At 36.4% G+C, this 103709-nt stretch overlaps 1 protein-coding gene across 1 annotated transcript; it reads right to left on the reverse strand.

The window, feature by feature from the left end:
• Positions 1-4303: 4303 nt before the first annotated feature.
• LOC100373717 (zinc finger protein 236-like) lies at positions 4304-74253 on the reverse strand. Its single transcript, XM_085500428.1, has 8 exons — positions 74193-74253; positions 46148-46524; positions 28718-28854; positions 16708-16838; positions 10751-14751; positions 9444-9687; positions 8182-8316; positions 4304-6956 (listed from the first exon to the last, which is right to left on the reverse strand). The coding sequence occupies exons 1-8, from the start codon at positions 74242-74244 to the stop codon at positions 6727-6729; spliced, it is 5307 nt and encodes a 1768-aa protein (XP_085356554.1). The 5' UTR covers positions 74245-74253; the 3' UTR covers positions 4304-6726.
• Between the last annotated feature and the right edge of the window lie 29456 nt (positions 74254-103709).

Raw genomic sequence — 103709 nt, forward strand, 5'->3', positions numbered from 1 at the left:
AAAAAAGACAAGACTGTACGTATCTTAGCATTATTGTCCAAGCATTTTAAGGTAGAATGCTACTCATGAGCTTTTTTGCTCTTCACAGATGTTAGCGCACATATAAAGTGACACAATTTCACGTCGAAATCTGTCTACAATTATTCATTTTAGTATTAGTCAATTATGTAATTTTATTCCTGTACAGGGCCTCACCACATCGTACAAAATGAAATGGGTAGAAAAGTGCATAGCACGTTTTAAAAACAATACAACATCCATGTAAACATATGGTACTAAGTTAAGCTGGATACATATTTATCTCGTCGCTTGAAAACTTTTAAAAGATACAGAGCTATATGATATATGGTGTGGCAGTTTGTGTAGCGACGAAGTAAGCCCAGACTGTCAGTATAGCATAATTGCATAAAATTATTGACAAAAGATCAGCCCTTAGATCATTATAAAATGGACATATAAAAACAAAGCGAATTTCAATTGTCTACCATGCTAAATTCAAACGTATCACTGCAAAAACTAAAAATGTATTGATCTAACTGTATTTTTGTGTGTCTGCCTAATTCAACATTATGTTATAGTTATATATATTTTAGTCTATAATTGCTTGCCAATAAATCTTCCAGGTTATAATACTACATTGATTTTTCCGAAAGTACACAGCCTGGATGAATGTGAAATTGGGGCATGCCATTCTTGCTGACAACAATTTTGTTTTTCTTTGAAATTCTTCCCTAAGAAATTTGTAGTATCTGCAACTTGTTTTTCAAACCAGACAATGCCGAAATCATATTTGAACAGGCAAATTCTATGTGGGTTTCCCAAGCAAGTCTGCGGGTCTTGTCTAATCGTTTAAGCATGATATAACATGTTTTGGGGTTCCAGCTATTTATTATTTAATTTTAACCAATGTAAGATACAACGCTTGAAATAACCACAGCATAATGGCAGTCTTCCACATTCGTCCAACATCGCTACATTGTTTGTACAACTATTAATGCTAAGTAGATATATATGTAAAATGTTGTCTGTACCCTCTCGATTTCCGAATTTTGGTACCCCCATATCGCTACCATAAGAAATAGCTGGCACAATGATTGCATCAAACAAATTAAATGCACTAACCAATGGCATACCACCAAGTTTCTTGCAGTACGTAAATTTGTTGGTTCACTGTAAATCTGTTTTTAGAGGACGGTAAAATAATATGCATATAGTAGCAGTTTAGCAGCGGTCTCAATAAACTTCAATGACTACATCGCCTTTTTATGAACCCACTAAAAATTTTCTAAGACATCAAAAAAAAACGTGTAAAAAAATATGTTTGAAAAATATAATTTATCGCATATTTTCAGTGCTGAAGCAACACTGTGGGATAACTTTTTGGCTGCAAGAAGCTCTTCGACCTATACAACTCGTGATGATAAATCTTCGTCATTTTTTTAATGATGTTTTCAACCCTTAGCTGTACACTATGTCCAATAACACAGGCTACACGTACTAATACAATAAGTTGACTACATTTGGCTGATACACTTAGAACAAAACAGTATATATGCCATCATTAACTTGAAGAATACAAAACTAATGAACCAATATGAAAGTACAGTGTGGTGTTGCCGTCTCAATCCCGTTCGAACTCCGCACTTTACTAACTGAGCGAACACTAGCACAAGACAAACGGACCTATTCAGGACCACCACATCCTTCAGAGAGTGACTACCATTACATTATTGTTTCAATGTTGCTTTAATATTTAACATCAGCTGCTTGAACGCGATCTTCATTACACCATCGCGGAATCACCGAATAAAAGCTTGCCCATTTATAACAACCTGTTTTGATTGGCTGCTGTTGAACTGACACGACGTAACTTCACGATTGACATTTAAAGCTCGTTGCCACCTAAATGCTCATTACTATGCAATTTCAACCGAGTCAAGTGATTTAACGATGATAATTATTTTAATTAATACTGTTTGTTTTATTATTTTCTAATCTACGATCATAAATCTAATATTCACTTCCAAAATTTAGGGGTTCGACCGAACCCCCCCCCCAAACTACGGGCCTGAAAGACATGATGCTTCTCGCTAATAAGGACCACTTTGACACCTGGAATAACACCTGGGACCGGGATCTGGGAGTGCCACAATGTTCATTTATCCAAAGGGCGAGATCTGAAATCTAGGCCCTCTGAAACGCCATTTCCTGCATTTTGAGGGGGGAAATTTGCTGAAACGTAGAGTTCCAGCTTGAATTAGGGGGGGGGGGCACTATTTTCGGGTGGGCGACCCCCGGTGCCGCCGCCACTGGTAGACCACAGGGAGCCCAGGAGCTATGTCAACTGTACGCACTCTCTATGGGGGGGGGGGGGGTATCGGCTGGTATCTAGTGTAAGAAATAGACCAAAGCCTAACCTATATTTTACCTATATCTGAGGAAATTTGAAAGGGCAACTAATATTCTTCAACCTGGTATTTTTTATAGATTTTATTGTGGTTGGGTATCACAATAGAAGACAGGATACGAAACTTAACGAGCCTGGTAGTGTATACACACTACGCAGTTACGGGATAAAGTGACAGCGAGACGATATACTTCAGCTATGGATAGTATATATTCTGGAGAACATAACATGTGTCATCGAGAGGTTGGTAACAACTGGTAATTACAAAGAAATCGCAGTATTTATAAACCGCCAAGGATTCACACCGTGTAAACAAATTTGGCGCTGATTATATAATTATGAGTGTTTCCTATTACGTTAGTATAAGTGGCCTTGATCATTAAAATGGTTGGTCAAGGTTGTGCTAGTTTTCCATAGCTTTACATGCAATATCAAACAGAAACACATCGAACTAACACTAAAAGGATGTGTGTATATGCGGAAAGAATACGAGTAAATACGAATCAATAACTGTAACTAAATGCTCCCGATATATTTATTTTTCATTCTGTTTGTCTGTTTTTCCAGTTTAAAAAAGTATGAGCTGGCTGGAGCCTTCATCCCTTGTCTATTTCTTACACTAGATACCAGCCGACCCCCCCCCCCCCTCATAGAGACTGTACGGTTGATCATAGTTCCTGGGCTCCCTGTGGGTGGACTTTGTTTTGTTCCTGGAAACAGTTCTCTATTGATGTTGCAGACCGGTGTTCATGTACACCGAACAAAGCCCTCTCCTGATGTTTCTGCCGACTGGCCTAAGAAGGAGTTTCAATTCATTCAGTGAAAGCGCCAATATGCGACAGAAATAATGCATTTTTTTTTTATTTTTCTCGCCGAGCACGATTTTTACGTTCGCACTTTGTGTTGGCTTTGCATCCATATTTGATTTGAAGTTTCAATAATCATAATCCAAGAATTTCCGAATCAATTATAATTGAATTATGTGCTAGGCTAGTGTCATGAGAAAGAAACCTTACAGAAAGAATAAACAAAAACTTGGAATCAAATATTCGTCTGACAGACAACTATCTGCGAACGAGGATGGCAATTTTAATGCCATACTCGGACATGAATATCATGTGATACTGAAAACCATGTTATGATCAATGAGTATGGGAAGGTATGGAAAATGTATCAGGGGTAAACCATTATTTGCAAGGGGTAGGGACAGATTAAATACAATAAGCTATTCATGCAAACAGAGTTTTATATGTCCAGACTCGTGTACAGAGATTCAAAACATGAAATGAATCATCATGCACATGCATGTGTAACATGTATAATGTTTGTATCAAATTTGAATGAAAACCAAGATACCACATTTTCAAAAAACCAAGATGGATGCCAGTCGGCCATCTTTGATCTGATTATGGAACAAACTGACATGAACATGTATTCCTATTTGTATGATGTATGTGCCATATATTTTAACAGTGTAATTGCAAGACAGCTTGTTATATTTGTTCAAACTGTCATCAGGTTAGAACAAGCATAATATTGAATGTCTTGCATAAACAAAAAACAGATGCTAATTTTAGAATATTATTTATTGTAAAATACAACCACAGAATGTAACTGTTTTGCTTACATTTGAAAGTAACTGAAAACAAAAACAAAGAAGTTGAATGAAAGGCTTCAACTTCACAGAAATAATTTAACAAATGAAAGTTTTGAAATATTTTTTTGTTTTTTACATTTTTAAACAAGTCTATTCCTCTTGAGTGTAGTCCATAGTGGATGGACAATTCATAACATGTATATACAGTGGTGTGCAAATGCCGACCATTCTGCTATGAGGAATTAATGACTAGCACCAGCATAGTAACTCAAAAAAAAAAAAACCTATGAATTCCAATATTCAATTATTGGTGTACAATCATTATTATATACTTTATAATACACTGCGCATCTATGATTAATTTAGATGAGCCCCCACCCCACCCATCAGAGAACATGGTGAGCACACCAATAAGATACAATAAATATGAGATATATAATAGAAATCAGATGTGGTCAGATGCATTGGGGAGATGGTGTGCCACACATTAGTGTAAAACCACCTCAGAATATCACATGTGTGAACACACTATGTGGGAAATTAATTGTGAACAATGCACTGATGTGTGTAAGAATATGTCACATACCTCGGCATGCAAATGACACTGGAATGAGACAATGGTAAATTTACTGACGTAACCCAAACACATTTTTCTTCGAGAACATGCATACGCCACACCGTATAGTGTTCAATACGAGTCCCACATGGCTGATACAACACTTATAAAATACAAAGTTTGTTCTTGTGAAGTTTGAATGATACCTGGGTAACAGCGACATTTAACAAAGTTATGTGTAAATAGTGTTGAGCAATAAATCGTATGATACATCACATGTTGCACCACTGCCTCTCCCCCATTAGTCAGATTGCAATGGAATAAAAGATGGAATACAGAATAAATTTTAGCCCTACCCGTCCATGTACACGTCTCAGATTTGTTGCACTAATCAAGTACTGAATACATTAATTACATTAAGACATTGCTTACCAAATCCGTTATATACTAGTACCACTTATATATCTGTGGTGGCTTCCAGCAGGCCATATATTAAAGCATCGCAGTCTTGTGTACAGCAGATATTTTAATAAACCTGGGCTGAGCTCCCAAGTAAACCCCCCCCCATCCCATATATTACTTTAATATACAATAAAAATTGGCAAATTCTAACAATTCCTGCTGTCTGGATAGTTAGAAAAGTTGACGATCTTAGAAAAAAATATCTTTGAAATCTGAGACAGGCATCAAATCTGAGAGGAACTTTTTCAGTTAAAAGGCTTTTCTATTTATTTGACTAAATGTTTAACTGAGATAATTTTGAATAGTCTACATGGTGAGAATTTAATGTAATTTCCTTTATTCATTTTCTTATGCAGGCAGACAGGGATACCGATGAATATTTAACCAGGGATTCACTACCACAGTGATTCATCTTCAGTGAGCAGATTTCAGAAAAACAAAATTAATTTATAGAACCTTTCACGTGAACAAAACTCCTCAGACTGAAGCTTCAATGCAGCACTTGAGAAATATCATACATACGGTATTAGTGGTAAATAAAATTTTCTATACATACACTGAATTCAGAAATACACTAAATTTACATTTCTTCATTCATCTAAAATTAATATTAAAAAAAATACAATAAAATAATTTGCAATTATAGATAAATCAACTGATTTGCTCAAACTTGCATGTTATTTTGACAGACAACAGACCTTATTCGTAAATGGTTGCCTAGATCTTGTTGAGTGCGAAAGCCAGGATACTACCGGTAGATGCAAACAGAAAGATGAACATAAATCAACTGAGTATGTCTTATCAGTCTTTACCACAGGTGAATTAGAAAATAAATATTCTTTTAATAATTACATTGCTAAACACATTTCATCACAAATTTATCATGATGAACGTTCCATGAAAAGCATCAGTATGACCTTTACGCCATTGTAATCTAGGGAAGATCTACTTTTCTGTGTTTGGTCATGTTTCCGTGGCATTTGTTTGAGTTTTTTACATAATCTTATTTTATGATCTAATACTGAACTATAAATAATAAAACATATTTGAAAAAAAATGTATACCCGGTAATACATTTTAGTTGGGCGTAAATAGTCACTGGTGGCAAAGACTGATTTTATGGGGTATGCAAACTTGTCTACTACGATGATGTCAGTCAATGGGGGTGAATGACAAACATCCTTCATAAATGCACAAACACCAAGCCTGTTCTTGAAACCCCATAGAAATGTATGCAATATGATAATTAAGGGTATTCATCATTAAACACAATTTCATGAAAGTTGCTGTGACTCCCTGATTAAAGAATCAAGGTGAAATGTTACTAGAGAATTTTGTTATTTTGGCCCAATTCTGAAAATTTGCTAAAATAATTATATCTTGTTTAAATTTAGCATTCACAGTATTTGGGATCACTATTTTTCAGTATGCAATATTCTGTAAATTTTATACAATTGAATACATATTTTGTTTAATAAGAACTAAACTTCAGTCAAGCTTACTAGCATACTGAAATAAATATACTTTGGGTTTAAAAAAAAAATTTCCAGGATTAAGTTCCAGATATACCAGTAATGTACAACTGTATACACAAAAAAACAAATGCATATGTTACAAGAGCACTTGAGGGCATGATTTACAGTGCAGAGGTGTGTTTGAGAAGTTCTTGATGAGAGAATTACCATTGTAAGGGGAAACTAAGATTTATCTTGGGAAAAAGTCAGTTACAACCCCCTCTAAGTCAATTCCTTCATCTTGTGCCTGATTATCGTGTCCCTCCTCCGCCTCCACGGCAACAGCACTTTCATTGCCAATGATTGCATCTTCATCTGCCTCGGCATTGTCATCTCCCTCAGGGTTCTCTCCATCATTGTCGCCTTCTTGCCATGGAGACTCGATGAAATGATTTCTTTTTATGTGTGTTTTCAAGTTACCTATGAACGTGACAAGAGGTAAATTATCAGAGAATAATCATACAGGTAGTGAGTATTGTGATAATGGGTCAGGTTTTTTCAACCAACCAATCAACAGCAATGTACTTAGTCAGGTGATGCACAGGAACCAATCCCATGCTAGACAGCCTAATTGGAAGGAAGAAAGGTAAGGGGCAGTCTCTCATTTAGAAAATGAGCGACTGTTGGAAAGGTGTGAAATGAATTAATGTTTTACCAGCTATATTAGAGATGGACCTAATATGTAATTTGTTTTTATAAATGGTCTATAAGCTTAAATCACCAATAGGTAAACTCTGGCCGTGAATTTGCATTGTACACATGGACAGCAATATATCAGTTATTAGACCATTTTCCGTTCCCTACAAAATGCCACGTTATGTGTGAAATCGAAACAGACAAAAGTCATAGCATTGTAGTGGTGTCTACATGGGATTCGCAAACACAACAATTTGTTTGGAGTATTTCCAGGTTTAATAATATGCTATACACTATCCGAGATGGTCAATATTGGTAAAGTAAAAGTATCTCAATGCCATGTTCCCCTCTGCCTCTGTGGAAGACGTTTGGTTCACGCTTTTCATACATAACGCGAGATCTTGCAGTGAATAGAGAATCACCTATTGGCTAATAATATAGCTGTGTTGTGAGCAATGTTGCCTCAAAATCTGATAATGATGGACTGGCACACCGAAAACAACATAGTATTGTCATCAGCCAATTAGCTGTCGATAATGCTGGTTAGGTGTACAAAACAATTTTGCATCACAGTAAACATTGCATACTTTAATCTTCTAGTATTAAATTATATTATTATACATCTGTCATCGTAACGCCAAAAGTTACAGCGTGTCGTAATTTTGCGGTATTTTCATCCTACCATATAAGGAAATGTGAATTCCAAATATGGAATGAATATATGCGAAAAACATCCTCTTATAATAAAAACAAACATGGGTTTGACCGGACTCCATACAAAGAAGTTTGCTGATTCTGTTCTAAATATTTTAGATTTCGGCATTCCCATGATGTATTCTTGGTAGGAAAAGATGTATAATAATAAGGTTATTACGAAGATACTTCAAAGTATGCACTCAGACAGTAGGCTGTGCGTCGGTCGATACTCTCGCTGTACTGTCTTCATGCATACTTTGAGGTATCTTTGTAATAACCTTATAATCTAATTTTATAAAATTAAAATACCAACCTTTTTGTGAGAATGCCAGTTCACAATATGAACATTTATATGGTCTTTCTCCAGTATGTTTCTTCAGATGAACTTGGAGGGCGTTCTTCTGATTGAAAGCCTTATCACATTCTGGACATGGGAAAGGTCGTTCACCTAAAAACAACAAACAAATGTGACTGCATTTGTTCACTGCTTGGACACGTTTTTTTCCCTCAAATTGTATCCATAGAAATATACATGTAGTTTTGTAATTTGAATACACATATTTCTCTTACTGTGGTAAAGCAGACCTTGATATTACACTTGCTATGCTTAAAATGAAGGGCAGAGGGATATGATATTATGATATATATATAATTAATATAATATATATATTATATATATAATATAATTTTATTCAACACGAATCTACTACAGAGAGTAATTTTATGGTTGTAAAACAAAAACAGAAATAATACTTCACACAACTAATATCACAAATAGCACATTAAACATAAGCTAATGTTATTGTTTAGTACAAAGCAAGACGGAAGTACAGTTCAATCCACCAGAATCACGACTAAAACATTGAATACATGTAACTAAGAATGGAGGAAAATATACATGAAAATTAGTATAACAATAAAACTACTAAGCTACTAAATATGCCATTGCATTAAAACTACCTGCAGACTAATTTGATGGTATGTCATGCAATTCGGGTATTCACTGAGATTAGAAATGCAACAACAATTTAAAATGAAATGTATGTATTTCTATTGAAAAATAATACATAATAGACTATTTTAGCAGAATACAAACCTGGTTTTCACACAGCAATTCTCAAATATATTCTACAATAATATTTTTCATGCTAAGAAGCATCAGAAGTAATCGCTTATTTTACCAGCAAGGATAAAATACAGAATTTTGAAGGATTTAACAATACCTAGGCAACAAGTAAAGGGAGGTTGGTGGTTTTGTCAAAGAACTAGAATTGATATTATATTTAAAGGGTGGTGATCTTTGCGAAATGTGCTTACAAATTTTACACATGTTGCATGGGACCCACATAAAACATGACATGGTGTAACAACCACAGCCAATGACATTAACCTTTTCACCACCAGTTCCTTCTTTTCATCACAAATTTGACTCAAATTTTGTCTGTTGGCTTCAAAAGTAGGGTTGATTTTCAGAAATATTGAAGAATATTATAAGAAAAAAAAGCAGAAAAATTTGGGTGAGTAAGTCTGGTGGTGAAAAGGTTAAAGAGACAGTGTCGTGACCATCCTACTTACCAGTATGTATTCGTACATGTCTTTCCAACTGACTTGGTTTGGAAAATGCTTTACCACATATCTGACATGCATGAGGCGTGGGTCTGGTACGACTTGTTGGTGGACCAGGTTCATGAGTTAGCATGTGTTCCTTGAGATGACCAGCTCTTTTGAACGCTTTACTGCACAAATTACAGGTGTAGGGTCTCTCCTCCAAATGCTGTTCCTTGTAATGTCTCTTTAGCTGTCCTGGTTGAGAAAACACCTACAGAGAAACAGCACAGAGAGCATTGACATTTGGAAAGACATCCCTACCCAATTATTGTTACAATCTTTTCACAATATCCAACATTACAACTCTTTGTTTATTTCAAACCAGACTGACATAATTTCCTATTGAATACAAGTCTTGTTCAAAATTGTTGAACAAATAAGACAAAGGTGATGCAGGTTTACCTTGTGGAAAGATGCAAAAAATGATTTTGATATTGCAAAAATAAGGATTCTCGTAACACTTCATAATTGTGGGTTTGATTTAAAGAGGCTGTAGCCACATTGCTCTGCAGTAAATATTTTATTTGAATGTTAGTTATCTACACCATTCATGCATCAATTGGTGCATGTTGTTTACAGTGACAACTTAGTTGTGTTTTAGAAAATAGAAAATCTCCTTAAACCATTTTTACCCTTTATTAGAAGCACATCTCTAATAGAGCTGAAGAAAAATAAACAATTTTAAAAATACACTAAACTCTGTGAAGTGTTAAAGGGGAACCGATACTATAAATAGGGGCAAGATGGTCACCGCAATTAGTATGCTAATCCGAACCAAGCCACTCACATCGTGGCGGGAGCTCCGTGAAATGTGCCATTTACGATGTTTAGAGATCAAGCTGTGATTCCAAATACATTTCTACGGTGGCATGAATATGTATGCTAGCGATTACACTCATCCGGTTTGGCTTTTGATGTATAAATGATGTTGTTTTTGATCGAAACGTGCCGCGACAAGTAAAAATCTTGAGTTTAAAATGGCGGCTAATGTATGCAAAATGCCTGTCAATCACAGTTTGAGTAAGCGAGCATAATAAGCATTCATTTACTTAATGGACAGAGGCGGAGTTATTACCCCTGAGCACGCGGTGCAATCCATGGGATTGAGCGGATCCCTTTTAATACTAACTTTAATACTAACACATTTGCTTCTAATAAAAAAAATTAGTCACATTGCTTGGGATACAGACAATGACTGGTATGCACTACATTTGTTATAAATTGCTATAGGGATTTGTTTTATACAACAGACTGAGCTGATGATTAAATCTTACCTGTCCACATCCAGGTTCAGTACATCTCTGTTGAACATTATCAACGTCCTCTAATGACGCAGCAGCCATCTCAACCTCTCCATCACCAGCTTCCGAGCTCACTGCCACTGCTGAGGCATCAGTTTCCATCGTCTGTAGAGTACGGACTTCATACGTGGCTTGCTCATTCTCGGTTGTAGCAGCCGTATTCTGGATATCGTCTTGGCTGATGATTACATGAGTGCCTTCGATGCCGGTATGCACAACTATGTTGGTAGGATGCAAGTTAGCCATATTTGACTGTAGTAGCGATGGTTCCATTGGGGCGGTCGTCAACGTGGTTGATGGGATTGTGTGCGTTTGGTCGGAGCAAGTGGATGTTATAATGGTTGTCGGCATGGTGTGCTCAGCCGGTTCAATGATATTAGCATGGTGCTGTAATGCAGCTGGTACGTATACCGGGTCATCGCTAGAGGCTTGCGTGTACACACCCTGCGATGTTTGAATAGTCGTCGCCTGAGATTCTTGTATATGCACCTGCGTTAGATCAAGTTCATTTTCATTCTGGCCAGCTTCAGCACTGGAAGCTTGAAGACTAGTGTCATGAATATCACCATCGGATCTTGCACCTTGTAATGTAGCTTGTGTCAGCATCTCTCCCTGTGTTATTTGGCCATTCAATACTTGGGTAAGCATGCTAGTATTGATATTACCCTGTTGTAGTTGCTGTAATAAGTGTGGATCTATCTGTACTGTAATATTGGGATCTAAGCTTTGTATTTGTACATTTTGACCATTGATGTTTGTAGTACTTAACTGCAGTTGCATCCCGTCAAGACCCTGTAGTACAGTAGCTGCCATACCACCCTCAGCAAGGGAAGTAAATGAATCAGTGGTTGCAATAGACGCTGGTAATACAGTAGCCTGTGATCCAAGAGCTTGCTGTAGCATTGACTGATCAATCTGCAGTTGGTTGACAAGTTGAGGTTGGCTAACAACAATAGCTTGTTGCTGCTCTGTATTCAGCAAGTTAATTGGTTGTAGCGGTTCTGTCGACGTTGTGGCACCAGCTGCAGCACGATTTGTAGTGGAAATCTTACGCTTCTTGGGTTCAGCAACCCTGAAATGAGACTGGATGTGACTCTTGCGATGACCTGATGTACGGAAGCGTTCTTCGCAATGAGGACATTTGAAAGGCTTGGCACCGGTGTGTAGGCGCATGTGCACCTTCAAGCTCCCCTTTGTGGAAAACGGGGAATGGCAAATATGACAATGGAAGTTCTTTTCACCAACATGGGTTTTCATATGGCAGTCTAAGGTGGATTTCACAGTAAAAGTTTTGCTACATAGCTCACATTTGAATGGTTTCTCACCTGTGTGTATTCTAATATGTCTCACCAAATCACTTGGTTTTTTGAAGCTTTTAGGGCACAAGTTACACCGATGTGCATGTTTTGGAAGATTATCATCCACCACCGTTTTGCTTTTTATCTCGCTCACACGAGTTTTCTCAGCGGCCGAGGCTATAAGAATCTTTTCGGAGATTGAGACATCCTCATTTGGTGTGGCCTTAGCTAGCTCTTCAGCTTGTGCCTCCGACAGCTGAATTATAGACGATCTTGGTCTTCTAACTGCGGGTTTACTTGTATCACTTTGTTCTCCATTTTCATCTCGGTGGCTTTTCATATGTCTCTTGCACTGTAGCGATGTGCGAAACGTTTCATGACAGTAAGGACACTTGAATGGACGGATGCTGCTGTGTATAATCATGTGTCTCGTCAGAGACCCATTAGTTGTAAAAGTTGACCCACATACCTGACATTTATAAGATTTCAATCCTGTGTGCGTTCGTGAATGGGCTTTGAGCACACCTGAAGATACAAATGATCTACCACACTGAAGACATTGGTAAGGTTTCTCTCCAGTGTGAGAACGAATATGTTGCTTCAGATGGCTGGACTTTTTAAATGCTTTTGAGCAGTAACCGCACTTGTAAGTGCGCTTACCTTCCACTGTCTCTTGTTGAATCACCGCTTGTCTGTCACGCTGCGCAGTAGACAGCTGCGGCTCTTGTAACTGGATTGACGTCACACCCTGCTGTTGAAAGTTATTCTGTTGGCTGGTGATGGCTTCCAACTGTTGCTGAATCTGTTGCGTGATCTGATTCTGTTGGCTAAAACTCTGCTGTGCGAAATTCTGCTGATTGAAATTTTGTTGCGACAGTGACTGTTGGTTTAAGTTCTGCTGACTCAAAAGAGTCTGTTGATTGAAGTTCTGCTGATTTAAGGCCTCTGGTGTTAACTGATCTTGAGTCAACGTCTGCCCCGTCAAGCTATGTTGCGGCTGATTTAGTTGAGTTGGTTGTTGAAGATTAAGCATTTGCTGTTGATCTGATAATGGATCTTGAAGAGTCTGTTGTCCTGATGATTGGGGATGAGGCTGGGTATCAATGGTAATCTCCTGCTGAGGTGCTTGTGGTTGCTGACCCGTTTGCTCCAGGTCATCCTGAACAGCTTGCATGGCTAGTTCATGCCTGTGTGTCTTCATGTGCTTCTTGCAATTCACAGAGGTTTTAAATGTTTTCTGGCAATAGGGGCACATGAAAGGGCGAACCTCGCTGTGAGTGGACATGTGTCGTTTTAAGCTACCATTGGTTGTGAACATACCATCACAGATCAAGCACTTGTATGACTTCACACCCGAATGTGTCCTCACATGGGCTTTTAGAACGCCACTGGACACAAAGCATCTGCCACATGTAATACATTTATAAGGCTTCTCCCCAGTGTGTGAGCGTGTGTGCTGCTTCAGATGACTGGACTTCTTGAAGCCTTTGGAGCAATACGAGCATTTGTAAGGTCTATCAACACTGCCACCCTGCTGAAGACCATTCCCCAGGTACTGGTTATACATCTGACTATTCCTTGGAGGTTGCTGTATGAGGCCAGTGTCTGTAATAAGAATAGGTTCCTGCATTGGGATATCGGGCAGTTGTATATCCGATTTAGGAGTGCGAGATTTACCCATCTTGCGTGGTTTGCGTTGCGATGGTTCCTTGAAATGGGAAGATACATGACTCTTTCGATGCCCCGAGGTACGAAACATTTTATCACAGTGTGGACACTCAAAGGGCTTGACACCTGTGTGTAAACGCATGTGGACCTTCAGACTGCCCTGCGTGGAGAACATCTTTTCACAAACATGGCATTTGAACTCCTTCAATCCAGTATGTGTTTTAAGGTGGGCAGTCAGTGTACTCTTCACAGCAAATGCACGATAGCATTGAGTACACTTGAAAGGTTTCTCGTGTGTATGTATTCGTATGTGCCGCACCAAATCGCTAGGTTTCCGAAACTCTTTATTACAATATGTACAGCAGTGCATGCGACCATTAGGTAGCTTTCGAATCCTCTTAATCACCATAACATCTGAGCGCGTTTTCTGTCCGCTAATGGCACTAGAAACTTGACCTGGTTGTACGTCAATGGGTACAGCGGTTAAACCGCTGTTTTCCAATGCCTGCTGCAAAATATCTGAACTTATATTTCCATCGATAGCGATCTGCTGAATCTGTTGGTGGGTCCCATCGGCATTCTCTGCGGACTGTTCCGAGAGCTCTAGCAACTGCTGTATGACATCAGTCACTGCTGTAGGGTTCTGGCCACTCGGGGTATCTCCGCCAGGCAGCTTAGATATATCAATTGAAGACTTGAGAGGGGAGATCATTTGAACTTGTGTCGGTGGGGATGTGTCAGCATGCATTCTGCTCATATGAGCATTCAGACTACCGAGCTTCTTGAAAACACAGCTACATTCATCGCACTCAAAGGTCTTCTCCAAAGCCTTGTTTTCTGTATGTACTCTGGCAACATGTGCACGCAAATTGCCCCTTTGTGAGAAGGCGGCCGGGCAGTAATCACACAAGTGTGGTTTCTCTCCTGTATGCTTTACCATGTGTACTTGTAATGCTCCTTTCTGATTAAATGCTTTTCCACAGTCATCGCATTTATATGGCCGCTCCCCTGGAATTTAACAAAACAGAAAATTAATTATACAACTTAATCTTAGACCTTTAAAATAGAGAATCTTGGTAGAATATAAAATCTCAATATCATTGGTTAATAATAATCACATATAATTTTCTATTGTTGGAACATATGAATTGTAATCTATCTCAGAAAAGTCATTATGATAGAATGTTGAATTATGAATAACAATATTTAAACAATCAGACTCGCAGTTTTCATTGCCAAAATGGATAAAAATATTCACTTCAATAAGGGATGGTAATTTTGAAGAAAACAATTCTTCACAACAAAAATTTGTCAAAAAAATTATACAGAAAAAATTACAGAAAAACAAGTATTTTTATAAAAGAAAAATCCCACTTGATAGGGAGAAGCAAAAAAAAATATTAGCGTGAAAAAAACAAACAATCTAACTCAAACTACTAAGTTTAATGATTGGTGGCACACTACATTTAGCAGTTCAAACAAAAGATTTGAAAGGCACCGACATTGAGGGGGCTGTTGAACATTCACATTTTGTATTCTTTTTCCTTGACCTACATGTACAAACTTAGTAAAAACTACTGTAAAACACTTTTTGCTTGGAAATTATTTTTGCAATATTTGCTGATGGTTCAGTGAAAATATAAAATTGTACATTCAACTAGTCAAAAATCAATAAAAAAAATAAACTCCATACAAAACACTTAAAAAGTCTTTTCAGCGAAAATTAATAAAATAAAGTATTTTACAGTAAACTGTTTTGAAACAGTAATATGCATGTTCCGGTAAGTATGTATTATATGTACTTAGAATTGTATCAAGGCACTGGGTCGTACACCACCAAATGTAATCCTCTTGAAAACAACTTTTTCCAAGAGATGACATGATTGCATTTCAAACTGTTTTATTTTAAAACCAGAACAAGCAAGCCTTAGATGTGTGTATGGACTTTCAGTGAAAAACAACAGTTATTAAATGGTGGATTGATTTAGAGTAAGTCAAGATTTTGAATATTACCAATACCAGTGTAGTTGAATCAGCTTTGTTTTTTGGGATTATCGACATTATGGTAACGCTGATTACTATTTGATTAAAGTGAAAAAGTGAAAACCACTGAAATTTTATCATTGAGATTGCTATGGATGTTGTGAGAGTAGAATAACTAATTACTATGCCTCAAAATATTGTCGATTATCGACAGACACTGTCTACAGTCCTGACCATATTTACACCTAGAAATAATGTTAATATGTCTAGACTGTAGACTAGTCTGCTGGTAATTGACAATATTTATTTACGTACTGTAAAATATTTTACTTTAGTTGGAATTAATTTTCGCTAAAAAGATTTTTTGGATGTTTTGTATATGACAGCAATCTTAATGACAAAATCTTACTGGTTTTCACTGTAAATACTCATCAAATAACTCTCTTTAATAGACCATTTTCTGTTCACTGCAAGATCCTATGATATGCGTGAAATCGAACGTAAAAACAGGACAAACAAAGGTCGTAGCGTCGTCAAACCTCGCTTGAGATTTAACAAATGCAAAAGTATTCTAAGGGGTATATCCACACTAAAATAATGTGCTGTACAAATTTGATGACGGTCAATTTCGATGAAGTAAGGGTATTCATATTCCCCTGTCAAAGATCTGTTCAATGTGAGCTACGAAATAAAGAAATTGGAGTTCAAAATCAAATCGTTTGATTTTTGCGGCAGACGTTCGGTGTGCTTCTTTCACGCAGTTCGCAAGATCTCGCAGTTGTACGAAAAATCACCTATTCCTTAACAAGTTGGGTACGTAGACTCATTTGTTCTATATTTATAATAACCCTTTTTTCCAAGACTAGATATTATAGCAAATTGACTTGCAGATTGTAGTGCCTATAACCGGAAGAAATCTTGACGGACAAATTCACACAGATGCATGTAAGTTTTACATTTTTCATTTTACAACTAACTCACCAGTGTGAATCCGATTGTGTCTTTCAAGTTGGCTTGGCTTCTGAAATGTTTTACCACAGTGCATGCATTCATTGGAAAATGATGATCTATCAATATTCCGTTTCAGTGGTCTACTCATTAACAAATTGGATCTGTAAACAATGAACAAATATATAAATATATAACTCTGGATTCTTAAAAGCTCAAAAGAAAGGTGAATACATAAGTATGCTTTTGGTACTACCTTAACCAGTTCACTGTTTTTGTAATCTCCACAAAATAGTTTAATTTTATTGCTGCTCATTGTTGTCTAAACATCTTCCATAAAAAAAGTGATGCTAAATTGGGTCTGTTTGTTTTTTCTTAGAGGTGGGGGGGGGGGGGCACATAACACGATTGGCTGAAAAATGTCTTATTTACATGAATTATTCATGCGCAATTAATTTTTCCTTTTTTCATTAACTTTATTGATAGAGCCTTGGATTGACTGATTTTATTTTTACGAGTTGAAAAAATAACCAAAACACTCTTGTACTATTGCTTAAAATGTTTTCAATAAGTTTCACCAGTAGCAATTTGCTTAATTAATTTGCATTTCAATAAATTACTCTGATAAGTTTGAAATTGAAACATCAGGGATGTTGCCGTTTCAACGATGCCATGCTGTATATATGAAGAACTTGGAACTTCCATACAGGTTGGATAGCGCCCTCTAGTGTCAATCCTGACCCCCAGACATATGGTAGACAATAGACGCATGCCGTTTTGGGGTGTAATGTAAACTTGCACTCATAATATTGTGCTTCTGGGTATACCATTTTCCATCACAAAAATAAAATTCCCTTCTATCGATTATCAGCAAACTAACATGTTTTGTTGTTTTTTCAGCCTGACAAAGCAGGAGTATTTTTGCACCCCAGTCTCGCTACTTCCGGGAAAGTCGTCTATGTCACAGACAGGGGCGTATAATAAAACAGGTGATTAGGTAATCAGTTCTCAGTATGATTGAAACAATTTTATACCAAAGTGGAAACCTTTTGTTATGCAAAATTATATTAAAGTTAAATAATAATATTTGATTGAACAGGGTTCAGCCTTAGCAGACATACGTCGAAACCAGTAACAATTAGTACATCAAAAATTAGTTAGTTTTTTTACGAAACAAATATAATTCATCTTTGATGACAGCAGAGCTAAACTAAATTAATAATATCAGTTGTTCAATATTCAACTGGGAAAGCAGTATTATCTTTTGTGAACATGGAATAATTTTGAAAAGTAATCTAATGTTTGTTTAGTGTCTTGTTTGCTATTGGGATGAGATAAAATTAATCAACAAGATTAAATTTTTAGTGCTATTGGAATAAAATAAAATAAAATAAAATGATTCAACAAGATTATGTCTTGTTTGCTATTGGAATAAAATAAAATTAATCAACTAGATTGCGTGACCAAAAAGCAAATTGTTTTTTTTTTCACTTATGACATGTATAAAGTTTTCATCTGAACATTTATTTCCTAATATTGTAAACAAACAAACACACAGTCAGACACACGGTCAGACACACAGACAGATGGCCAGACAGGCCCATGAGGCCTGTACCTCATGAGAGTTAAAAAACAAACAAAAAAACACCAGTCAAAGACATGCATCTGTCTATACCCTTGTACAATGGAGGCAGGAGCAGATGACATTACATATCATTTTTTTTTTGAATAATATTATGACTAGCAATGATATTTACCTAATACCTAACCTTGCTAAATTCATTCACCATATACTACTAAAAGGCAGCATAATCTAAAATTTTGTATAGATTTACTCATTTGTTTGTTTGATCTTTTAGTTTACTTTCTCTGAGGTACATGATATAATAATTGTATTGACTTTTCAGTAAACAGATCTCACTCATCTAATAATACTGTTAAGTTTACTCCGTCATCTTTTTTTTTACAAGAATTTTGAGAAAAAACAGTAACACAATGAAGGAGTATTTAAAGAGAGAATAAACCAGAATTAATTTTGCAAAAAACTGATAGCGGCAAATATTAAACAGTTTATAATAAATACATTATTTTTTATTTTAGAGTTGATGTAAAAAAACAGCCAAGAGGGAATATCAGGACTGCTCTGCGTATGCTGGTAATATGACGTTATTTGTAGGCCCAAATCAATCAAGAACTTCTGATTTTTGATCAAAATAATAATGAAGTCAGACAGTTATCTTTCAAGAGGTCATTGAAACTGAGGAACAATATGCAGCAAGGTCAACATATAGACAGTTGCGATGCAGACATACATGATTGAAAAAGGTTGAGCCATAAATATATTAATATAGGCGAGGGTTATAACTCCACAACAGTGAGGTAATCCCGATGTGAACATTATTTGACTTGGATGCAAGTTATGTACAAATTGATTGGACCATGATTCGTGGCAATCTAACATGTACCCAACGGTCAGGTATTCTCGATGCGAACATTATTTGACTTTGATGCATGTAGTAGAAAATAGATTGGACTATGATTGGTGGCAATCTAAATAAGCCAGGTTTATATGTACCCAACAGTGAGGTATTCTCGATGCGAACATTATTTGACTTTGATGCATGTAGTAGAAAATAGATTGGACCATGATTGGTGGCAATCTAAATAGGCCAGGGTTATATGTACCCAACAGTGAGGTATTCTAGATGCGAACATTATTTGACTTTGATGCATGTAGTAGAAAATAGATTGGACTATGATTGGTGGCAATCTAAATAAGCCAGGTTTATATGTACCCAACAATGAGGTATTCTCGATGCGAACATTATTTGACTTTGATGCATGTAGTAGAAAATAGATTGGACTATGATTGGTGGCAATCTAAATAAGCCAGGTTTATATGTACCCAACAGGGAAGTATTCTCGATGCGAACATTATTTGACTTTAATGCACGTAGTAGAAAATAGATTGGACTATGATTGGTAGCAATCTAAATAAGCCAGGTTTATATGTACCCAACAGTGAGGTATTCTCGATGCGAACATTATTTGACTTTGATGCATGTAGTAGAAAATAGATTGGACCATGATTGGTGGCAATCTAAATAGGCCAGGGTTATATGTACCCAACAGTGAGGTATTCTAGATGCGAACATTATTTGACTTTGATGCATGTAGTAGAAAATAGATTGGACTATGATTGGTGGCAATCTAAATAAGCCAGGTTTATATGTACCCAACAATGAGGTATTCTCGATGCGAACATTATTTGACTTTGATGCATGTAGTAGAAAATAGATTGGACTATGATTGGTGGCAATCTAAATAAGCCAGGTTTATATGTACCCAACAGGGAAGTATTCTCGATGCGAACATTATTTGACTTTAATGCACGTAGTAGAAAATAGATTGGACTATGATTGGTAGCAATCTAAATAGGCCAGGCTTACATGTACCCAACAGTGAGGTATTCTCGATGCGAACATTATTTGACTTTGATGCATGTAGTAGAAAATAGATTGGACCATGATTGGTGGCAATCTAAATAGGCCAGGCTTACATGTACCCAACAGTGAGGTATTCTCGATGCGAACATTATTTAACTTTGATGCATGTAGTAGAAAATAGATTGGACCATGATTGGTGGCAATCTAAATAGGCCAGGCTTACATGTACCCAACAGTGAGGTATTCTCGATGCGAACATTATTTAACTTTGATGCATGTAGTAGAAAATAGATTGGACCATGATTGGTGGCAATCTAAATAGGCCAGGCTTACATGTACCCAACAGTGAGGTATTCTTGATGCGAACCTGAAACTGAGGCTGTGATCTTAATCTGACAGGCTATGAATCTGATGCCAGGATGTGAATCTGTGGCCGGGACCTGAAACTGAGGCTGTGATCTGAAGACAGGGTATGAATCTGATGCCAGGATGTGAATCTGTGGCCAGAACCTGAAACTGAGGCTGTGATCTGAAGACAGGGTATGAATCTGATGCCAGGATGTGAATCCGTGACTAGGACCAGAAACTGAGGCTGTGATCTGAATCTGAGGACAGGCTATGAATCTGATGCCAGGATGTGAATCTGTGGCCGGGACCTGAAACTGAGGCTGTGATCTGAAGACAGGCTATGAATCTGATGCCAGGATGTGAATCTGTGGCCGGGACCTGAAACTGAGGCTGTGATCTGAAGACAGGTATGAATCTGAGGCCAGAATGTGAATCTAAGGTCGGGATGTGAATCTGATGCCAGGATGTGAATCTGTGGCCAGGACCTGAAACTACGGCTGTGATCTGAAGACAGGTATGAATCTGATGCCAGGATGTGAATCTGATGCCAGGATGTGAATCTGATGCCAGGATGTGAATCTGAGGCCAGGATGTGAATCTGAGGCCAGGATGTGAATCTGAGGCCAGGATGTGAATCTGATGCCAGGATGTGAATCTGAGGCCAGGATGTGAATCTGAGGCCAGGATGTGAATCTGAGGCCAGGATGTGAATCTGAGGCCAGGATGTGAATCTGAGGCCAGGATGTGAATCTGAGGCCAGGATGTGAATCTGAGGCCAGGATGTGAATCTGAGGCCAGGATGTGAATCTGAGGCCAGGATGTGAATCTGATGCCAGGATGTGAATCTGAGGCCAGGATGTGAATCTGAGGCCAGGATGTGAATCTGAGGCCAGGATGTGAATCTGAGGCCAGGATGTGAATCTGAGGTCGGGATGTGAACCTGTGGCCAGGATGTGAATCTGAGGCCAGGATGTGAATCTGAGGTCAGGATGTGAATCTGAGGCCAGGATGTGAATCTGAGGCCAGGATGTGAATCTGTGGCCAGGATGTGAATCTGAGGCCAGGATGTGAATCTGAGGCCAGGATGTGAATCTGAGGCCAGGATGTGAATCTGAGGCCAGGATGTGAATCTGAGGCCAGGATGTGAATCTGAGGCCGGGATGTGAATCTGAGGCCAGGATGTGAATCTGAGGTCGGGATGTGAATCTGAGGCCAGGATGTGAATCTGAGGCCAGGATGTGAATCTGAGGCCAGGATGTGAATCTGAGGCCGGGATGTGAATCTGAGGCCAGGATGTGAATCTGAGGCCAGGATGTGAATCTGAGGCCAGGATGTGAATCTGAGGCCAGGATGTGAATCTGAGGTCGGGATGTGAATCTGAGGCCGGGATGTGAATCTGAGGCCGGGATGTGAATCTGAGGCCAGGATGTGAATCTGAGGCCAGGATGTGAATCTGAGGCCAGGATGTGAATCTGTGGCCAGGATGTGAATCTGAGGCCATGATGTGAATCTGAGGCCAGGATGTGAATCTGAGGTCAGGATGTGAATCTGAGGTCAGGATGTGAATCTGAGGTCAGGATGTGAATCTGAGGCCAGGATGTGAATCTGAGGTCAGGATGTGAATCTGAGGTCGGGATGTGAATCTGAGGCCAGGATGTGAATCTGAGGCCAGGCTATGAATCTGAGGCCAGGATGTGAATCTGAGGCCAGGATGTGAATCTGAGGCCAGGATGTGAATCTGAGGTCGGGATGTGAATCTGAGGCCAGGATGTGAATCTGAGGCCGGGATGTGAATCTGAGGCCAGGATGTGAATCTGAGGCCGGGATGTGAATCTGAGGCCAGGATGTGAATCTGAGGCCAGGATGTGAATCTGAGGCCAGGATGTGAATCTGAGGCCAGGATGTGAATCTGAGGCCAGGATGTGAATCTGAGGCCAGGATGTGAATCTGAGGCCAGGATGTGAATCTGAGGCCGGGATGTGAATCTGAGGCCGGGATGTGAATCTGAGGCCAGGATGTGAATCTGAGGCCAGGATGTGAATCTGAGGCCAGGATGTGAATCTGAGGTCGGGATGTGAATCTGAGGCCAGGATGTGAATCTGAGGCCGGGATGTGAATCTGAGGCCGGGATGTGAATCTGAGGCCAGGATGTGAATCTGAGGCCAGGATGTGAATCTGAGGTCAGGATGTGAATCTGAGGCCAGGATGTGAATCTGAGGCCAGGATGTGAATCTGAGGTCGGGATGTGAATCTGAGGCCAGGATGTGAATCTGAGGCCAGGATGTGAATCTGAGGTCAGGATGTGAATCTGAGGCCAGGATGTGAATCTGAGGCCAGGATGTGAATCTGAGGCCAGGATGTGAATCTGAGGTCGGGATGTGAACCTGTGGCCAGGATGTGAATCTGAGGCCAGGATGTGAATCTGAGGCCAGGATGTGAATCTGAGGTCGGGATGTGAACCTGTGGCCAGGATGTGAATCTGAGGCCAGGATGTGAATCTGAGGCCAGGATGTGAATCTGAGGCCAGGATGTGAATCTGAGGCCAGGATGTGAATCTGAGGCCAGGATGTGAATCTGAGGCCAGGATGTGAATCTGAGGTCGGGATGTGAACCTGTGGCCAGGATGTGAATCTGAGGCCAGGATGTGAATCTGAGGCCAGGATGTGAATCTGAGGCCAGGATGTGAATCTGAGGTCGGGATGTGAACCTGTGGCCAGGATGTGAATCTGAGGCCAGGATGTGAATCTGAGGTCGGGATGTGAACCTGTGGCCAGGATGTGAATCTGAGGCCAGGATGTGAATCTGAGGCCAGGATGTGAATCTGAGGCCAGGATGTGAATCTGAGGTCGGGATGTGAATCTGAGGCCAGGATGTGAATCTGAGGCCAGGATGTGAATCTGAGGTCAGGATGTGAATCTGAGGCCAGGATGTGAATCTGAGGCCAGGATGTGAATCTGAGGCCAGGATGTGAATCTGAGGTCGGGATGTGAACCTGTGGCCAGGGTGTGAATCTGAGGCCAGGATGTGAATCTGAGGCCAGGATGTGAATCTGAGGTCGGGATGTGAACCTGTGGCCAGGATGTGAATCTGAGGCCAGGATGTGAATCTGAGGCCAGGATGTGAATCTGAGGCCAGGATGTGAATCTGAGGCCAGGATGTGAATCTGAGGTCAGGATGTGAATCTGAGGTCAGGATGTGAATCTGAGGCCAGGATGTGAATCTGAGGTCAGGATGTGAATCTGAGGCCAGGATGTGAATCTGAGGCCAGGATGTGAATCTGAGGTCGGGATGTGAACCTGTGGCCAGGATGTGAATCTGAGGCCAGGATGTGAATCTGAGGCCAGGATGTGAATCTGAGGCCAGGATGTGAATCTGAGGCCAGGATGTGAATCTGAGGCCAGGATGTGAATCTGAGGCCAGGATGTGAATCTGAGGTCAGGATGTGAATCTGAGGCCAGGATGTGAATCTGAGGCCAGGATGTGAATCTGAGGTCGGGATGTGAACCTGTGGCCAGGATGTGAATCTGAGGCCAGGATGTGAATCTGAGGCCAGGATGTGAATCTGAGGTCAGGATGTGAATCTGAGGCCAGGATGTGAATCTGAGGCCAGGATGTGAATCTGAGGTCGGGATGTGAATCTGAGGCCAGGATGTGAATCTGAGGCCAGGATGTGAATCTGAGGCCAGGATGTGAATCTGAGGCCAGGATGTGAATCTGAGGCCAGGATGTGAATCTGAGGCCAGGATGTGAATCTGAGGTCGGGATGTGAACCTGTGGCCAGGATGTGAATCTGAGGCCAGGATGTGAATCTGAGGCCAGGATGTGAATCTGAGGCCAGGATGTGAATCTGAGGCCAGGATGTGAATCTGAGGCCAGGATGTGAATCTGAGGCCAGGATGTGAATCTGAGGCCAGGATGTGAATCTGAGGCCAGGATGTGAATCTGAGGTCGGGACCTGAAACTGCGGCTGTTATCTGAAACCAAGGACAGGATCTAAAATTATGGATGGAATCTAGATCTGAATCAAAGGATCTGAATCAAAGGATCTGAATCAAAGGATCTGAATCTGAATCTGAATCTAAGGCTGGGATCTTAATCCAAAGAAGGGATCTGGATCTGAACCAGAGCTGAGATCTGAATCTAAAAACTGGATTTGAATCCGAGGCTGGGATCTGAATCTGAGGTATGAAAATAGAACTATAGTTATTTCACCTGTAATGATAATGTATGTGTGCCACTCCTTTTCAAGACATAAAAATAAATTGACATTCACACTGTTGAATTATTATTATCAAATTAGTGCATATGGCAGTAATTAATTTTGATGACTCCGTGCATACCAGTAATTAGGAGATTTGATCAGTTGACACATATGAATTATGATTGATTACTAAATGGAGTTCCTTTCCATCAGCACTACGCTCACTTCTTATTATATCTCTACATTTTCTCATTTTTGCAACATATCAGAAGAAATCTTTGGAATTTCAATGAGTTCATATGATACAATGCAATAACAGGTTGTTTATTTTCTTTGACGTACATAACAAATATTTGTGGGGATTGAAAGATGAAGCTGTGAAGCATCAGCAGAGAGTTGAACACAAATCGGATCATATCAGTACAATATCAGATTTTTTTTTTATAGCTTTCAATTGTTACAAAGAAGTTTATTTCAGTCAGTTTCAGTTATTTCTATAGAAAGCAATTTGTTTTTTTACAATGCGTACCCCAGATGTTAGAAACCTGTGACAGAAAAGCAATTGGAGCCATCATGGTTTAAGTTGACATATTCCATTCCACCGATTCAATTCATAGATGACTTTTTCGTAGATTTCATAATACGGTATTTATAATTCAAGAAGAGGTTTTATCAAACGTCAGGGGACACGAGTCATTTTACTCTCAATGAATAAAGGATACAATAGATTAAGCTTAGTAGTATCTTGGAAGATGACTTCCTTTCCTTAATACTTATATAGAAAGATATATTTCATAAACAGACATCAACATTTAAAGATGTCTGCCAAGTATTATGGCTGATCAATAGTTTTATGAAAGTTTTTTTTTATATTTTGCGAAAATTATTGCTAAAAATTGGCGTCATGAACCAAATTTTCAAAATGAAGATGATTACTGTCTGTAGGTTATGAAGTTAATGCAAATGTACATGAAACTCTTAAAACATTACCTGTTCAATTAGAACTATATTTTACAATATTAACAGTGTTTACAGTAAATTCACAATGATCACACACATGGTGTAAACTATTAAGTTAATGCGTTTCAGTCGCTGTTATTTCGTGTAAAACAAGTGAAGAATACATACATGTTGCATGGACCCATAGCGATAATAACACCCAATTATAGTTTGTGTGTATAAATTTACTTATTGAAGGGGTTCAAGCAAAAGATACATTATGAGCATACATGCAATGTATTTTGGAAAAGAACTTTTCGTTAAAAAATATTCAAAAATGTTATCACTCTAAAAACTTTTAAAATTAAATGACAATTTAAAAAAAAAAAATATATATAATAGTAGGTTCCTTATCAATAACAACATACAAATTTTTCAATTCAAATTTTCTAAATATAAACCCATACTTTCGGATACATGTAGCAACAATTGCAACATTTTAATACAAAGTTAAAGTGAATACATTTTCTAGCAACCCCACAATTTAATTTTACTTTTTACATCAATATTTAATAAAGCTCCCTATTATTGAAAGAATGGAGACCCATTTGGTATTTGGCATTCAATAACACGCTAACAGCTACAAACCTACGTGATGTGGGTTTCATTTTAGCGAAATGCTGCTAAAGTGATAACAGAAATGCAGTTCATAAATCAGCAGCACTCAAATTAATTTTTATTCAAAATACGAAATTACAGGAAATTATTTATATTTCACAGATGACTATACGAGATAATGTAACTGGAAATAAATTTATGCTGTTCTTCATTGTATGCAACACAATACAATGTAATGCATCCATGCACAGTGTGGTTTATGCCTCTGGGTTGGAAATCTGAGAACAAAGAATCTCAATCGTATTGTATACTTTCATAACTCTCTTCCATAGAGTCAATGGTAATGATCACTGGACAATGCTATGATGGAATCAGTGGAAATGACCAATGCTATGACGGGGGTCAGTGGAAATGACCAATGCTATGACGGGGTCAGTGGAAATGACCAATGCTATGACGGGGTCAGTAGAAATGACCAATGCTATGACGGGGGTCAGTGGAAATGACCAATGCTATGACGGGGTAAGTGGAAATGACCAATGCTATGACAGGGTCAGTGGAAATGACCAATGCTATGACGGGGGTCAGTGGAAATGACCAATGCTATGACGGGGTAAGTGGAAATGACCAATGCCATGACAGGGTCAGTGGAAATGACCAATGCTATGACGGGGTCAGTGGAAATGACCAATGCTATGACAGGGTCAGTGGAAATGGCCATTGGAGCATACTATGACAGGGTAAGTGGAAATGACCATTGGAGCATACTATGACAGGGTCAGTGGAAATGGCCGTTGGAGCATACTATGACATGGCAAATAAAAATGACCAATGCTATGTCGGGGTCAGTGGAAGTGACCAATGCTTTGACGGGGTCAGTGGAAATGACCAATACTATGACAGGGTCAGTGGAAATGAACATTGGAGCATACTATGACAGGGCCAATAAAAATGACCAATGCTATGACAGGGTCAGTGGAAGTGACCAATGCTATGACGGGGTTAGTGGAAATGACCAATGCTATGACGGGGTCAGTGGAAATGACCAATGCTATGACGGGGTCTGTGGAAATGACCAATGCTATGACGGGGTCAGTGGAAAAGACCAATGCTATGACAAGGTCAGTGGAAATGGCCATTGGAGCATACTATGACGGGCCAATAAAAATGACCAATGCTATGTCGGGGTCAGTGGAAATGGTCATTGGGGCATACTATGACGGGGTCAGTGGAAGTGACCAATGCTATGACGGGGTCAGTGGAAATGGCTGTTGGAGCATACTATGACGGGGTCAGTGGAAAATGACCAATCCTATGACGGGGTCTGTGGAAATGGCCGTTGGAGCATACTATGGACCATACTACGATGGGGTCAGCAGAAATGATGGTTGGGCGATGTATAGCATATTGTATTTCAATGGAAATCGGCTCTGTCTGACTTGAAACATAATATGCATTGTAACATTATTCATCAATTAGACATCAGGATCTGTGTTTGAAACTGTGTATTAGTTGGTTGAAAGTGAAAAAAACAAGATCTGTATATGATGGGAAATAAAAATCTACTAGTCTGAAAATGAGCTCTAGTCTATGTCTAAACATTGTCAACAACAAAACAAATAATTGTGAGGACAGAGACCATTGCAACTTTACTGGTGATTCAACTTTTAAAATGATTGACAGATGGTAATAAAATTATTTGTCCTTCAGACTAGTGTAAATCAGTGGTTCATAAACAAATAAAATACATTAGACTGTGAGATGGAACTAGGGTAATTTGCAATCTTTACAATGTGGTAGCATTCTCGGTGAGCACCTGTTCCAGCTTTGCGTAAATGTTTTACGTGTATATACAGAGCAATGAAGGATAACGTAAGAAGTGGAAGCTGGGGATTGTTTGATGAAAGACCCAATCAGAGAGGAGTAATATGCCTTATGCATGACCCCTGAAAGTCACACACCCTGGTATGAGGGGGTGGGGGTGATTGTTACCACTATTTAGGAAATGTTTTTGCCATTTTTAATTGTTTTTTTTAACTTAAATGACAACTTGGGGGGGGGGGGGCAATTCTGATTGATAGTACCGGTAAATTTTTACCCCCACAAAGTATAAATAAGGATGTGTGACCATTTGGAAGACATGCACAAGGTTTATTGGCAGCCATGGTTTGTATCACTCCACAATATAGTTCAAGCCAGATTAACCCTTTCATGACCAGATTTTTCCTGTCAAAAAAAATCTATGACAACCATTTTATAACCATTTCAACAATAGTTTGAACCAGATAAAAAGATAGGGATGCTTACCGGTTTTGATCGAAAGAATTGAAAATTTCAATCAAGATTTGTATAGGAAAGAGACAGAATTTAACATTGACAGTAAACTTTGCAGAATTACGTCAACTTCAGACAGTGAAGCGAAATCCAAAATACAGGGCAATTACCTTACTCATAGTTCTAAACATAATTATGGTTGAAAAAGCCCTCATACCTGACTTTGTAATGACTTTTCATGTGCTCTTTCAGAAGAGATGATTTATTGAATTCTTTAGTGCATATTCTACATGGATAAATGCGATCTCCAGCTTCCTCGGCCCGATGCTCCTGAATATGTCGATCAAGTTCGCTCTGAAAACAATAAAAATACAATACTAAATACAAAAGGCGGGATTACTTAGGTGAGATGGTGTCTGGGGACTCTCTGTCAAGTATTAGACTAATAGCAGCAGTAAGAAAAAAAACAGAGAGATAAGTCATCCCATAAGAATAGAGGCACTATAACTACAGTCAGTGCTGCAGGCAAGTCAAAGACGCAATTCTCACAGTGAACGCAAGGTAACTTATCTTTAGTGCTCAAGATGAATACGAGTTACTTCGCTCATGTTGATTTGTAAAAAAGTTTTGAAATAAATAACTAGAACAATGGGATAATTTCCTTTTTGAAAGCTGTGATTTTACCAGTCAACATTTTGGTCTAATTTCTTTTTTAATTTTGGACCAAATGAACATCAATTTGTTTTTGGAAAAATAAAATTTATGCTTGTTTATTTTATGAAAGAGGACTGAACAGACTTCTTAAGATTTATGACAAACACAATGGCAAGTTGTATGATTGCCTTACGACATCATATTTTACTGAAATACTGTGTTGATATAAGAAAACACTTTCAAAGGGAAGCTTAATCCCCCAAACTGAAGTTAGGTGGATAATCCAACCAGTGAAAATGCACGTTTTTGTGACATTTATAATTGGAGATATTGAGGAGAATATATAATATCCATTGCCAAAAACTGTGCACATACATTGTTGCATGTGGTATCCATGCAAATATAAATAAGTGTATTAAAAATACATATATTTGCTTTCACTTGAGAAACTAAAAATCTAAAATAGCAATAAATGCATGAAGAAGTAAAGTATTTCATAGTGACTTTTTTTATGATAATTATGTACCCAAAATTCAATTCCATTATCTAGACGTCATTTTGAGATACGTTTCAAAAATATCATACCAAATTCCAACACAAATGACCCACCAGACAGACAGGAGGACAGACAGATGCACTACATGTATCTCAATAGCTCATCACACCTGCAGTGCGAAAAAGCCAACAACTATTGATTGAAAAGATGCTAATATATCATATGTAAATTTATGCTAATATATAATATGCAAATTTATGCTAATATTTATGAATCCGAGTACCAGCAACTATGTTCCCATTTGAAGTATTGTGAGTAGATTGGGTTATCTGTTCCAAATGTTTTTTCCTCAATATTTTGACATGTTGCAAACTTACTACTCATAAAATTGATAGAGTTGAAACATGTTCTGTTATTTTTCAACTAAACCCTTTCACCACCAAACTTTCTCGCCTAAATGTTTCTGCACTCTTTTCTAATATTCTTCAATATTTCTGGAAATGAACCCTAAATTTGGAGCCAACAGAGTCAATTTTCAGTTTTTTACTAAAAAATTTTGCTATTTTTGTCCAAATCTTCTGAAGGAAAGTGCAGACTATAAACGGGACTATTTCGTGAATTTGTGCTGTGAAAAGGGAACTGCTGATGAAAAGGCTACATTTGTATATTTAAAATTTCAGATGCTGGTAATCCAGTATTTACAGCTTTCATCAACTTCTAATCAGGGAGTCAAAATTAAGATGGGTAAATATGGAAAGTACTTGTCGCTATGGTCAGATGAACAGTTTCTACTACTGACCACTTGGGGTTACAGTACCAAAACCATGCTTTCAGAATTGTCAAACCTTTTGAGTGTCAGATATTTTTCCCACCCAAAATTTAGTGCAAATATTTTCACATTTTGTGAAATTGTAACTAAATTTCATTATCATTTTAACCCATACAGACAAGTTTAGGTATATCTTTTAGTTTTTGATTAAAAAGTTTGTCAATTTTTATCAACATTTCATGTGCAGAAGAAGCAGACTGTATAAAAGTTGAAAATGGTGCTCTCAAAGAGATAAACCCCTATGAAATTATGAACCAAGAATGACAATTTTATGTAAAATATGTTTTAATTTATCTCACATCAATACTAGGACAGGCAATTAAACACTTTTTTTTAATTTCAACTCCCTACTACGGTAATTAATATCTCAGGATAAATGATTTTTAGGTCCAGAAAACAATATTCATATTTCTGGTATTATGTACACAAATTAAAAAAAAATTGATTTAAAAATTTGTTTTCTGGGGCACAAAACGTTCTTTACTTAGGTTCTGCAAGATTAATAATACGTGTTCAAAAGATATTATCTTGTACTTTATCATAATGAAAATGAATATTTGTTCTCGCCTTGTTTCTTAAAGATAAAAATGAATGTTTTTGACAAGGACATACAGGAATGAAGGTATCAATATTATGGGCGCCTGTAAAATATAGTAATACAGCCTTAATATCTGATCTCAGCTGCAGATGACAAGCAGCATTATGAATATCCAGGATAGCCTACTCCTTAATACTTGCACACAAGGAGTGCAGAGTTTTATTTTATATATTTTGCCTGAAACCAGTGACTTATTTTTGCCTAGAAATAAATACTCGGAACAGTGGTGGATTTGGAGGGAGGCACAGGAGGTGCAAGAGACTCATGCCTCCCCCTAGAGCCGTTGTGATTCATACATACACGTACATATACATGTATATGCCACAATGCGATTCAACACTGATGTCATCCGTTCCTGCATAATGTGTTTTTTCTTTCAAAAATGTTGTTCAAAACTTGTAGGCAACGGGAAATTATGTGCATTTGGTTTAAAAGTAACAAAAATGCATAAAAATGTGCAAAATATTGCAATAAAATTTTCAACAGGAAAAATTATGGGAGTTAATAGCTAAAATTAATGACACGTATGAAAAGCTGCACGTATATGTGTACATGTAAGAAAAGATGGATTTGTGTTAATCACTCTTTGTATGTCCTCACGGTATTAAAGTAGCAGTCGCAGATTTACACATTTTTACATAATATTTATATATACAATTTCACGATGTGGCTTGGAATGATAGAAAACTTGTAGGATTATATCTTCATCACATGCAAATTTCAAGAGTACGGAAATATGAAACGATGGATTCTTGAATGTGGAATTATTGCTGATATAAAACCAAATAACAGTATATCATTGTGCACAACTCGTATACAAATTATTCCGTTCATGATTTTTATTGCAATTCGTAAGGAAATTATTTAAATCTCAATTTTTTTGAGATACACAAGCTTGTCAATGTGGACCATGTTTCTCATTATCATCTAACAGATCATATAAGCCCCAAGCTGGAAACAATCTTCTGATGCAGGTAGCGTGTACAATGAAACAATTCTTCTGTAAAATGTGACGTCAGGCTGTGGTGATACAGATTTTTGATCTGCCAAGTCTTACGTCACATTGTGGAGTTATATACAAGTTGTGCACCAGACAATAATACACAAATACTGAAACATTCAAATGTAACTGTGTTTTTATTTCACCGAAATGAAAAATTCAATGGATTGAACAAAATGAATACATGTTGAGTTTAATCATTCTTTGACGAAACTGTGAATATATAATATATAACAAATATATAACTGCAACATCAAACCACGGAAATTTGAACCCTGTTCAACAGTTTGGCGTCAGAGAGTATATATAGCCCCGAGCCAGTCTACAAAGTCTGTTACTGATAGTTAAATAATAAAATGAAAAAAAGTTTGCTTGTTAATATATACATTATTGTATTGTATTAAATCTACTTAGCCAATCTGCCATGTTGGACATCAAACACAAGTAGATATTACTGAAATGTCAATACAAATCACATACTGTAGAATACTTTAGTTTCGCTAAAGGGATGATTCAGTGAAAATAAAATCCAGCAAATATACCTTTTGTTCCTATATTTTACATTCAAATCATCAACAATCAGTGAAAATATATTTTGCACAAAACACCCAAAATGTCTTTTCAGCGAAAATTAATTCCAGCTAAAATAAAGTATTTTACAGTAGCTAAGAATGACCAGCCAGGTGATAGACACCTCCACGCAAATTACACAACTACACGAGATCAACCAATAACTGGACATAAACTGAATATGCTCCTGTGTGTTAATTAATTGCTGTCGACTATAGAAAATGAATTGCGTTGATTAATTCCAAATTAATATCAGGACACTCAAAAGATTTTTACGTTGCTTGGATGTTTATCGATGAATCGATGATGTATTGGTAACGATAAAGAAAAATCCTGGTAGTTTACACATTAGCTGATACACTGCCGACTATTATAAACTATTACCATTTATTGATTTAACTTCACAAACAACAAGCATGTACAATGTTTCAATCTATTTGAGTGAACAGTTGCAAAGATACAAATGTACAAAGAACATGGTACACATGTACTGATTAATTAAAAGCTGTTATCAGACATTGATCGACACTATTTACAAAATTTAAATCCATTTAATTTAAAATTTCAATGCATACATGTATGTGCATTTGTTCTTGGAATGTCAGTAGAACAAGATTCAACACAGATGAACATATGGAAAACAGACATCAGTATGATATCACCTCTCATTTGTGCTACGCAACATTAGAATATCTGAAAAGAATGTGATTTCGTAAATGACAGATACGTTTGGGTGATTCAATAGACGATACAAAGTCTCACACTGTGAATAAATGCAATTGTTCATAACATGCGCTTCCATTAGGGAATATGATAAGTGTACTACGGTAATAAAGCAAAATACAGTAATCTCAAATACTTCAACCTCAAATACAATCTAACTTTAATTCCTGGTATGTCCTAATACTGATAGAGTAGTTTTTGTTTTATGCTTACATCCGCTGCGTCACCTAGCTCCCATGATATATATTTGAGACCCTGATAACACTGTTTATTTCTTCATTACAAGCCCAATGATAATCGACATGATGTGGTAAATTCATAATCAATATTGATGAATAACAAACCCTTAATTACTCAACCATGATATGATAACAAGTTAATAGTTATTTCATAAAGCAGAGATCATTCAGGAGGATTAAAAAGACAAAATAAAAAAAAAAACTATAAACAAATTCAAGTGAGGAGAACGCGAAACTGACAGCTATACTTTCTCCATTGCCAAGCAAATCTACTGCTCACATATACATATACCAACAGAAAAACAGTCAAATGTAAATTTTGTACTACATTTCCTCTGTTAGAAAGCACGTCTCCAGAAGGAAAACCGCATTCCCCATGGGGAAACAGTGCGTTATGTCAATTGTGACAGGGACAGTCATATCAAACCTCAGATCTACCCACAATGCTATTCATTTGTAAGCTTCTCAATTTTGACGCTTCTAATCGGAGATAAACTCTTTCTGAGGCCTATGCTCTACAGATAAGATAACAAATATACCATAAATTGTCGAGTTCTATGGTTCTATAATGTGCAGAGCACATTCATGGGACTGTAAATTTCAAGAAGGTCATTGTGACATTCTGCGTAAAAAAACTCGCGTTGAAAATCATCGCCACTATAAAATCATTCCTGTATCACACAGCTTTTTTCTCTCATTAAAACAGTATGTAACTATAGTAATCAAATCATCCATGAACTGTGTGGGTACCCATGATGCTTTGCATGTATGATTCAATTAAAAGTGTTATACCGAAAATAACTGTATTTTTCCTTATAAAACCAGTGATGATTTCGATTGACAACGCCAGTAAATGCACTTTACAACGATCACCATTCATTGAATGAAGCAAGCCGCTATCGTGAAGTTCTATCACAAGGAACTGGGAAACGATTGTTTATAATCCATGACAGATCCATTAACAAATTGATATAAAGCTAGATGTTACTAAAGTATGGTGGCCCAGACCTACAATTGCGTAAATCTAATCGGTGGTTGTATCAATGAGTTTAAGGCTGATGTAATGGAACACTTCAAAGACTTACATCTAGAGAAGACTACATGTACTACTACATGTGCACACAGCTCTTAAACTCAGTCAATTATTTGTGTCAATATTCACATTGTTTAATTAAAAAAACAACACCAACTTGTCTCTGGGTAATCGCAGAAGCAAAATACATTGAATCCCACATAAAACATTGTTAGTTTTGTTTTTTACTAGATGACTCTGACTGGGGAAATGAGAAAAGAAACATAAAAAGAGAGAGAAGAAACTAAAACTATAAGCATCAAGGACTTGTTCATCAAAAACGTCATCAACCTCAATAGAAAAAAAACTTACACAATGTAATGACAGTTGTATAGTATGCCGGGGTATAATTTCCGGACAACTATGGCTGCATTTTGTCACTTTACTCAATTGTATGCTGGACTTCCTCTTCTTAGAAACACACACTTATGTAGAAATTCTATTATTGCGCCTGATGTCCATCTTAAATAGTACACTTAATTCTAGCTAATGCATGGCTTTGTGTGTAAGTGTGTGCATGTGTATTGTGTACTTATGCAGTACAATTCAGATCTAACGCTCCAAACAGCTCACTTGTCCACAGACTGAGCTCACTCGAGTGTATGCATGTACTGATATAATTTTTATCAGTACATTAACAGTAAACTTTGATATATTTTAATATGAGAATTCGATATCAGAATCGCATGAAATGTGAAATATTCAACAATTTTGTAGTTTCTTCCAACTAACAAATATCTGGAATGAAAATCTCTACAGTAATTGAAGATATGGATGCCATCTTTGTATCAGGTAAATTCGGTGACTATTGCATCGTACATGTATGTTTGTGGTACATTTATTAACCCCTTTGATCTTTGAACCCCAAAGTCAACTTTCGTTACCTGTCACAATTTTTTTTATCAAGAAGTCAATTAGAAATTACTGTAAAATTTCTATTAGAAGCCGCAGTTTCTATTAAAATGGGGGGAGGGGATGCGGTTTCTATTAGAGCATCTACACATATGAGAAATTGTATTTTTTGTTCTCAATTGTACAAAAAGAATGGGTGCAACTTCTACAGATTTTATGTCTATTTGGTCTAAAGTTAGCCAAGAAATAATTTTTAATGTTGAGCCAAAATTTTAGCAGTAAAAATTATGACCCTCTCTGCCCATGATAATTCAGAATTTTACATGATTTTATTGGCCCTGAAAGTATCAGAGTTTGATTAAAATGACTGACAGTTGGCCATATAATATTGCACTATGAAAAAACAACAACGTGCGAACGTATTGATGTACAAGCATTATCGTAATCCGTTCAATGAAAGTCTGAGAAATTAATTGTGTTAGAAGCACAGACATGCATACACGATGCTGCAATTATGTACACTCGATTAAAATAGTATCCAAAACTACATCTGAACAGGGACAACAAATACCTATCAAGAAATCACCCATTAATGCAGACTCACACAGGCCATAGCTTTAAAAAAATCACCATCTTAAAAGCACTTTAGAAACAAAAAGTAGCCTGACAAACATTGTGTGTGGGCTCAAGGGCTGTTAACTACCAAGTACTAGTGAGGTTTTAACACTTTTCTTGAAAATTGTCGTCATAATCCTATTCAGACTTAGAAGGAGGAAACACAAATTTAAAAATACATGAGAGCTTACAATAAAAGTGTTTCAATCGTGCAGATAACATTTCTAAAGATCCTGACAAATGATGGATTGAGGAGAACTCTCACGAGGTATGCCTACATTAGGGAAAAGTCACTCATAAAGTTATGTCATAAAATACACTTAGGAATCTGACAGGCAACCCCCACTGCAAAAGCATGAAATTTGGATTAACCTTCTCGCTATTAGAATCTCTTCTTGACAACATTTTTTCACCGCCAGATTCTCAACCCGTTGACATTCAATCACAAATCTTTTTTTCACACTATCAGTCATTTCAAACAAAACAGACAAAATTCAACACAACTTTGTGAGCGGTTATAACAGCAGATAATGGCAATGAATGGGTTAGTAATTTAACAAGATTCTGGCAGCTTAATAAAGTTAACTATTTATTTGTAAATACAAAATATAATGGAGCATAATCAAGTTAGGGATTTGATCAGTTACGTTATGATATAAACTATTGTAAATGAATAACAATTACAGTTAAATTAAGTCGATTACTAACTTAACAGGGTCTGAAAACACTTTGAACATGGTTGAATGTTGATTTTCAATTGTTTATCTGAACATAAAACATATAAACATGAACATATGGTGCTAGCAGGTAGAGAGGGCTCGGTTCAATTAATCATCAAGGAATAATGCATAACAATTCTTGGAAGGATTAAAAAAGGGTTACAAATGAAAATATTAAAATTCAAATAAAATGAACATATTTAGGTAGGTACAATGTAGGTGATTATTGTCTCAGTTCTTATCTTGGGAAAAAAAAAATTATCATTTTCATCCTTTGCTACAAAATTTCTTCGTTGATGGAATCGTTTGCAGGACATCAAAAAAATGTCTGTGTAAATTTGGGTAGTACAGAATAGGTAAAATAACAAAAGAAAATGAAAAAAAAAATCATTTTTTTTAAGACAGATGTGAGGTACATTTTGTATTTAATTTGTCATTTTAAATCACAGGGTATCCATATCAGTGATGTGCATGAACTGATTTGCACAATTACCCAATCAAGATACGACTACACGGTGACGACATTCATGATTACAGACAGTCGTATTGGGTATACATCTGTTTCTTGTGAACAAAGGTAAAAAGACAGTATATTAATATTACATGAATGTAGCCTACAGTCAGGAAATGGGCAAGTGGACCGCAAATTACATCATGACTATAAACCAGAAGATATCATAAAGTCAAAAAATTGAATTGAGAAGATTCATATCATCAATGGCTGACAAATCATTTTGAATATCAATAACAAATAAATTAATGTTAAAAAATATATTAATCTAAACATATATATATTAAAAATAAAAATATTACAAAGTTATTAAAGTTGATGCGTAATCAGAAAGAAATTTAGATAAATATTGATGAAAACACAGTATCTGAAGCAGACAGACAGGGTGACCACAATGGTCCCTGTGTGTGTGTAATGATGATAACAAACTAAAGAAGCATCCATATTCACTGAACTGAAATTAAGTACATCAATGTAGCATGCTTTAAAAATTTTAAGAGATTTTTTTTTGTTATCCACCAGGCAACAGTTCCCAAGATTCTCTACTGACTTTACATTTTATATGCAAATTAAAGGGATGGGGGTAAAAATACGGTAACTGCTCTCTTAGAAGCACATCAATGGAAGTGCACATATCAGACAAAAATTTCAATTTTTAGTATGCTGGATTGTTAACATACAACTATTTCAACCACTGACATTATGTAAAGTGCATGCGTGATTAATTCTCGAGAAGGGCATTTTCACTGCCTGACAACCCTCACTGGTGGAAACAAAGGCTGAAAACTCTCAATAAACTGTACTTTGGGACAGTTGTTAAGATTCCCCTGAACGGTGAAACAAGACTACCCCTACATGTGTAGCATATATAAATTTGGTTGTTCAGGATTTCTTCAAAGTTTAGTTTGTGTTGTTTTCTCAACTTTAGGTGTTTTCACCTGTTCTTTGACAGGCATTCCACAGCAGCTCGCACAGAGCTCATAGATATACAAGGTACAGTGCTGTGCGTCTTAGCAATGTAGAACGTTATGCTACGTACCTCGGCCCCCCGAGAATAGACCAAATATGGTTGGGCACTTTATTACTTTATTAGTCTTTGAGATCATTTTAGGGTATTAACACACAACACATTTTATGGCAAAGAATACAATCCATGGAATAACCAATCCTTACCACACTTGCACATACTCAAAGAAATTAAGATTAAAACTAAATATTTGATTGCATTCCCAGGTTATGAAACATGATGTAGTTTATAACTGAACTGCAATATTTATATCCTGCCAATACTTTGTTCCATATACCATGACTAATTACAAATAAAAACACAAATGATAAATTAACCAATCACAATACAATCTACCCTAATACAGTATTTGTTTTATTAGAAGTTTTTTTCCAATAGAAGCACATATAAACCCAAAACTGGATTTAGTGTACATTAAAAGCAATAGCTATTCACTGGTTTTAATTTTGTTATTCTCAGTGTGAAGCAAAATCTATGAGAAAATTTCAATAGAAATTTACTGAATACTATTATGCTCAAACATCAATATATAGTGAAATTAAATACCAGAAAAAATTAAAACTTTCACAATATGCTGGATCATTAAAATGTGGCTTATTTTGACTGCAGACACGCCTCAGACATTTACACAAGAGTATGTGCTATGATACTAATAGAGCAAATACAGTAGATTTAATTTTTTAAATGACGATTCAACTCGACAACAATGCAACAAAAGGCAGAATAGCATTTTTTTGGATATCTCAGTGCCACACCATTCTTGGATCGCTTCCACCACGCGTACCTAGTCTTTAGACCGCGACACAACACAGAGTTTTATCTTTCTAACTAAACAATAATCAATTTAGGATAAAACTGACTCAAACTGAGCACAGTTTCTTTCATCATTTCACTGTTGTGATGAAATAGTACGCCCTATTGTAGGGAATTTGCTTTTGTACACCTTACAATTGACACGTGTCCAAAAAGACTGAACAAAATACAGTTCTACGCATGAGACTGTGTGGTAATGGTATACTGCCTCATCTCACGATGGCAAGGATACATTTCAAAAAATGAACATAAAATGATACGTGTACCAATGATTTATGCATTAGTTAGTTAAAGACATAGATATACAATTTCAACCAGGATTGCTCTATGTAGGAGCAGTCTCTGTAGATAAAGAACAATTGGAATGAAGAAAATAAATAATGGATTAATTCTACTGTAGCAGCTAGAAGACAGAATACACAGATTTAAAAGTGATATTTATTTAGCAACGCAGAACCACAAGTGATATTTCAGAGTAAGTGCACATTGATTTGATATAATTCATCTGGTAGGTGTATAGGTACATGTATTGGTGTCATCTACTCTTAAATCAAACCAAATAAAGAATGGAACGTTTGGCAATAAATTTTAAGCTGTACCCGGTATATTTGGAGAGACAACATTAGTTTTTGACTGCAGTGTTAATGATCAAGGTTTCAGGCACAGACTGTGACAATAATAAAATGACAGTAAACTACACAGCAATCAATAAAGAGTGTTACACTGTTTTTTTTATAACTGGTTTCTATAAACTAGTCTTCACAGTTGAATGATTTCATCTTTTTGTTACCATGGTAACATATTCACCGCAAAAACCTTAGCACACGAGTATTCCATTGTGACCACCGATTTCACACATTCAGTCCGCCACGTTAAAAATCTTTTTGTTAGTAATGCTCAACCATTGTATAACTGAAGTTCAATGTCACTTTTATGCAGAGTATAGGTGATAAAAGGGTGACAACAAAGAAACTGAACAAGGTTCTGCTTCAAAAAAAAAAAATTGCACAAGAACGGTGCATCTAAGTGATCACCAGAAGACACGTACCACGTTTGGATAATTTACGAATACATGTCGCCACAAAACACAAAACCCTCCGGCAAAATGAGGCATGCTCATGTAACAGTCAATGATACTACTAATTCAATTTGATTTAATCTGCTTACTAAGAAATATCAGCCTTGGGCAAAAAAAAAAAGAATTTCTGTAAAAATCATGTGCATGTGATGACAGCTAGAAACGTGTCACATTGTGACAACGAAGAAGAATTATAGTTAAAATTCAGACAACAAATGTGTAAAACGTTGCATAAAAAAGATGGCGGGAAAGTCAACTTTTGCCACCATTACCTAAATAAAATTATACCACATTATTTTTTTCCATAGTTCTTAAAATTTTTGATCAAGACCTGTGGGAAATGAAGAATTAAGTCCATTTGGTCCAAAATTAACAGAGAAATTATAGAAAAATATGTAAAATCTTGTACCAAAATTTTGGTGAGAAAAATGATCGTGTAAAATGAAAATAGAAAAGGATTAGACATGATAGGGAATTGTAAGAAATAATCTAGCAAGCTCAGAATTGTGGTTAGTTATTACAAGATTGGAAAATGTCCTCTGGTATCAATCAGGCGCTAGTGAATGCAGAAGAATTGTAATTACATGAAATTTAATTTGTCAAATAGTTCACTGTGTATTTACTCCACCCATGGGATTATGGGAAAACTTAATTACTTTATACTCTCAAGTCGATTTAAATTTTAAACACAGATCAGTGAATCAGATTATCCAATGACGACAAGGCGGATGGATGGCAGAGATAAGCTAAAAGGGAATGAGCAGGTGTCAGCTAAAAAGTATGGATGTTTCAGCAGCCTGTGTGTACGAGTCGTATACTTGATTGAATATGTATCGGTGAATGCAGTGCGCGTGTGAATGAATACAATTCAGACATGGCTCTATTGTGTGTGAATAATTCAAAAGTAGCAGTTTTAGGCCAGAATTCTAGGACTGAACTTTGGTGATCTGAGGGCACCGTTATTTCAAGGCTGCAATTCAGAAAAACTCCTTGGAATAAATTTTCAAGAACACTTCTTATATTTTTTTTTATACAGGTATCACTGATTCAGACAGGGCATCTGAGCAATGAAACCTCAGGAACTTATTGATAAATCAATATACCAACATTTTAGGAATGGTTACAATGAAGAGAGTAGTGGCTTCTTAACATACACTGCAAAACCTTTTACTTTCACTGGCATTTCATTTTACATCTTTGATGTTTTGAGCAACTTCACTAGTTTCAAGTTCACAATCTTGACAGTGAAACAATTAGCTCTATTGTTATTATACATGTTCACATGAATTAAACTCATCAGCGAAAACAGCAAAGTAAAATAATTAATATGTATAATGTATGTTGACTTTGAATATGGGGAAAATATGTAACCAGTGTATGTACATGTAATTGGTAGGGTGACATAACATGATGTGGCAAATCCAGTACATGTAATTGGTAGGGTGACATAATATGATTTGGCAAATCCAGTACATGTAATTGGTAGGGTGACATAACATGACGTGGCAAATCCAGTACATGTAATTGGTAGGGTGACATAACATGACGTGGCAAATCCAGTACATGTAATTGGTAGGGTGACATAACATGACGTGGCAAATCCAGTACATGTAATTGGTAGGGTGACATAACATGACGTGGCAAATCCAGTACATGTAATTGGTAGGGTGACATAACATGACGTGGCAAATCCAGTACATGTAATTGGTAGGGTGACATAATATGATTTGGCAAATCCAGTACATGTAATTGGTAGGGTGACATAACATGACGTGGCAAATCCAGTACATGTAATTGGTAGGGTGACATAACATGACGTGGCAAATCCAGTACATGTAATTGGTAGGGTGACATAATATGATTTGGCAAATCCAGTACATGTAATTGGTAGGGTGACATAACATGACGTGGCAAATCCAGTACATGTAATTGGTAGGGTGACATAACATGATTTGGCAAATCCAGTACATGTAATTGGTAGGGTGACATAACATGACGTGGCAAATCCAGTACATGTAATTGGTAGGGTGACATAACATGACGTGGCAAATCCAGTACATGTAATTGGTAGGGTGACATAACATGACGTGGCAAATCCAGTACATGTAATTGGTAGGGTGACATAACATGACGTGGCAAATCCAGTACATGTAATTAGTAGGGTGACATAATATGATTTGGCAAATCCAGTACATGTAATTGGTAGGGTGACATAACATGACGTGGCAAATCCAGTACATGTAATTGGTAGGGTGACATAACATGACGTGGCAAATCCAGTACATGTAATTGGTAGGGTGACATAACATGACGTGGCAAATCCAGTACATGTAATTGGTAGGGTGACATAACATGACATGGCAAATCCAGTACATGTAATTGGTAGGGTGACATAACATGACGTGGCAAATCCAGTACATGTAATTGGTAGGGTGACATAACATGACGTGGCAAATCCAGTACATGTAATTGGTAGGGTGACATAACATGACGTGGCAAATCCAGTACATGTAATTGGTAGAGTGACATAACATGATGTGGCAAATCCAGTACATGTAATTGGTAGGGTGACATAACATGACGTGGCAAATCCAGTACATGTAATTGGTAGGGTGACATAACATGACGTGGCAAATCCAGTACATGTAATTGGTAGGGTGACATAACATGATGTGGCAAATCCAGTACATGTAATTGGTAGGGTGACATAACATGACATGGCAAATCCAGTACATGTAATTGGTAGGGTGACATAACATGACATGGCAAATCCAGTTGGTTATATCTGATCTACTTATTACACAAAATTGAACCCTTCTGGTTACGGTAAATTTCCTATGAAAACCTAATGACTCTAAACTTGATTAGCCATCAGGAAACCTCTCAAGGTACCATGTATGTATTTAACCATGCTACTAAAAAAACACCATCAAACATGACTGAATTTATAGTCAGAAACCCTTCTATAGCCAACACTTTCCTAATTCTTCCTTCTAATTTCGATGTTTATATTTGAACCAAATAGTCATACAGTAAAAATTTAATTGTTGAATTTCAAAGGAAGCAAAATGTACACATGTACAATGCCACCAAGAAGGTGAGGAGGTCCAATTTTGTACGTGGTCATATTGAATAAAATGTTTAAACCTTTTTTTTTTTCATAACAATATACACTGTAAAATTGTATTTTTAGCTGGAATTAATTTTTGCTGAAAAGACTTTTTGGATGTTTTGTATGGAATTTATTTTCCTTGATATTTGATGAGTTGAATTTAAAATATCGGAATAAATGTATATTTACTGGATTTTATTTCCACTGAATCATTTCATCAGTAACCCGTTTCAGCCTATGATATTACTAAGTAACATTTGTATAGCCACAATGACACGATTTAAAATTGTGTGCATATTTTTTTTGTTTGGAACTGCCTGAGAAACTGAAATGCCGAAAAGTTTCACATTTGTTTGTTAAAAGCCTGCCCAATATCCAAACTGAAATGGTCAGAGATGTGCTTCTAATAAGAGCAAGTATGGTAACTGTAGCACATACACATAACATAACATTACATAACATAACATAAATGACAGTATTGAGTCAGTCCATGGTCAAAATAGGTTGTGTATTTATGATCTAATATACAATGAATGCAATTTTTGGCTTATGTTGGTTTCTATTGGGGATACTAACAGAACAAATACAGTACCATGTTTTTCATGACATGATTCATTGCTCGAGAGTATTATGAAAACCAATCAAACCTACATTAAACATACATCACGCCTACAAATGTATTTATTTTAAAACCAGAACCTGTCCAGAACCAGAACATCTTCTTCTAGTGCCTTCTCCAATACATAAAAGACCACTATAAACTGAATGAATTCAGTAACTCAGGATAGGTTGAGACAGATTTCGCTGCCCTTCTAGTACTGTATAACTAAACTTGACATATTTGGGGGAGATGGCTTCCCAAAAAACATATGCACAGATTTTACACTGAATATTAGACCAAAGCAAAATGTTCAACAGGCGTTGGTGACCAGCTTTTGAGCATGGGTTGTGAATTACACTTTACAGATAAGGTACATGTAGGTAAACATGCTGACAGAATAAAAATATTGTATGATGATTCAGCAAACATGACAGACAATACATTTCCTTGACATTTATGACAGAGTGCAAATAAATCAATGGATATCTACAGAAACTATCACAAATGAATAATGTTTTCTTTGAAAAACAATTTATCCAGAATTGATGTCATTTATTAACCAGTGAAAAACTATCAGAAGCATGAACATGAACTGAACACTGTGTAAACTGGAAACCTAGTCTGTACTGAACCCTGTGTAAACTGGTAACCTGTCTGTACTGAACACTGTGTAAACTGGTAACCTGTCTGTACTGAACCCTTTGTAAACTGGAAACCTGTGTAAGCTGGTAACCTGTCTAACCTATTGACAGAAAATTGTGTACATACATGTATCAATATATTGCACTATATTTAGAACAATTGAAAGGTACAAATTACCTTTTTACATAAGTTACAGTATAAACATATACACATGTACATAAATTTGATAAAGATCAGTTAAAACTTACAGGTATAATAATCACACAAAACTGCAAACACAATGTTGACATACACAGCTAATTTTTCAATTCAAATATTATTCTTTCAACTTATTGCGAACATTGTACCAGCCATTGTAACAATGGTGATTCAAGTGTTTCCCTTTAATAGGAGAAACACTCAAGACGCAAACTCAGTAATTGTGTTACACACTGTTAGCATTGCTACTCCAGCATTGTGACAATGTTACAAGCGGGAATACGTCCATTTATTTTACACGAACTGGCTGATACCCAGTAATCTAGCAGCGAGATTAATGACAGCGATGAATAATCTTGTTAGCTTACATTTTCATAGTAAGAATTAGCTAATCATCTCCCTGTCACCAAAAGACATTTGCTCGCCGAAAAAAAAAAAGCTTCTCTACTTCAAAACGACATGCATACTAAATTAACAACTTGGGTATATTAAAAATAAATCAGTTCTTTGTAATTTATTTCTGCATCGTATTCCTGATCCGGGATTATTCACATGGTTAGTATTCATGAGACGAATTGCGATGACACTTGACAATGTATCAGAGGGGTTTTCGTCTCGCCTTGAAAACTACACAGCTGGTGGCAGAGTCATTATTTTTTTTACCACTATTTAGCTTACAGGTATTTGTGTAAAGACACGAACACCCCGGTATACTCGTACGTGACTATCAAAACTCACAACCATAGGTAGATGAATGCCTCTTGCCGAGGTCACTGACCTTTCACAATAAGATAAATCAAATATTCTGCTTTGCGTAGAATAAATGTCAAAAGTAATTTCGTCTTTCAATCTCAGTCTACAGCACAGTAGGGAGGCTAGGGGGGGTTTTCATTAAATAAAGTCTATTTGCATTGAAAGCACTTGGGGAACTGGACTTGTTAAATAATTTAATACCAGCCAGACTTTTATTACTTCTACGGTTGTACTAGGTGGCTTCTTTTATTTGAGGGTGATAGCAATTTAAAAACCCTATTATCAATGAACACTGAATAAAAATTTATGTGATTTTCCAATTTGTAATCTGTGTTTAAAAGCATATGCACTTTAATAAAAACCATTAAAACATTACCAATAACACATCAGTAAGTGTTAGGTGTAATTAAAATCACACCATTAAAAAATGTATGTGAATATACTATAGAAGCGCCCCTATTACATTAAAATTGCAGGTGTACAAATTATATATTACAATACGATATTAAGACCTATAAGTAGACCGCCCATTCTACGATACCTACCTGTAGGTTAAACTCATCGCCACACTCACTGCACATCAAGTACTCTTCCTTCTCGTGCAACATAATATGCGCCTTGAGACTTGCAACACGTGAGAACCTTTTGTGACAATCTGGGCAGGTGAGACTATCAATACTATGTATCGATTTATGCAAGGTGAGGTTGTATTCGACATTGAACGACATGTCACACTGATCACACGGAAACGGCTTATCAAAGGCATGAGTCTTCTGGTGCTTCTTGTACTGGCTCCATCTCGCAAACTCTTTATCGCAGGAGTCGCATTTGTATGGCCCCCGCCCGGGGGATAGATTGGCGGGTAAGTCATCGGGATGTGGTATGCCGTCTGCTACTTTCACATTGTCAAGGGAGAGCACATCTGGAAATTAAAATAAGACAAAGAATTGTAAATGATTGTGATAGTCATTGGGTTCACCTTGCTTTGCCCTCAGATGCCATCTAATGGATGATCGAGGTGGAAGGATCAAGTCATGAAACTTTCAGCATGATACTGTGTCTACAAAACTAATGCATTATTCACGTTGAAACACAACTGGCTTTGAGCAAGCATATGTACTTAATTCAATCAGTTAAAATTCAGAGACGCCAACCTAGAAATAAGAGAACCCAACAGTGTGAGCGAACATTTTACGCAATGACTTTAGATATATTGTAATCCTATCTTGTTTGTTCTAAACATGTTTTGATTGGTCAAGAAGCTGTATCATATCTTAGACTTTAATCCTTTGAGCACCAAAGTCAACTTCCATCACCACTTTAATACGTTTAAATAAAATACGTTAAACTTCTCAAAATAATTGATAGAAAATTACTTGAAAATTTTGGTTGGAAAAACGTATATAGTTTTCAAAGGGTTAATGATACAAAGAGCTTTATATGGTAAAACATATACATGTTGTATGCAGAATACACACAATGTATTTTACCTATTCATATATCCTGCACAGAATTTACACCATACTGGTTCTGATTACGTAAAAATATGAATAAGTCATTCGAATAACAGGATGCTGCATCATCAGTGGGCGTGCAATAACGCAGCATGTCAAACATTGCAGAGGAAGATTCCGCAGTAAAATTACTAACTAATAAGCAGTGAGAAATTGTACAGCTACATGTACGTAATGTTCAAACAGTAAGCGCAGAGCTATGGACAAATACTGTATAAATCATCCACACCCCACTGTTATCACAAGGAAAATCACAAATTGAATTTTAGAATTTCAGGATTTTATGTGCACAACACTTTCGGTGAATGATATCAGCTGAATTTTAAAGATATGAAGAAAATTAAAAAAATGTTTTTGCCATTGGGCCATTCCAGTTTATATCTGCATTAGGCCATATTTTATTTAGTAGCCATAACTGCCTGGATTTCCAAAATTTGTTTTTCCATACTCGTCTGGATTTCCAGATTCTGTTTCTCCATATACAGTTGGAATTCCAGGGTATTTTCCCCATCATACAGTGCTGGAAATCTGACCTCATCAACGAGAGGGGGTGCAGATATAAACTGGAATGGCCCATTTTGTGCAAGCATTCAGAGTGACCCCAATTTTTCTTTTCAATTTCTAAACGACATGGACTCAATCAAATGAATTGTATAATTATATCCAAACCTCTGCAAAATTGAATAACTGCTGCTTTTGATTCACCCCAGGGTTTTATGCAACAGCAGAACAGACAACTATATGCCACAGTGTAAAATGTTAGCATACTTGTACATGTTACAGTTGAGGAACTATATGCCACAGTGTAAAATGTTAGCATATTTGTACATGTTACAGTTGAAAAACTATATGCCACAGTGTAAAATGTATAGCATACTTGTACATGTTACAGTTGAGGAACTATATGCCACAGTGTAAAATGTTAGCATACTTGTACATGTTACAGTTGAGACACTATATGCCACAGTGTAAAATGTTAGCATACTTGTACATGTTACAGTTGAGGAACTATATGCCACAGTGTAAAATGTTAGCATACTTGTACATGTTACAGTTGAGACACTATATGCCACAGTGTAAAATGTTAGCATACTTGTACATGTTACAGTTGAGACACTATATGCCACAGTGTAAAATGTTAGCATACTTGTACATGTTACAGTTGAGGAACTATATACCACAGTGTAAAATGTTAGCATACTTGTACATGTTACAGTTGAGGAACTATATACCACAGTGTAAAATGTTAGCATACTTGTACATGTTACAGTTGAGGAACTATATGCCACAGTGTAAAATGTTAGCATACTTGTACATGTTACAGTTGAGGAACTATATGCCACAGTGTAAAATGTTAGCATACTTGTACATGTTACAGTTGAGACACTATATGCCACAGTGTAAAATGTTAGCATACTTGTACATGTTACAGTTGAGGAACTATATGCCACAGTGTAAAATGTTAGCATACTTGTACATGTTACAGTTGAGGAACTATATGCCACAGTGTAAAATGTTAGCATACTTGTACACATGTTACAGTTGAGGAACTATATGCCACAGTGTAAAATGTTAGCATACTTGTACACATGTTACAGTTGAGAAACTATATGCCACAGTGTAAAATGTTAGCATACTTGTACATGTTACAGTTGAGGAACTATATGCCACAGTGTAAAATGTTAGCATACTTGTACATGTTACAGTTGAGGAACTATATGCCACAGTAAAACACAATGTTAGCATACATGTACTTGTATGTATTACTTTATGACAATCAGTAATTGTCCAATCAAAATTAAGTTTTAGTTTGAATTTCAATAGCTTTTTAACCCTTATCTTACAAGCCCTATGTACTTTTACATTGAACTTGACCAGGTACATTGTGTAAGAGTTAAAAAAGACATGAATCCTGTTTTCCAGCAAAAGCCCAACCCTTAACTATAATCACATCAAAGCAATCTAAAGCAGAATGTTCCCCATTTGTTCACAGTAGATAAAAGTACAGAACGAGGAATAAAGGCATATTCAAGTGTGTTTCCTATATACTCAAACAAGCAGCTGCAAATTACTAATCCACTGAGCTGATGTGAAGAGACAGCCGTACATGGTACACCTGTAGCATATCAGAACATCTCCACTCTGTAAATTTTAGTTTAAGTGTGCTCCTGGCAAATACGTAGGTGTACATGCATGTATATCGCAGTACACTTTTATGTATCTATTATTCTTTGTAACATAAGAAAGTGTTAATTTCAACAAGTACGCCTACATACATTCAGGTATAAGTATACGCTGCCCCGGATTGTTCACACACAATTTATTTTTCGTTGTCCAATATGTTTGAGACATCAGTACCAAAAAGCTTTATTATGCTGGAAGTATTGGGCAGACTAATGCCTATATGGAGTCATTATGTTATGAGATAGGAATTGTTAAATGTTATCACAATGTAAAACAAGAACATAACAAAACTATTGCATGGTACCTTGTGGTTGATGGTACATTTGTAGACAGTAATAAACAAATTCATTTCAAATTTTGGTACTAGTAAAGGTTCAGATCTCCTCATAAAACAAAAAGATATTACAACTGATGAGAGATCTGATAGCAAAGATGCATATTTGGCTGTATACGGAATCATTAAAAAATTACCTATTTTGACCATGAGAAATCTACTACTAATAGAAAAAACATTTGTAGGCATTTCATGTAATTTATATAATTGTGATGCATTTCGCAATAATTAAAATATCAATATGCTTTAATATTTTATTTAAAAATTTACTATATTGGAAGTGCTCAAAATAAGCCATACTTCAATAATTCAGAATATTATTTATGAAATTGTTGGCTTACATGTGCTTCTATTAGATATGCACATTTAAAAGAGCAAATACAGTAGAAATCTATTTTTGTGATTTCTTTTCAAAAACAACACAAAAGGGCAATCATATATACACAAAATGTGGATTATTAGGATTACGAAAAGTATCCTTTACATCGAAGATCCAGTCGTGAGATTAACACCATAACATTCAGACTAGAGATTTGCGGTTCAGGCAGGCTCTTAAAGTGTGCGTAATCCTACTTTGAATGGAAGCCCAATACAGAAATAGAAGCAACCTCAACTGTACAGTCTTGCACAAGAAAGACCTAGACTTTTCCTTTCATAGCTGTGGGGGCTCTGAAACTGTTCGCTTGCAGACATGTTGGGGACAGGCTTTAAAGAGCAATTACGTCACATACTTTACAACAGGAAGATGTAATCAAATGAACATCTCTAATAGTCATGCACACAAACCAAATCAATGAAAACAACATTATATACGATTAGAAAAATTTACAAATCCGTAATCTCAACAGTGCATAACAGCTTGTTATTTTTACCAGTCAAGCGAGAATAAATGTAATGTTGGATTCTTTATAAACTAGTCGCACACGATGGTGATTGAGTGTGTTCAATTTCGATAGCAGATGTACAGGTGAAAATGAAAACAGTCAATTTAAGATTAGACATTGCAGCCACATGGTATGCGCCAAATGGGAATGTAATTAATATGCATATGCAACCTTCACCTTAGAAGCCATGTATGCGTTGTTATTACCTAGCATAGCGTAATGAGAGGGAGTGGGTGGAACGATCGATTTCATAAAGTATCTAAATCTGATGCAACTATATTTTATTGTAACAAATTTCATATTGATTGCATTAAAGGAAATAAACTAGTAAAAGAATTGTGAATAATCTGAAAGTTTTCATGCGATCTTACATGCATGTTGGATATATACTTAGGGATGGACCAATTGAAATCAAGGGGACTAGAATATACATGTACGCGAGGTACTTTAGTTTTCACACCCATGCGCCTGAGACAGGTATTATTCGGGTAAGGTTGGTAAACATTAAAGCTTAATTGAAAATAGAAATTACATGCCCAATGGTCTGGTAACATTACTTCATAATCTACTTCAATAAAAATTGTTAAAATGCAATTGTTGAATAAAGTTGAGCGCCATTCTCCTATGACGGCTGACATGAAGATAGTGAAACAAAGAAGGCAAGTATTTAGAATAGTAAATTTAATTATGTGTTAATGGAATATTGAGTTTGTGTGGTGCTGAATGGGAATGAAAGTATTTTAATATGATCATTAATGTAGGGCTGCTAAAACTTGAAATTTACTTGCCCTTTTGTCGGGTACAATATTTCGAGAAATTTCTAACAATGCTTACAATTGTTTCTGGTTGTCAATAACTGACTTTTTTCAGGTAAGTCCAACCAACCAACCCCCCAAAAGCCCCAATCCCACCCCAAGATTTCATTGGTACAACCCTAAATAAAGTGTATACCGTACTTTATGGTTACCAGTAGCAGATTAACTGTCAGTAAAAGGTCTTTGGTGATTGGGTGAGGGTCACATGTCATCATTGGGCACAAATAAAAATACTTCCTTTGAATAATTCATGAGACATGCAAAAATCGTTTTTACAGTACTGAATTCATTGATTGTACAGTTACAGCTTAACAGTTTATGCAAATACAGTTCTCACATTATACATGTACGACAGACCATTTAATTTTCACCGTTTGCTAGTAGAAAATGGGTAAAACAAGCCATGCATGGCACAGTCCCCGTTAGTTATCAAATTTAAGATATATAGTTTTGTTTATAGTAATATAGCTGGAATATAACCATGTCAGGAATATGATTTTTTAACATTAAAATGATTGAAATTTGTATCTGATCGTCAAAAATGTACTTGTCCATATTGAGGGATATTCAGGCTCTGGAACAGCATTCAAAATCAGCCATTTTAAATACATGTATATATATATAACATGATGTATAACTAATATATAAAATTTGAATATAATCAGTCAAAGCATTTAAGAGATAAGGCTCTAGATGCCCAATCATTAAAATAAAATAGCCACCAGACAGCCATTCGAATCCGATCTGAAAAATAAATGATGTGCATCAGGAACCTGTAATGTCTAACATATGTACCAAGTTTGAACGAAATCCATATATAAATGCTTGATATTTGATGATTTTTTAGCACAAAAATGGCCACTATTTGGCCATTTTGAATAAGATCGTCAAACCAATATATCTGTCTATCTATGACATGATGTACATTGAATATTTAAAATTTGAACATAATCAGTGAAAGCAAGTCAGAGATATGGCACGAGAACCACATTCATTAAAACAAAATGGCCGCCAGTCGGCCATTTTGAGTCTTATCTAAAAAACAAAATTATTTGCATCAAGGTCCTATAATGTCTAATGTATATACCAAGTTTGAACAAAATCCATCTGTAAACAGCCGAGAAATGCTTGATTTTGATGATTTTTTAGCACAAAAATGGCCACTATTTGGCCATTTTGAATAAGATCGTCAAACCAATATATCTGTCTATCTATGACATGATGTATAATGAATATTTAAAATTTGAACATAATCAGTGAAAGCAAGTCAGAGATATGGCACGAGAACCACATTCATTAAAACAAAATGGCCGCCAGTCGGCCATTTTGAGTCTTATCTAAAAAACAAAATTATTTGCATCAAGGTCCTATAATGTCTAATGTATATACCAAGTTTGAACAAAATCCATCTGTAAACAGCCGAGAAATGCTTGATTTTGATGATTTTTTAGCACAAAAATGGCCACTATTTGGCCATTTTGAATAAGATCGTCAAACCAATATATCTGTCTATTTATGACATGATGTATAATGAATATTTAAAATTTGAACATAATCAGTGAAAGCAAGTCAGAGATATGGCACGAGAACCACATTCATTAAAACAAAATGGCCGCCAGTCGGCCATTTTGAATCTTATCTAAAAAACAAAATTATTTGCATCAAGGTCCTATAATGTCTAATGTATATACCAAGTTTGAACAAAATTCATCTGTAAACAGCCGAGAAATGCTTGATTTTGATGATTTTTTAGCACAAAAATGGCCGCCATTCGGCCATCTTGAATCAAATCGTAAAACAAAATGATGTGCATCAAGGTCCTATAATGTCTAATGTATATACCAAGTTTGAACAAAATCCATCTGTTAGCAGCTGAGAAATGCTTGTTTTTAATGATTTTTAGCACAAAAATGGCCGCCATTCGGCCATCTTGAATCAGATCGTGAAACAAATTGACGTGCATATGTATACTATCATGTATGATGTATGTGTGAAGTTTGATTGTGATTGGTCAAGGCATTTCTAAGATACAGGTCCTGACGCACGCACAGGTGCACGCACGTACGCACACACGGACACACGGAGGTCAAAACATAAGTCCCCGTTTACGGACTGCGTCCGAACGGGAACTAATTACTACAAAGCACTAAAAAAGTACTACAAATACTTATATTTAGCCCAGCTCAAGGTTCCAACTTGAAAATGAATGAAAACAAGCATATAAAAACCTGAACATGTTCCACGGAAACAGTGACATTGTGGTCACTCATATTTTTTGGCGGCCATTTTGAAATGGAAATTGGTCAAAATACATAAAGCTAAGGTTCATAACTCAAAAACAATATCAGTTTGTTTGTTTTTTTCTTCAGAATTTTAAATAACTAATCACATTTCAAGAAATGCTTCATGAAATTTTTGAAAGTTTGTTATTACATCTGGTCTCAAGGTCCCCAGTGAAATGTTCATTGCTACACAAATTCACAACATTTTTTTTTTAAATGTAAAGCACTTTTTATATTTGGCCAAGTGACTGCAAGTTTTCTCTTAATGCATTAATCCCAGGCTAAGGATAAAATCTAATGGTCAGAAAGGCTGCATAACCAGCAAGACCCAAATGAAAGAAAATTACACAGAACCAGGTGACATACATGTAAACAGATCGTGGAACATTTCTAGGAATAACGACGATAACGACAACAATGATGACAGACACAGAGTAGACATAATTCTTTTATTCTTATGTCTAGTCAAGCAAGATGAAATCAATTAATACTTTTTTTTTAAGCTTATACCACCCCTTCCACAGAAAGACCCTGAAAAACGCAAAGCTCAGAAGAACTGTGACAAAGGATGATATGAGAGTGATGCTGTTGGTGCAATCCATTAATGGGACAAGACATCAGGGTCGCTATGCATTTCCAGAAGTAGAGATGTCACTGCAGTCAGCAGCAGCGATATGACAGCAAGAAGATATAGCTACGAGATGTAAAATTTTATTCATGTCACCATGTCCAGCAGAATTCTCTTCAATTATCAGTAGAACTGTACAATATATTTATGATTTGACAGGCTTATATGAGCACTCTCATATTTTCCCTCTGACGCCTGTCAAACATAAATGTGTCAAGTAAAATAAAATAAATCATAAAGGCTTGGTTTTGTTTAGAAGATAGAAAATATTGAGAAAAACCATGAATGATCTAAATCTAGAATAGCTTTCATTCAGTTTTGGCTTTGAAATATAGAAATATTAATATTTGTCTATGATCGTGTAATTTTAAATATTTAATAAATCTAAAGTGTATTAAGCTCATATTCTACAACTCCTCTGGATGTACCATGTACACTTTTCATCACAAACAAAGCTTTTCAAATCAATCTTAAGAGTCTAATTTTCTTGTTTCACTTTTTGCTATTTTTAAATACATCAGCAGAAATCATTACATGTAATTCCAATTTGTTGCACTAAGCCCCTGTCAACTCCATCTCTCTCGACAGACTTGAATTCATTTAGCGACTGTAATAACCAGAAAACTCATTGAGAATCGCATACTTCAGCTTTCTGTCATTGTGTGTTCATATACGAGTGAAAAAAAAAAAAAAAAGACCGCAGAGAGCACTTTGGAGATTACGGCTTCTCATATAGTCTTATTTGTGAAATGCAATATCCAAAAGCATAAAAGGAACCCCTGCTGAACATTGTAATATTAGAAAATATCAACAGAATTTGATTCTGAGATATTTCTCGAGGTGAAAATGAGATAAAGCCAAAAAAGTGTTAAGTTCCATGACGTTGCAGGGCATTGTAAATGCTACTGTATCAGCTCTATTAGAATGCATCTGCTGATGATAGCCTGATAAAACATTGAAATTAGATGAATCACAGTGTGTGACACAAAATGACACAAAAATTCTGCTTTTATATTCTATGCTCTACAGCATACACCCACTATCAGAAGTACAAATCAGCTGGAATAAGCTTTTCAGTTTCCATTGGGGACAGACTCCCAAACAAATAAATACAGTATTAAACGGTTTAGCTGTCGCAACATGTTATGAGGCTACCATTAATATCCATGATAAATTATCATAGAATAATGACTTGGACTTTCAATAGGAGAAATACAGCACAGATTTAAGTAGATAAAAGTCACTACAGTCATATATAAAAGATAGTAGGAAACAAATTAGAAACACCTAAAAGTGATGTAATAATACATTTACAATTATTCCATAAATCTTTTTAGGGAGGATTTGAAAAAAAAAAAAGGTAATTCATGTGAAGTGGATTTTTCTGTGGTGTACTGACTTGAGATTAAAGTGTCCGTCTGATAAGTTGCCACAAGCTGCACTTAATGCTCATACATGCATTAAAAGTATGATATAATTTACAGCGTAGCAAATGATTGCAATCTTAAAAGCTTTTCCGGTTATGCAGGATGAAATAATATCACAGATCGTTACTTTGTCTGTCTGTCCAGAGATATGTTTTAAAATACATACCAATGAACAGGACATTTTTTTTTACCTTTCCAATAGCAAATACTGTGGAATACTTTATTTTCGCTGAAATTAATTTTCGCTGAAAAGACATTTTGGGCGTTTTGTATGGAATTTATTTTCACTGATTTTTGATGAGTTTAATGTGAAATATAGGAAAAAAGGTTTATTCGCTGGATTTTATTTTCACAGAATCATCCCTTCAGCGGAAATAGCGAAAATAAATTCCAAGCGAAAATAAAGTATTCTACAGTACTCCATTTTCCTTTGTTTCAAGTTTGTTTGTGTAATATGCATTTTTTGAAAAATGTTTTAACATTTTTTGATAAGGTTTTATTTTTTAATGAATAATTCTGTTTTCTTTAGAATTTTTAGTACAGATGTTCTTTCTTTAAACAAAGCCTGACCATAAATTGTTACTGGCCCTTGCCTAATTTGAGGTGAATACTTTGAGATGTGGGTGAGGTGTGTCATAAAATTCCTATTTTTCCTCGTGGTACAAATATTTCATTTTTTCTAGGTTCCGATGTCTAAAATAAGTACCGGTATTTGATGATTTTTTTTCTTCTTCATTTTAATTGATATGAAAAACATCATTTTGAGATGGCTGTTGGGAAATTTTCCACTCAATGACAAAATTCCCAATACCAACAAAAGGTATGTAAGGTAGATACATTTAATGGGGATCCGGAGTGGTGCCAAGAAAAAATAGTAAATTGAGTAGTAATGTGAGGAAAATAACACAAATTTAAAAGTGTCGGAAGATGAAAGTGTGAAGCAGAGAGGCTCAATTACAATTTGCATAGAAATTGTAAGGATATGATTACATTTTGAAGGTAATTTTAAAAATATATGATCTATTACAGTTCTCAAAGTGACTTTAAATCTCTCACGCACTAATGTTCCATAACAATGGATGCGTTGTGAAATAAGAAAGCCAGTCAGATGTATGAAGGATGAGACTTTTAAGTTTCGGGTAAAATACAGAGCAGACTTTCTAAATTTGGACAATTTTTCATGATATTTAAAGTAAACTCTATGAGGTGAATTCATCCAATCAAAGTTAGCGGCCCTGAAAGGGGTTAACATTAGGCACCAGAGTATTATTTATATTCGGTATATATTTTATTGAAATATGCATATGAACATTTAAATATTTGAACGTGAAGCATGTTTATTGAAAAATAACATTTTCAGAATTTTAACTTAAAAAAAAATGACTTCACTGAAATATCTATTAAAAGCAGTCAATACCTCCAATGCTCCAACTTTCAAAACATGTACACATATACAGTAAACAAAAATGTTCATGTTTTTTCGTTCATGTCACGCTACATTCAAAAATTCACAGATAATAGTCACCCAGTATTTTATTGAAACACAAGTTTCTGTTTTGTGTGTTGTGAAGCTTGTGATGCACTCAAATAAATAAAATCCCGGAGTTGGGCATTAGCTAATTTATTGAACAGACTAAGGTTACTATTGGTTGCTGCTCTGTAAATATTCAATATCCCTATCAGTTGCAGACCTAACCCTTTACCCCTGTATAATAAGTCATCTGCAATCTTTCCTTTCCTTACAGTTGGCCAATCAATATTTGCAACTGAAAAAAAAAAATTGGATGCCATTTCTTGTCTAATCAACTGCCTTCTAAATTGCTATTTTCTAATATGTTAATAAGAAAATAGCAATTTAGAACTCCTGCATGACATGAATTTGGGGTGAATTAAATAAATGCATTAAAAAAAAGTCATTTTAATACCTACCAAATATAAATGAAATCATTTTTTTTTTAATTTCAGGTATCTATATGTAATTGACGGAGTTTTGGACTCCTGTGGTGTTACCTGACAGCCAATTATGTCATTATGAATTTTATGCAAAATTAAAATTCACATTTCCTAAAATTGGTTTTGTTGCTAAAGAGATACAAATGAGGCTAGACGATATTTCCTGAATTCATGATCTGTGATGTCATTTAACATTAGGGGGCAGGCACATAATAATTCATACACATCTAGATCTCCCTGTATACAAAATGTAATTTTACTTCCCTGGATATTTATTTCTTTGCTTCGCAAGAAAGAAATATTTTGCAACTAATACATTTACGCTTACGCTGGATTTGCGAACAAAATTTCCCGCCAAAATCTTGCTGCGAAATTTTGAAGTTATTTTCTCTAACTTGAATATTAGAAAGACAAACATTATATACGTGGTCAACCTATACATGTTTATTTTAATCATCAATTTTAAATAGAAATGTCAATGGCACATCTTTGTGCAGCCCCACCCCCACCCATCCCAAGTCTGTGATCATCATCATAATTTAAGCAAGAGAACCAAGTTGAACATGAAAACAGAGTTGTTTTCTCACTAATCAAAATACAAGTAGATACTGATTATATTGATGCTTTTGCTTTTGTGTTGCCATAGCAACAACTTTCCTCTATGTGGCATTAGATGTGTTTTTTTCACTTATTGAGTAAAATGCAATTTTGACATCATTTTTGTTTCTTTACATTAAAAGACAATACAAGCAATTTAGAAATGAAAATTCAGAAGATGAAAAAAAACATTAAAAGTGAATGAATTATTTCAGAAATAAAATTGTCTGTGCATAATGAACTAGGAGAACAAGATCAAAGCGACAAGGGATTGGTTTACACAATTATGATGACATTATGCAGATTACTGTACCACGCTCGGATCAGGTGAAAAGCTTAGATTTACCCAATTTGTCATCGCATAGATTGGGCCAGAGTTGATAAAACTGTTTGCCAGCAATTAGATAAAATTGCACCCTTAACGTTAGCAACTAATGAAGAGAAACCACCTCGGCAGCAATCATGACAGAAAAAGAATTAACGCCATTGAGAGCAATGAAAAGAAAAGAACAAGTGAAATCAATAATGGACGTAAATATCTACAATATGAAAGGCAATTTTTTTCAGATTCAGATTCAATACCAAATTGATGAATCAAAATGCATTCAGTACTATGCATGAAAAGTGTATTCATGTTACATTAGGGAATTAAAAAAAATCAGTACTTTTAGTTTTATTTGTTGAGTAAAGATTTTTGGTCTTTTTTTTTTTTGCATAACGCTTACTTGAAAATGTATTCAACAACACAAGTGTTTGGCCGCCATGGTGAAAACAAATCATTAATTTAAAAGTTCTGAATAGGTGGTGGAAAATTTATTGATTTCCTCCCAATTTTGTCTTTTGCAAAACTAAATTTAAAGTAGTGACCCTTCCAAAAAAATGAAAAACTGGTAAAAATAAATTGGGAAATAATGTGCAATATTTTTATGTGTGCAAAGTATTTTCATCACAAATATCATAATACAGATATACATGTAATTTAAATTAGCATGGTAACCTCACCAACATGATTGAAAATATCTGGAGGGGGACACTGTACCATACAAAAATATATACCTTGAGTATCAATAAATAAAACATCTAAAAAAACTAAATATTGTGTTGGAAACCATTAAGTGTGAATATCAGGAAAGAGCCTGTGGTTGTATGAATATGAAGACAAGATTGGACAAGTTCAGTAACCATTTATGCAATAACCCCCTCCCCCCAGCTTGTAATAGTTATTTTTTTTTCTCTTAGATTGCGAAAATGTTAGAAGCAATTACCTTGTGACTTCTGAAAAAAACCTATGAATGGTGAAGCGTACTCCTCCGAGATATTAGACTAATCCATTGAATTCAGACAGGCGAGGGCAGGAGGGAATCCCAGGCAGGGTGAGGGTGGGTACATGGAATGACATTGACGATTCAGGGCACGTCACATATTCTATTTGTATTAATGCATGGACTGATAATGAATGACTACAAGGTATCAGACGCTGAGAAAAAAAAGAAAATATGTCATTCACAGAATTTACCCATCTTTGGAACTGTCTCTGCTATTCCCGCTCTTATTGAAATATGAATGAATGAAAAAGTCCATTAGCTTCTGAATGAAAGGGTCACAGGGTTATATGCGTATAATTCATGGGCATGGACTTATAGATTGGCTTGCTGCCAATATTATGCAACTTTATGTAAATGGTCATGTGTCATGCCCATCTGCTGCTATACCTTAATAAATACTCAATGATGAATCAACTCTCAAAAAGACAATTTTCTTATATGCATTTTTATGACAAGCTATGGCACATACCAAGAACACATTGCCTTCACAGAAACACAAATTAGTTATTGATCCAAACTTTATTTTACCGGTATTCGTTTTTTAAACAATCACTCTTAAAAAGTATAGTTTAATTTCATTCAAGTTGCAACATAAAAATAAAGTGTATTTTAAATTTAAATATTTTATATAACTGTGGAAAATAACAGCTTTAAAACAAAAGTAATAGCGAGGAACATAAATTATTGCTTTAAACCTGATCAGACAGGATGAATGATGATCCCTAGGTTAAGAAAAATTACTAAAATTGCATTCAGTTTTCCCCAAAGGCTACCTAATCTTGATCCATGCCTTCAAAAAACATCGTTGATACACTTTCCCACATTTCTCAAATCTTTATCAGATCTCTGGAGTTTATATTTATTATTTAAGGTGAGGACAACACGGTATACAGATCCTAGGAATTAAAACTAAACATTGTTTTCCACTACATGTATCATTCGCGACTGGGAAAGCGACAAAAGCCTAGGGAATTGTCTTGGTCTCTTGCCAGTAAAATATAAAAGATAACTTCTCTCCTTTTGTCATCAGCAAATTACACTATTTTACAAGTTTATTCCCAATGCAGTCACAAAGTGAAATTAACACTCCGCAAGGCAACAATGGTGCAAATATTGGGATTATTCCTGCAGACAAACCACCATGTTGACAGAAAACAATCAATTTTCTCTCCCCTAGAGTTCCCTAGTGTTTTAAAAATACCCTGGATATATTGCTCAAATTTTCAAACAAGACTGAATAAATTGAGAAGGTTATACGAAAGCAGAAAAACTTACTCCATCAAGGACTACCTATATGTCAATTTCAGTACGGAAACGTACATACAATACATGGAAACATTTTAAACTCTTCGGCACGTTCTGAGTAGAAGTGTAAAGATTTCATTCTCTAAATTCAATTATTCAACCAGAATACAGTAATGAATTTACTGAAACCCAATTTATTAAAAAAAAGTTGGAGAGGATGAATAGATTTAATAAAAACACTTTTGTGACTAAGGTCTTTTCAGCCACACATATACACACATAAGTGTTCTATTCAATTCAAAAATTAAAGTTACAATACCAGGGAGCTTAATTAACTGTTTGAGAAAAGCAAACAGAGAAACAAAACAGAAATTTAAAAACAAAATATACATTGTAACATCTAATAAAAATCATAGGCCAAGCTAAAAAAAATCTACAATCAGGCATAGACAAACAAAAAGATAAAAGTACCATCAGCGTTATCATCCACATGCCACATACTCATCATTCATTGATTCCGGGATCTTGGGATGATAGTTTTATGACGAGAGAAATAAAAACATTACCTGTTTTTATGTGCATAGAAGCAGCCGCGCTCATAATCCGCAACACCCAGCTGAGTGGGGCACATTTGATGCAGTGACATTGGAAATGTGGCGGGATCTCCACACTTTTCATCCAGCAGTCTACCATGATGCGCAGCACACTCGCTCTATCTCAACTCACTGATACATTGCTGCTCTGCACTCTGTGTAGATTATTAATGTTAAGTGACAACAAAGAGCGTAACCGACAACCTCATTTTCAGCAGTCACACACTTCGCACCAATTAGTTCAGCTCCTGATAGTTTAGCATTGTTCCTACCATCAGAAATAACTCTATTTCACCAGTCATCAAAGTCCGATAACCACTGAAGTGGCTTTTGTGTCAGGCAAGACGGTCGCCTGCAGTGATACACAAAAGCAATAAATGCGGCTTATTTATGGCTCACGCATGCTACCACAGGGGATTCTCCTGTCAACTCTTCTATGGGAATTTTTTACACAGATCGCAAAAGCTGCTCGGCATAAATTTATGCAAATATAACACTCGTCTCATTCTCCATGTTTCCAATGCAAAAAGCCCATAAATCATACAAGCCTTTTAAGAGTCTCCAGTGTGTCAGGAATATACAGCAGGGACATCAACTGATGATGCCAACTGTCAACCTCCAATGCGACTGTAGATTTTTATTTCAACTCTTTGAACGATTAGCATTTTCAGGCATAAAAATCAGAGTGCAAAACCACTTGTAAGCTCCTATGACATTATTATTCTCCTTTATCTTCCCATAACGCTATCTCGGGAAACGCCCCGTAATATTGATTCCAACCTATTTGAAGTATAAAGTAGCTTGTCTTGAGGCAGAAAAGAAACTAGGGAGTTCAGCGTATGACACAATATCCATAGATTTTAACCTTTTTTGCGACTTTCCATTAGAGCAAGGCTCTCATTAGTAAACCATGTTTTACATTAATATCTGCATCCAAGTATTAGAATCAAATTCAAGGTTTTATTTGTTAATATAGCAGACTGCATGAACGAAATGCTGGTGATGAAATTTTTACATGAGGGCTCTCTACGGTTTGATTTTTCAGACAGATGGGCAAATCAAGTTTTGTGTGCTTAATACACATTTCATAGTCATGTCTAATATTGTAAATTATTTTACTGGCACACTGCTTAGATCAAATTATCTTCATCTTCAAATCTTGTTAACTATAAGCATGGGTGAAAGCTTTAAAAACTCAACTATTTCTCTCACATATGAGGTTTTATTTGTATGGGAGATCAATATCTTCATTGCAACCAAACTTATAAATATTAAATGCAATTACCATATTTATATTATTTCATCGGGACGATCCATTATTTTGATAATCAATACAATCAGGAGACTGACTAACCTATTGTATGTAAAGTACCTTGAATCAACGTATGGCTATTTGTTAAAACGGGGCTCAATCCCTTGGCTACTATTGTTCTTGTTATTTGAATACCTAATCTGTCAATTGTTTCTCTTTATTTGCTTCTGGATTATAAAGACAAACTGAGAAATAAATCTAACCATGGAGGTAATACCTCCATGATCTAACTAACAACCTCACGCTTTAAAGCAGCTTACGTTGGTTGTCATTCCGGCTATGTAGCTAAGCATTATGAGAGAATTAAAAAGGGATTACCAATTGAAGGTAATTCAATATCTGACAATAGCTTCCATTCACTTGATTGCACATTTTCAATCAGCCCAGGGACAATACAGTGGGCCTTTAAATAACGCACTGCGATACAGGGCAATACATCAAACAGTATCTAATACTCCTGCTCAAACCTTTTTACATGTCTATTTATCATGAGTTGTGAACTATTTCACATCCAAATTTAAACTACATAGATCAAGTTGTAATCCTGCAAGTCAGTGTACTGTGAAATGTTTCATCACTAGACAATTTCTCGATTCAATGATTCAAGGGTGTCCGAAGACAAAATTACACCAAAGTTACCAACTCCCTATGGACTAATCTTGAAAGCGATTTATTTAATTTAATTTTTCATTAAAAGCACATCTCCATTACATGAATTAAGGCAAAGCAATGTTTATATCCAGCCATTAAAGTTGACTGACAATTAATGCAAACCGCTACATTTTGGAAGAGACATATTACACGAATCAGTGGAATATTGTCCTCATGAACTCCATGAAATTAACAAATTAGAAAAAATTCAAGCATTAATAATGAAACAGTTTACAGTACGCCAGCAAAAGCTCATTATTATTTTATTTTTTTTCCACAAATTATTATAATTCAGATCATTCTGGAAGGGCAATTTATTTATTTCTGGCTTGGTCCTAAGGGATGAACCATTAACAATCTACTGAAGAGAGTATTTGTCTAATTGCTTTATATTTACTCAAGTTTTTTCTCTTGTTATTTGTAATTTACACCAAATACACACTATTAGATACAAAAACTATTACCGGTAGTATGGAACCATTGATATGCATGACTATCTCAAAAGTGTCTTCTTGTAGGTTTTTTTGGAGGTACTCAGACTAAGATAGTGCCCACCATAAACCAATTTCAGTTCACTGAGAGATCTTGTGTTATGCGTGAAAACAACATAAAACAAAACAAACAAAGATCATAACAATGTAGTGATGTCAAAACATTGTGCAATATTCAAAAAAAAGTATTTTTCGAATATTTCCACACTTAATGAAACGATGAGGGTCTTTAAAGTTGGCACAACTTTCAGTGTATTATAAATGTCAAGGTACATTATTGTAAACGCTAGACACTGAATCCACATGCAGTATGCATGCCCTGCGCTAAGGAAGCAACCAGCCACAGAGACACAGGAATGGATGCAAATTGTAAGTAAATTGGACTTATGAGGAAAACTTTGCTTTCCAAGATTTGTCACAGAGATAATGAAAAGTCAGAGTTGAGTGAAGGGCACTTCCCAGCAGTGCTGACCCTGTGTACAAAGATCAGACCCCTTAGAGAAAACTGACAGAGACGTTTATTGACCTTGAAGAGAAAATAAAAGCGAAATGGACTTATGACGAAACCAAATTACCTAAGAAAAGAATTATCCTAGGCAAAAATTGAACAGATTTGATCTAATTACTATCAGATTTCACAGTGAATGTTATGCTATGCAGAATTTTTACACAGTTTCCAGTACCTCCACCCCACTCCCTCAGGCATTTGAAGTACATTGGTTAGAAAGATATGTTAATTACACATGCTAATTAGATAAATTGATATGTAAATTAGATTCCAGGCTTGGCGTTACATAACATACGTGTAGCTGGAGAATTGAATGCTGAATTTAACACCATAAAATTATTAATTTTCAATGCTTTTTGATTCCACAGAGTCACATTGATTAAATTATCCACACTTGATTCGTTGATTTAATCTGCAAATAAAATCCATGCAAGTTTGTTTATTTTATTTACTTTCTCTCAATTGTACTTTTACAAAAAAAAATTACGCTGACGTAAGTTATACCTAGTAATAATTGAAAGATAAGTTTAGATTTTTTTTGCAAGAGGCATAAATATGGCAGCCACTGAATAGGCAATATTTCAGTTGATCATTTATTTAAATGTATGTCTTTGGTGCAATCAATAGTTTTGAATTTTGTTAAATATTATAATAAAAGTGTTCAAGTTTAACAATGTATACAGGTCTATATAACTACCTGAAAATTTGAGACACTGAGTACCAGTACCTACCTAAAATAAACATTAATACATTTGAACATGGCATTCAAACCCTTTACAAACGGTCACCAACATCTGCTTTCACATAAACGTACATGTATTAAGGTAATAGTTACACCAGTACAGATACCCCCCTTCTGTTATTAAGCCACTTTATGCCAGGCACAACATGTTAACACAAGTTTTACTGTTACAGTGGCGTAAAGGGAGACAAACAGATGTGAACATACCATTGGACAGAATGTAAATCAGTATCTAATCCTAATTCAAATTGGATGAAAGTACACACACAATAGAAAATCATAAAGATGATCCGTAAAAATAAAACTGACAGTGGATGAAAAAAAAATAGAGAAGCGCAGTTTCCTTTTATGCTCAATCCCCTGTAAGAGTGTATTCTAAGTCTTATATGAACAAATTTAAAGTTACGTGACTGAGAACACTTGGGAACTAGAGACATGAATTAGGTGGAAACAGGATAAGGAAAGGAACATCATCGTTTATTACAATGGTATCCATCAAGTTATGTTGGTTCATCATTTGAATACAGCGATTATGTCATTCTCATCCCAGAGACGACAAAAAAGAACTCTGCAAATTAAGCATGACAAGTAGGATTAACAAGTTCTTTTTAGACAGTCGATATTTTTTCCTCACCCTCTTAGAAGCTTCAAAGATTTATATTACCCATTCAGTGCAGATTTGTCTAGAGGAATTTTATAACCATCATTACATTCACGATGACGTTGTCTTGGAAACCAGTCATGCATCTATGGATCAATAACGATGCTGCCTGAAGAATATAGCTTTATTGATTTTTCAGATGTGTAAAACACTCTCAAAGCTCGCAAACTATATAATACAGGTAATGTATATGCAGCAATGTGTGGCACAGAAGTGACAATCCCACAGATGACAGGACGAAAATAATGCATTCTGAACAGAGAATTGTCTAGGGTACGCAGGTAAAAAATGGTTTGTGGAAAATAATTACTGGATGCAAAACATATAGAGATTGCCATAGTCATGACAGGACTTGAAATGGAAGCATCAAAGGCCAATACCTTGGATGCCCTTCCTCATTACCTTAGTGACATTAATATTTTCCCAGACAGTCTTCTCACTTTTCTTACCACACCTAGCAATCCCACAAATTTTTTTACTGATATGAAATCCATTTGAATATCAAATTTAAATGGTCATTATTTCAATAAATGAAATATTTACACTTCTTAGGCCCCCTGCTGACAAGTTTACACAATTTACATAATGTTAATTTATATAATATTAATAACAAAGACAACATCTGACTTTAATACATATCACTGTAAATCCCTTGTGTTCAATGCTAGAAAACTTTTATAGATTTGGAAATTATTATTATTTTCAAAATAAATGTTGGTGATCCATGGGGTCTGAGGAGAAAGGCAGCTGTCACATACTTATTCACCAACAATTTATCATTCTTCATTTAACATTTTTTTTTAAACTCTAAAATCAATATTTTGAAAACAATCGAAACCTGTGAGTTGAATTATTATTTCGCAAGTGGTGAAATGTTAATTTGACTTGTTAACAGGGACAGAAATACCATTTAAAAGCATATCAAAAATGGAGACGTTTGTGGTTAAACTTTTTACCATATCTTTGTAGTGTACATGTATGCACCAAATTGAGCACTGTATTTGCTCATACATGTACACGTAAAAAAATATTGAATAAGCGATCTTTAAAATATGACTTATTCAAACCATTTATGTCATTTACATGAGAGCATGCGCTACTAATAAAGCAAATACGGTATCTGCAAACACCTGTCCTAGCTAAAATCAATCTCTTGGGATATAGATGTAACTTACTGAAAAGAAGCCGAAAGTATGGATTTCTGAAACACAGGAACACAGTTAAGGCAAGGGTACAGAATTACAAAGTCTTTTAGAATTAATTACAAAGTCAGGAAACTGCAGTAAAATTGCCATAAATTGCATAAATCAAGACAAAAGCAATGAATCTGATTATAAAAGTCGCTAGTTTTGTGACAAGATTTGCATAATCTTGTAAAGAGAAGAATACGTCTAATAAAAGACACCAGGAGTGCCAGAAATGTCTTGGATAAAGAATATAAAACGTTAAAACATCACATCCTGTATTTTGTCAATATAAGTTCGCATCACGCGCCAAATTTAATCAACCAAGGTTTATTGGGAATCAATTTTGCATTATTAGGAGTAAAATGTTATTAGAAACGAGTAATGAATAAAATCAAAATGACAATAAGGCAGGATTTAGCCCAACTTAAGAATAACGTTATTTCTCCAATAAATATTTAGTGTCACATTTCCTAGGAGCATATGCTGTATGTACAACGTTCCTACATGGTTTTAAAAAGTATTTTTTAGGAAAACAAAGTGTTTTTATGACACAGGCGATACAGCATTACTTGATCAGCATCTCTGGATTTCTTCAACAAATTATAAATAAGATTATGAATGACTTTGGGGATGGCGGTTGAAGGACCTTGCTTTTAAAATTATGAAGACTAGCAGCTTGTTACATGTTTAAGAGGTTAATACAGCAGCTGAATGAAGCTAGGGCTGAGGTTATTGAGAGTGCTTCATCCAAGGATAGTCTTGATCAGAGAAATGCTATTTTCTTGCCATGTGATAATCACAACAGCTTCAAAAATTGCAATAGTTTCATGATTACAGGCTGGAACAAAAAATTACAGAAAATATGAACCTACATTTTTTATTAAGAAAGGTTTTTTTTGGAAAGACAAACACAAGGAAAAAACCATACAATCAAATCAAAAAACAATATGTTAGTGCAGCAAAGCCAAAATGTATTGTATAGAGACCCCTAATTATTATAAGCAGTCGCGGCTCTCCTTGGCATTCTGCAGTACATCACGGTAATGGCCGCGGTGCACCGCCTGTTTGATTTCCTACTCTCCCCTAATGTATTTTAGTCAAATCATCTCTGAAAAAAAATCAGGTGGAACAAACAACAATCACTATTGTCTAGGATGCTTGGGTGCTGTATATAATAAAAGCAAGAATCCTGTTCTGGATCATCCAAGTTTGAGTGTGAACAATCAGTTTCTGGGTTGTTCAAGTGTTAGCGTGAACAGAGCAAAAATCAGGATTCTGGATCGTCCTAGTGTGCATTGTGAACAGGGCAAGAATCAGGTTCTGGATTGCTCCAGTGTGCATTGTGAACAGGGCAAGAATCAGGTTCTGGATCGCCCCAGTGTGCATTGTGAACAGGGCAAGAATCAGGTTCTGGATTGCTCCAGTGTGCATTGTGAACAGGGCAAGAATCAGGTTCTGGATCGTCCCAGTGTGCATTGTGAACAGGGCAAGAATCAGGTTCTGGATCGTTCCAGTGTGCATTGTGAATAGGGCAAGAATCAGGATTCTGGATCGTCCCAGTGTGCATTGTGAACAGGGCAAGAATCAGGTTCTGGATTGCCCCAGTGTGCATTGTGAACAGGGCAAGAATCAGGTTCTGGATCGTCCCAGTGTGCATTGTGAACAGGGCAAGAATCAGGATTCTGGATCGTCCCAGTATGCATTGTGAACAGGGCAAGAATCAGATTCTGGATCGTCCCAGTGTGCGTTGTGAACAGGGCAAGAATCAGGTTCTGGATCGTCCCAGTGTGCATTGTGAACAGGGCAAGAATCAGGTTCTGGATTGCCCCAGTTGCATTGTGAACAGAGCAAGAATCAGGTTCTGGATCGTCCCAGTGTGCATTGTGAACAGGGCAAGAATCAGGTTCTGGATCGTCCCAGGGTGCATTGTGAACAGGGCAAGAATCAGGTTCTGGATCGTCCCAGTGTGCATTGTGAACAGGGCAAGAATCAGGTTCAGGATTGCCCCAGTGTGCATTGTGAACAGGGCAAGAATCAGGTTCAGGATTGCCCCAGTGTGCATTGTGAACAGGGCAAAAATCAGGTTCTGGATCGTCCCAGTGTGCATTGTGAACAGTGCAAGAATCAGGTTCTGGATTGCCCCAGTGTGCATTGTGAACAGGGCAAGAATCAGGTTCTGGATCATCCCAGTGTGCATTGTGAACAGGGCAAGAATCAGGTTCTGGATCGTCCCAGTGTGCATTGTGAACAGGGCAAGAATCAGGTTCTGGATTGCCCCAGTGTGCATTGTGAACAGGGCAAGAATCAGGTTCTGGATCGTCCCAGTGTGAACAGGGCAAGAATCAGGTTCTGGATCGTCCCAGTGTGCATTGTGAACAGGGCAAGAATCAGGTTCTGGATTGCCCCAGTGTGCATTGTGAACAGAGCAAGAATCAGGATTCTGGATCGTCCCAGTGTGCATTGTGAACAGGGCAAGAATCAGGATTCTGGATCGTCCCAGTGTGCATTGTGAACAGGGCAAGAATCAGGTTCTGGATCGTCCCAGGGTGCATTGTGAACAGGGCAAGAATCAGGTTCTGGATTGCCCCAGTGTGCATTGTGAACAGGGCAAGAATCAGGTTCTGGATCGTCCCAGTGTGCATTGTGAACAGGGCAAGAATCAGGTTCTGGATCGTCCCAGTGTGTATTGTGAACAAGGCAAGAATCAGGTTCTGGATTGCCCCAGTGTGCATTGTGAACAGGGCAAGAATCAGGTTCTGGATTGCCCTCGTGTGCATTGTGAACAGGGCAAGAATCAGGTTCTGGATTGCCCCAGTGTGCATTGTGAACAGGGCAAGAATCAGGATTCTGGATCGTCCCAGTGTGCATTGTGAACAGGGCAAGAATCAGGTTCTGAATCGTCCCAGTGTGCATTGTAAACAAGGCAAGAATCAGGTTCTGGATCGTCCCAGTGTGCATTGTGAACAGGGCAAGAATCAGTTTCTGGGTCGTTTATGTACAAGTGTGAATTGGACAAGAATCAGTTTTCCGGTTGTTTATGTACAAGTGTGAATTGGACAAGAATCAGTTTTCCAGTTGTTTATGTACAAGTGTGAATTGGACAAGAATCAGTTTTCGTGTCGTTCAAAAGTATGAGTGTAAACAGGGTAACAATCATGTTATGGATCATCCCAGTGTGCATTCGTTATACTTTTATTGCTACTGTACTGATAGAAATACTGTATTTCTAAAGATGCAATAAATATAATCATTATTATTATTGTGAACAGAGAAACAATAAAGTTCTTTGTTTATTTTGGCAGATATTTTGGTCTTGTACATAACATCACATACATCATGCATAGTATACATACATGTATAGACATATAGACACAAAGATTGTTATTATATGCTTTGAACACAGGAGTAAAAAATGATTTTCCCAATACATCAGCCCCACATTATTCAGCTATGTTAATTTCAAACTGACTATCAAATAACATGTATATTCATAGTGATTCTACAAATATATCAAAAGTTGTAAAGAAAAAAAAAAATGAATACAAGAAGAACTACAACAAAATGCACCAAAACAGAGAAATTGCCAAGTGCATTGAGCTAAAATGAGGAGTAGACATGTCTTGCATTATGTAACAATTACAAAAAAATTAGCATCAACAAAACTTAATATGCATACTGATACCAATACGACTTGATGGTCACATCTGTACACTTTCTGCTTCATTATGCATTTATTAATTTCTACATCTTTTGACTCCCAAAATGCGGTTTGCTTTTTAATTAATTTAAAAATAGAGGTTGAAGGTGAATTCATTGTATATGCAGCCGAAGTTTCAGTGAGGTAAAAAAAATTGCAACCTTTAAGCTATTGTATCGATTACTTATCTATTAGACTGGTTGCAGCGTAATACAATGGGGAAAGTTGTTTTTTTTCTCTGTCTTACGGCAACAATTCTCATCTTTCTCTAAATGTTTAATGATTGATCAAAGGATCAAAAACTGATTAGTAATGCAAACTGAGGTTAAACTTTCAACCAATATAGTCAGTGTGACCTAGTTTTGGACCCAGTAATTTGTAACAGAATACCCTTAAAGTTAAAATTTCAATCATCTTCTTTGTCCAAATGTTGGTGATCATTTTTGGATTTTTTCAGTGTTTCTTCTTATTATTATTGGGTATCGGTAAATGAATAAATATTATTATTATTATATTTGACTTGTACAACCATCATTAGCTAACACTGTTGAATCAAGAAATCATTTGCATACATGAAAAGAGCCTCCTAGTCTTGATTATAAGATTTGACAATGTGAATTCCTGATACATGGTTCTCATCTGACAGAGAGATTTTAAACAGAATGAATGTTCCACCACGCATGGATTCACACAGCCTCATCCAGCCCTTGTTTCACATTACTACAGGCCCTGTAACAGTTCATGTATCCATACCATCAAATACTGTAGAATACTTTATTTTCGCTTGGAATTTATTTTCGCTATTTTCGCTGAAGGGATGATTCCGTGAAAATAAAATCCAGTGAATATACTTTTTTTCCTATTAAACTCATCAAAAATCAGTGAAAATAAATTCCATACAAAATGCCCAAAAAGTCTTTTCAGCGAAAATTAATTTCAGCGAAAATAAAGTATTCCACAGTACGCCACAGTCCAATACCAATGAACCAATACCACGATAGAAAAAATATGAGGTTCAGAGACTACCTTCTTTTAAGCCATACACAACAGTATGAACAAGTTCTGTTATAGGACATAAAAATGTTGTAATAGATTGTTTCATATATACAAAGTGTAGATTAATTGTATCAATTTTGATTTTACATTCTTCTTATTCTTATTCACCAAAAAAGTTAACAGTGCCCTCTATAGTCCATATACGTAAATACTGCAATTCAAACCCTCCAGAGGGCAGTATAACACCACATTCATTGTGGTGGAATAATAACATCCAACTTTGTGGTGAATATCAAGCCATTTTCTGTCTCTAAATAAAGCAAAGAATATAGTTACCACTATTACATATTTATAACATTCTAGATTAAATAACTATTTGTCGGTATGGTTATGCATGCATCAAGTAAATACAAAATCCCATTTATCAAACGTAAATACTTGAGATGTTACCCAGGAAACACCGTAGTATAGTGGTGTGTTGTTATATATACTTACATTGTATATGGTATGCTTTCAAAATGCAGAAAAAAATATGCATGGACACCGAACTTTTTGCATAACATGTCATGTGTCAAAATTTCATTCAGGTACATACAGTGAAAAAATAATATGTAGTTATAAGATAGGTCCTTACGATTGTCCTGATTTTTTGGGAAATTCTGACAAATACTATTTATTTTTTAAGTAAGTTATGATTTAACACTAATTCATTCATGTTTACAGACTGGATTTCTCCAAAAAAAATATTTTGTACTGGGTAAAAAAAACCTAAAAGCCAGTAGTTGTGTTCACGTTACACGAAGTACGGAGTAAGATTTAAGCCGATTTAGGCTTATCTAGCATATTTGCATTTCGGCTAGACCCAATTACGTCCACGCACAGGGAGGGCCAGTCGTTAGCACGGGCTAAGGGGCGCTATTAGTCGGTGACCTTTGGCAAACTGTTATTTACGAACGAAAAATAGATGACACGTATGACGGGATATTTTGTAGTGTAGACAAATAACTTAGCTGAAAAATGACACAATATGTCAGGTATAACTCAAACACCATAAGTTTCAAAATTGAACAAGCTTTTAACTAAGTTTTGTCCTTACTGGTATATCATTCATCCTGGTAAAAATAATTGTAGCAATAAGTTTTTTGCTATATGACAAAGGCAAGCAGCTGTATGACAAAGGGAAGAAGGAAGAGTTTTATACTTTTGTCACTAAAAAATTTACCCTCAACCAACACTTCAACATTCATAATATCTTCAGACTTATCAACATGCAAGTCTTACATTGACATACAACACCCCAATTAGGATGTGCTGTATCAATACAGGTACATACATACATAGACCTTAGAAATAGATATCTTTCTAAGGTCTAACATGGCATTAGATAAATCAAGGTCACATGATGGTAAGGCTCAGAAAAAAATGTTAGGGTTTCTAGTCATGCATCGCACACATCAGTCATAATTGTGTACTTTTATTTGTCCGAATTTTACAAAAAATTAAAGACAATTTTGAAAAGCAAATTGACCAGAAACTTTTTTTTTCTGGGCCTAACTGCATATATTAATTCATAACTGTATAAATGGTGTAGTCACAGTTGCAAACGGTGAAATTATCAACAAATCACATACTGGTGAGTAGAATCAGTGACTGAATGTAAACATCACCCACTCTTGAGGTGAGTTCCGATCATGCAGAAGTACCTCTACTGTTCTAGTGTTTTTCTAAAGTGAAACAAATGCAGACAGTGATAGAGGTACTGTGACAAGTGTAACGCACGAGAAAAGGTACATTTTTTGTTGTAATTAGGGCAGCGTACTCTGAACCAGTATTCATTTACAAAACTACAAGCTACAATTAACATTGAAGTGTTACGCATATCGCATACGTTGATATCCATGGATAAATAGTGCTCGGCGAGCGAGCAATACATGTGAATTCTGACGCTAGATTTCCCATCCTAACAACGAGGTTGGGGATCAACGGCGACACTCACACAAAGTGAATCCTGAAACTTGCGTTGCTTACTAGGATACTTCGTGCTTTATATTGGGAATTTGACAAAAAAGAGGACTCATGACGACCACGCAACATAGTTTTAATGACTACACGTTTACCGGTTAGCTCACATATACTGTCGAACGCTTCCGGGTACGAAGAACAAGCCGAAAAACAGAAATAGACGGTACAGACGAACGATAACAAACAAATATCATGAGCTAGTCAGCCATATTGAAAAGCTGTAAAATAACCGACATGTTCAACACACGCATTTCAGTGAATGTTTCACAAGACTGGTAACACGATCCGTCGTAACTAGTTGCGCCAAGAAAACATTTCCATCGACTGTCAGTTCCAAGATTGAAACTGGCCGCCATGTCTGAAAACTGGAACCAATTTTGCAGTATCATTCCGCCCGGGAAAAATCACTTCTCCCATGACCCCAAACTGACGAACTATATAATCCCACAAATGAGCCCCAAAATAGCATTATTTCGGCAAATATGTAGATTTTCGGAACATAAATCGCACTCAATGTCTTAAAGAATAATCATACGCCTTACCTGAAAGAATATCAGCCCGAAGACGTGGTTTTGGTGGCCGACCGCGCGGCATTTTGGTATATTTTTTCTCTTCGAGGAAAAAGAAAATGGCGGTGAACAGGACAACGTTGGTGACGTCAGCTGATGAAAAGTGCCCGGATGTAGCACCATGCTATTTTGTTGTCTGTACTTATAATCGGCGTGTGAGTACGTGCATATAGATATACCTTAGTATATGGCTTATGGTTGGTGTGTTCGCGTGAAAAACCCTGCGAACAGAAAAATATATATGGCAAATCATGAAAATACATGTAATACAGACATTTTTTTTTCAGTTTAATAAAATATTATTCAATCCAATCAGTGGCGCATCCATCTAACCACGGCATAAATATTGCCCGTCTAAAACATTAAAACTTGGGGAGTTGTCACATCTTTTACATGCAAAATCGAGTATTACAACTACAACAGCTGAAGTAATACAAATACAAATCTGTATTTGTTGGTTGAACTCCGTTTTTTCTATTGTGTTTACATATTTACTTTCGCGAATATTAGGTTGAGTACAATCATTTTCTTGTAATTATTGTATTTATGAAAGAATAAAATTATAAAGGAGTTTTACCTTTTCTCACTGTACTGCGTATATATTTAGCACAAGCAGTGATTTATTTAGTAAAAAAAAAAAATAGTTCGCATCATCCATTAGTAAAACGAAATTAACACATACAATCCGAGTCAATTATTTGTTGAGGGCGGGTAAATACAAAATTTGAACTTACATAATATTAAAAGCAATAAAATAATGTAAACTACTTCTGTCATTCGTTTTAGTGGTTAAAATAACCAAACATTTTAGCATTTAAGGTAGAAGCCTACTCGTAAATATAAATACTGTAGTGGCCATTTTGTCAGTATTATCACGTATTATCAGTATTATTTTACTATATGTTTCTATGGCAGGGATATTATGCCAAAGCTCAAAATGAGAACGATTGTGTATTTTAGTTGTTCTGAATTATTTCAAAATCAGGGTTTTAAAAAGTGTCATTATGTTCTATGGAATTGTTCTAAAAAATAGCGATTTTTGAAAAATATTGTGACAACTTCTCAAAATACGTAATAATATTTCATGATGCCATGAAACAAATATCTCCACGATTTTACATAATAAACTAATGAACTTTGTTATGCAATTTATGCCAACTTTCTCGAAAATTATGAGTCGGGTTCATATTACAAAAATGTACTTCTATTGATTAGAGGGGAGGCAAGGGGGGTAGCTGGTACAGTTTTACGGGAAATAAAAAGGGCTCTTCACAATTTACGAATAATAAAAAAACTTTTTACAGTTTACAGTGTTAACAAATGGAACATTGAATGGTCCGAAGAGCTCTCCGACTCAAATTCTCCGCCATTGCTGCGCCGTGTGAAGAGACGCATGCGCATATTACCCTCGTAATGCTCTTCATTCGGTTAGAGGGCCTTTTACGTCTTGACATTCAATTTTGTAGTGAATTGTGTCATCTCGTCGTTTTACAGTTTCTAAAATGTAATTTCCCTGGATTATTCTTTACGATTTTTTTATTTGAATGTGAATTTTTGTACGTACGAGAAAAATGACACATTTTTACAGTGTACGAAAAAAATATTTGATTGATTACGTTGTACGTCCAGCCTGTGATTACGGAATTTATTTTTTCTATTTACGTTGTACGAACAAAAAAATATTGCAATTACGTTGAACGAAAATAACCCTTGCCCCCCTCTGATTAGTGATAGCTGGGATCATTCAATAAAATCGCGACTTGTCCTCTGTAAGAGAAAACGTAAACGTCTAAATAATACGTTTTTACCATGCTGCGTGTGACTTTGAATATAATATGTGAACGATGTTCTAAACCACCACAACGCGCGCGCGCATACCATTACATAAGACTACCAAATGTCCCTCCACTATGACTAACTTTGGAATCAACCATACAGACTCGCTTGATGGAGTCACGTGATATGTTAAGCTGGTCAAAATACCGTATGTATACACACCGTCAAGTTCCAGACATACCCTGCTAGAAGTATCGAGAGGTGCAAGTTTAAATGGTATTTTGCCTTGACGTGACTGAGAAGTGTACGTATTTGTAAGTTTGCATCTACGCAGGATATAATTCACACCTTTTAACGACCGAAGCTCACAAATTATCGATGGCAAATAATTCTTACGATGTACTTAAAATTTCACGTGCTCGATCAATGTTAACCCATTCCGACACTGTCAAAAACGCCACTCATATTATTTTCTCGTCATTCAAGACTTTGTTTATGTTCATTTGTATATACTCTGGGGTGATGCTCGGCTTAATATGACTTGATTCAATATGACATTGAGTAACTCATGCTACGATCAGCAAACTTATTAGTTTTTCTACTACATCGCCAAATTTTAACATCTTTGGCCACACGAGGTCAAAGCGTACAGAGTTATCTTGTCTTTCTCACTCGAACACCTTGATGTAGTTTGTCTGCATGTCTTTAGTTCACTATTTTTTGGAGAGCTGTTTAGCAATAATTCCAGTATGACAGGATAGAGAATTTACCAAGTTGCGTTTTAACAGACCACAATGTATGCGAAACTCGATTAAAATAATGTGTTGCAAGATTAGTATGTTGGCGCGTGCGACATCCCGGTACCCGAGAAATGACCGCGGCGCCCGGTTGTTTACATTTCATACGTTTTACAACAATTTCTCGGGATTATCCCAGAGATAGAGTCAAAGAAAATTACCCAAAATATACATAGAAAAGTGGATATTTCCAAAGAATACTGATTTGTGTTTATAATTTATGGCGAGGTATGGAGACTGCCTGTCTGTCTATATGCAAATTACGTAGTGAAGGTAAAAGAAGCATCTATCACGTCCACCATGAACGTAAATGGCGCGTAGATGTCTTGGTTATAACGCCAAATTTCGATAGTCCAGTAACAAAATATACCAGTTTTAAATATCCTGAATTTTGGTATTTATTGAACTTTTTGTATAGTATCTTTTTTTTTTTGAAGACAGCTTGTCATCCACTCATACTATTGTTATTTCAGACTATTTTTTTTGGCTAACATCTGTTGAGATTGGTGTGTCTCGTGCAACAAATAACTTAGATATGCTAATGTCTGGCTGCATGCAAATGAGAAATAAGGTTGTCAGTGGCTAACTATTTTGTTGGAAGCCAATGGTAAACAAGTTCACTTCAGCCAGCTGTCAAACAAACTTTTTTCACCTTAGGTTATGTGAAAAAGAAATTTAATAATCAGGTAATTATTACAACATTTTGTTTTGGATTACTCATAGATGTGTGTTATGTTTAATTTATAAATATTTCAATAACAAATTTGAAAATCGTTGATCATACAACCTGTGGTTTTGGTGCAGATAAATAAAAGTTCAAGATGATCTCGGCACTGTCCAATCAGCCTTGTGCATAGTGGGTAGTGCAATCAAACACCCTGATAGTGCATCAGTACTTTACATTTGAATTTGTATAAAAATGGCGAGGACGGGGGGGGGGGTGTATTAAACAAATTTTCAGTTAATAACAGTCATAGCTAATACAAAATGAGTGTACCTGTGTGGACATGGCTTATGATCAATTTACAATTTTTTACTAAACATTTATAAAAACATTGTGCACATAATAAAAGTTTTATAAGTGTGCATTTTTATAAATTAAAATAAATGTTATAAACAAATTTTGTGTTTATTACCATTATCAATATTACATTTGATAGTTTGTGAGGGCGAAATCTTGCAAAAGTCGTTGACTCACTGTTTTGATTTTGTGTAGATGTAGTTTGTATAGATGAATATCAGATATCAGTTTGGACTAGATAATTAGTTAATTTGCATACTAATTAACTAGTTTGTTCAATTGATTAAAAAGCAATTCATGCATACTGTGTGTATTTGAACAATTGCTTGAGGTTTCTCAGACACATTGTTACATGTGGATTTGTTCTAATTAATACAATGACAAGACATATTAAAGTTGAATGTGAATTCATTTGATGAAATTTAGCCAACTAGCAGCCTTTTCATGAAAAAAAAAACCACAGAATTTTACCATGTAAACTATTTCTTGGGCATGCCTGTATCCCAATTACCTCCATTTGTTTTTTCGCTTCGCTACCAGATAGACCTCAGAACATTTGCTACAAGATTCCTGTTCCACTCACTAAAAATTTGCATATCTCGACCTTTAACCTTTGTGAAAACACCCAATCATGTAGAACATGTTCAGTACCAAAGGTCACCCATTTGAATAAATTATGATTTACAGACCCATATTTCTAAACTGGCAGATGATTCAAATGCCATAGAATCTTGTACTAAGGCGTTTGCTGTTGTTTTATATTTTTCGCTCTTGATGTTACATTTTCATAGTCGGAAGAAAATAATGTACAGTTAACCTTTTCACCACTAGACTTTCTCATCTAAATTTGTCTGCACTTTTTTTCTATATTCTTCAATATTACTGGAAATGAGGACTTAATTTTGGAGCCAACAGACAAAATTTGAGTCAATTCTCAGATTTTACTAAAAAAATTGGCTATTTTGTCCCAATCTTCTGAAGGAAAATGCGGACTATAACCGGGAACAATGTTTGAGTAAAATATTATTCACCCATATCAGCGACTGGATGTTTTCTCATACCCAAGCGAACGCTGGGAGACAAATCAATTTGGTTTGCGCTATTTTTTCGGAGATTGCATCAAGGAAAATTGATAAAATATATGACTACTACTGTATATGTTTATGTAAATTTGTATAATATTCAAATGAAATTCAAATACTTAGTCATCGAATACGTATGCTGAACAACTTTCTGCTTTAGCAGAGGTTACTGTGGACAGAAACGAAAACTTGTTGTCACACCTTTGTCGAGGTTGAGACAACTTAAACGTTTTGAGAAAATGATGCAAACTCTTTTGATATCTTGACACATTCCATGTAGGTATTCTGACTGAAAGAGTAAAGTTGCCAACTTGGTTCTGAACTTCCTACAAACAGCGATGCATTGATTTCTCAAAACAGACATTCAAAACAAAAACATACTTCCACACTGCCAATGTTAAACTTTCCACTCTACTTATGCAAATATATGAATGACTTGAATAAATAATTTACTCAATATATGCCACGTCCAATTTGAGGAGCACAGATGAATCTGAATGTTCTGGGGTCTATTTTTCAGCAGTGAAGCCTCAGCCTATTTTTATTTAAACTTGGTATGAATATCATAGATGATGGGTTACTGATGCACATCAGTTTGCTTGTGATTTGATTCAAAATGGCCGACTAGTGACGATGTTGGGGTTATTTTCAAGTGTTCTTAACTAATTCTCGGACATGCTTTGATTGTTTTTGTCAAAGTAGGTCCAACGCAAAATAGTATAGATAGGCATGCTAATTTGATTTTGTTACGATGTTTTTTGGTCTCCAGAACACCCAAAAAATTAAAATCTTAACATCAATCTTGTCATCAACCTTTCTTCAGGCATGGTTGGGCTGATTTTATTCAAACTTGGTATGAATGTCAACTTGGAATACTGGTGCACATTGTCAATTTGTTTTGTGGATTGATTACCAATTTGTTTTGTTTTATACAAGTCTCCTACATGTGTACGTGTTTCTCAGATGCACCTTCACCAATTTTGTTTAAATTGGGTACAAAGACAAGACAAAATGGCTTGCCTGATCCACAGTCCCTCTAGTGATAGAGGGACTGTGCCTGATCCTAGAGTATTTTGGGATTTTAATGAAAAACTGTTTCTCAAGCAAGTTAGGCAGATTTTATTCAAAATTGGCGTGAGAATCACACATGGGTGACTGATCTGATTCAAAATAGGTGCTTCCTACCCATTTCAGAAAGGCAAGATTTGATGGTAACTCGAAGTTTTATTATTAGTTAACCAAACTTAGAATTACAGGAAATATACAATGTTAAACGAAACAAAAATTCTATGTTGCCCGTAACTCGAAGTTTGGTTTAACTATTAATTAAAGTTTGAGTTACTAAATGTGGATGTTCAACAAAAACAAAAATATAGGTTGCTCTCAACTCAAAGTTCTATTAACTGTTAAAGTGCCTGTAAAATGGCTGCTATTTTCACGCCTAAAATTATCCATTGATACATAAATATTATTAATTTTTATGTTTCTAAGCATAAATAATTTTTTTAAGTGAAAAAATGTGTTTTTAACTCAGTCTACGGAAACTTTATTTTTGTGTATTTTAAAACGAGGCTCCTCATTAGCTTCTCATTTGCATACAGAAATTCCCCTTGTGACGTCAGAAGGGGAAGTCGCTGGGCAGCTTGCATTGCCGATACGTGTAAATAAGGCAAATTTCTTGTGCTGTTTTCTCGTCTTTGACTAAATTGCCATATATGTACTTGTTCGGCGAGGAAGAATGGACCATAATGAACACATAGTATCAAGTTTGTTGCATGGGGTTGAGTCAGATGCGAAATATGTCCGGTCTGGTGTCGCTAGTCACCGTGGTCATCACCGGAGCACGTTTGTACACTGTCGCTGGACTCCGGCATTGGACAAAATCGAATTTGACGGCTGAATCGTCTTGTTATTTAGCAGGTTACTAGACACTATTGATTATAAAATAATTTTAAAAAAACGACAAAACACAGTTACTGAATAAATGACTGCCGCGTTGTAATGGGTGAACGCGTCGGGTCATGAGGGGGACAAGTGCGTGAATGGCGGCGTTTAATTGGATAACAAAAATTATTGAGAGCGACTCACATACAGACAAATTCAGAGTGGATTTAGCGTGATTTTCATGATTATGACATCATATTAAAAAAATACATTGACAGCTCAAGCCCGGATTCTTATTGCGTAAATTATTACGCCGATCAAGCTGCAAGTAAAGGCAACAAAGGTGTGAATTCGACATTCAACACCAATAACCGAACAATTCAGACACTTTTAGCCTGCGAAAATGAAAACAGCCTGAGGGCTGCGTAATTTCATGTTTGTCCAACGCTTCGTTTTCGTGTCATTATCAAAATTACTGCTACCTTTTTACATAACACGGGTGGTCTCTATAAAGCGATAATCAGGATCGCAAAAAAATAAAATCATTTGAAACACATACTCGACGTCTCTCTTCCTTCTGAAATCCGTCTCAGTGATCATGGGCTGGTCCGGAATCTATTTTTTCGAAAATGTTTTGTATTGTCGGCGTTTCTCGTTAAAACCTAGTTGTTTTGTCATGAACAAGGACAGTTTTTCAAAAAAAAAAAGAATCTGAGGTAAAGTGGACACTGCATATGACGTTGTTACGAAGAAGTCCACCCCAACCTTTTCTCGTTATTTTCACGGCTTTCGTCCACCGATTTCACACCTTCGGATCGATTGGAAACATGGAAATACTTGCACTATGACTATACGCATTACTGCAACCGCCCACAACACAACGTTTAACCATCATAAAAGTTTGTTGTGAAAACAACTTCTAAAAATTTGCTCTCTCAAAAATAAAATAAAATAGACAAAAGAAACGCCGATTAAAAAATGTATATCGTTTAAAAGTACAGTTGTACGTTGAATGACACAGTGATATAAAAGTACGGCCCAGGGGTATGGCTTCCTCTCATATTTTTGCATTTGGTGGCGCACTTTCGGCGAGAGTTGGAAATCCGGAAACAGTCGACCGTTTCAGGATAGGTGGGCGTGGCTACAGCACGGGAAATAATCAAATATCTCAAATTTACTTGGATACGAGTAATCATTTTCAGCAAAAAAATCAATAATTGCCCACTTCAGTGGGGCACAGATCTAAAATGGGAAGCGTGTGGGTGGGCATTGCACAGGCACTTTATTTGAACATCGAGTTACAAATTGAGTGTGGTTTTGCAAAAAATGGGCGTGGTTTCTGAAATATGGCCGTGGTAATTTTTTAACTCAATGTTTACGTAACTCGATGTTCATAAGGGACGACGTCAAAAGATTAATGTCGAATAAAAAAATTATTTGCTTAGTTTGGGGGTGGGGGGGGGGGTTAACCTCAAAAAGTTTTCATCCTACAAAAACGATTTTGTTTTTTAATGAAGTCCAAAAAACCTTGGAGTATTTTTTCTATCCAATCATAGACAAAAATAACAGAAAATAAAAAAAAAACATCCAAGGCGAGAAAATGGTTTGACCCTGAAAAGTAGTTTGAGCATGCGTATATTCCGCTTCATTATTACAACCAACTGCTATGCCATACTACTGTCCGATTATGAATTTGTATTTAATGGTTAATGTAGTCTGACGCCATGATCAATATTTTGGGAAAAAACTAAAAGAATTAAGTTTTTAATCCGACATCAATCTTTTGACGTCGTCCCTAACTTAGCATCTCGTGTAGCAGCTGCTAAACATAAAATATTTGTTCCATTATTACAACCTGTGGCAATATTTTTTTACCACTGCTGTGGAACATATGAACCATGTTATTAAAGGAATAATTTCATGCGAAATAATGAAAATTGGGAAGAAATCTTGTGCATTTTGCCAGTAACATTCACTGACTGTTTACAAATCAGCTGTAATTCCAGTGTGTCTGATAAGACACAATAAACAATCAAATATGCATTTCCTCCCCAAAGACATACAGTACACAAAAAACAGCAGTGCTATTTTGTTTTAAATTTTTCAAATACTCATTTGAGTAGTAGCTAGACATTATACCATGAACAAGCATACAAGTCATTCACTCCTGAATTTACAATCCCCCCCCTCTCCCCAAATACCAATCAACTGACTTTTGACCAAAGAACACAACATTTTATATGTACATGTACTTTATTTTAAGTCAAGATCAATATCAATAAAGTTTATTGTTATTATGATTATGATTACGGGCAAGGTGATATGTTCATGGATATGTAACAGCCAAAAAGGTTACATAAAAAGAGTTACTCCAAAAACAGAGCAAAATTTGAAATTTCTTCGTATCTCTGCCTTAGGCATGGGGTTGAGCTCAAACATAAATAAAATTCCTATTTTAATAGTGACATAAAACTAAAATTGATTCTTTAAATAGACCCAAACTACTAGTATAACATTTGGAATTGAAATACATTATCAGAATTGCGAATGAAGGTATGTACTTAAATTGTAAAGGTTTATGTTGAATTGTGGATGGAATGCGATTTTAAGTGGCTTAGACATTTTGGGGTTTGTGTGGAGTTTGTAACTACTATTATTATTATGAATGCTATAATGTGAATATTTTTCAATGTAGACAATCTGTGAACATATATCCCCACTACTGCATGCGTACAACGGTGTTAGTTGGTTTACTAAGTTATGGGGGGGGGGGTGTAGCTGCCTATCGTAACTGAATTGGAAGTGAATGGCTTGTTAGTTTGTTCATGGTATTATAATGCTGGACATTGTCTTTAACGATCAGGAAGTTTGAGCTCTGTTCTGATAGAAAATTGGGGCTGAAACTCTGCACTTGCCAAGATTTGCTGCCTGAACATTCGGCACAAACCAAAATCACACCCTCATGGTGAATTTAAGAGAACATATACTGATTCATACTAGTACATGTATGACATGGTGGTGGAGGGAAGTTCAGCTGGATATGGTAAGATGCTGTAGTAATGAATGCAGAACGCTGTCAGCAACACATATTTATGTGCTAGCTGCTGCAACTGGTTTCTTCTTTCAATGTTAAATCCTTCTTTGCCGTTAATGTGCACAATGACTTATAATAAATACCATAACAGCAAATAGATATGATTTCAATAAAGTAATTATTGTTATTAGACATCTGTCACCAGAACACCATAAGTTACACTGCACGTCAGTCGATACTCCCATTTAATTTTTTGTCCATAGCATATATCTGTCAGTATAGCTATACCAGGATGCAAGTGATTTACTAAATGGAAATAAATACAGAAAGTTTAAACAAATTATGTACATGTATGTACTTTTACAGTATAATATGTGCCAAACTTAAATTCCAAGCTGATTTTGCCTTTTCATAGAAACTTTTTAAAGTGACTATCATTGTCATCAATAATTTCAACTTATTCCTTGTGGTATTTGCTAATGTCACTGATATGAGACATAGTTTACTTTGATTTTTCGTTCAACTGCGAGATCTCGCGAGTTGCGTGAAAGAGGTGCACCGAATGTCTGCTGCAAAAATCAAGTGATTTGATTTTGAACTTGAATTTCTTTATTTCGTACACACATTATTAAGCATGGAAATATCCCCCAAAATACTTTACGTTTGTTGAATCCCATGCGATATTTGTCAACACTATGACCTTTGTTTGTCCTGTTTTTACGTGAATGCAGTGAATGGGAAAATGGTCTATTTTAGATATACATGTATGACGGTTTTGAAAGCAGGCTTGGCTAGCTTAATAAATCCTGTTTAAAACTAGCTAAATTTGCTACACTGTAGATGATACATGATGGTATATTATGCTTGTAATGTTTTTTTCTGATCATATAATAATATAGATATGTTACAGAAACAAAATAAAAAAGTAATGTTTTTTGTATAGTTGTGTGTTGCTGAATGTCATTTGGATTATATTTCATCATTAACATTATTTTTTGATTGATGAAAAGAATAAAACTTTAATAACTGAAACTACTTTATATTCACCATGTACTGTACAAAAGCACTTTGTCAATAGAGGACATGTATTAGCCAGTGTTCTCCCCAGACTTGATGAGGGGAACATGACGCTTCAGAGGTCTATGTTAGCGAATGATTATTTCTCACTTAGAATACAAAACAAATTTGTGATCACCGTATGTTTTTTTTGTATAATTACAGATAATGATCAAAGGTGGTGAAGATGAATAGACGTAATCTGCAGCCCCCTCTTCATCCACAGTCGCATTCGATTCGACCGACACCTTATCCAGTAGCACCTGGAAGACATCCATACCTACCTCCCACTGCCGCAGTGCATCATGGTCATGCACACACAACTAATGTACGAACAAATCCAGCAAGAATTTCTGCTGATGTTACCAATCCAAATGGACAGCATGTGCCTTTTCTTCTTCCGTTGTTTTATGATGTACCTAGCTTACAGCTAGTTCACCCTCCAGAGAGAATTGGTCATGAACATACTTCTGAGATCAGTACCAGAGTCCCAAAATATCAGGGTGTTATACCAGACTGTAATGCCAATCTTGTAGGTAAAGATGATCGCCCTATTTCACCTGGAGAGAGATCTGAATCGTATGGGTGTGTGATGTGTGGCAAAAACTTCAAGTTCCAGAGTCAAATGGAAATTCACATGCGGGTTCATTCAGGCACTAAGCCTTTTCAGTGCCCTCACTGTACCTACAGTTCTGCCCAAAAAGGCAACTTACAAGGCCATATTTACAGACACCATGGGCAGCAATCTACATTCACTGTACAGGATGCTAGAACCTTCACTCAATATCAGTTACAGAGTTCTCCCGTCACAGAATGTGATATCAAAACTCCGGAAGAAATAGTCAAGTATCAAAAAAGTATCATGGACAGTCTTGAGACTATTAACACCCCAAGCCAGAATGTCAAATCACTTGTATGTGGAAGTAATGACTCACATGATGATAATAAAATATGTGGAAGTACTGACTCACGTGACGGAATTAGAAATGACTCTCGGAAGCATGTTAGCAACTTAAAAACACTCATCCCATTAAAACAAGTCAGTCATCAAAAATTTGTCATGCCCGCTGAGGATGAAACTACACAGGCACCAGCATCTGTTTCCACCTGTGGGATTTGCCAAGCACCATTGTTATACACTGGTGAAACTACTAATCATGTTTGCTTTGCCCAGGAAGTAGAGTGCTGTTTAGAATGCAGCTTTGTCACACCAAATTCGGTGCACATGATAGATCACAAGGATAAATCTGCCCACTCCTCTTCACGTTTGGAACACAGATGCACACAGTGTGGACAGAAGTATGCCCAGCTCCGCAACCTGAAGATGCATGTCCGCAAACACACTCGTACAAAGAGTCTCCAGTGCCATGTATGTAGTAGAGCTTTCAAAGAAAAGTGGTATCTGAAAAATCACTTGATGGCCACACATAAAATAGCTCTTCCAGCAATTACACCGCTGCCATCTCAACGAATGGAACAAACACCTGCAGACAGCTCAAGTAAATGCAGACAACCTAATGCAAAACCAGTTGTTCAAGCAAATGTGACCACAAATGCATCTAAGAGTATACAAGAGTTCCACTGCCCTGTTTGCCAGAAAAGGTTTTCTGATGCTGGATTTCTTGAGAAACATATGTTTGCATATCATCAAAGTCTCTTCAAATCTTTGCCCAATCTGAAGAAGAAAGCCTGTACTCCAGTTTCAAGTCATGATACAAATATTGACAATAAGGCTGCAATTCCTCAATGCTTGTTTCCTTGTTGCTTTTGCAGTCAACTCTTCACCACCGAAAGTAGTTTGAATCAGCACATAGATAAGAGTCATAATCATAACCGCAAGCCCAAAACGGAAACATTTGCAGCTGATACCCGCCATAGTGGTGTTGCTGGTGCTGCTACAAAGAATACACATGAACACCATTGTCTTATTTGTCAGCGAAAATTTGCAAAGAATTGGCATTTGAAAAGACACATGTCAAGTCACAAAACAGAAACCAAAAACATTCCAAGCACTTCGCCAGATAATACTTTACTGGAACAGGCACCTGTGGTGGCTGATACGAAGAAAGATGAACAGGTGGCTGTACCACTTAGCACCAGAAAAAGAAAGTTTTCATCATTACTGGAATCGTTGGATTCAAAACGGAAAAAGAAGATTGACGGACCCCCTGTTATGTGTAAGATATGCGATCGTACATTCGCTGCGTGGTGGAATTTGAAGAGGCATATGCAGAGTCATGTTGGTGGTGACCAACCTGTTGAGTCTCTTTGCCAGAGCATACCAGTAATAAGTGAAAGCAAAATTAGTGCTGACAATGCGTATTATTGTAAGCTTTGTCCTCGTACTTTTGCTGAATGGAGTCAACTGAGGAGGCATATGCAGAGCCATCGAATTGATGTGAATTTGATGCAGATAGATTTGATCTTGTACAGTCATCTGACTGGAGTGATGTTCATACCTGATTCAATCAGACGAGATTATAGTATAGAATTGCTGATACACTGCCAATCTAATCTCCGGACCCAAACAACTTCACAATCTTCACGTCTCAACAGCCAAAATAGATCCATAAAATTTGAAACATCCAAGAAAGTTCGTGCCAAGAAAGTACAGTCATCTCATCAAGGCCATGACAAAGCAAACAATGATGAAAAAATGAATTTTCTAAACAATCTTGAACTTTGTAGTACCAGTAAAGCCACCTCGGAGACGAGACCTGCTAGAGTTCCAAGTCCATTATTGAAGGATTACAGTACAGTGTTTGTGAACAGAGCTGCATTAGACCCCTACACGACCTTATCTCAGCAGACTATCCTGGTTGAAGAGAATGGCTTACTGTCCAGAAGTAAGCCACTGCCTGTAACTTCTAATGCACCTAAAGTAGTTGCGGCAACTACAGAACCTACTAACGATGACGTGCCCAAGATTCAACCAGAAGTAAATAAGGTCAATCCGAAGAAAAAAATCAAGAAGAGGAAGAAGGTTATCGGTGTTACCACTAAAGACAAGAAAGCAACCACAACTGAGCAAACTTTCTTGAAATTGGATGATCATTACTCCTTTGAAAGAAGTGACTATGAGGCCGATTTGCATTTGGTAAGAAATTCTACAACTGCGATGTATCATTGTTTTTTCTGCGGTAAGAAGTTTCATCAAACTAATCACCTTAAGATTCACATTCGTACCCATACTGGGGATCGTCCTTATAGATGTAAGCATTGCTGGTACACTGGTACACAAGTCGCATCCATCAGATCCCACATGCAGTCAAAGCATAGAAATGTTGTGTGTTCTGTAACACAATGTTTGAAAAAAAAGAAATTGAAATCACCTGTTGCTAGCGAGACCAAGACTACTGACACACCAGCCAATGGTCTGGATGGATCAATCAAACCTTTGGACTTTAGTGCTATTAGTGCTTCCAGTACATTAGTTGAAATTATTTCACAGCAAAAAAAAGATCATAAACAAATAACATCAATTCAAAGCTCTAACACCAAGAAGTGTCGTACAGTGTCTGTTGATCAAGGACATCTACCTGCTAAAATATGTAAGGTTGTAAATGGTGGAAGTCAGCAGACATCTGGTGTAGCAAAGCCAGGTATGGATGCCATGAAGTCTCCATTGATAATAGATGTTTATTCTCTACTTAGTTCTTCAGCATCACAAGAGAAACGAGAGAATCATCCCTGTTCTAAAGAAGCAGTAATTTGTGTGAATAATGGCGCTTTCTCTCGCACTCAGGAATCTCAGACATTGGAAGTGAGCCATCGTGAATCACTAGCTGCTCATTGCGTCTCCCAATTTGAAAATGGCAACAGCAACAACAATCATTGCTGTTCTCCATTGGACTTAACCAATTCACAATCAAGAAATTACGAAGCAGTGAAGAAGAATTCTAGATTGGCATCACATTATCAATGGAAGTATGACCCAGAAAGAAACCGTCTTTTTGAAAATAATGTACCTGCACATGCTGGTAATCGATTAACTTGGTCTTCTAATCAGCCAACATGTCATCATCACTTCTTTCAAGATATTTTAACAAGTTATACCAACAACATAGAATTAATGAGTTTGGTTCCTTTGGACTTAAGCACCCACAGGAGGGAGTATAACCAGTCAAACTTGGAATCAGTGCTTGATCTGTCTGTTTCCCGTACTACAAACAACGCTGAAATCTTAATCAGTGACGAGGATCAAGCCTTGAATCTGTCCTCGTCTGGCAACTATGTATATGGAAGACATCACCCAGTTGTAGTTCACAGAAAATTTAGACCAATAGAAACACAGATTGGCAAAGTTAGACAGATGCCACTTATTTCAGCTGCTGGAATTTGCACTGTCAGATCGGAAGATGTAGATAAAAATCATGAAAAGAAACCTGATGGTGAAACAGCAAAGTTGAATGCAGCACACACAAAAGACAAACTTGTGAAATTACCAGTGTTAAACAATCTTCTAAACAGTCAAACTGTGTTCAGCAAACTAGCAACAACAAAATCAGAGGAGCATAGCAGTTCAGTTGCCTGTTTCCCAAATGGTAGTTCACCAGCTGGCGAAGCAATGTCTCAGTTAGGCTTAAGAAATGACTTTGCAACAGATGTCTCTAATCCTACAGAGGATGGCTCAAAGCATGGGATGTGTTTGAATGTATTGACTAAGGATGTTGAAACTGTTAGAAATAATGGAATGAAAGAAGTTTCCAATGGTAGAGAGAGCATTGAAGATAACAGTGACCATCAAAAAGATGAGCTCGGGATGGACATATCTAGCACTGATCAACTTACCTTACAGTCCTCATCTGAAGGAGAACTGTATATTGATGAACAACCAAGGAGCCATAATGATGATGACAAAGAGTTGGAGTCTACTCTGCTGGTAGAAGAAAATAATTGTGAAAATAGAACAGGTAATTTGGGAGTTTATGTAGCTTTATATGTAGTCAGCATTATAATAGGAAGATATCTGCACATTCATCATCACTGTACATTATGACCAGGATAATATTGGACTGACATTCATCATCACTGTACATTATGACCAGTATTGGACTAACATTTATCATCACTGTACATTATGACCAGGATAATATTGGACTGACATTCATCATTACTGTACATTATGACCAGGATAATATTGGACTGACATTCATCATAACTGTACATTATGACCAGGATAATATTGGACTAACATTCATCATTACTGTACATTATGACCAGGATAATATTGGACTGACATTCATCATAACTGTACATTATGACCAGTATTGTATTGTACTCACATTCATCATTACTGTACATTATGACCAGGATAATATTGGACTGACATTCATCATAACTGTACATTATGACCAGTATTGTATTGTACTCACATTCATCATTACTGTACATTATGACCAGGATAATATTGGACTGACATTCATCATTACTGTACATTATGACCAGGATAATATTGGACTAACATTCATCATTACTGTACATTATGACCAGGATAATATTGGACTGACATTCATCATTACTGTACATTATGACCAGGATAATATTGGACTGACATTCATCATAAATGTACATTATGACCAGGATAATATTGGACTGACATTCATCATCACTGTACATTATGACCAGTATTGTATTGCACTAACATTCATCACTGTACATTATGACCAGTATTGTATTTTACTGACATTCATCACTGTACATTATGACCAGTATTGTATTTTACTGACATTCATCATCACTGTACATTATGACCAGTATTGTATTGGACTAACATTCATCACTGTACATTATGACCAGTATTGTATTGTACTGACATTCATCACTGTACATTATGACCAGTATTGTATTGGACTAACATTCATCACTGTACATTATGACCAGTATTGTATTTTACTGACATTCATCATCACTGTACATTATGACCAGTATTGTATTGGACTGACATTCATCTTCACTGCACATTTTGACCAGTATTGTATTGTATTGGACTGATATTCATCATCACTGTACATTATGACCAGTATTGTATTGAACTGATATTCATCATCACTGTACATTATGACCAGTATTGTATTGAACTGATATTCATCATCACTGTACATTATGACCAGTATTGTATTGGACTGACATTCATCTTCACTGCACATTTTGACCAGTATTGTATTGTATTGGACTGATATTCATCATCACTGTACATTATGATCAGTATTGTATTGGACTGATATTCATCATCACTGTACATTATGACCAGGATAATATTGGACTGACATTAATCATCACTGTACATTATGACCAGGATAATATTGGACTAACATTCATCATTACTGTACATTATGACCAGGATAATATTGGACTGACATTCATCATTACTGTACATTATGACCAGTATAATATTGGACTGACATTCATCATCACTGTACATTTTGACCAGTATTGTATTGGACTAACATTCATCATCACTGTACATTATGACCAGGATAATATTGGACTGACATTCATCATTACTGTACATTATGACCAGGATAATATTGGACTGACATTCATCATAACTGTACATTATGACCAGGATAATATTGGACTAACATTCATCATTACTGTACATTATGACCAGGATAATATTGGACTGACATTCATCATAACTGTACATTATGACCAGTATTGTATTGTACTCACATTCATCATTACTGTACATTATGACCAGGATAATATTGGACTGACATTCATCATAACTGTACATTATGACCAGTATTGTATTGTACTCACATTCATCATTACTGTACATTATGACCAGGATAATATTGGACTGACATTCATCATAACTGTACATTATGACTAGTATTGTATTGTACTCACATTCATCATTACTGTACATTATGACCAGGATAATATTGGACTGACATTCATCATTACTGTACATTATGACCAGGATAATATTGGACTAACATTCATCATTACTGTACATTATGACCAGGATAATATTGGACTGACATTCATCATTACTGTACATTATGACCAGGATAATATTGGACTGACATTCATCATAAATGTACATTATGACCAGGATAATATTGGACTGACATTCATCATCACTGTACATTATGACCAGTATTGTATTGCACTAACATTCATCACTGTACATTATGACCAGTATTGTATTTTACTGACATTCATCACTGTACATTATGACCAGTATTGTATTTTACTGACATTCATCATCACTGTACATTATGACCAGTATTGTATTGGACTAACATTCATCACTGTACATTATGACCAGTATTGTATTGTACTGACATTCATCACTGTACATTATGACCAGTATTGTATTGGACTAACATTCATCACTGTACATTATGACCAGTATTGTATTTTACTGACATTCATCATCACTGTACATTATGACCAGTATTGTATTGGACTGACATTCATCATCACTGTACATTATGACCAGTATTGTATTGGACTGACATTCATCATCACTGTACATTATGACCAGTATTGTATTGGACTGACATTCATCTTCACTGCACATTTTGACCAGTATTGTATTGTATTGGACTGATATTCATCATCACTGTACATTATGACCAGTATTGTATTGAACTGATATTCATCATCACTGTACATTATGACCAGTATTGTATTGGACTGATATTCATCATCACTGTACATTATGACCAGGATAATATTGGACTGACATTAATCATCACTGTACATTATGACCAATATAATATTGGACTAACATTCATCATTACTGTACATTATGACCAGGATAATATTGGACTGACATTCATCATTACTGTACATTATGACCAGTATAATATTGGACTAACATTCATCATTACTGTACATTATGACCAGTATTGTATTGGACTGACATTCATCATCACTGTACATTTTGACCAGTATTGTATTGTATTGTATTGTGATTTTTGATTTACGGGTATGTAAAACGAAATTACATTAACGGATGTAACTGATAACTTTTCCAATGAAATCCTTAGCACCCCGTTGGCAGGCCAGTCACACTGGTTCTCACCACAAGAGGTTACGATCCCCCCTGCCAAATGCTAAGTACAACTGAAACTAATATTTACATGAAACATTGTCCACCTGTGCGGATCTATTTGTGCAGGTGTTTTACGACCGTATGCCCTTACTGACGTCAACCGAACTTGTTATGTGGGAAGTTGGCACCCAAGGCTCACAGGTGCTACACCTTGCCCAAGGGTGACCTGGAGGTAGTTGCGGCAAAGGGTAACCTCATTCTCCCGAGTACAAAAACTCCGCAACCGAATGCAATTTTAACGTCATACCCAGGTATTGGACTGATATTCATCATTACTGTACATTATGACCAGGATAATATTGGACTGACATTCATCATCACTGTACATTATGACCAGTATTGTATTGTATTGTATTGGACTGATATTCATCATCACTGTACATTATGACCAGTATTGTATTGGACTGACATTCATCATCACTGTACATTTTGACCAGTATTGTATTGGACTGATATTCATCATCACTGTACATTATGACCAGTATTGTATTGTACTAGTGTTGAAATGGTGACCATGCAAATGCATTTTAATTTTATACTTGTAGATTACCTTTGTGTGTATGTCCAATAGTCTATATGCACTTGTATCTCAGACATGCCTGGACTGATCATGTTAAAACTTCACACAGACATCATAAAATAAATATACACATACATATACAATTAGTTTCATGATTCAATTCAAGATGACCAAATGGCAACCATTTTAAAGTTCAAATGCATTAAAATCAAGCATTTCTGTCATTGTCGAACTAGATTTCAGTCATGTATAGACAGATTTAATTCAAACTTGATCCATCCTTCAAACATAATGGACCTTGATCTCTGTCATTTTGTTTTATAAATACAATACACCATGTAAAAATAGTGACTGTCCACTGCAGTATGTACAATGTAATACATGCATGTATATTGCATTTCCAAGTTTTTAGATTTTGAATAGTGTATTTGTGTTAATTGTAGATCTGAAAACTGCTGGTAATGATGTATGCACATCCTCTAAAGTTGATGTGTTGAATGAAGATATTGCAGATGCCTTTGTGCCAGGGAATGATGAACTCTCATACAGTGATGACATTGATGCATACTCCTCTCATTCAGAAGGAGTAAGTAGTGACATTTCCGATGTGATCATACAAGAAGTAGATCCTCAAGACACTATCAAGCCACTACAGGTTTTTTCCCAGGAGAGCTCGGAGTCTAAAAATATTGTTGAGGTTTCGTTGTCCAGTAATAAGACTGATGGGAGTCATGGAGAAGATGAAAGCCAGCCAACTGTGGGATGTATTGAAACCCAGACAGCTAGTGTCACATCTGATGATAGTAAAAGATCTTGTCCGATGGATACTGACAATAACATGCTAGGTGACTGTGAAACTTTACCAAAGCAGCCTATGGAGAAACAAATGGAGCCGCTTGAGTTGAAAACACCATCTGGTAGTTCTAAATTGGTTGACTTTATTACTAGATTTGTTGATATGAAAGAACTCCCTGCACAACCGAGCGCATCCATTGCGTTTGAACATAGTAAAATGGCCTGTAGTAAACATATAAATGCTCCACTTGCTCCATGTGATCCAGATTTGAATGTAAATACAACTAACAGACTGGAAAAGCGGGATAAGGTTGATGAAAAATTTGAATATGATGATAAGAGCCTGGGCGCAGGAGACAATGAACCTAAAGCTGAGGATACTATTGCGAATCTCATCAATCTAACAAAGACGTATGGTGCAGAAGATCCTAGTCGTCTTGCATATAAGAATTCTGTGTCAACAAAAATTATCTTTGCACCACCGGGACAACTTATTAGATTCATATCAAAACCTCAGAAATCACATGGTCGGGCATTTCAAAGACACAGTGCAAGGGCGAGGACCAACTCCGGCCTGGTAAAAATTGCTCCAAAGCCAGTACAGCAACCAGTTTTACAACTTACACTGCAAACTGGTGGAATTGAGCAACCAGATGCTGGGAAATATATTGTAAGTGAACAGCCCACTGTAACTTGCCAGCCAATCCATACTACGACCATAGCAGATAGTCATCTACCATGTTCACAATCCAGCAATGAATCCACACCAATGGGGCAAGCATCTCAGGAGAAAGTTGTTAGTAAACAAAAAATCATCACTATTGGTAAAATTGGCTGTACCAGTGTTAGTGCTGACACTGCTATTCAAACAAAACCTAATAGTATCACTGTTGTTGCCAATGGAAAGGGCACCAATGTGGCCACTATGATGAGTACTGATACACCAGTCATCCAGACCAATGCAGCCATGGTTGTCACAAAGCCTGCCAGTTCTTTTCCAAATGTGGCCACTATGATGAGTACTGATACACCTGCCATCCAGACCAATGCTGCCATGGTTGTCACAAAGCCTGCCAGTTCTTTTCCAAATGTGGCCACTATGATGAGTACTGATACACCTGTCATCCAGACCAATGCAGCCATGGTTGTCACAAAGCCTACCAGTTCTTTTCCAAATGTGGCCACTGTGATGGGTACTGATACATCTGTCATCCAGACCAATGCAGCCATGGTTGTCACAAAGCCTGCCAGTTCTTTTCCAAATGTGGCCACTATGATGGGTACTGATACACCTGTCATCCAGACCAATGCAGCCATGGTTGTCACAAAGCCTGCCAGTTCTTTTCCAAATGTGGCCACTATGATGAGTACTGATACATCTGTCACCCAGACCAATGCAGCCATGGTTGTCACAAAGCCTGCCAGTTCTTTTCCAAATATGGCCACTATGATGGGTACTGATACACCTGTCATCCAGACCAATGCAGCCATGGTTGTCACAAAGCCTGCCAGTTCTTTTCCAAATGTGACCACTATGATGAGTACTGATACACCTGTCATCCAGACCAATGCAGCCATGGTTGTCACAAAGCCTGCCAGTTCTTTTCCAAATGTGGCCACTATGATGGGTACTGATACACCTGTCATCCAGACCAATGCAGCCATGGTTGTCACAAAGCCTGCCAGTTCTTTTCCAAATGTGGCCACTATGATGAGTACTGATACACCTGTCATCCAGACCAATGCAGCCATGGTTGTCACAAAGCCTGCCAGTTCTTGTTCAAATGTGGCCACTATGATGAGTACTGATTCACCTGCCATCCAGACCAATGCAGCCATGGTTGTCACAAAGCCTGCCAGTTCTTTTCCAAATGTGGCCACTGTGATGAGTACTGATACACCTGTCACCCAGACCAATGCAGCCATGGTTGTCACAAAGCCTGCCAGTTCTTTTCCAAATGTGGCCACTATGATGAGTACTGATACATCTGTCATCCAGACCAATGCAGCCATGGTTGTCACAAAGCCTGCCAGTTCTTTTCCAAATGTGGCCACTATGATGAGTACTGATACACCTGTCATTCAGACCAATGCTGCCATGGTTGTCACAAAGCCTGCCAGTTCTTGTTCAAATGTGGCCACTATGATGAGTACTGATACACCTGTCATCCAGACCAATGCTGCCATGGTTGTCACAAAGCCTGCCAGTTCTTGTTCAAATGTGGCCACTATGATGGGTACTGATACATCTGTCATCCAGACCAATGCAGCCATGGTTGTCACAAAGCCTGCCAGTTCTTTTCCAAATGTGGCCACTATGATGAGTACTGATACACCTGTCATCCAGACCAATGCAGCCATGGTTGTCACAAAGCCTGCCAGTTCTTGTTCAAATGTGGCCACTATGATGAGTACTGATACACCTGTCATCCAGACCAATGCAGCCATGGTTGTCACAAAGCCTGCCAGTTCTTTTCCAAATGTGGCCACTATGATGAGTACTGATACACCTGTCATCCAGACCAATGCAGCCATGGTTGTCACAAAGCCTGCCAGTTCTTTTCCTGTTGGTTTACCAAAATCAACCATGGCATCTCCTCAGGCTGTAACTCACACATCACCTCTATGCAAACCGGCAGTTATCAGTCTCCTAGCTCAGGATGATGAAAAGTCTTACCAAGTTAAACCAAAGCAAGTATATACTCTGGTTCCACAAATTTTGCCTTCAAATAAAACTAACAATGGTGATACATCCTATGGAAAGAATGCAGTGATTTATACTTTAAAACCGGTTGGAACTGTTAAACATTACCCTACTACCGGTAATAAGGTTATCTTGCTGAAATGTCAAAGAAACACTGATATAACAAAATCTAATAGCTGTGACACATCTGTTACAGCTTCATCAGTTATGACAACTGTGAACTCACAATCTATTCAGTCAGACAGAAATCTATCATCTGCCGTTACTCCACCTAGATCACCTGTAATACGGAGTCCAGTGACAGCTATACATCAACAAGCTACTGATCCAGCAGATGCCAATAGTGTAAACGAGTCTATTGCATCGCAAACAGCAATATCAACGTCACCAATGACAAATCCTGATACCTTTTTAGAAACAAACCAGTATGGTGCTGCCCCTCAGAAAAGTAGACCAACTTACTCTGCTCTAGATTATGCCACTACAGCAAAATCCATTCTTTCAACAACACCTGCATTCAATTCAAGCGCTCAACCTTGTGATCTGCTGGAATTGAATAAATGTGATGCTATAATTAAGGAGAAATTAGCATCCGGCAACAGTAATGAACAATTCCTCACACCTAGAACTGTTATTACAACAGCAGTGATGTGCTCACCAACAATGAATGTCTTAACAATGTCCTCTTCTCCACCATCGCCAAATTGTATATATTCAACTTCTGGCCAATTTGAAGCAAACCAACCATCTCTGATAGTCTATCAGAATTCTGAGAAGAATCTGCAAGACGAGCACAGAAGTAAGGATCATGGTCTGGATGGGGGATACCACTTGATTGATGAAATGAAAAGCAGAGGACAAGAAGGAGTAGAGCCAACAATCAAAGATGCAAAGTACAAAGATACTGGTAGTATATTTGGACTGAAGACGAGGGATCCTGCAACGTTAGACATGTGTGAAACTGATATCCTGTCAAGAGCTATTGATATTTGCCATGTGAATCAAGATATGGCTGCAGATGAGAGCCAAGCTTTGGCGAGAGAGTCACACAGAGAATTGGATAATTATATTTTTGACTCTGATAGTGACACTCAGACAGCTGATATCACCCGGGAACTGCTTTCAGAAGGTTACAAGTATGACAAGAATGAGGGTTTTTGGTATGGTCCATCCGGATATGAAGTAATAGCCTCTCCAAACAGTGATATTGCTGAAGATGTTGCATTTACCAGTCCTCTGAAGATACTAAGCCCAAAGACACAGAACCAACAGATAACTTCAAGCATTCCTCAAATCGATGTTGGCGATGTAAAAACCCAGACAGCCTCCGAGGAACAGACAAACCTTCAACCACAGCTAGCCGAGAACATACTTTGCAGCGAATGGTCCAAAAAGAAAAGTCACACAAAAAAGAAGAAAAAAAGAAGAAAGAAACAGTCAACACAATTCAATATCAATAAAGTTCGAAATTGGTTGTGGTCACTTCCAAGTGATATTAATGAACCTGTTTATGACCCTAATGAGGATTTTTGCATGAACACCGCTCCAATTGAAGAACACAGCAATGTTGCCTTGTCACATACACTTCATGATGATGCATGTCTTCCTACACGTATGCAGCAAACATCTAAAATATCGGAGTACTGTGATATGTTAGAAAACAAATTTTTGAATATCAGCAGCCCTCACAGCTCACATTACAGTGATGATTGTGGCACAAGTTTAGATGTTCATGTCAGTACTGATTTAGTTCCACTGATCGAACCAATCAATGCTGACATTGTACGAGCACAGCAGAGCCAGGACATGTGTTTGAAGGGACATCGCAAGAATCCTCAGACGACTGGCGGCCAACATCTAGTTGCGGAATGTATAACTCCGCTGAAACTGAAAATCCGATTCAGCAGTTCGCCAGAAAATAGTGCTTTGTGTTCAACTGTTGATGACCACCTTGGTGAATCGCCTCTAACCGAACATATAAAAACCAAGGCAGAGGCTGGATTATGTGAAAGTGGAATGACAACCCAGAATGATTGGGTCAGGATAGAGTGTTCGGATCAACAAAAACTAAGGTTACGCAGAACTGATCTGAAAGCTGAGAATACTGCAGCTGTACAGAGTTCTATTGAAGCTGCTCAAACATCAGCTATAGCTGGTGACAACTATAAAATTAATGCTTTACCAACTGGTCAGACCCAACCAACTCAAAAAGGGCATCATGCATTTTCAAACCCCGTTTCAGTTCTTCTCAAAAAGCAGCCTTTGGAACAGCCGGCTAATGCACGAGGGAGTGATACTCAAGAATTCACACTCAAGATGGAGTCTCCAAGTATACCATTGCATGATTGTAAAAAAACAAGTGGATCACCAGAGAGACGTGTAGCAGTTCCTGACGCCAATGTCCTAGCCAGAGCAAGCCGAAATTCCAACGGAAAGTGTCAGACTCCGACCCAAGTTGTTGAAAAATCTAGAATGTATAGAATGGCATTAAATCAAAACCAACAAAAGTCTAAAATGGGCAAGTATGGAACACCAATGTCTGACAGCAAGTTGCTTAAATCAAGGAAAAGAAAGCCAACCATGTGTAGTGAAAATGGCCAGCATGAAGTGGATAATTTCAGCTTTGACGTGCCAGACCCTCCCAAAATACAACGGAGAGTTAGCCCATCACACACCTACAACCCACTATCTTTCAGTCATAGGCATCATAGTAGCCAAGTACAAACAGTAGATATATTTGATAAGTTGACCAATTTGGCACCAGGGAACAGTGATAAGCGTTATACAAGCACACCCTCCTTTGTTTCACCTTTTAGAGACAGTACCATGGTAAAATATTCTGACTTTCTGACCCCTGATGGTTTACCAGTCAGTTCACCGGAGTACCAACCTGTTGTGAAACTTACATGCTGCACTGCAAGCAGTGGAAGAAAGACATCAACATTTCCTGGTGCAGTATCAATGAAAACATACAGGACTCTATCTCCCAAAACCAGCCCAAGCAGGAAAACCACGGAGAACAACTCACCAAGAGGATGCCAGAGACTCCCGTAGGAACCAACTTATTAATTTCTCTCTTGTTAACTTGAACATGCATGTGTTTTCTGTATGTTCAAATCAATGCTGAGTTAACACAGTTACTACAGGAAAATGGAGTAGAAAATTCCTGTTTGTTTGATAAAAAAAAATGATAGGAATTCATTGTAAATAAATTATGTTTTGTTGTGAGAAAATTAATTAATAGCTGTTTCTTCTATTCACTGCCAGACAAGAGCTATTTTTTTGAAAATTTTTTTATTTAGTTAGAAGAAAAAGTTACATTTTGTAAAATAAATGAAAACAAAAAAAAATTTACTTATGTATTAAGATATACAGTATATTTATATTGAACTTGAAAATTTGTTTATTTTAATTTACATGAAGAGTTGATTTATAACATTTGTATATTGATGCTGTTGATGATGATGATGCCAGACAAATTATTATATAAAATGTTGTTTATTTTATTACACCATTAAATTTTGTTTGTAAAAAAAATATATTTATTACTAATACATGTAGTTCAAAAGTTGGTAAAAGGTATGATGAACAGGTCAAAGCACCAATAACATTTCAAAAATACATTGTGGAGTGTGTGCCTACCGTTATATATGCGAGAAACAAATGGGAATTGGGTACAATCCCAGTATTTAAACATTTTCAGTGATAGAGTTCCTTCACTTCCATGTATTGTGTCAAAACGACATCAGGTTTCTCAATCTATTAACCAATAGTGGAATTGCGCCCTCAATGGCAAAACTTCAAACTTACTTTGATTTTTTTGAAACTTGGGAAACCATATCCTGTTGACAATCAGTGCTACTATTGAGCATATTGAAAGCGGTATATTAAGATGAGTGTCATAAAGTTACATTCCAAGATTGTATTGTTAGGTGTACTATTGTGTAACTTGTAGATAGATGAATGAAATGATTCATCTTAATTCCATATTACTGCAGTCTGCAACTATCTCCAACATTGTACCCTGAAAATCATCATATTCTTTGAATATGACACTCATTTTGAATTGTCTATAAATACAGTTATGGTTTTTCATAACTATTTAAATAACCTTTAGAAAAGCAAAATGGCTGTTGAAAACCGATTACAAGTGTTTTTTTATGTCACTGGTGCGGATGATAACGTCCAATCAGCCTTGTCTCGTTTGAATTTATATTTCCAAAAACGTATCATTAGAAACATCTATGGATAATCCAAAGTGAGTGTAATTGTCAAAGAAGATGAACAGTATCGTCATGCTGCGCAACTTTTGAACACATTTAAAAAAAAATGTTCACTTTGTCATAGTCAAATTGTTCAACAAATGTAGTTTTATCAGTTTTAGTTTGTTCAAAACATGCAGGTTTAAAAAACTTGAAAACTGCTTCTTTTGTTGAATTTTGTTAATTGTTATTTTTACAATTCTTACTGATAATTTTTGTGAAGATTCTTTTGTAAAGCTGGAAAGGAATTCAAGTTTCACAAAAGTTGATGAATAAAATAGATTTATTTTATTTGGAAACCAGGCAATGAAAGTAATTCTTCTGTTGTCCAAGCTTGTATTGTTATTTTAATCAGTTACAGAAAGAAGTAACTGTGATTTAATGTATTTACGACAGCAGCCACTGTAAACCGATCTGACTTGTATTGTGCAAGGAGTTTGTTCAAAACTTGAAACGTTTCAAAATCAGTCTTTGGTAGGCACAAGTCCTTCATAATGATTTCTTTACTAAATAATGATAAATGAAATTTTGAAATATTGTAAAAATAAAGTGGCTCTAAAATAGTTCAAGAACGTTCTATTTCAAGCTAGTTGAAACCTGAAATTACGCAGGGAATTTCGAACATCAAACACAAATGTTATTATCTTTATTATGTTTCTGCTATTCCAGGGATTAATGAATGACATTAATATTTCACTGACTAAACACAATTTCCCTGAAATATGTGATTAAAAAACAGCTTTAATTATAAAAAGAAGTAGAAGTTTGTGTATAAACACTGGTGTAAAAAAGCGGTGGAGCGCTATTTTAGCCAAAATTTGCTAGTAAGACATACGACACTGTCTGTGCTGAGACATCGCTTCCTGCAATGACACAAATGTCAAACGCGCTGTTTTTAACCCCCAGTAGATTGATAATCTTGGGAAAATGTAATCACGCATGTAAGAGAAATCTGGCAAAAAAAAAATGGTGACTACTTTTGCTGCAAGATAAGTTCACCTACAGTACACAGCTTGCAGTGCATATTTTATGATCTTGTGCATGATGAATATTATATTTGAACATGTGTGAAAAAGTGATTTATTTGGCATTCTCAACAATTTCTCATCAAAAATGTTTGTGAATCAACAGGCACAAAATAAAGGCTTCCACCAGAGGTACATTACTTGGGGTTTGCAACAACGGTGACATGATACCAAGATCCCATCACAGACTCGCTCTCGCATAAGCGTTCCAACTCAGAAAAATGCGAATGCGCATGCCCGAGGTAACTAGGATACTGGGATGTCCTGGTGGCTCAAAATAGCTGCTCACGATATGACGGATTACGAGAACTATATTTTCTGTACATTTTCGATGTATCACATTTTTCACTATGATAGTGACAAGAAAAGTTTTATTTTTTCATTACAAACCTTGAACATTGATATATGTCATGTCAGAAGGTCGTAGCCTCAGTCTCGCTATCTACGAGAAGAGACTTGAATGGGATCTTGACATGATGTCACAATACAGTACTATGCGAGTTGCAAACCCCAAGTAATGTACATCTGCTTCTACTTATTTACATGTCTAAATAGAGAAAATATAGTAATCATTCATAGACTATACTGTGATTGGCTCAGTGCCTGCTTGTGTCCCATTGTATAATAAATAATGTTGTGAACTGTATAAATTAAAACGACTTCTATACTGCACTCATTTCTCTGTGGGAAGAATGCCCTCTGTAGTTCAGTATCTGCCATGTGATCTCATAAAATAAATACCGAATTCGGCTGATACCCCGCCCTGGGCGATCTTATGGAGGATTCGATTTTTTTTAAGAAAAATGTGGACCAAAAGATCTTTTGGCAGATATTACGAGGCCCATCTTGTCTAAAAAAAATAACCCTGCGTTGATAGAAATGGTCTAGAAAAAATAATGTTTCGCGTTGACCAAATATAATCATGCAAAGTATAAATTCAAAGTGTTTTAATACATTGGTGAGAGGTCGAATTTTACGTGAACAAGAACATGCACTAAGAAGGAAAAGCAAGTCAAAGTCGAAACGGGGTGCATCATGGACATGACACAACACACGCTGCGACAACGGAGTGATTAGCGACATAATTTTGGGACGCAATTGAACCACAGGGAGCCCAGGAACTATAATCAACTGTAATACGCAGTCTCTATGAGCGGGGGGGGGGAGGTATCGGCTGGTATCTAGTGTAAGAAATAGTCTATTTCTTACACTGGATACCAGCCGATACCCCCCCCCCCCCCAGCTCATAGAGACTGCGTATTACAGTTGATTATAGTTCCTGGGCTCCCTGTGATTGAACTTGAAGTACTTCTTTGCGAAACTTGCTGCGCGGCCCGGTGATGCTGGCATCAAGTGTGCGTTGACCCATGGGGTTTATAGTTCCATGGTTGACCGAAGTTTGACCCCAAGTCACGCGCTGAACTGGCGCGTTACCTTAGCAACCTTTTTCTTTTGCGGTCCGC

The sequence above is a fragment of the Saccoglossus kowalevskii genome, chromosome 6 (assembly GCF_978046115.1).
Source record: "Saccoglossus kowalevskii chromosome 6, keSacKowa6.1, whole genome shotgun sequence".
Taxonomy (NCBI): Eukaryota; Metazoa; Hemichordata; class Enteropneusta; family Harrimaniidae; genus Saccoglossus; species Saccoglossus kowalevskii.

Excerpts from the sequence above, each read along its gene's own strand:
- LOC100373717 (XM_085500428.1), bottom strand. The coding sequence starts at position 74,244 with ATGCCGCGCGGTCGGCCACCAAAACCACGTCTTCGGGCTGATATTCTT. Across the intron at positions 28,855-46,147 it reads GCGATGAGTTTAACCTACAG|AGCGAACTTGATCGACATAT; the intron begins GTAGGTATCGTA and ends TATTGTTTTCAG. Across the intron at positions 6,957-8,181 it reads ACTGGCATTCTCACAAAAAG|GTAACTTGAAAACACACATA; the intron begins GTTGGTATTTTA and ends TCACGTTCATAG.